Source organism: Salvia splendens, chromosome 7 (genome assembly GCF_004379255.2).
Source record: "Salvia splendens isolate huo1 chromosome 7, SspV2, whole genome shotgun sequence".
Taxonomy (NCBI): Eukaryota; Viridiplantae; Streptophyta; class Magnoliopsida; order Lamiales; family Lamiaceae; genus Salvia; species Salvia splendens.
Window position 1 is genome coordinate 31,226,961 of NC_056038.1, and position 144,179 is coordinate 31,371,139.

The window sequence follows — 144,179 nt, forward strand, 5'->3', positions numbered from 1 at the left end:
AAGGTTAATGCAGCGCAAGTCATCAAGATCATGAATGGAATATCAGGTTCATTTTATACATAAAAAAAAGGCAATAGAAAATTTACAAAAATCGGTTTTTTCAAATCATATCAGTTAAAATATTTGGTTATTTTTATGTCCAAATCAAATCAGCAAGCACACTAATTCATAGCTGAATCAGTAAAATCAGCGAATTCGATCCGTTTTAAAATATAATTTGCATATCATCACCAGAATACGTGATCGAAACTAACTGCTTTACCAGTTTTCCTTAAGTGAATATAATAACAAAATGAAAGATACAGTAACTAATAGTTGTACAATGTGCTTTAGTCGTGGGACCTAAACTAACTATAACTAAGGGGCTTCTTGGTATGATGGAATGGAATGAGATAGGAATGGAACGGAGATGAGAATGGAATGGAATGATATGAATTTACAGAAGAAAGGCCTAATAGTAGAAGCGCACTTGATGATATCGATTTACAGAAGAAAGGCCACCTTTTTTAGCTGCAGAGTAACGCATGGAAGAGGCTGTGGCCGCAACTCTAGGCACGCTGCACCGGGATCTTCCTACAACTTATCTATTTTCCTCGTAAATTATTATTCTACCCTGGTTTCATCATACTACTAAGTAAAGTAACATCATATATATCAGAAATACTGAGTATAAGTCATTTTATGTTTTGAACTATCATTATTAAAACTTTTTTTAATGATAATCCTATAAAATTAAATTAATGAACATTCATGGGATGCATATTATGTTTATTTGATCAGAATCGGTAGTTTTTTTTTGCACTGCTTTGCTTTCAACTTTGTAGTCCAGATATTCGGTGAAGTTAGGAAAAAATAGCTAGCTAGAGTGGCGGACCAAGGCCTAGTGTCTACTAAGCTAACTCTTTTTATTCATATAACTACATCAATTTTTTGTATTTTGTGTGAATCATGGTGTAGAAGACCTTAATCGTCACAACGAAAGTATATGAAAATTGTTATCTCCAAAATTTGAAATATATAGCAGCTTCTACCACAATACCGGTCATACCATGCATCAAGTGCTAAGTTTTTCATCTTTTAGCATAATAGTTGTACAACCTTAAGGCAATGTATACTACTCCCTCCATTCCATAGTAGTGGAGGCGTTTCTTTTCGGCACACGATTTAAGAAAAATTGGGTTAAGTGAGTTAAGTAAAGGAAGAATAAAGTAGGAAATGAAAAAGGTAGAGAGATGAGAAGAGAATAAAGTAAGCGAGAGTAAAGTAAATAAGTAGAAATATGTTGACTTTTACTAAAATGGAAAATGACTATACTATTATAGAACGTATTAAAATGACAAAATGATTCTACTACTATGAAATGGAGGGAGTATATTCGATCATATTATTAATACTTGGTGATTATAATGTTATCATTTCGTTGCGGTTTGAATAAAGTTACTTGAATATACAAGTAAACAAATCTCATAAGTAAACTAGGATTTCTTTATTATAGAACAAAATTAAGTCTTACTCAAAACCTATCAAGAGGTGCATATTCTCACTCATTTTAGAACCCATATCACAATAATACTACTCCTATTAATAAAGCAATAGTACTTACTTATTTTCTAGTTGCATATGACTTTCAAAATCAAAACCACATTATCAAAGCCATACTCAAAGTAATTTTATATCACTCTCGTGCATATTCTAGAAAACACTAAGCTTTGGTTGGAGTAATTTTGAAATTAGTTTATCCGGATAACGTAATTATCAAGTGTTAGCCGACCAGAAAAGTGGTAAATCTAGGATAGTAGTAAGTGATTTTGACTTTTCACTAATAATATAAAATAAAAAAATGAAAATAAATTTTATAGTTTGAGTTTGACCCACAGGTGGGCCAATCAGAGCACACAGCAAAGCCACAAGTTGCAACTGTTTTTGTCCCCTTATCGGACGGCCCAGATTTCACGCCTTTGCACAAACCGCGTCCCCTCACCATCCGCTTCTCCTTAATATCTTCCCTTCCCACACACATCACCTTCTCCACAGCACCACTCTCCAATTCCCTTCACTTGTCTCATCCACTCTCTCTCTCTCTCTCTCTCTAAATCACACACACTCTCACTACATTGAAAGCTATGGGGGCGATGAACAGCTGGATGTCGATGAGGATGATTCTCATATCAGCTGGAGTTTTGTCCGCGGCTATGGGGCTGAAGCTGTCGATTCCGATCGCCGTGGAAAATGTTCCGGCGTTGTGGTCGGTCGTTATATCCTGGATGAAACCTCCGTATCTGTACATAATCATCAACGGCATCATCATCACCATCGCCGCGTCGTCGCGCTTCCACCAGAGACACACTGAGCCTGCGGTGATTCGATCTGAGCGCTTGATTTCGGTCATAACGCCTACTTTAGAGAGTTTTGTTCCGCTTCCGGCTCAGGCGAATTTCAAGACCGCCGTCGTGCCGGAACCTCAGGCGGAGGTTTTGGTGCCGGCGGTTGAAGACAGGGTTGTCGATTTGAAACCTGTGGTGGTGAACGGTTTGAAGGTTGATTTCGCTACAGAAGTGGACGATCTACGTATACTTCGAGCTGAGGCGGAAGATGTGTTTGATGAATCGGATTTGCTGAACAATTCGCCGAAGCGCGATACTTTTTTGCCGGAAGTTAATCTGGAATCGCTCTTTCCAGCTAGAGAGAAACCGCTTGCTTCTTCCAGATTCGTACACCGGAAGCCAAACAGAACCCCTCCTGAAGGTAAATTTCACTGTATTTCTGGAACCTTCAATTTTTAAATGGAACAAAATCTTCGCATTTTTTGGTCACTAATTGCTTCTAATCGAAAAAAAAAATGGTTCATTCCAAAACGATTATCATATACATAGGGATTTTTATTGTAAATTACATTTAACAGTGAGGCGAAGAGATAAGTCCGGATTAATTCATAACATTCCGGGATGTCTACGTTTCTCTTTTTGGATTCCGCAAAGCTTAAGATTTGAAGCCTAAGTGGTTTCGCTTGCGTTGTGATTAAGCATGCAAATGTTTATGCGTAGTCTGAAAAAGATTAATTGCATTTAAAAATCATATTTCACTGATCGATTGGATAAAAATAAAAAAGTTGCAGGTGCAAAGGCGCTGCGGCGGGTGGCTCGGCCGAAGAAGCAGGAGACGCTGGAGAGCACGTGGAAGATGATAACGGAGGGGCGGCACGTGCCGCTGACGAGACACCTGAAGAAGTCGGATACGTTCGAGCAGCAAGCGTCTCCGGCGATGGATCACGTTAAAATGGTTCCAAAGTCGGAGACGTTCAAGGAGCGTAGCAACTACGAGGCGAGGATTCGAAAAGAGCCGTCGCTGGGTCAGGACGAGTTGAATCGGAGAGTGGAGGCGTTCATCAATAAGTTCAACGAAGATATGAGGATGCAGCGCCAGGAATCACTCCAACAATTCCACGAGATGATCAATCGTGGAGTCTAGATTCCTATTTTCTTTCCCTTATTTTTTGGGAATGGAAAAATTGAAGATAACTGAATATACCATACCTATAACAAGAATCAAGATTAGAATACTCATTTTTAATTGTGATGAGGGTTTGATGTAGCTATGAAATTCTTTGGAAAAAGGGTATTTCTAGGTCGTGGACAGATATATTATTGTACTATTACTCTCTGTTACTTCATTTGATTGTGTACATTAATATGAATTTGGTTGTAGACTGTAGTGGTGTTTTCGCACTTCAATTTGTTGCTACATTGGAATACTCCATTAAGTAGTAGTACTATATTTACATATACATATCGTGTTACTAATAAATAGTCTTCAAATTAACATACACGACATTTTCATATTTTCACATTTTGAAATTGAGAAGTAGAATATTATTTGGAATTTGTTGCATGGGTGTCATCTGAGATGTAGTAATATTCTAGGCAACAGTACGTTACATTGAATTCCAGATTGGCGATGCACTTTAAGGTTTATGCGTAGAAATATAATAATGATAGTTTGTTAGCCTAATACTCAACTGTATTGGTCAATATTATATGACGTTCTTATAGAATTAAAGGATAACAAAGAAATGACACTTACTACTGGATTATATAGGATCACGGTGTTGACTGCTGACTTGTAATTGTATATTTACATACAGTCAATCATTTAATTAACTACTTTCACTCTCCATCTATCTCACCAAACTGTATCCGCTTACCACATTAACATGGTTTCAAAAAGTGAGATAGCGACCATTGAAAAATGTTTCTCCAACATTATCTAATTTATTACATTCTCTATAAATTTATAGGAAGAAATATTCCACCTTAAACTCTCATCACTTTCCCCTCATTTTATACTTATCCTATTCTTTCTTTTTTACTCCAGTAAAGGAAATAATATCATAGTACAATAATTCATGATAATAATTTCTCTCGTTTAAGTGGAAGTGAGGAACAAAAAGGATGAAATTCTTTTTTTTACTAGATAATAAGGGAAAAGAAAGAATGAATAGAGAAAGTCATCTTGATAACCAATCTCAAATTTAAAATTGAGGATTTCTTTTCTCTTATTCTCTCATCGCAAATTTACAATTAAAAAAAACGCACCTATGTCTATATACTTTACACTGTTTTTTTAATTCATTTCAACGGTTGGCATGTGATAAACATTAAATAAGTAGATATCGATCTAACATTATTGGTTTACATATATATGTCACGATTAACTGTACACTAGCACTTATATTCCCAATAAATGAAATAACAGTAAACATCGTATCCGTACACTAATTATGCAATTACTACAGATGATCGGGTTTTGAACAACAATATTTTTTTTATAACATAACTACGTACGATCAAAATTCAAAACCATAAAGGGCTAAGTTAAGTTGGTGATCCAAATTTTATTAAAAGTTTGGTTAATATTGGCCCAGGCCTCTTATCCAATAAGTTAGGGTTAGGCCAGTAGGTTAGTCGTGGACGGTGAACCATTGATTTTGATAGCTGCTTAGGCTATCCATAATAGGAATAGCCCAGCAATAGCCTAGCCACAAACTTCTCATGCCACATCATCAACATTAAAAATCCTCCTGCCACATCATCAAAACAACCAAATAGTCCAGTCATAGCCTAGCCATAGCCTAGCCACACCACTCAAAATTATATAAAACAAATAATTAACAATCACAAAAAATACGGAATTAAATTTACGACACAGATACGAGAAAATTCAATAATATTATTACAAATTTAAAAAGTACATTAATTAAAAAAAATTACATAATTAAAAAAAAGTACATTAATTAAAAAAAATTACATAATTAAAAAAAAACTAACGTCGTGCAGTCCTCCGCGTCCATAACTCTTCAATTAAATCCTTTTGGGGTCGAATATGAGCCTCTGTTTGGCGCATGTCGGCATGTGCTTGGAGGCGGCCGGCTTCATTGTGAGGTACCCCACTCCGTACGTTGGGGGCGGCCACGCTGTGGCTTGGACCGGCTTCATTATCGTCGTTGGTCCAACTAGTCAGTTGTACACCTTCATCTTCGACAATCATGTTGTGCATGATAATACAAGCTTACATTATATCAGCAATGCAGTCGATATGCCACAAACGCGTTGGACCCCTAACTGCCGCCCATCGAGACTGGAGCACACCAAATGCGCGCTCCACGTCCTTGCGCGCCGACTCCTGCCGTGCCGCGAAGTAGGCCTTCCTCTCATTTGATGCGCATCGGATCATCTTCACAAAGACGGGCCACCAGGGTATATCCCATCAGCCAAGTAGTAGCCCATATCATGCCGGTTGCCGTTGGCGACAAAACTGATGGCCGGACCGACACCCTGGCACTGCTCGTTGAAAAGTGGTGACGAGTTGAGGACGTTGAGGTCGTTGTTCGAACCGGCTATCCCGAAATACGCATGCCAAATCCGCAGCCGGTAATCAGCTACGACCTCGAGGATCATCGTGGGATTCTTCCCTTGTAGCCGGTCGTGTAGAACCCCTTCCAGGAAGCGGGACAGTTCTTCCACTCCCAATGCATACAATCTATGCTGTGTAGAACCCCTTCCAGAAAGCGGGACAGTTCTTCCACTCCCAATGCATACAATCTATGCTGCCTAACATCCCCGGGAACCCATGCTGTTCCCCGTGCATCCGCAAAAGATCCTAGTATTCTTCGGGGGTAGGGCTTCGAAGGTACTGATCACTGAATATTTCAATCACGCCCAGACAAAAATACTTCATACATTCAAGGGCAGTCGTCTCACCGATGTGTTGGTACTCGTCCCACATGTCTGTCGCGCCGCCGTAGGCCAACTGCCGGATTGCCGCAGTGCACTTTTGAATAGGTGTGTGGCTGGGTCTGCCAGCCGCATCGTGCCTGAAGCGGAAATACATATATCGATGCTCCAAAGCGTTAACAATACGCATAAACAGGGCCCTGCTCATCCTAAAACGGCGCCTGAAATGGTTGGCGTTGAACCGCGGCTCCTGTGCGAAGTAGACTTCGTATAGGCGCTGATGTGCAGCTACGTGATCACGATCAACCACTTCTCGGCGGTGGACCACTGGGCAAGGTCGAGGTACCGCCGGCTGCAAGGCACTCTGCATCCATCGATCTATCTCACGGTTCGTATAGGCCTCTGGCGTTTCGTTCATTATACGATCGTACTCCTCAGCATCCCCACCACTACCACCACTACTACCACCGGCGTTACTCATTTCTCGGTGTTGATCTTGTACATAAATTAAGATAGAGAGAGTAGTGCGAATGAAAATGACGTGCAAACCGCGTATATATAGTGTTTCGAAAATAAAAAAAATAAAAATAAAAAATTCCGCTCGGCGGTGCGCTAGGCGATCCGGCCGCTGCAATAGCGCCGAGCGGATCGCCGAGCGCACCGCCTAGCGCCACGAAACCGCCGAGCGCTCGGCGGTTTTTAATTCCGAAATCCGCTGGGGGGTTGCAATGGACCGCCTAGCGCCGGCGCTCGGCTAGGCGGTGCGCTAGGCGCCATTACGGATGGGCCTTATCAAGAAAAATCAGCATTAAAAAAATTCAAAAATCCATTAACTATTCCCTCACAATTTTGTTTTTCAAAACACTTCCCGAAAAACCTTATAAGAACCAAATTGAGGTGGCCCTTATATATTCATTGTAGGATTTGTAGCTTTATTTTTCCCAACTCGAATATGATTTGCACCCAACAATTTCCTTTGGTGTTAACTGAGCGAGCTTATTAAGAAAAATCAGTACTGAAATAAACCAAAAGTCATCATTAATTCAATTGAACGCTTTATAACTTCCTTTGGATTAAATGGGCAGGTAACAATTTCATGTCAAAATCTTAAAAAATGCCAATGCCGAAAATGAAATGTAGTACTAGTATCTCTTAGAAAGTGTAGTATTTCCAAAGTTCTGTATAATGATGTCAAACAGCTATTTACATATCTTTCTCATCAGTGGTCAGTCTGATTTTCCATGCAATAATTTTCTTTTATCAATTTTCTTGATATATTAGGACTCTAATTTGAGATTTTATGTATTAGAAGCACTGGAGTTAATTTGGACATTTTCCTATCCTCTTACTCTTGACGGCAAGAGTGACAAAATTACAATTTTTTGCCATCACATGCTCGCTCAACCTTACAATGTCCATAACAATAAAAAGGGATGTCCTGCAACTAATCAGATCAACACGCTGTTGTTAGCTAGACAGTTTGATCATATTAGGACATGAATTAGTTAATGATTGATACTCCATGATGGAGGAGCAAAATAATAGAGTGTATAATTATGAATGTGAACAAAGTAGTGTAGTGGCGGCAGCAGCAGCATCACTAGCTATGCCATTTTTTCCATTTGATTATCAACTCTAAGAATGGAGATGACGAGTACAAAGATAATCACCAAAGCAATGACTATAGCAATATAAGCCTGTTTTCGGGTCTCCTTCTCGTAATCATTGAGCACCCCCGTCCCCGTCCCGCCGCCCTTTCCTCCACCTGACGGTGTCGGCAGCGGCTGCGCAGCCTCATCTCCCCCAGCTGATAATCGTATTTCTTGTTGATCTGTTTAGCCAGCTTGAATAGGTCATCGAGGTCGGTGTTGAGGCAGCCCCGGATGTCTCTCATCATCCCCGAATTCTCTGCCTTTTTTATATCTTCATTGGATTCCTGCAGGCTGTTGTACAGCCTCTCCAGATGCATCACATCCTGCTTCACACTTTCAACTTCCACACAGAACATCTCCAGGCAGTATGAGTCCTTCCCCCCCTCCGCCTCTATGCACATCTTCGAGGTACCGTTTTCATCCATTTTCTTTTCTCCGAATTCTTCTGGAGATGGAACACTGAATGTGTTTTTGTTTCCTCTGAGATTATCACGAGGTTTGGTGATAGATCATCGGTAATGTCCCTCGTATCTCCGATGACGATGAAGAGGACCAGGAAGGAAGGGATTGGGATCTGGTAGACAAAGACATTGTTTATGAGCTTTTACATCGCCCTGTTGGGGAACTTCCATCTCTACCAACTTTTTCTCCACGTTGGAAACCTGAATTAATGTTTATGAATTCGTGGATAATAATAATTAACCCCGGAGTTGATTGATTGGTTGGTTAGTTGATACCGAGTGAGAAGCTCATAGTAACGCACCTCGTATATTCATATCACATGCACTACTATAAATATTACTCTTGATTCTTATTTCAAGAATAGAGAGTTGAGAACTGCAAAAAGCGTATCAAATTGTGCTCTATTCTCTAATTGGTTATGCAACCTTTAATTCCTCCTCCCTTCCAATAAATACAGCTTTACCCAGCGAAACCAACCAAAAATTCGACTATTTTCTTAGGACTGGCAAATCGTGCGGATTGGGTCGTTATCGGGTCAACCTGATAATGACCCAACCCAATAAGGCCTAACTTGAACCCGACCGGTTAAGGAAACTGTAAATCCGAACACGAACCCGACCTGCTACCTTCAAATCCGAACACGACCCGCACCCGACACGAACCCGTTATCGACACAATATAATATGGGTTGACACGACACGATAACAACCCGAACCTGATATTACACGATTAAAACATAATAGTACACGATTAAACCTTAATTTTTAACCTAATTTACACAATTAAAATTCATTTTATACTATTTAAACCTAATTTATAAGAAATTAAAAAATTAAAGTAATATATATTTTTTAAAATAATAATAAAATAATATTATTATTTCTTAATGGGTTACCCGTATCCGACCCGCATCCGACCCGAACCCAACCCGAAATTATCGGGTTCTTAATGGGTCAACCCGATAAGGACACAGATCCAATAAGACTTGACCCAAACCCAATAATTTTGTGCGGATTCGTGTCAGATTATCGTGTCGTGTCGAAAATTGCCAGCCCTATACTTTCTTCCATCAATTTCCCCTGACAATTTTTTTATGTAACGCCTAACAAACTATAATATTCACACATCCCACTCCATCTTGCTTCACTGGCAAATTTCCGACCATATCGGACTCCAGCAGCCTATGATGCTGGCTGAATAATCTATTGGCAGAACCTGGGATAGAGCATCTCAATGCCCAACAATCCAAGCGAGGCGAGATATCTTCCTCCGGCTCAAAGGTGAAGTTGACAATATTCTACCTTCAGGCTCTTCCACATAGCTTGAATTCAGCACATCTTCCTCGTTTATGCTTCTGTTTACAGTGCTGCTACAAACACATGGATCAACATCCTGCTCCTTTTCACATGACTGATGTTCTTATAAGTTCTGAAACGAAGCCGAGGGTTCAGTTTGTTTCTTTTCTGTCTCTCCATCAAGATGTTAAAACAGCGCTTTAACGAAGCACAGACACAAGAGTGCCGGTGCTTGGTCCATTTCCCACTGGGAGGTTGAAGGCAGACAATGCATGTACAGCCACGTCTATGGTGTAGGTGTTTTGTCTTGTTCTCTGAAGAAGCTACAGTGCCCTCTACCTCCCCTTGAATAGCTAAATTAGGGAGTGTGTCGAGTCCTTCCTCAGCAACAAATATGCCTGCATCCCATCCAGAGCTCTCCTCTTTATTACAAGGGTCTGCTCAATCGTTGGGAAACTTGAGTATGAAATACATAGCAGTGCGAGACAAGAAAGAAAAGAGCAGACCTTTGTTCATGGCAGGTAGCATTTGCTCTAGCTGTTCGTTAGTCAATTCCTCAGCAGATGAACACAAAGATCTGACACAAATATATTGAAGAAATCAAGGTTCCTGGTGAACTAATTAAAGCATATGAACCATGACAGTAGCCTGGAACTCAAAATATAATTCTTATAATTAAAAACTAGTAAAATGCAGCAGTTTTTCAGATTGTATACACTACTGTTTTTAAATTCAAGAATGGATCCAAAGATAAGATGGTAGATCATACAACATGGTTTTAGAAAAAGAATTGAAAAACAGCAAATAATGACAACAAAAACAATGAGAACTACGTCATCACGAATTGATATAAAGGTCTGCCTACCTGTGAAGGTCCCACACATTATCTGACAGGTCAACTGTGAAGGCACCTTAAGATGTGAAATTGAGAGAAAAAGGTTACACAAATTGGGTATGAGAGCTGGCATAATAAATCTAGGATGCAGCTTCAGTAAGAGAATATGGAGCAAAAATGGCTTATCATCTCAATGGACTAACAACCCAACCAGTAATCGGATTCTGTTTTCGAATTCTATGCGTTCTCTGCGAACCACTCTGTAATCTCTCAAGAATTGCATAAGTGATTGAATCAGGAGTTAACCCCTCTTCTTTAAGCTTTGAGTACAAATCAACAGCTTCTGCACTTCTCCCAGACTTCTCGAGACAGTCTAACAAGATATTGTATGTAACTATATTAGGGCAACAGCCTTCAGCAAGCATTTCGTCGAACAAGCTATACGCCATCTCAACTTTATCAGTCTTGCCAAAACATTCTATCAGTGTACTGTATGTTACAACATCGGGATTCAAACCCCTCTCTTGCATTTCCTTAAGCCTCATGTGTGCTTCATCGACATCACCATTTTTTCCCAGACAATTAATCAATGAATTGTATGATACAACATCTGGTCTGCAATCACTATTCTCGAGCTCTTCAAATATTCTAACAGCTTCATCAACTCTTCCAGCCCTACCAAAACTAGAGATCAGAATATTGTAGGTGAAGATGTCTGGTGGCGGCCCATCCTGTTTCATTTTATCATACAGATCAAGGAGATGAGCTACATGCTTTGACTTTCCAAGAGCAGAGAAGACTGTGTTGTACATGAAAGTATCTCTCATTATACCCTTTTCGTGAGTTGTACTCAACATGTCTATTGCCTCAGTAACTTTTCCAGCATTGCATAAACTCTCCAACATGGACAGATAGGCATCCCTGTCTCCCTTCTCATGGAATTTCCACATATTACAAAACAACCTATGCGCTTCACTTGCATGCCCTAGTTTGCTTAGCATTCTCACCAGAAACGCATAGATTGACTTATTCATGTGTTTGCTCGATATTTTCATGACCTCATCCAGTCTACCAAGCTGTCCTTCTACAGCTAAAACATTGAGAATGAGGCTGTACGTGAACTCGTTAGGCCTGCAATTATTTTCCACCATCTTAGAGAAAAGAATCATAGCTTTGTCTGGCATTCGGCTCCTAACCAGTGCCTCCAGCATAGTATTGTAAGCCATTGAATTTGGTTTGCAATCCTTCAAAAGCATTTTCTCAAATAAAGTTACTGCGTCATTCAGCTTGCCCAACCTTCCATTCATCCTGATTAGAATGGTGTATGTGTATTCATCAGGTCTGCAATGCTTCTTTTTCATGTCTTCAAGCACCTTGTATGCAACATCAACCTGACAAGAAGCACAACACATCACAAACAAAATTAGATTCTGCAAGTCACATATGGCTTGTCAAGATCTAATACATTACACAAAGATTCAACTACATCATTTCTACCAAGATTCCAATTAACCTAAAGATCTACAAAATGATGTTCTAGAAATTTAACCAAGCAGAGATACACACTCTAAATCTTCATCTTGATGCACAATATTCATAAATTACAATTAGCGCGATCCTTGATATTAACATGAAGTACATAAACAATGGAAAGCCTTGCAACTACATGGATATCCAAACCTTTTCGTCTTTAGCAAGCGCATCAAGAAGCATGTTGTAACCAAAGTTATCCAAGTTGTACCCTTTCCTCCGAATTTGTGCATAAACCTGCAATGCTCGATTCAAATCGTTTGCCCTCAAATATGCTTGCACGAGACACTTATATGTGTAACAAGTCAGCTGCAACCCCCAATTCTTCAACAACTCCAAACACTTATCCAATCCATCAACGGTATTAAACGCAGTGATCAATATATTGACGGTGGAGATGTTCCCAGCAGTCCTTAATCACGCCATTAAATAGACAATTTCTTTGATTTTGTCGATCCTGTCTGGAAGAGACAATTTCGAGAGAATCAACAAAATACGGTTGTAGGTGAAATCATCGTGTCGGTAATTCGGGATATGCGAGCGGCAAAAGTTAAAGAACTCGAGGGCTAGGGTTGGGGATTTTAAAGCTTTGAGAATTTCGGAGACTTCAGAGGTGGTTGGGGGTATGTTTAGGGCTTGCAGATATTCAGAGAGGTCGAGGAAGGAATCGGGCGAGGACGCGGCGATGAGCTCGCGGCGGGGGAGAGGGTAGCCGCGAACATCGGAAATTAGCACGGGAGGAGTGACGGAGACTTCTATGGCGGAGGTGCGGCCTTTGTTGGTAGATGTGACGATTTTTCCAGTGTATTTGGTGGCGTAATCGCGGCGGGAGGAATGCAAGAGGTTGGCGAGATGACGGCGCATGGGGCAAAATTCCAAGAAGAGACGTTATGGCAAAATGTATCCGCCATTTGGACCCTGAAAAAACAAGATTCCAGCCATGGTATAGACACGAGAAGCTCTCGCGTGTTTTAATTAAACACGCTTGAAGCTCTCGCGTGGTTTAAAAGTATAGACGCATCACCGTAATGCGTGTTTAAAGTAAAACACGCATATTCCTCTCGCGTGTATTAAAAGAGAGACGCGTCTTCCTCTCGCGTGTTTAAAGTAAACACGCGACACGCTCTCGCGTGTCTCCCTTGCTTCACAAATTCACTCCAGACGGCAGAACATACGCATTACGCGAAGAGGAGACGAAAACCGGCAAAAATTCTGCCCAACCAGCGAAATTCGAAGCCTAATCCGATAGTTAGCTCTCCCATTCCAATTTGAAGTGTTGTTAGGTAACTTTCAACCCTTATTTTCGTTTTTATTGGTATAATTTAGGTGGGTATAATAGTTAGGGTTCATGGGGTAGAAAGTATTTTGTTGAATTTGGTGTTGAATTATTCAATTTGGTTAATTTTATCTTGAATTTGGTTGTATTTGATGTTGAATTATTCAATTTGGTTGATGTTTTGTTGAATTTGGTGTTATTTTGGTGAATGTGATTGATATTTTGTTGAATTATTGAATATGGTTGAATATGATGTTAATTTGTTGAATTTGATGTTAATTTGATGAATTTAGTTGAATTTGTTGTTGAATTATTCAATTTGGTTGATTTTATCTTGAATTTGGTTGTATTTGATGTTGAATTATTCAATTTGGTTGATGTTTTGTTGAATTTGGTGTTATTTTGTTGCATTTGGTGTTAATTTGGTTGAATTTATTAAGTGAATTTTTTTTTATATAATTTGGTTTATAATTAAACATGTTAAATTTTGATTATATTAGGAAGTCGCGATATGGACCAGAAGATCCTTCTGTTTTGCATTATCTGCACAGTCATATATCACGCAAGGCGTGGGCAGGCCAGGAAACAACCTCGTTCAATATTCGGCGCTTTGAGGGACATTTCTGGGAAATCGATAATCATCACAGACGCGTGATTGATTATGTTTGTAGATTTGGTTTAGGTGGAGTTCTTTTCTGTGGTAAGGCTCTGGATGTAGATCATGCGTTGATCACAGCTTTGGTTGAGCGTTGGAGGCCAGAGACACATACTTCCATCTTCCCGTAGGGGAAACTACCATTACATTACAAGACGTTCAAGTATTATGGGCTTTACGTGTAGATGGAGTACCCTTCACAGGAAATGGGTTTTGTGAAACTGGGTGGAGGGGTTTATGTGAAGAGCTCTTGGGCTTCTATCCCCTTCAAAGCGAGATGAAGGAAAACGGTATCTTGGCATCCGCGCTAATACATAGGATGGCGATTGAACCGTTAGGAGATGGTCTCGAAGACGAAGCCTACATTCAACGGGCACGTATGATTGTGCTTGTGCTATTGGGAGGGTTGATCTTACCCGACGGCTCAGGGTGTAAGATACCTCTCATGTGGTTGACCCAACTTCGAGACGTAGAGGCTGCCTCTATGATTAGTTGGGCGAGTGTTGCGCTTGGTACATTATACCATAATCTCTGTGAGGCGTCTGTGGGCAAACGGACAGACATTGGAGGTCCGACAGTGCTCCTACAGCTTTGGGCGTGGGAGAGAATGCCCACTTTGAGACCGGATTTTGTAGCGGCACGTATACATACAAACAACACTCCATGTGCATTAATGTAAGTTTGTTGTTTCATCTCTTTTGTGTATTTAATGACAACATATTTAATTGACAACTTTTGTTATTGTAGGTAGACTGGCTCATATATGATAAACGGAGCCCCTAAACATTCTGTTCGACATTATCGTGAACAGTTGTCATTACTCCAAAATAGCCAGGTAAAATGAATAATGTTTAATGTTTAATATATATTTGGGTAATTTTAATGTAAACTTGTTATTGTAGTTTATTTGGATGTCCTACGTGGACCGTCAATTACCAGACTCCTGCATCGATATGAACAACAGTTGGAGATCTGTGACGTACATGGTTTGTTGGGCTATTGTCGAAGCACATGAGCCTGAGCGCGTGGTTAGACAATTTGGCGGCACGTCCTTCATCCCGGAATTGCGTGATTGGGGTTTCAATGAAACTCACTTCAAAACCAATCGTCGTGGAAAGGCTAAGACGAACTGGGTTGTGCAGAACAAGGCCTACATCCAACATTGGGAGAGGAGGTCGGAGTTCGTTACTAATGATTACATGGAGCCTCTCGCAGACCACGTGCAGGTGATGAGAACTCGACAATACATGGAGTGGTATTTTAAAATTACCATAACATATATCACGCAGCCGGGTAGGCTTCCAGAATTAGGGATGAACACTGTTGCATCATCATCTACACTCCAAGTAAGTATTGTATTTGTATAGTTGTTGTTTCATTTTAAAAGTATGTATGTTATTAAATATGCACGTTTTATTTGTTACAGGCGGAGACATTGGCACGTGTATTTCATATGTCGCGCGGTTTTGACCCAACAGACGCCGTAGGATTGTTGCATGAGATTAACAGTCTTGCTCTTAACTGCCTCACCGAGTGCGGTGAGAGTGAACGCACGGTCATACCTTCCACACAGCGCACTGATGTGGATATGTCCCGGGGGTTTATCCGAAGAGCTCGCGGTATTGGTCAGAGAGGTATCCGAACAGGCGGGCATGGTTATTCACGGCATTTCAGAATGTCCCAAGACATGCCAGGGTCATCACAAGCAGCAAATGAAGAAAATTTTAATTCAGATGACAACATAGATTTGGATGCACTCATCGACAATTTTGCTGGTGAGCCCGAAATGCAAAATCCACCAGTACCAGATCCCTCTAGTTGGTTTCCTACTTGGTCAGACGCGCCACAGTCTAGTTGGGTGACTCCATTAGATAGAGTTGGGCTACCATGGAATCCTACTACACAGGATTTATTCTTTTCGGATGTCCATATCGTGCACTCTCCGACAAATGATGATGATGATGATGCTGCTGATGATGACGATGATGATGATGATGATGATGATGATGATGATGATGATGATGCTGATGTTGCTCCTAGGAGTAGTGCCTACATAGAGCGCCCCACGAGGAGAGAGTATATTGACCCTCATAGGAGTAGTGTTCAACTTGATCGGCCTAGTAGCAGTTCACATACATCCCGTCCCGATAAGGAACGCTCCAGACCAAGTTTGTCTCAGACAATTTTGGGTATGTTCCCACGTAGAAGGTCTAGCCGTGACAACAGAGGAAAAGGCCCGAGTAAATATACACCTTCGTCATTTAATTAGAATATTATCATTAGATGTATTGACTATTTATTACATGTGGATTGATTTGAGTTGTACTGTTGACTTTTTATATGTTGACTGATTTGAGATGTACTGTTTGTTTATTACAGGTGGATTGATCAATAAATAAAGTAGACTATGTCGAAATTTTTTTAAACAATATTACTTAAGAATGTCATTTCGGTCTTAAACTTGGTTCAAACACATAATAAAATTCAACCCTCAATCACGAGTCTCAAACATAATATAACTACACAACACGTCCTAAAGTGCACTTTCTTCTATTATGGCCGGTCTCTCCACAAAGGCGGCATCGAAGAGGAGCTCTTGGCGCATCTTCTTCGCGCTCATCCATTTGGTTGTGTATCCTGCTTCTGTTGTACCGCCCACGTGAACGAGGCAGTAGCCGTGCTGGTGAACATTCCAGTGTCCATTCAGGTTCATACCAATAATCTTGGTGTCTCAGTGGACGGAACGCAGCTGCATAAAAGTGCATTTGTAAGACATGAAAAAAATGTAAGAATAAAAAGTATCTAAACAACATACCTGCGTACTGGTGAATCCAAACATCTGTGTGGTATCGTGTATCAACATGACTAAAGATGTCATCACTGCGTTCTCTCAGCACCGCAACAGCGTGAGAGCAAGGCATTCTCCAGGTCTGCCACTTTCCACATGAGCATCTCTTTTCACGGTAATCCACAACATGTATATTATGGCCTCTACCCGGACCTCTGTGATAGGTTAGCACTTCATAAGTTCCACGTGCTATGCTTGTAGTCCTAACATGATGACGTCTACCTCGACGGTCATTCTTCTGAAATAACTCCCAAGCCCACGGTGTCAAAGGCGTCTGACATTGTTTGGCTAGAGTCGTTCGGTTAACAAACCAGTTGATGGTCCACCAGAATGTAATATCAATGATAGCTCTAATTGGGAGTTCCCTCGCAGCTAACAACACATTATTATAACACTCGGCCATGTTAGTAGATGTCTCACCCCATCGACGAAATTCATCGTGTGCCATAGTCCATTGCGATCTATCTATGGTAGTTTCGAGGTACCTCAGAGCTTCTGGACTCACCTTTTCTAATTCACGCCTTGCAGTCCAATATCTCCGCTCCTCAATTACTTCACCCATTATCCATACCCATTTCTTCACTCCGGGGCCTTTGTGTCTTTGTAACACATTCGATCTAACGTGAATTAAACAGAATCGATGATAACCAACTGGGGCCTCTTTCCACACATCAGCCTTCATGGCATTTATAATGCCTTGATGTCTGTCACTTATTATGCACACTTCCTGGTCATTCTTTATAATATGCACTCTCACAAGATTCAAAAACCAACTACAACTCTCGTTTGTTTCTTCATAAACAATAGCAAAAGCAACAGGCAAACAGTTCTTATTTGCATCGTAACCTACTGCAGCAAGTAATTTACCTTTCAATCTTCCACGCAGGTGAGTCCCATCAACTGATAAGACCGGCTTTGCTACTTGGAACGCCTCTATTGCTGGCCCAAATGCCCAAAATACGTAGCGGAACGCCTTTGTATTACCTTGACTCAGTACAGGGTCATGCAACCACTCAACGATTGTCCCCGGATTTTGAGTTTGCAACTCAGTCAGGTAGCTGGGGAGTTGTCTGAAGGATCCCTCCCACCCACCTATACAAGCTCAATAGCTTTTCTGCGAGAGTACCATGCTTTCTTGTAGCTGATTTTCACGTGAAATTTATCTTGGATATATGTACGTACTGCAGAAGGCTTGAATCCAGCATCGTTTTCAATTTGGCTTCGAATACAGAGAGCAATCATGGATGATGTAAGATTAATATGTTCACTTGGATCGTGATCTCCCATACAGCAATGACGATCAACCCATGAGTTGATAGACCAACTACCATCACGTTTCTTAAACGTTGCTTTAACCTCCCAATTACATGGGTAGCGTTGCCCAAGGTCCCTGCCTCTTATTTTCGGACCAAATGGGTCTCTACAAACTGCATGCCATCTTCTTGAATGACTATCCATAACCTCATACATCCGACCTGTTCCCACATGCCATAATGTGATAGCAGTTTTCAACTGCAATTTGCTATCAAATTTTGTTCCCACATATATATGTCTCGGATTATCCTCATCACAATACCACATATCTTCTTCAACCAATCCATGGTCTTCTGAAAAGTAACCTCGGCTGCCTTCACATGGTAATGATCGAAAAAATGGTAACCCTTCAGGCACATAGTTGGGAACAGGTTGCTCCCCACGAACAGATGGTGGTACATAATTCTCAACCATCATATCAAGTGTCTCATCGTCTGTAGAATCTTCACATGATTCTGCACTATAATCAAGATCACTTGGTTGAGAACCATCGGAACCATCACAATCAGAGCCATCTGCACCATCAACATTATCTGCACCATCACAATTATCAGAACCATCTGAACCATCATAACCATCTGAACCATCATAACCATCACATGTCACATTTGGTACATCTAGTGGTTCCTCAACCTCCCTCCCAGATGTGTTGAATTCAAAGCTATGATATTCATCATCCCTCCTAGATGTCCCGACATCAAAACTAGGATAACCATCTCTCCTAGACGTTCCAACATCATGATGAGTGATAGGTGGTTCAAATTGCAACGCAGTGGTAACAAGAGTATATTCAATAAAAAGTTCAATTTGACTTGGATTTTCAGCAAACATATACTCCAACAAATTAGCATCCACCGGTGTAGCTATATAATTCACCACTCCACTAAAAACCACAGGATGCCTCCATGTTAAATCAATCGTATGTGCATCCAACTCAATTCCAATTTTTTCACATATCATTGAAACAAGTTGATAATAAGATATCCTTTCATCCAATATAATAAATGATTTTGCACGAGGGGGATCATAAGCAACACCCAAACCTGGGAGCTGAATAATTTTCCCATCCCAATATAAACTCACAAACACCATTAAACCTGCAAAATAAGTACGACATAACATCATATACTATAAATTCAACATACTTAAATAAATATTGAACAAAATTAAAACCGAAAATTCAATACCAAGTTCAATGCCATAAACCCTAAATCTATACCTAACTAACACATAGCAATGATAATTGAAATTAATAGTCAAAAATTACCTAACACCACTTCAAATAGGAATTAGAGCATCAAAATATCGGATTCACTTCGATTTTCGCCGGCTACAGACGTTAGCCGTCGCTGAGTGCGAGAGAATGAGCGAGCCAGAAGTGAATTCGCGAGTGGAAAGTGAGGTCTCTGCCGTCTGGGCTCGAATTTGTGTCCAACGTAACACGCGAGAGCGTGTCGCGTGTTTAACGTAACACGCGATTTCCTGATGCGTGTTATGTATACACGCGATAGCTTGATGCGTGTTTAATTAAAACACGCGAGAGCTTCTCGCGTCTATACTATGGCTAGAAATTTTTTTTTTCAGGGTCCAAATGGCGGATACAATTTGCCATGACTTCCATTCGTGGAATTTGCCCCGGCGCATGGTGGGGAGCTTCACTCTGTCAAGGTTATGGCAGTTGTATAGTAATTAGCTCCGTCTTTGATTCGGAAGAGATTGAGTGTACACATTTTGATCATTCCCCAGCATGTTACTCATATATTTGAGAAATCTGTCACAGCAATTTTTCATGAACATTCAGCTGGGGACTCTTTATTCGGAACAATTCGCTATGCTAATTGCCTCTTCTTCATTTTCAAGCATTAGCTTCATTGGTTCAGAAAACGTGGCCACACAAAAATAAAATCTTTTAATTACCTTAATATTGCTAGAGGCGATGGCTGTCTGAAGAGCGCCGGCGGTGCTAGATGGCTGCGGGCCGGCGACAGGGGCAGTGGGCGGCGGCGCTGGGTTGAATTTCGTCAGTTGGAGAAAATTAGGAATTTAATTGCAATATGGGCCGGGTATGGGTTAATAGGTCGGACTGTAAGGGTTGATTGGGCCGGTCTCTTGTTATTGGGCTTAATTTTAAAAATTGGATTTTCAAAATTGGAGATAAAAGACTGAAGCCTTGTATTGGAAAGTGGATGTTCGGATTGTCGACTGCAACAATAGTTCATTTAATATGGTTTATTATTTTGTCCATGCATGACAATGGTGAAAATGCCAAAAACATTAATGATGTTAGAATAACTTGAAATTCGCAAGGTGTTTTCAAACCAGGCTGAGGAATCAAAGGCATTGCTAAGTTATGTAGTTCTTAATTTAATTTTTAGCTCCGAAGATGTTCACTTAATACTACTATGATTTATTATTTCATGAATGTATGACAAAAGTGAAAATGTCGAAAACGTTAACCAAGATAACTTGAAGTCCGCGTGGTGCTGTTAAGGATAATCTCCCTAACGTGATGCCGAAATAGAGATTAGGAGTCCCGGGAGGCGAAATCCCGTCGACAACTAGGGTTGCAAGAACGAAAAATAAACGATAAAAAAATAGGCGAAATTTCTGATGCAATTTTATTAATTTCAGCGCCTATTTATAATCTAAGGACCCTAGGGTTGGTTCGACTCTACGGGCCGGGAAAGAACCAACAAAGAAAACCCGACACGGAGCTTATAAAATGCTCGACCCAATTGTTCAAAAATAATAATAATAAAACAAAAATAAAGTCTCAAAAATAAATTAAAAGAACCTAATCTACGAAGCCTTTCATGCAATTTACTTGGCCACGTAATCCCCGAGCCTTGCCGGCGCCTTGGCCCTCCGGGTCGACCTCCTCTGTTCCTTCCTCTCTCTCGGCGATGGTCTTCCCTGCTCCACTGTCTCGTAGTTCAGATCCGAGACCTGCTGCTCCACCGGCTCCTCTTCCCTGTTGACGACGTTGGACGGTTCGTCGTGGTTGAGAGGGATATCCGTATCAACTCCCCCCCCCGATAAGACCAGCCTTGTCCTCACGGCTGAGGTTCGGAAAGCGTCCACGCACAATCTCCATAGGCTCCCACGACGGTTTTTCTCCCCCATCGTCATCTCACTGGATCAGCGCTTCATCTGTCGCCGCTCCGTCCCGCCACACCGTGCGGCTCCCCACCCATTTCAGCGGTCTCGAGACAGGGCGACCGCGCGCGAACAAGGGCGGTAATTCCACCGCTCCCGCCGACTCACCGTGCACGAATGGCCGTAGCAGGCTAACGTGAAACACGTTGTGCACCCGACTGCCCTCCGGCAACCGAAGACGATACGCTACCTGCCCAATCCGTTCTAGGATCTCATACGGACCAAAGAACCTTCGTGCCAATTTCGACGATAGAGGCTTGGCGACGGAATATTGTCGGTACTGCTGCAACTTCAGTAAGACCTGCTCTCCCACCTCAAACTCAACATGTCTTCGATGTTTATTTGCTGCCGAACGCATCCGCTGCTGTGCTCTCTCCAGATTTGCACGCAGCGACACGATCAGCTCGCCTCTTTGTCGAGTCAATGACGCCACATCGGACGGAGTGAAGTGCGACGGTTCTGCTGCAACCAAGGGAGGGGGTTCTCGACCGTATAAGGCCTTGAACGGCGACGTTCCGAGCCCCTCGTGAAAGAAACAATTCAATGATAATTCCGCCCAAGGCAAGAAGTTGACCCACTTGTTTGGTTTATCCGCCACGAATGCCCGTAAATACTGCTCCAGACCGCGATTCCTGACCTCCGTTTGTCCATCCGATTGCGGATGGTATGCCGTCGTGAAATGCAGCTTAGTACCACTCAAACGCAGCATCTCCTCCCACACATCATTTAAGAACACCGAATCCCTGTCCGACACCAAGGTTTTAGGGAACCCGTGGTGCTTCACCACCGTTTCAATAAAAAGGTTCGCCACTCGCAGAGCATTGAAGTGTGGCGGTAACGGTGCAAAATGCGCATACTTAGAAAGCCTATCCACCACCACCATGATGGTAGTGAAACCTCGAGACTGGGGTAGACACGTCACAAAGTCCATCGAGACATCCTCCCAAACCTGCGACGGAATAGGTAACGGCTGAAGTAACCCCGCAGGCTTTTGGGTCGAATACTTCGTCGTTTGACACTCCACACAAGCCTCCACAAACGCCTTCACCTCTTTCCGCATTCCCATCCAATAAAACTGAGCGGCAAGGCGACGGAAGGTCCTGTCAACTCCCGGGTGACCTGCCTGCGGCGTGGAGTGATGTTCTGCAATCAAAGGCAACTTCGCCGCTGATCCGTTGCCCACATAAATTCGGCGATTATGGTAGATGAGGCCGTCCACAAACGACAAATGGCCAGCCGCTTCACCCTTGTCGATTACAGCTCGCAACTCTTTCAAATCTGTCAAGGAATCCACTTCTGCCCTTAATAATTCCAGGATATCGGGGACCGGGTGGGCAGCCAGGGATAGAAGCGCCGCCTCAATTTGGACCCGCTCCGTCTCGCCGTCTCCAGGGACCATATCGCGGCGTGATAGCGCGTCCGCGACCCTATTGGAGGCCCCCGGCTTGTATTCAATTCTAAATTTATAACCCATCAATTTCCGTGCATAGAATTGTTGATCCGGAGTCTGAATAATCTGCTGCAATAATTCCTTTAGACTCCTTTGATCGCTTCGGATCACGAATTCGCGCCCCAATAAGTATTGGCGCCACTTCTGGACTGCTTCGACGATGGCGTACAACTCCTTATGATAAGTCGACGACACCCGACGCCGGGGCCCCAATTTCTTACTAAAGTAGGCCAAAGGATGTCCCTCCTGAAGAAGGACCGCCCCCACTCCGAAATCCGACGCGTCCGTCTCAATACAAAACACTTTAGAAAAATCCGGTAGGTGTAACACAGGGGCCGATGTCATAGCCTCCTTGAGGACGACAAAGCTCTCTTCTGCGGCGGGGGTCCATGCGAAGGCGTCCTTTTTCAGGAGTTCCGTCAAGGGGCCGGCCAGAGTCGCGTAATGCGCAATAAATCTCCGATAATAACCTGTAAGACCCAAAAAACTTCGCAACTGTTTAATGGAGGCTGGCACTGGCCATGCAACCATTGCCTTGATTTTCTCCGGGTCAGCCATCAATCGTCCCTCCGTAATTAAGTGGCCCAGGTACTCCACTGTAGTACTGCAGAAAGCACACTTGGACAGTTTAACAAAAAAATGATTACCCTTCAGAATGGTAAGTACCTCGTGCAGGTGTCGCACATCAGATTCCAGCGTTGGACTTTAGACCAGTATATCGTCAAAAAAAACGATCACGAAAGTGCGCAGGAGTGGTCTAAAAATAGTATTCATGGCCGACTGGAATGTGGAAGGAGCATTCGTCAATCCGAATGGCATGACCAGGAATTCAAAGTGGCCGTCGTGGGTTCGGAAGGCCGTCTTGAAGACATCATCTGTGTGCATCCGAATCTGATGATACCCTGAACGGAGATCCAGTTTGGTGAAAAACCGTGCAGAACCCAGCTCGTCAAACAACTCGTCCGATATCGGTATAGGGAAGTGATCAGGCACTGTCGCAGTGTTCAGGGCCCTGTAGTCAATGCAGAATCGAAACGTCCCATCCTTTTTCCGAATAAGCAACACTGGGGATGAAAACGGGCTCTGACTGGGCCGGATGACGCCCGAAGCCAGCATTTCCTTCACTTGGCGTTCGATTTCAGTCTTCTGGAAATATGGGTATCTGTAAGGACGCACGTTGACTGGTTTCACGTTCGGCAGGAGGTGAATGCGGTGGTCGAAGGGCCTGGCCGGAGGCATTCCCGTCGGAGCATGAAATACAGCTGCATGTGACCGCAAAACCGCCAGAATCATAGGGTCCAAGTTCGGCGGAAATTGGGGTTGATCGCCGTGCCCCTCTGGGTCGTCAGCGCCGGGGACTGCCACCAATTCGAACACCTCAGCCTCGCCGCTGAATGACAGGAGGGTGGCGAAGGTTTTGAGCTAGACCTCCTGGGCCCTTGGTGAAGCTACTGTCAAACAGATTGGCTCCCCATTACGCACAAACTCCAAAGTGCCATCTACAAAATCATTCGTAACGCGACGCATAGATTTGAGCCAAGCCAAGCCGAGAATAACGTCTGGTCCGTGTATTGGGAGGATATGTAAGTCAATCAAGAACACGTGCGACTGAATCACCACTCTGGTTTGCAAGCTAGCATGCGTACATACCAATGAAGCCCCGTTGCCCACATAAACTCGGAAGGGCTTGATTGCCGTCAACGGAAGTGCGAGCCTCTGCGCTACTCTGGGATGCAAGAAATCATGCGAGCTGCCTGTATCGACTAGAATGACCACCGGGTCAGCTCCGATTGATCCGCGCAGCTCCAGCGCCTCCGGTCATTGCCTGCCGTCAAGGGCATAAATGTGTGAGAGATCGGCCGTTATTACCTCCGGAGGTTCCTGTTGATCAGCTGATGTATCCAACTCCTCGACCTCCTCATCCATATCGGCACCCATATAGGCTAAGAAAGGGCGTTTACAGGCATGAGACGGCCCCCACTTCTCCTCGCAATAAATGCATACTCCGCGGTGGGTACGGTCTGCCCGTTGGGCCGTTGTCAAGTGGATGACTGGGAGCTTCGAATATTCCGGACCCCTGGCGTACACCGGTTTGGTCGTCGGCTGTGGTTGATGCTGGTGTTGTGGGGCGGCCAACGCCGGACCCTTCTGATCCCTGGCTGCCACGGACGACGCTGGGGTCCTGGCTGAGGCGTGGGCGGAGTGTTGCTGCTGTCAAACTCGATGGCCAGGGCCATCGCGGCCGCTACCGTTCTCGGGTGTTGGTGTTTGACCTGACTACGGACTGGTTGTTGCAGACCCGCCACGTAGATAGGTAAGAATGTTGATTCAGGTACATTAGGGATCCGATTCCTCATTGATTCAAAGGTTGCGTTGTACTCCGCGAGTGATCCCGTCTGAACCAGCTTAGCAATCAACCCCAGGTAATCTTCAAAACACTGCGGATCAAATCGACGTCGCACGTCCTCCAAAAAATCGCCCCAGAGAACCACCGGGTTGCTAGCACGATAATTAAAAACCCACTCTGCTGCCTGATTGTCAAAGAGCATGACGACATAGTGCAGGCGATACGCCTCCGGCATCATCAGATGATCAAAATAATATTAAACTCTCGCAATCCAATTCACCGCATCCGAGCCGTTGAAGCGCGGTGGTTTCATCTTCACGTCACGTGGTTCGTCCCATGCACGGTGGCCCCCGTGATCACGCCATGCCGGATTATCCCACGATGTGGCCTGACGAAGCGTCGGGAGAGGGAGCCCCTGGCGAGTCCCTGGTGGCTCCCAAGAAGACGCCAAACCCGATCCCGCCTGCGGCGCATAGCCCAAAACGTCCACCTGGGCCGGCGACGCGCTAGGGTTTGGCAGCGAATTGATAGGAGAGGCAATAGGGCTTGTCCCCGATGGCACCCAAGGCTGCGCTCCGGAGCGAAGAGTGTGCGGCGTCGGGATAGAAGTCACGACCGCCTGAGTCGGGATGGGAGGCTGGACCGAACGCGGCATGGCATCTGTAAACCAGTGCGCGGGGAGACCGCTGGTGTGCGTCGGCTCCGATCTGGGGGGCACCAATCGACGGTCGAAATCGTCCATCCGCGATTCGAAACGCGCCAAAGAGGCCAATACATGCTCAAACATTGTGGCCACCAGATCCGGTCTTGGTGCAGAAGTCCCGGCCGGAAATCCCACGCTGATCGGTGGGGCGGAGAACCGATTCACCGGTAATCCCGCGGTGCGGGCGGCATCAGATTCGGTCGGCTCCATGAGTTCAGTGAAAGCACCAATTTGTTAAGGATAATCTCCCTAACGTGATGCCGCGATAGAGATTAGGAGTCCCGGGAGGCGAAATCCCGTCGACAACTAGGGTTGCAAGAACGAAAAATAAACGATAAAAAAATAGGCGAAATTTCTGATGCAATTTTATTAATTTCAGCGCCTATTTATAATCTAAGGACCCTAGGGTTGGTTCGACTCTACGGGCCGGGAAAGAACCAACAAAGAAAACCCGACACGGAGCTTATAAAATGCTCGACCCAATTGTTCAAAAATAATAATAATAAAACAAAAATAAAGTCTCGAAAATAAATTAAAAGAACCTAATCTACGAAGCCTTTCATGCAATTTACTTGGCCACGTAATCCCCGAGCCTTGCCGGCGCCTTGGCCCTCCGGGTCGACCTCCTCTGTTCCTTCCTCTCTCTCGGCGATGGTCTTCCCTGCTCCACTGTCTCGTAGTTCAGATCCGAGACCTGCTGCTCCACCGGCTCCTCTTCCCTGTTGACGACGTTGGACGGTTCGTCGTGGTTGAGAGGGATATCCGTATCAGGTGCTTGCAAAACAGGAAGGGGAACCAAAATCATTGCTAAGTTAAATTTTCAATATAAGACAGGTATAAATTTAGGAACAATAGATGGAACTTTAAGTTATAAGGTATCCGACAACCCAATGACATTTTTTTGCAAACCAATACTTCCATCTCTGGTATCTTTAGTAATACCCCGACTTGAGCTGCTTGCATAGGGACATCGGGTGGTATATGACACATAAGAAATTCAATCATAGGAGCTTGAATATGTTGAGGATGGAACACTTGGACTCGAACACATCCACTGTATTGGTCGAAAAAATAGACCTGATATTGATAGGTGGTTAGCTCAACAGAAAGTTGCCGGCTCAGAACAGGGAAAGAGACAAGGCACTTCAGAACTTTAACATGTATCCCGACACATATTGAATTGAATCTGACCATTTGTAGCATTTTGAAACTTCACAAAATACATAATTTTCATGGACAAGTAAGTAAAAAAACCGTGAAGAGCTAGCTTACTCTTCGACATAGTTATGTGAGTAGAGACGTCCCAGACAAGAATGTTGGATCCAAAAAAAATAAGGATATAAAGGATCTAACCAAAATTTTCAGAGTATAAATTCAACGTGCAAAACCTTCAACCTCCTCCTCTCCCAGAAACTATAGAAGAGTTATGTCTACGAGACTAGGCTACTAAATGATAGGTAACCATCTCAATATATATTTTGGTATACCTCTTACGATATTCTTTTAATATCCCGAACTAAACAGTATTTTGTAATTTTCCTATAGGACAAATTTTCATACAATGACCCAACATGATATGATGCATGTAAAATGGGATCTAGATCTAGTGTTCTTGACGGCGATGCATAGATCCTATTTAGAGGCACACATGCATTCAACAAGAAGGTTACGGATGTTTTTGTTATCAATAATTAGAGCATGCAAGTCCAGCAATCCAAAGACTGGAAAATACAAAAGGTCCTAAACCACCACAGCCAAAACCAAAGTCCATATAATGGAGGGAAGGATAAGTTACGTTTATAGTGAAACTGCATGGAGTTACGTTTGTGATTTACATCCTACTAGTTCATCCATGAAGGTAGCGTTCGGTTGTCATGACTAATATCATGAGACTATCCATCTAGGATTAAGTTGTAGGATTATTTTAGTTGGAGGGGGGAGGCTATGACTAATTATCATTAGACTATCAATCTAAGATTAAGTTGTAGGGTTCAATCTTATGAACCAAACATGATACATATTTAATCATGAGATTTAATCTTGGCAACCGAACACCCACGAATCCATATAAAAGTAATCCCAGATACCCGATCGAGGTTGTGAGTGCAACACATGTTATGATTGTCGAGAGTTCGTATATGTAAGTAAGTTCGCTAGTTATTAATTTACTTTTCTTAATCTACTTTAGTTTAAAGGATGTTCTTTTAATATGTTTTATTATTTTGTGCAGGTATGAAGCTTATGTAGATATTTTATAGTATAAACGATTGGAGGCAATCGTGAAATTACTCCTGTTAGATTTGTATAAAGTTGAATCTAGACTTGTACATTAGCAACTATAGTAATAAAGAAGAGACAAGTTTCTTAAATCTTTGAAGCAAGTGAAGCATGAGTATATTTATTCATTGATATATTCACATAATAATAGAACAATATCAATAGCGCAAGAAACAAATAAGTGACATACAATATAGTGATGAGAGAATAACTTGAAATTTGCACTGTGTTTGCAAATATAGATTGATGAATCAAAGGCATGACAGAGTTACGTAATTCTTAATTTAATTTTTCAGCTTCGAAGATGTTCATTTAATATGGTTAATTATTTCATGCATGTATGAGTGAAAATATAAAAAACGTTAAATAATTTGAAACTTGCATGGTAAATGCAAACAAATCGAGGAATAAAAAAAAAGTCGAGGAACCAAAGTCAATGCTAAGCTAAGTTTTTAGTGTAATATATTAACCCATCAATTTAATGGATTTAAATAATTGAATAATTCACCTTTAGGGTGATTGCTTAGTTATTACTACTACTTATTACCATCATTCGGTTAATTATTTACATATTTACGTCTGGGATATTGCATACTCCATCCGTCTCATAAAAATATATACACTTTCTATTTTCATTCGTCTCACAAAAATATATGATTTCCGTTTTTTGAAAAGTTATATCAATATAATAATGTAGGTCTCACTATCCACTAAACTACTTTTACTACTATTTTCTTCCTCTCTTTTACTGTACCATATCATTTTCATCATTTCTGTTACTTTACCAATTTTGTTTTAATTCTCGTGTCATATACATTGCTCATATTTTTATGGGACATGAGGATTATTTGGATAAAGTGAACATTTACCCAGGCCCTAGAACAATCTTGACAACATTGGACGATAATATTTTTGGGTATAACTTGAAATTCGCATGGTGCTTGCGTGGAACTATGAGATATAAGGTATCCAATAGTCATAACATCTTTTTCGCTAGCCAATATCTCGTAACCAATGGCGGATCTACTTGAGAACAAAGGCGTACAATGTAATTGAGTAACATTTAATATCACTTCAGAACACATCTAGGCAGTGCCAAACTATTAAATGCTTTTTATCGAATGCGTGGACGAAAGTTTATACTCCATCTTTCCCCTAAAAATAAGAACTTTTAAAATGACACGAGTTTTAATGCAAAATTCGTAAAGTAAGAGAGAGATAGAAAGAAAAGTGTGATAGTGGAAAATGAGTCTCACCTCATTAGAGAAAAAGAAATTTTTTAAAAAACAAGAAAGTTTCTATTTTGAGAAGACGGATCAAAAAGGGAAAAAAATCTATTTTTAGGGGAAGGGGGGATTATATCCTTTGGAGCAGCATGTTTTAAAAGTAGCAACATTTAACTTTGTTTATTTTTTATAGATTTTGAGCATCATCTATTCTCTAAAGATTTTAAATCATTATAATTATTAATATTTAAGTTTGGTAGTAGCTTTTCTACTTTTAACACATTTCATATTTTCTCGTAAAGTGTTTCTTAATTTTCTTGTAATACATTTCATTTTTTTAATCTTTAGGAGTCGTTTGGTTTTTCAGATAGGATATAACAAGATAGTTAAGTTGAGATAGTATTTTCGGGCCGAAAGTAAGATAGTGTTAAGATAGTGGTTTATATTGTTATTTGGTTAAATGGATTCTTCACACAGTATAAGATGTTAAATGACAAAAATGCCCTTCCGAGTATTTTTTTTAATCAAAATGTTGTGTGTATACTTTTTTGTTAAATTAGCTAAGTTATTATTTTAGATCAAATATTATTAATGAAAGATTTATTTATGTCAAAACTTTTCAAGCAAGAATAATAAAAGTCTAATATACTTTTTGGCGGTGCTCTTTCTTCTCTCCCGACACACAATCGATGGTGTGCCTTCTTTTTGACGGAAAGAGGCACACCACAGAAACGCCACCGAGACGACCCCATGTCAGCCACCTATATTCACACACCACCATTGAAACCGACACCCCTATCGCCATCTCCAAAAGAATTTTATAAACTTGAAACTACCATTATTTTTTTCGGCCAAGCTCAGATCAATATCCTCTCCCCAAGCTTTCAATTTCTCCCTTCTTCTAATTCTCCATCTCATGAAGTAAAGAGGGAAGGGCTGGAGGGCTAGAGAGGAGAGTGGAAGAAGGAAATAGAAGGGCAGCTCAATTAGAGAAGAGAGAGGGGGAAGAAGGATATAATGGAGAGAGAAAATGCAGCTCAATCAGAGGAGAGAGAGGGGGAATAAGGATATAATGGAGAGAGAAAATTTAATTCCCTTTATCTTGTTTTATCGTAGGGGGAGGTGGAAGATAGTTAACTGACTCAAACAGTGAAAAGCGCGCCATTCAAGACGGGCTGAGTTAAATAACATGGGCCTCACTTTTCTCTATATTGCAAACCAAACATCATAAAATACACTGTTTGAGCAATATTACTATCTTTAACTTGCCTAAACCTATCAACCAAACGACTCCTTAGTGTGAGCATTTCCAGTAAAATTTATCTGTTCAAGAATCCTTCAAACTATATGGAAAGGCTGATTGCATTACACAAATCTTATACGAATAACAAGATCTACTTAAAACTAAAATAGATTATAAGCTTCTCAAATCTCAAATAAGCGATGCCAATAGTTTAGAATATTTATTAAGTGCTGAATATCAGTACATGCGATCAAGATATCACAACTAATGAAACATAAGTGAAAATTAAATGTTGAATATATTGCATGTACTTTTATTTCATTAACCACACTAATTCAAGTGTGCAAGTTGCAACCACTCTCTCCCCCCCACTCTCAAGTAAAAAACAATACAATGAAACTCTGATACATTAAAAGTTGATTACAGGGGACCAATTTGAATACACATAAACGAACAGAAAATATACATATAATACCAAAATTTGTGAACATAATGAACCAGCAGCTATTGAAATGCTAATCAAGAGTCGAAATCAAACTCTCTTATTTATAGTTGCATCAGGTTATAATAGAAGGATCACAAATACAGGTAAATATGATTAATAAATAAACCACAAATAAATTATGCTAACGCGGAGTAAATAAAGTAGCCTAACCTTGATCGACTCTAATAAGTAATTGAAGCTGCTGAGATCGGATCTGTGTTTTAAGAGCTCTTTCTTTAATGCAAATTCTTAGGTTCAGAGGATTCGCTAGAGCACAGGGTCTAGGAGATCGTGAACTTTCATAATGCAGTCGTTGTCACAGCAAATCCCGCTTCAAAACCTCAACCCTCTACACTATTGGCTAATATAGGGAAGTCGGGATAGAATCTACGAGGATGGAAGCGTTAGAATGCATTGAGAGAACTTTTGGATGGTTGCCTGCTGCCACGCAACACGAGGATTGAGTTTTAACTACTGGGCCTGGGAATTGAAATCTAGTCTATTCTAACTACCAGATCTGGAGAACTGAAAGTACGTAAAACATAAATGCATGCATGTTTCGTATCCAAAAGCAACTCGAGAGTATTCACCAAATTCCTGGGTCAAGTAAAAGAGTTTCCTAAAACAGTTAGGCAGACAGCACGCAAAGTAAACGACAAGATCAGATTTCTCTATTTGGCTACTGACAGAAAGTTGCAATTAACAAACTAAAGTGTCTCGACTATAACTACTGATCAACTTCATCTTCTCCAACAAGCAAGCACGAAAATAAACAGAACAGAACATGAAAATAGAGCATACTTCAGATTGAACGATAAACACTTCAATTAAACTACCAGCTATCAGATCTAATCTACTAGACTAAGTAAATGAGCAGCAACAGAGTTTTTCATGCAGATCCAAACACACGTACTTCAGATTTGAACAATTAATAGAAATCTAAGCTAGATCCACCAGAGTCATCACCAAACAAATCAGATCCACAACTTTCAACATCATTCCAACTCCGATTCAATCTCAGTTCAGTAGATCAACACCAATCTCAACTCCGATCAACAAATCAATTGCGAAAAGCATCCAACACAGTAAATCAGAGCAATGTGATTCAAAACGCAACGTGATTCAAAACGACGGTGGCCGAGTATATCCAGCTCTCTCCACTCCGATTACCCTTGTTCTTCCTTTTTCACCAAACTAGTATCACACCCGTGCCCATTTTATTTTCTTCCAATTATGAAATATTTTGTTTAAATTATAAACAATTGAGAATTTAACTTTATAAATTTTTAAATAAATATGATGAATTACAAATTATAGTTAATGTGAATGAAAATTTATTTAATTATTGAGAATCAAGAAGCGGGAAAAATAAAAATGAAACATTCAAACAACATAATTAATCTCATTAATTAATTAATAATGAGAATGTAGAAAATTCAAAATATATTTATGTATGGTGCATATTAAACACTACTTACCATAATTATTTGTGATAATAAACTTGAAATTAAATTAAAGTGTGCATATCAATTTTAGAAAGATTATAATTATACTAAAAATAAATAAATTATTAGTATTAAATAACATTCACGCAGACATACAACAAGTGAGTTTATCAATATAATAATTTTTCATTGATAGAAGATAGAAAATATAAATTATAGTTAAATTAATTATCTATTTCACTATAATAGTATGCTGAGATTATGAAATAGATAATTTTATAATATTAAAATAAATCTTTAAAATTAGATTATTGCCACTATAATATTCATTATACTTTTTTAACTACCCTCAATCATCTTTCAAAACATTCATTTCATTGCAATATAGTGACCCTATACACTAAAAACTCAAACATTGAAACCTAAATCATAAACCCTCAACTTTAAAATATACTCATCATGACCAACAAATGAGTCAAATATTAATAAAATTCTTCCTCCGTCCCAGTTTAATTTTACTTTGTTGATCACTTATTCTATTTTGAGGGTTTTAGATCTGTATTCGATATCTTACACTGGGTCGGCCTACTTGATAATCCTTACTGATAGTAGAGGGCTATAGTTAATGTCGTGATTGGGATCTCTATTAGTGAAAGGGCTTTCTAAATGTCAGGTTTTTTGAAAATTAGAAGAAAAAATATATAAGTAGTATTGAAATGTACAAAGCATACCTAGTAAATAGAATTTCATTCTAGCGTCAAGAGAAATGAGTTTTACAGCGGAGCTGCTTCATCCCCAATTATTCCCATTTATTCTCCACCACCGTTCGTCCGTTCCTTTTCAATTTTTAAGTAGAGAATGTGTATGTATGGGCTCGTTTATATATTGTTGGATGGTGATATGAATGTGTGTCTCTTCGATTCAAATGTGCAAGACTCTTGTCATTCCATTCATAATTAAGAGTCTCTTGAATTCAAATATACAAACTCTTCCTATTGTCATAATTAAAAATGACATTACGTGTTCCACGTAAATCCCTTTCACATAGCGTTTTTAACTTTTTATTTAGAATGAGAATAGTCTCATTTCTTGATTAATGCATTCAAGTATGAAACTGCCGATTAAAAATTTAGTGCAGGGAAAAAAATTATTTTTTTAATCTCATCAAATGTATTGTAATGTTAAACTAAATAATAAGAAAACTGACAGCATTTAAATGTACAAATTCATTAATAGATTTAGTTCTAATTAAGTTATATTTTTAATCTAAATGGCATTATTATAAATATCTCCAAAACTCTCATTTTATATGTATAGATTCTCTCTACTGTGTAGTGAAAATGAGCTAATAACTTGACTTCTCAGCTTTCCCCAAATTGATTATATCTCATAGGCAATCCACGGCTAGAATTTAAATCACATTAAATCACAGCCGTCGATCCTAAACTGATTCAACCAACCTTTAGTCTAGCCATTAAGCCAATTCAAACGAGTCCAAATCAAAATGATGCTTGATCTATTCTTGACCACCGATCCTAACAATCTCCACCTTGGGCATGAATTCGATCTAGCCTGTTCTCCAACCTCACAGTTACTCCACCTCAAGCAATGCTTGAATTTAGCAACTGGTAGTGCTTTAGTCGGCACATCTGCTGCATTATCTTCAACCACGCCTACCAGTTTCAAGCAATGCCAACTCACAAACGACGCCTTTCCACTCAAATACCAAGACAAAAAAAAGCACTTAATCATACACAAATGTATAGTTTATGCAGAGACGAAGAAATAGATGTTCGACAAAATATCCAAATCAGAAGTTTTTGGTCTAGTTGGTAATGGAAGCTAGAATAATGAATTACAACTCCTTATGTACCAAATTTTACACATACAGTATAGATATCCCAAACGAACCACCATCCAGTCAACATACATTAAAACAAAATCTCGAAGTAGATCTTATTCAGCTATTCCATCAAAAAACAAAAAATGTTACAATCCAACCTCCAATTAGGGACATGAAACAGGCTGCAAAATTCTCTTCATATGCTCATATGGAAACAATGTCGGCTCACATAAAATCATAGTCATCATAACCATCATAACCATCAACCACCACTGCATCATCTTCTTGTTTGCCAACATGCAATTGTTTCTTCTTTCCAACTGTAAGCAACATATATAACTTGTCATAAAACTACTATCACGACAAACCAAATTCGCTAATGTAGAATACAACTGAGAAGTGTCAAACCTGTCTTCTTTTTGCTTGCATTGGCTTCTTTTTCAGCTTTTATCTTTTCGTTTGCAATTGCAGTAATGGATGAGGCAACTTCTTTGGCGTCTGCTCCTTTCAATGAAGTCAATGATAACCTCATAACGGACTTGAGCAGACCAATATAGTGATAGCTTTTCTGTAATAGAGAAAATGTATATGTCATCACACTTCTATACAAAAAATGCAAAATAAACGGGTATAGTGAGGCAAATATCACGAACCTCATATGGACGAAGTTTATGAGAGATCAGTTCTGCATATTCCAAAAAGTCACTCTCGCTGTTTGGAATAAAATTATCCAGAGTCTTTTCATCACCCTTCTTGGAAAACAATTCGGTAGTAGCCTTAAAATCAGCTTCCTCAACAAGCCTGTAGAAACAAAGCACGTGTATTGATAGATACTCCATGTTAGTTACTGAAGTTAATGAAAAATATTTATTTGCATTGTTATAAATCTGTGACTGCAGATAATGGAAGTTCAGTGACTGGTTCTTTCGGAGTTCAATGATGTCAACCACCCCAACCCCCACAACTGCAAGAACTAAAAATAGAAACTCTAGTATGAAATATGAGCCAAAAAGAATGATAGGAAGTATTGCTTCAACTTTGATAGCACGAGAATGAAGATGGCCAAAAAATTCAAATGTAAAGCATAAGACTACCTCTGCTGCCGAAGCTTTTCTTCTAAAGGATCTAAAGGCACCTCTTGTATGGCTTCAACAGCTTTCACCTTCTTTTCTTCTGGTTTTGCTGCAGTCTTTTTAACAGCCTTTTCAGGAGGTGGCAGCGGCTGATGACATAAATTTGGATAATGGTAAGTACCATAGCATACAGAAAATTAAGAAACCAAATAGTGCTTAGCGTACCTTCACAGGCTCCTCTTCATCTTCCCAAGAATCCTTGATACCATCTTCATCCAAATCCTCATCATCCCAATTGCTCTTCAGCAGCTCCTTTTTGCTTAAGAGATCTGGAACAGGCTCATCTTCTGACGCACAAAAGGGTCATTACATTAAGATATTGGAAAGGTAACAGAGCAAACCAAGTTACATTCATTACTCAAACAAAAAACAAAAAAAGCAAGAAGAGATGTTTAGGGTATAATCTAGTTGTGAAAGCGAACAAACATCTTGTTATTATCCAATCAGAGTAATCCATATTGACTGATAGATACAAGTCTTGAGATATTCAGTGACCAGTTTCAGCAAGAACAATCAGTATCTAAAGTCAAACTGTTACAATTGACATTTATTAGAAATCACATGAGATCTAACCATGCCAAGATGTTCAGATCCTCAACCCAAATTTTTGGTAATTTTACCATGAATTCCGAGAACTGGAACTTTGCTACTGATGAAACTAGTATAACTAATTCAAATATCAAAAGCATCTCCTTTGGAAAAGTGATTATCAGAAGCCAAAATCATATGATGAAAGTTGTTGATAAAATAGCTAACAGAAAGAAAGAATGTTAACCAATCTGAGAGCGATTCAGTTATAGCAAATCTAGAGTCAGATATCAACCACAAGCAAACCCAATTTACACAAGCCAAAGCTATCGATCGAATAGGACACAGAAACGAGTTGTATAAATGATGAACACGACGAACAAAGAAATTACTACAATTCAACAACAACCCTAAAATCGATCGAGGTAATTGAAAAAAGAAATCGACATAAAAAGTACCCCAATCCTCCATGTAGTTCCGCTGCGTCTGGACTCAAAACTCTTAAACTTTCGATAACTCCTCTCTATAAGAGACCAATTTAGAATATAGTGAGCCAATTACTCCAGAATCATATCAATTAAGAAAAAATATACTCACAAACCATCAATCAAAATCAACTGAAATTTCTCGAAAACTAAAGATCGAACCTTTTACGAGTTATGTGCAAAATAGCTGAAGCGCAAAAAATGGTGAGAGGAAACACTCAAACAGGTGTGCTACGGCGACAAGAGAGTGAGGAAGGAGAGAGGAACTGGTGGAGTTTTTTTTAGGGTTAAGTAAATGGCGGTTGATTCTCTCCTGTTATCCCATATATATAGAGGCGGAGTTATTTTTAGGGATTTATTTATCCTTTTTGCTCTTTGAGTCATTAAAAATACAATTAATTTATTATGACAAATATATGCCGCTCTAGTTTCTTGTAAATTATAAGCAACTAATAACTTATTCCATTTAATTAGAGTAGTAGTACGTTCTAATTTATTTCTTGTAAACAATCCATTTAATTACTTCAATATTTTATGTATTAATGTACATTGCACTTGTATGTCTAAGATGATGCATTATGGAAAATGTCTCACACTCCTAATTAACCAAGATGTCTTAACAATTAATGTTGCGTTATGGAAGATGTCTCACACGGTCACACTCGAAACCACCAAAGCGTAAATTATAATAAGAGTACAAAATGCCCTTGAATTTTAAACCAATTTTTTTTATTAACTATTATTTCTTTACTTAGTTACCCTTTTTGTTATATTTGTAAAGATAAATCAATATCAAATCACATGGATTATATATGGAACTATGAAAATAATAAATGTGGATGATCACTACAAAATAAATCGGTGCATTTAATTAGGAATATTTAGGTAACACTAAGAAATGGATTATAACACACTATTATTTGTTTAAAGCATTTAGAATTATTGCATAATGAAATAATTGAGTGTGAAATATTATTATTATTTCGTTGGATGGTAACATTAAGAAATTAAGTACTAGTAGTTATTTTTATAACTTAGAGTTTTAATAATTATTTAATATAATAATTAGAAATGTAATACTGAATTTAATTTGATTATTACAATAAGAAATTAAGTATATATATGAATGGTCATTTTTTATATTTAGAAATTAAAAAATTTTAATAATGAAATAATTGGATATGAATAACTATGATCATTTTGTTTGATGATCATAATACTAAGAAATTAAGTATATATTCATGTAGTTACTTTTATAAATTGAAATTTTAAAAATTACTATTAATAATTGGATGTGAGTGATTATGATTATTTCTTTTGATAGTAACACTAAGAAAGTAACTATGTATATGCGTATAGTCATTTTTATAATTTACAATTTAAAAATTATTTAATAATAAAGCAATTGGATGTTATAGATTATAATTAATTTATTGGATGATAACGTTAAGAAATAAAATATATATGAAAATAGTGGCTTTTATAACTTAGAATTTTAAGAATTATTTAATAAAAAATAACTGAATGCAAAATACTAATATTATATTTCGTTGGAAGATAACACTAAGAAAATAAGTATATAAACATGTCGTCATTTTTACTACTTAAAAACTTAAAAATTACTTAATAATAAAATAATTGGATGTGGATGATTATGATAATTTCGTTTGATGGTAACATTAAATATTAACTATATATATATATTTGCATGTAGTCAATTTTTATAATTTAGAACTTTAAAAATTTTATTTAATAATAAAATATTTGAACCTATGAATAAATTGTTGGATAATACACTAAGAAATTAAGTATATATGCATGTAGTCGTTTTTATAATTTAGAATTTTTAAGAATCATTTGACAATAAAATAATTGGACGCAAATGACTATGATTATTTCGTTTGATGATAACAATAAGAAATTAAGTATATATGTTTGCAATCATTGTTATAACTTGGAATTTAAAAAATTATTAATAAAAAAATAATTGAATGTGAATGACAATGATTCTTTCGTTTGATGGTAACACTGAGAAATTAAGTATATATGGATGTAGTTTTCCTAGAGTATTATTTTCATGCATTAATACTTGTATTCCGAGTCTCAAGAATAAAATTTCCATCAATTTCTCACACTAAGACAACAAGCACAGTTCATAAATTGTAAAGATTGGCGAAGAATTGATGCAATTCTATCCTTGAATGTCCTACTGAATCATAGCAAGAGCAAGAAATTTGAAGAAACCAGAGCAAGAATTTGAAGAAACCATGCCAACTCACAAACGACGCCTTTCCACTCAAATACCAAGACAAAAAAAAGCACTTAATCATACACAAATGTATAGTTTATGCAGAGACGAAGAAATAGATGTTCGACAAAATATCCAAATCAGAAGTTTTTGGTCTAGTTGGTAATGGAAGCTAGAATAATGAATTACAACTCCTTATGTACCAAATTTTACACATACAGTATAGATATCCCAAACGAACCACCATCCAGTCAACATACATTAAAACAAAATCTCGAAGTAGATCTTATTCAGCTATTCCATCAAAAAACAAAAAATGTTACAATCCAACCTCCAATTAGGGACATGAAACAGGCTGCAAAATTCTCTTCATATGCTCATATGGAAACAATGTCGGCTCACATAAAATCATAGTCATCATAACCATCATAACCATCAACCACCACTGCATCATCTTCTTGTTTGCCAACATGCAATTGTTTCTTCTTTCCAACTGTAAGCAACATATATAACTTGTCATAAAACTACTATCACGACAAACCAAATTCGCTAATGTAGAATGCAACTGAGAAGTGTCAAACCTGTCTTCTTTTTGCTTGCATTGGCTTCTTTTTCAGCTTTTATCTTTTCGTTTGCAATTGCAGTAATGGATGAGGCAACTTCTTTGGCGTCTGCTCCTTTCAATGAAGTCAATGATAACCTCATAACGGACTTGAGCAGACCAATATAGTGATAGCTTTTCTGTAATAGAGAAAATGTATATGTCATCACACTTCTATACAAAAAATGCAAAATAAACGGGTATAGTGAGGCAAATATCACGAACCTCATATGGACGAAGTTTATGAGAGATCAGTTCTGCATATTCCAAAAAGTCACTCTCGCTGTTTGGAATAAAATTATCCAGAGTCTTTTCATCACCCTTCTTGGAAAACAATTCGGTAGTAGCCTTAAAATCAGCTTCCTCAACAAGCCTGTAGAAACAAAGCACGTGTATTGATAGATACTCCATGTTAGTTACTGAAGTTAATGAAAAATATTTATTTGCATTGTTATAAATCTGTGACTGCAGATAATGGAAGTTCAATGACTGGTTCTTTCGGAGTTCAATGATGTCAACCACCCCAACCCCCACAACTGCAAGAACTAAAAATAGAAACTCTAGTATGAAATATGAGCCAAAAAGAATGATAGGAAGTATTGCTTCAACTTTGATAGCACGAGAATGAAGATGGCCAAAAAATTCAAATGTAAAGCATAAGACTACCTCTGCTGCCGAAGCTTTTCTTCTAAAGGATCTAAAGGCACCTCTTGTATGGCTTCAACAGCTTTCACCTTCTTTTCTTCTGGTTTTGCTGCAGTCTTTTTAACAGCCTTTTCAGGAGGTGGAAGCGGCTGATGACATAAATTTGGATAATGATAAGTACCATAACATACAAGAAAATTAAGAGCAGCAATGAAACCACATAGTTCTTAGCGTACCTTCGCAGGCTCCTCTTCATCTTCCCAAGAATCCTTGATACCATCTTCATCCAAATCCTCATCATCCCAATTGCTCTTCAGAAGCTCCTTTTTGCTTAGGAGATCTGGAACAGGCTCATCTTCTGAAGCACAAAAGGGTCATCACATTAAGATATTGGAAAAGTAACAGAGCAATCCAAGTTACATTCATTACTCTACAAAAAACAAGACGAGATGTTTAGGTGTAGTCTAATTGTGAAAGCCAACAAACATCTTGTTATTGTCCAGTCAGAGTTATCCATATTGACTCAAAGATAACTCTTGAGACTTACTGTGACCAGTTTCAGCAAGAATAATCGGTATCCAAAGTCAAACTGTTACAATCCATATTTATTAGAAATCACAGGAGATCTAAACATGCCAAGATGTTCAGATCCTCAACCCAAATTTTTGGTAATTTTATCATGAATTCCGAGAATTGGAACTTTGCTACTGATGAAACTAGCATAACTAATTCAAATATCAAAAGCATCTCCTTTGGAAAAGTGATTATCAGAAGCCAAAATCATATGATGAAAGTTGTTGATAAAATAGCTAACAGAAAGAAAGAATGTTAACCAATCTGAGAGAGATTCAGTTATAGCAAATCTAGAGTCAGAGATCAACCACAAGCAAACCCAATTTACACAAGCCAAAGCCATCGATCAAATAGGATACAGAAACGAGTTGTATAAATGATGAACACGACGAACAAAGAAATTACTACAATTCAACAACCCTAAAATCGATCGAGGTAATTGAAAAAATAAATCGACAAAAAAAAGTACCCCAATCTTCCATGTAGTTCCGCTGCGTCTGGACTCAAAACTCTTCAACTTTCTATAACTCCTCTCTATAACAGACCAATTTAGAATATAGTGAACCAATTACTCCAGAATCATATCAATTAAGAAAAAATATACTCACAAACCATCAATCAAAATCAACTGAAATTTCTCAAAAATTAAAGATCGAACCTTTTCCGAGTTATGTGCGAAATAGCTGAATCGCAAATATTGGTGAGAGAAAACACTCCAACAGGTGTGCTACGGCGACAAGAGAGTGAGGAGGAACTGGTGGAGTTATTATTAGGGTTAAGCAAATGGCGATTGATTCTCTCCTGTTATCCGATATATAGAGGCGGTGTTAGGGAGGTTTGGAGCATCACGATATATAGAGGCGGTGTTAGGGGAGGTTTGGAGCATCAGCAACAGTACCGCGGAATTCCCAAAAACACCTACTGTCACGTCATACAGACCTACTGTCACGTCATACAGACTTATCACTGCACAGCCACGTCATAAAGACTTCTCACTGCATAGTGGCGGACATCCCGAAAAACTTCACACAATTAAAAATACCACAAATTCACAAATTAAACAATTTCCGAAATTAAACAATTTATGGAATTAAAATTTCGACACAAATAAAGAAAAAATTCCATTAAGTAAAAAAAAAAAAAAATTTACATTTCACCAAATTAAAAAACAACATTTCAATAATTAAAAACTACATCAACGACGGCCCCTCTGCTATCATACTTCTTCAATAATATCGTTCTGGAGCCGAACATGGGCTTGTCTTTGGCGCATGTCGGCAAATGCACGGACCTGATCGACATCGTCATGGGGTATCCCCATGCGTACATTGCTAGTGGCCACACCGAGGCTTGGACCCGCAGCACCAGCATCATCATTGGTCCAATCAGTCAGTGATGGACCTTCATCTTCGACAATCATGTTGTGCATGATAATACATGCGTACATGATGTCGGCGATGCTGTCAACATACCACAGCCGTGTTGGACCCTTCACTGCCACCCATCGAGCCTAGAGCACACCAAATGCCCGCTCCACATCTTTACGCGCTGCCTCCTGGCGACCCGCAAAATATATCTTCTTTTCATCTGCTGGGCATCTGATCGTCTTCAAAAAAACGGGCCACATAGGGTATATCGCATCCGCCAAATAATAGCTCATATTGTGCTGGTTGCCGTTGGCAACGAAGTTGACGGCCGGACCAACGCCCATGCACTGCTCGTTGAAAAAGGGCGACGACTGGAGGACGTTGATGTCGTTGTTAGACCCGGCTACTCCAAAATAGGCATGCCAAATCCATAGCCGGTAGTCAGCTACCGCTTCAAAGATCATCGTGGGATTCTTGGCCTTGAAACTAGTAGTGTACATCCCTTTCGAGACAGCGGGGCAGTTCTTCCATTCCCAGTGCATACAATCTATGCTGCCTAACATCCTCGAAAACCCGTGCTGATTCCCGTGCATATCCAGCAGAGCCTGATAATCTTCGGGAGTAGGCCTCCGAAGATACCTATCCCCGAATATCTCCCTAACGCCCTAAAAAAATACTTTAGGCAATCGCGGGCAGTCGTCTGGCCGATGTGGAGGTACTCGTCGAACATGTCGGTCGCGCCTTCGTATGCCAGTTGCCTGATTGCGACAGTGCACTTCTGAATCGGCGTGTGGCTGGGTTTACCAGCCGCATCCTCCCGCACCCTGAAATACCCGTATCGACGCTTCAAAGCGCCCACGATACGCAGAAAGAGCGTACGATGCATCCTAAACCGTCGCCGGAACAGGTTCTCCCCAAACCGTGACTCCGACGCAAAGTAATCCTGATACAACCGAGCGTGGGCAGCGAGGTGGTCCCGGGGTATTATAGTTCGACGATGGATGGGTCGAGGTACTGCCGGCGCCAAGGCCGCTTGTTCCTCCCTCTCCACTGATTCCCGCACACGTGCATGAATCAGACGCATCATGTGTTCATAATGCCCACCACTACCACTACCACTACCACTACTAGTCATTCCGGATATATAAAAGAAATGTATAGAGAGAGAAACTTGTTAAAACAAGTGGTGCGAATGAAATGAGTTCAACGAGCCGTATGTATAGAAATTAAAAAAAAATAATGCAATAAACGGGAATTCCGCGCGGACGTCCGTAGGAGTCAACGCAATGGCGGACGTCCGCACGCCCGTCGCGACGGAATTCCGCGTAACGCCGCGGAACCGCGGTGTCCTCGGCGAAATTCCGTATCCGTGCATACCATGCACAATGGCGGACGTCCGCCGCAGAATTCCGGCACGTCGGTCGGAATTCCGCCGGGACGGGAGCCATTGCTGATGCTCTTATTAGATTTGTTTATCCTTTTTTTGCTAATACAATTAATTTATTATGGCAAATATATGCCGCTCTATTTTCTTGTAAAGAATATAAGCAACTAACTTATTCCATTTTAATATACTTCATTTCTTGTAAGCAATATAAGCAACTGGATTGTAACTTATTCCATTTAATTACTTCAATATTTTATGTATTAATGTACATTGCACTTGTATGTCTAAATACAATGGCGGATCCAGAAACTGATAATTGTGGGTCGGAATAAATGAGATAATTAATATTTCCTCTGTTCTGCTGTAGTAGAGTCATATTCTTTCGACGCGAAGATTAAGAAAAAATGACATTATTATAGTGGAACGTTCTAAAATCAAAAAAATAACTCAACTATTTAGAACATAGAAAATATATATTCAAATAATAATTTTAATAAAAAATATTAAAATTTAAATAGCACTATGTTATGTTGTACATGATCATTGGCTTCAATGAGTATTCAAAATCTAAAAACAACTAAATATAATTATTAAAATTATCATGTGATAGTTTGGATATATTTAATAAAATTACCAAAAGTCAAAATATATTCAACTAATAATCCTTTATGATATACTATAGCACTTTAATATAGTCTCATTAAGATAAAGCAAAATAATGAAATCAATAACCAGTATATTAATTATTATGTTTATTTAAAATAGGATAATAATGAATTTACGGATTAGAGAAAAGAATATACAACCAATTATTGATTAGTACTCCTACTACAAAGTTGAAAAAGAAAATGATAAATTCTCCTTATAGAAAAAGTAAAGATATCATATTAATGTTGAAACTTATGCTAAAGTTATCGTGCAATCAATATATAACTAATATAGGAAACAGGACCCTTCTTCTCTGGCCGCCAGAACTGATGTTGAAGACCGGGCAGAGATGTAGAGACTGTGGGGTCGGCTGCTGATTGAAGGCGTTTCCAGGCGATTCACCGGAGCCGGCGACCCCACCTAGATCCGCCGCTGGTCTAACATATGATGATGATGCATTATGAAAAATGTCTCACTATCCTAACCAAGATGTCTTAACAATTAACATTGCGTTACGGAAGATGTCACACTCGAAACCACCAAAGCATGGAATTATAATAAAAGGGTGCTAGTATTTAAGGATTGAAGAAGGGGAAAGAGACGATGGCGGTAGAAGGGGAGGAGGAGGCGACAAGGATGCTCTGGCGATCAAATAATTGGGGGCATCCAACATCTAATTTTATAGGATCACTGTTTAGACTATTTTTAATTAACTAGTTGGAGTTATTTATAATTTAATTATTGTTTTTTTTTTTTGCTAAATTCTAATCTAATTTCTAAATCTTCTGTTTTTAATTATGTTAGACCAACCTCAATTATGTTTCCTACCTAAAATCAGAAGAGGAAGTTTTTCTCTCTTCTTGTGCGTACTTCCAAAAATGTATTGTGTGAAAAAATAGTCACCTCAAGAACAATATTACTAGTAACAAGAGTTTACCCTTGTCAATGGTACTATCATTCCAATCACAGCCTGGTTAGTTCTCCTCTAATAGTGTTTTTTATATAATTAAAAATACTTTAAGAGAATTAGTGTCCCAACACACAAGCACTTGACTTCTACCATTTTCGATTTTCAGGTATTCCGATATACAACTAGTCTGATTCGGATACCCGCATCAAGCACCCAAAAGAACGAGTTCGGTATTGGCTGGGGTCTTAGGATTATTTCGGGTGCAGGTACCTGATTTTTTCAGACCGGAGACCGAATTAGCCACTCCTAGTCTCAAGTGAGTACTTGTCTGAATGTTTTTCAATGCCTTGATTGGAAGGGGCCGGTAGCTCTATATTTGGGCTGCTAGAGTAGTATTTTTGTTTCATATTTAGCCCATTTCTATGGAGCTTAATGGGCCTCTAGCTAGTTTAACTTTCAAGTCTATACGACCCCACCTCTTCTATGTATATTTTTTCAATACAATTTCTTGTCTTTTTTATCAGAATATATAAATTTTCATTTTCATATTGGCTATATCTTAAGATGAGAAAAGACTCGTTCATAATTTTATAAACTAACTCAAATCCAGTACCCCAATATATTTCGTTATTTGGTCCTACTATCAAATTCGTGAAGAGTTAAACTAAATAAATACTTAAATAAAATGTTATCCATCAACTTGATTTTAATAAATTACAATCAACTGTGATATGAAAAAATTTAGAAGCTCTTTAGTATGAAATGAGTTCAATCGTACCAAGGCGTTTCATGTTGAAACTGGTTCGGATAATTTCCACTATTGGTATGCACTATCTTAGGTCAAGTATAACTCGAATCATTGGAAATATACTTATTTTATTTTTTTTCACTTTTGACTTGATACACAAAATAATGCTCCATTGCGTACAATATTAGGATATACTCCCTTCGTCAGTCATTAGTAGTTTCATTTATTGTCGGCACGAATTTTAATAAACGTTAAGAAAAAAGTAGGTCGAAAAAGTTAGTGGAATATAGATCCCACTTATATATATTATTTTAAGAGTAGGTCGAAAAAGTTAGTGGAAATAGATTGAATTGCCCTTCATGGCCTCAACAGTACTTTGGTCATGAAAATATTGGAAATAGCCAAAAAATAGTTGAATTGATATTAACATATAGTTGATGGACCTCAAAAGATATTATGAAATGCTACAGACCAAATTTGTTCATTTGGGATAGTTGATGTACTAAAAAAGATGTCCCCTCTTATTTTAAATGAAATATGAGTGGGATGAGTTAGTGGAATGTGAGTCCGTATTACAATTTATAGTAAAAGTGAACTGGAATTCCTATTTACGGTGGATAAAAATGGAAAAACGAGACTCCTATTCGCGGATGGAGTAACCTATTATACACTCATGCCAAACTAACTATAATACTCCCTCCGTCCCATAGAAGTAAACTATATTTCCTTTTTCGTCTGTCCCATATAAATAGTCCATATCTATTAATAACAATATTTTTCGCCTTCTCATTTACTTTATCATTTATAGGTCCTAGTCCTACCATCCACTACACAATTTCAACTACTTTTTCTTCTTATCTCTTATTTTACTAATTATACATTAAAATCTATGTCAACCATAAATGACTTATTTCTACGGGAAGAGGGAGTATCAAAACCAACCTTGACACTTAAAAATCACAACGTCGCATCAAACTGAAGACAAATTACGGCACCCACCATTGTACTAAACCTTGCTTGAATCGTGATACTTGACAATAAAACAAATTCTAAGAGGAATAAACCATAAAATATAGGATTTCTAAACAAAAATTAGGATTTCTTAAAACAAGAAATAATGTGAATATGAGAAAGGAGACCCCTGCACATGGAAATAAAGTGTAATTTTGTTTAAGCCCAATGAATATGATACCCACGTGACGGGCCATATTATTACTCTCTAATCAAAATCATTTCTCTCACAGCTTTGGAGCCATTTGAGGGAACACATTTCAACCAATTATCTTGGCCCCATTTCTTTCATTAGAGCATATCCAGTAACGGCGTCAAAATCGCGACGCCGATTTTTCACCGACGCCGAACCATTGGAGCCGGCGTCGGCGAAATCGGCGTCAAAATCGGCGTGGCCATGCCGATTCGCGCGATGACGCCGGTTCCGACGCCGATCCTCACGGCGTCATTGTGGGTCCCGGATCGGCGTCAAACCGGCGTCAGATTTTATTTTTTATTTTTTTTTCTTTTGAAAACACTATATATACGCGATTTGAACGTCATTTTCATTCGCAGAGGATTTAGTTGAAGAGTTGTGGGCGCGGAGGATTGCAAGGCGTTAGTTTTTATGTAAATTTATGTAATTTTTTTAAATGTATTTTTTTAAAATTATTGTACTTTTTGAAATTTTAATATTATTACTCGAATTTTCCGTATTTGTCTCGTAAATTAAATTCCGTATGTTGATACGAGTGTAAATTAAATTATATAATTGTTATTAGTGATGTGGATAGGTAGTGTGAAGGCTATGTGAGGGCTATTTGATGTCCAGTTGATGTGACAAGCTGATGTGACAGGAGTGTTAAGAGTATTTTGAGCTGATACAAACACTCCAATGAATCAATGAGTTCAACGGAGGCACTTAGAGGTTGGCAATAGAAGGATCAATTACAACGAGCAAGAAGCCGTTGCATGGAGCAGTTGGAGATCAGTTACACCAACTGATCTTACTCTATCTTACACTCCCTATAAATATTGCCGTAATCCAAAGAGCTCATTGAGAAGAAACGAGAGAAAGAAATCAGCTGAGGAATCATAACAACAATCTATGGCTAGAGTGAGAGATACACACTATCTTTGTGAGGAACTAGCTTGTATAGTCTTCGGTGTGATATGAGTTCATATGCGAAGAGGGAGTAGCTTGTTCTTGAGTGTGTGATCTTGTTGTATGATTGTAGTTCTTGATCGTGATTGAAGTAAATCGATTCGTTATTCTCCCGTGGACGTAGGCTTACGCCGAACCACGTATATTCTCGTGTTCTTGTTGTTCCATTTCGTTTTTGCTCCGATCTCGATTTCCAACAAATGGCGCCGTCTGTGGGAACGAGGAGAATCGTTGGAAGAAGTCGGAGATGAAGAACGGAGGGAGATGCTGAAAGTAGCGTCTCGAATGCAGCGGTCTTGGAGAAGGAGATTGAGTTCTTGATCACGTCAGTTGAAGGGGACGACGGTGTGGTCAGTTTTGGTTCGTGCAGCTTTGAGCGATATTGTTGAGAAGTTTTCTGCATTGGCGATTCATTGTGGAGAGAGCTCGAAGGTTCATCGATCAAGAAAGAGGGAAGTTCTTGGTGATCGTTGGTGTAGCTCGCTCAATGATCGTTGCTCATACTGATGATCCATAATGGGATCGAGTATGGCGATATGCAACTCATTTCCGAAGCCTATGATGATGTTGATGGATATTGAAGGCCATGAGAGCCTTGATGAGATGATGCTTCAGAGGCAGACGACGATGGTGAGATATCTTGGATGGTGCAAAGATGGTGTTCGACGAAATGCCTGAAAGAGAAGTAAATTGACGAATGAAGGGTTTCTTGAGGTTCCAACGGTGCATCCAAGTGGAAACGGTTACAAAATGCGGTTGCAGCATAGGCCGTCGTCAAGAAATGCCGGAGAGGAATGTGATTGCTTGGATGATAATAATCGCAAGGCACGTCAAAAAGGAACTCGAGTAGGACGGAGGCGTGACGACGACGCCATGGCTCTGCTCTCTCAGATGGAGACGCTGGGTTATCGCCCCAATTTGGCGTCGTATTCGTGTTTGATAGCTAGCCTCGGAGACATCGGGAGGACGCTGGAGGCGAACGCGATATCCCAGGGAATGGTTATTTCGGGAGGTAGGCCGAAGGTTGGGCTGTTGAATTTGATGCTCAGAAGCTGTTTGATGAAAGGCCTTTCAGATTGGTCCGACGAAGTTTTTGTGCGCGATTTAAAATTGATCAAGGGAATCTGAGCAAGCATGTGAATCAGAGAAGTATACTTCAGAATCAATCTGCTGCATGATGCAAAGTCTGAAGACGAGTTACTCAAGGAGCAGCTCGGTCTGTTGGAGATCTCAATGAGAGATGCGAAGATGAGTAAGAGCAACGTCGATGACGTCGTGCTCGTTAGTGGTCCAAGCAGCGATCCTAAGCGATGAAGGTGGCATAATCTTGGCAGAAATTCAGATATCACTCATGAGAGATGTGTTATATCTCTGGGGATCAGCAACTCCAATTCTGAATCGGGGAAGATTCAAATTAGGTGGAGGTTTTATCGTCCGGTGGAGGCGATCGTCCGGTGGAGGCGTTGTGGCTGATCAAGGAAGTGATAAAGGAGGATCTGGGGATGATTCTCGGAGTCAGGATGCTGACAAGAATAGTCAAGATTGGCGCTACTCGGACATGAGATCGACAAAGAACAAGATGATCGAAAGAAGTGTTGTATCATCTCAAAAGGTGGAGGATTGTTAAGAGTATTTTGAGCTGATACAAACACTCCAATGAATCAATGAGTTCAACGGAGGCACTTAGAGGTTGGCAATAGAAGGATCAATTACAACGAGCAAGAAGCCGTTGCATGGAGCAGTTGGAGATCAGTTACACCAACTGATCTTACTCTATCTTACACTCCCTATAAATATTGCCGTAATCCAAAGAGCTCATTGAGAAGAAACGAGAGAAAGAAATCAGCTGAGGAATCATAACAACAATCTATGGCTAGAGTGAGAGATACACACTATCTTTGTGAGGAACTAGCTTGTATAGTCTTCGGTGTGATATGAGTTCATATGCGAAGAGGGAGTAGCTTGTTCTTGAGTGTGTGATCTTGTTGTATGATTGTAGTTCTTGATAGTGATTGAAGTAAATCGATTCGTTATTCTCCCGTGGACGTAGGCTTACGCCGAACCACGTATATTCTCGTGTTCTTGTTGTTCCATTTCGTTTTTGCTCCGATCTCGATTTCCAACAAGGAGAATTGTAGTGCTGATGATGTGGCAGTGTGAAGGCTATGTGAGGGTTATTTGACTTCCAGTCTTACTGGAGATGCTCTTAAAACGCCCCCGCATTTTGAATAAATCGTTATATACCTATCCAAAATTCCTCTTTGATTTATATCGATAATCATTATCTTGTTTACGAAAAAATATAATTAGTCTCCTCTTCATTACTCCCACTTAGTCCTTCAAGTAGCAATGATCAAGACTATGAGTATATTTAGTATTTACAGATATTCCGCCCATCCCAAAAACTAAATACTAGAAGTACTTTTTTCACTCTGTTACTGATCATATATGTAACATTTTGTTAATTTGTATTCAAATGAATTTTGAGCCCCAAAAATACAAATCCTGATCATCCAGTTTCAGCTTATAATTCCACTCAAAATAAAAAAGATTCACATCCTATAAAGCAAAAGGCACGATGAAAAATAATCACGCAGTTTCATCCCCTCCAACACAAGTAGATTTTCCGAAACTCAAGTAAGCCAAAAATAAAAGCCGCATTCATTCTCATACAAGAATGCCGCGCAGATTCGTCTCCACCATTCGATTAAAACTTGAAACTAAACTGAGAAGATGGTAACGACGACATCCATGGCGACTCGCAGCTCGCTGGAGCTCATGCTCGATAAATTGCAGCAGCTGGAGGAGCAGCCGCCCGAAACTCCGCCGCCGCTCCCCGTTAGGCCCGTCTCTAGGGCCCGGAGAGCCAGGCCGCCGGACAGGCATTCGCAAGGAAATGGGTTTGCAGCTGCATCTCACCATTTTCTGGAAAAGGTAATGTGATTTCATCAGATTGATAAACATGCTTGGATCCAATTGAAATTGAGTTGTTTTTTCTGTTTACAGAAGCTAGAATTTGGGAATTTGAAAGGAGGAGCAGAAAAAGGAGTATGCAAGATCCAGAAATGCTACCGCGGTTATCGAGTTCGTTGCTGCTATTGGGAGCTGAAAAGGGGAGTGATCGCCCTGCAATCGTGTAAGCGGTTAGAATACAATTTTTGAAGAGTTAAATGAGCAAACAATCTCAAAATTAATGTTCACTTCTGGTGCAGTTACTCGAGGCCAAAACGCTCGAAGGGGATACGAACAAAGATGCAGAATTCTTAGTGCTATTATCACAATACAGAAACAAGGCAGAAAGTATCTCGAGCTTCCCTCTGGTAAATCAATACACCTTTAATTGATGCTCACGAGGAGGATAAAACGGATGAACTTACAATTTCATCACTTGCTATTTCGATCTGCAGGCAGTCTGAATCCCAATCAAATGAGACGGCGGCAGCGAGAATCGGAGAAAACCAAGGTTTAACTTTTGATCCGCACACAGAAATTAATCTCGATCTCCCTATTTTCGTAACAAAATCCGATTGAATTTTCCAGGATCAAACTCGAATTCCGTACACATCTCCGGTTGATCTTCAAAAGCGAGTGGTGAGAACAGAGGCCAAACTCAGGGCGAAGAATGAGGAAAACGAGGCGTTGAAGAGGAGACTGTTGGAAATTGAGAAGAAATGGCAGCAGCGCGAGGAGAGGATGGCGTCAATGGAGAAGGAATGGCAAGATCAATTAACATACATACAAGTGAGATCAACATATACATTTTTCTTCGAACCTAATCCTTCTGAAACTGTCAATTATCAAATGAACAAAAATACAGGAATGCTTAGCTGCTGCGGCTAAGAAGAATCAATCGCCTCCAATCCGATATTCCAATCGATTCCAAAATCCAGAAAACGGAAGGGGTTTGCATATTCCGATGAAATCCAATAGTAATGATGTGGATGAAGACGATGAAGTTGGAGAGGAGCGAGCGTGGCTCAAAGTCGGCCCTGGCGAGGAGCTTCAGAAACTGAGTGTAAGATTTAAGGAATGGAAGAAAGAGTACAAGAGTAAGCTAAGGAATGCACAATCAACCTTGAAGAAGACTTCAAAGAGCCACAAGAAATGGTGGGGAAGATTATCCAAGTAATGAACTCAATCATCATATAAATGTGCCAACAAGTCTCCCTATTCTTTCTCCTGACTCCTCTATCTCTATGCTTGCACAATTGTAAACATGTTGAATACCAAACATTATTTGAAATAGAAGATCTCGTCTAGTTTCATTAGATGTGTAGCACTAAAATAGAAGACCACTGCTCTTGCTGATATAAAACCATCTCATTCGAGGAGAAGTACATGGGAAACCAACAGTTGTTATTACATACTGGTTATTTATCCATAAAAAGACTAGTAGTATATTTGTTGGGCCAAAGAACTAGAGCACTAGGTGGTGAGGAAAGGACAGTAGTAGCGGGTCCGAGTAATAATTTAGCTATAATAAATCAAGTATCAGAAAAATTTATGGCTATCATCATTTTAGCTATAATTAAAGTACTAGTTACTGCTTAGAGCATCCACGGTGGTAGGCGGACAAGCAATAGTCCAGCCATAGCCCAGCCATGCCACATCAGCAGCACTAAATTCCTCCTGTCACATCAGCTGGACAAGCAACTGGACAAGCAATAGCACAGCCACAACCATGCCACATCATCAACACTAAAAACAAATACTCCCTCCGTCCCGGACTACTCGCACATTTCCTTTTCGGCACAGAGATTAAGGAATGGGTGTATAGCAAAGTCAACAATTGCGGCTGTATGTGATAATTTTTACTAAAAATGGAAAGAGTGCAAATAACTTGGGACGCCCAGAAAGGAAATAAGTGCAAGTAGTCCGGGACGGAGGGTGTAACGCCCAGTTTTTCTAAACCTAATTTTCGAACCCTAAAACACTTGCATTTAATGCTTTTAATGTCGCGAGCCCGTAGATTAATTGTCGAGTGGAATTGTTGTTGGATATTTTTTTTTCGTTACCTAATTTTGAGTTGGAATTTTGACTGGGTCAACTTTGTTGAATATGTGACGTGGCTGCTTGAATAATTGATGTGGGGTGAAATTAAATGTTTGTGAATAATTAATAATTTATTATTAGAGCTGAAAATTGTGAAGTAAAACACAATGTGAACATAAATAATTCCTTTCCGTGAGGAATATTTATTGGACTCAATCCACGAGTTAGATCAGATTAACGTGATTTAATGCATTCTACTCCCAAACCATCATCACACTTCACACCCCACATATTCAATCAATAATTGAGTTTCTACCCTATTTTAACAAGTGTTCATAAGACGCTCCTCCGTAGCTTCGGTTGCCTACCAAATTCTCTCTTAGTTTAGGATAATGTAATTGCAGAACTTCACATAAAACTCAATCGAAGCAACCAAATTAAAGATCGAACTTGTAAAGAATTGAAATTAAGTTAAGAACTTACCTTGGGGTGTTCGGGTGAATCGGAGCTGACCGACGGGGGCCGCTGATGAATCGGCGGAGAAGCCGACGACAGGCGACAGCAGACCGAAGGGCGATCCGGCGACTACGCCGATAGCAGCGACGGCAGCAGCAGCGACCTCCCGGCGACGAAGGCAGGGGCTGGCGGCAGCAGCAGCTCCTCCCGGCGACGGCGTGACAGCAGCGACGCGATTCCGGTGAGCAGAGGCCGGCGACGGTGGAAGGCGACGCCAGATCGGAGAAGAACGACGGAAAATTTCAAAGGTGGAGAGCTCTATTTTTTTTCTCAACGGGAGAGAGAAAGAAGAAGAGGGAGAGAGGAGAGAGAGAACCGAGAGTGAGAATGAGAGGATTTGTTTTTGGGCCTCTTTGTTTTATTTAAGATTGGGCCTCTTTGTTTTATTTAAGTTTTGGGCTACTAATTGGGCTCACCAATTAAATTGAAGACTAATAGTGGGCTGGGAATTAATTTAAATCCTTGGGCCAATGAATAACTTTAATGGTGAAGAATATTTAATCTCCGGTATAATTCGAAGAGGGAATAATTTTATCTTACGTCGGAAATAGTTAATTCGAAGAGAAATAATTGCGGAGTTTTAATTACGAGCTCAAATAAATATTGGGGTTAATTTCTACATTTGAAGGAAATTACGAGGAGCCGTCGGAGCGATTATTGGCGTAAGCGGCCGAATAAGCGAAAAATTGAGAGAACAAGATAAAAGACTTCAAGTAGAGTGCATACATTTTATTGATTTAATTGGAAAGTATGTTGATATATGTATTATTTAAATTCTAAAGGTGAGACTTCGCAAGGGAATCGAGATACCAAAAGGAAGGAAGTGTAGAGAGTTATTCAATTGAGGTGGGCTTTCTTTAAATAAGGACAACGTGTAACACCCGTAAAAAAAAAAAAAGAAAAAAAGTCAAATAAATCTAATTAAATCTTTTCCTAGTTGACTTGGTCAAATATATTTCTCTAAACCATATCACCAAACGATTTCCCCATATCTATACTCCCTAAAATCTCTCCAACCACCAAATCCATCAATATCTATCAGTTTTGCCTATATATATCCAATCAATCCCACGATCTTTCTACACATAAATTCAATACCAAGAAAAACCAGAAACTAAAATTTAGAGAAAGAACCGAGTTGGAGAAGAGAGTTTTCTGCCGCCTAAGAAGGTAATCACCGATCAATTTCCAGCCTTGATTTCCTTGCATTCATTTAGGATAACTCTAATTTTGGAGCATGAAATCTGTAGTATTCAGACAGTAGGTTCCGACGCATGTTTGACCGATCAAACGAACTCCTTTTTATACGATTCTTTTTTCTGAGTAAACCTTAAGGTGTCTTCTGTGTGGTGTGTGAATTTCAACCTATTTGGACGAAGGATGTATCTTTGGTGAATTTTTGAAGTTGACTGCGCAGTTCTGCCAGAAATTGTTTTTCTCGACCAGGGAGTTACGTTTTCGATTTGACCGACCTAAAAAGATTATTTTGATATGAAATTTTAATTGAATGATATTTTATGTGTCTACTGTATTGTGGAAAAGTTTCAGCCCCAACGGAGACCGGATGAATTTTAAATGATTTTTACAAACCAACCGCGCAATTCTGCCAGTTTTGTTGTTAGGTGAAAATATCACTTGTTGCTAAGTTTTAATGAATTATATGATGCATGTATGATTTAAGAAGGTATCCTATGGCATGATTATGTGTAACACGTTGAGAAGTATTATGGCATGTTTTTCCTTATGTTGATGAACGTTCGGGAATGGACAATCTAAGAAAACGATGAAAGGAACGATAGGACATGCATGATAATTGTAATAATGGAAAACCTGATTGTGTGGTGATATTGACAAGGGTTGTTGCACGTACGAGGGTACCAAGAGTAAAAGGTTGCGTAAAGTCGTGATTGTGCGGTATAAGCAAGCGAGGTGGGCTTTCTTTTTAAATAAGGGCTATGCCCTAAGTATATTTTTATGTGAAAATGATATGAATATTTGTCATGCCGTGTTTTGTTTTATTCTATGGAACCTATCTGATGTGGCTTTTGCCATCAATGGATAATCGAATTCGGGTCTGTCTAGGGAGTGAGTCCCTATTCAGGCTAGTGTACACCTATGGAGATCGTGAGCCGTCTTTTGGGTCGGCCGGTCTAGTGACTTGGAATGTGGCCACGTTCCTTGTCATCAATGGATCAGATATGGTAGATAGCTATGGGAAAATGGTTGATCAACCGAATTTTACGATGGAAATGATTTTAGTGTCTTGGGCGACTTCTAAAGTTAAAACCCCAAGGTCACTCAATGGTGGCATGATAAATACTTTTATAAAATGTTTTCGGCATGAGTCCACTGAGTGCATCAAGTACTCAGCCCTGCTTTTCTTTTAAAAATTGCAGGTTGAGCGTGACGGGTGCGGTGGGTGTTGAGCAAGACCGTTGAAGAAATTAAGTGTTTAGAATGTGTCATGTCTTCACACGTGGCATATTCCTTCTCTCGAAATGCTTCCGCTAAGTAGTTGTCTTTCTTTTGAGTTCTTGTATCGCTAAATATTGTTTCTTTTGAGTTGTTGATTGTTGAGATACTCTGATTTTATTCGAGCTATTCCCAGTTGTTTCGAGCTATGGTCGAGTTGTGTTGTTTTTCCCCTTTCTTCCCCGCTTCTTTAATCATCTCCTAGTCGCGATCAACCGTGTTTTCTATCCTTAGAAAATGCGGGCGTGACAAAGTGGTATCAGAGCAATTTTTCTTTCCGCTCTGGACCCGAGAGTCTTTTTCAGTCTTAGCCTAGACTTGTTTCGCTAGACTAAAATAATAATGATAATAATAATGACAATAATTGTGTATTGAAGGCTCAACATCCCGCTTCGCCACGCTCAATCAAGAAAGAGGTAATTTATTTTTATGAAAATTTTTTATGAGAAAGTTTGCAGCAAAGGAGATGAGAAGCTATGGTTATGAAAACAAAGTATGTTTTACAATGGGATACAAGAGCTATGGTTATGAAAATATAGTATGTTTTACAATGGGATAGAAGAGCTATGGTTATGAAAACAAAGTATGTTTTACAATGGGATAGAAGAGCTATGGTTATGAAAACAAAGTATGTTTTACAACGGGATAGAGGAGCTATGGTTATAAAAATATATATGTGTGTGTTTTGCGATTTGTTATGTACTGGGATGACTTGTCTGTTATGAAAAGATTTGATCAATGGAAAATGTTGTGTTTATGGATTGTTTAAAAATTTTTGAGTGTCGAGAAAAATAGTTTTAACTTTTCGTTTGGAAAATTGAGCTATGGAAGTGTGATGTTATTTATGTTATGAGGTGCAAAGTATGATGCGTTATTCTATGGGGTGTTTTATACGAAGGATGAAAGTTGATGCGAAATTACGTTTTAGTTTTGAGTCAAAACTTTTACTTTAAATGTGAGATAGTGGAAATTTTTGAGGAAAGTGTGGAAGTGTAAAGAAAATTTTGTTTCAAAAGTTTTGAATATAAATGTGAAGTTCGAAAGTGTTTTGCTATGTGATGTGGAAATGTTGTGTATTATACTTGTTATTTGAAGTATGAATGGCTTTAAATGTGATATTTGTTGATCTATGAGGTGGTGAAATGTGTTGCGAACATAGAGTGCTTATGTTGTAGGCTAGATTGAATACACGCGAACCGTAGTTTAAGTTGAGATAATCTATCACTTTCCCGAGTGACAAAAACGAACGAAAATCTAAAAGTTTGGGGAGAACCCCTAATTTGTCAAGGCACAACGAGGCAAGGAGATCGAGAGTGCGAATGGATGCCGGTGGACCATGAAACTTTTTCTTGGAATTGCGTGAAACGTTCGAGCAAGCTTGATGTGTGAACTATTTTACTATTTCCTACGTTTTCCATGAACGACAAGAACAAAAAGAAGACGAAGAAGATTTCAAGAAGTGGAAGATAGCGAAGACGAAATGAAGTTCAAATGCAAAAGAGGGTGCAAGACAAGGAGGGATGATGCGAAGTGCGCAATTTAATTTAATATAGTCTAATCTCGCGTAATTTATTAAAAGTGGCAGCGATGTGACTTTCAACTACAATGTTAATTAAGCGACATGAGGAAGCTGCTTGGAAGACAAGATGATGGAGAAATTCTGTATTCGAAGGACGTAAGCAAATTTCGGGATGAAATTTTTGTTAAGATGGGTAGATTGTAACACCCGTAAAAAAAAAAAGAAAAAAAGTCAAATAAATCTAATTAAATCTTTTCCTAGTTGACTTGGTCAAATATATTTCTCTAAACCATATCACCAAACGATTTCCCCATATCTATACTCCCTAAAATCTCTCCAACCACCAAATCCATCAATATCTATCAGTTTTGCCTATATATATCCAATCAATCCCACGATCTTTCTACACATAAATTCAATACCAAGAAAAATCAGAAACTAAAATTTAGAGAAAGAACCGAGTTGGAGAAGAGAGTTTTCTGCCGCCTAAGAAGGTAATCACCGATCAATTTCCAGCCTTGATTTCCTTGCATTCATTTAGGATAACTCTAATTTTGGAGCATGAAATCTGTAGTATTCAGACAGTAGGTTCCGACGCATGTTTGACCGATCAAACGAACTCCTTTTTATACGATTCTTTTTTCTGAGTAAACCTTAAGGTGTCTTCTGTGTGGTGTGTGAATTTCAACCTATTTGGACGAAGGATGTATCTTTGGTGAATTTTTGAAGTTGACTGCGCAGTTCTGCCAGAAATTGTTTTTCTCGACCAGGGAGTTACGTTTTCGATTTGACTGACCTAAAAAGATTATTTTGATATGAAATTTTAATTGAATGATATTTTATGTGTCTACTGTATTGTGGAAAAGTTTCAGCCCCAACGGAGACCGGATGAATTTTAAATGATTTTTACAAACCAACCGCGCAATTCTGTCAGTTTTGTTGTTAGGTGAAAATATCACTTGTTGCTAAGTTTTAATGAATTATATGATGCATGTATGATTTAAGAAGGTATCCTATGGCATGATTATGTGTAACACGTTGAGAAGTATTATGGCATGTTTTTCCTTATGTTGATGAACGTTCGGGAATGGACAATCTAAGAAAACGATGAAAGGAACGATAGGACATGCATAATAATTGTAATAATGGAAAACCTGATTGTGTGGTGATATTGACAAGGGTTGTTGCACGTACGAGGGTACCAAGAGTAAAAGGTTGCGTAAAGTCGTGATTGTGCGGTATAAGCAAGCGAGGTGGGCTTTCTTTTTAAATAAGGGCTATGCCCTAAGTATATTTTTATGTGAAAATGATATGAATATTTGTCATGCCGTGTTTTGTTTTATTCTATGGAACCTATCTGATGTGGCTTTTGCCATCAATGGATAATCGAATTCGGGTCTGTCTAGGGAGTGAGTCCCTATTCAGGCTAGTGTACACCTATGGAGATCGTGAGCCGTCTTTTGGGTCGGCCGGTCTAGTGACTTGGAATGTGGCCACGTTCCTTGTCATCAATGGATCAGATATGGTAGATAGCTATGGGAAAATGGTTGATCAACCGAATTTTACGATGGAAATGATTTTAGTGTCTTGGGCGACTTCTAAAGTTAAAACCCCAAGGTCACTCAATGGTGGCATGATAAATACTTTTATAAAATGTTTTCGGCATGAGTCCACTGAGTGCATCAAGTACTCAGCCCTGCTTTTCTTTTAAAAATTGCAGGTTGAGCGTGACGGGTGCGGTGGGTGTTGAGCAAGACCGTTGAAGAAATTAAGTGTTTAGAATGTGTCATGTCTTCACACGTGGCATATTCCTTCTCTCGAAATGCTTCCGCTAAGTAGTTGTCTTTCTTTTGAGTTCTTGTATCGCTAAATATTGTTTCTTTTGAGTTGTTGATTGTTGAGATACTCTGATTTTATTCGAGCTATTCCCAGTTGTTTCGAGCTATGGTCGAGTTGTGTTGTTTTCTCCTTTCTTCCCCGCTTCTTTAATCCTCCCCTAGTCGCGATCAACCATGTTTTCTATCCTTAGAAAATGCGGGCGTGACACAACGTCCTAAATATTTTATTGATGGAAATGAAACTGTATTTATCATGCTATGATTTGATTTTTACGTGCCTATCTGATGGGGCTTTATGCCACTATTATATGAATCGAATTCGGGTCCTTGTAGGGCAGCAAACCCTACTTGGGCTAGTGTACACCTATGGTAGATCGTGTGCTAGCGTACGGGCTGGCCGGTCTAGTGGCTTGGTTTGTGGCCACATTCCAAGTCATGTATTGGCAGATATGGCTAACGTCTATGGGAAAATGACTGATCAGTCGATGTTTTGAATGGAAATGATTTTGAGTGCCTCGGAACCCCGATGGTTACTTGTGAATGGCATGATAAATTACTCTTTATTGAAAATGTTTTCGGCATGAGCCACTGAGTATTCTTATAATACTCAGCCCTGCATGTGTTTTCCTTATGTGCAGGTTGAGCGGCGACGAGGACGTGGTGGTGTTGAGCAATTGAATTTAAGATATTATTATTATCTCTGAACCTTGAGTGTCGTTGTGTCCTCACACATGACGCCACTCTTTCTCTTGGTCGTTTCCGCTGTGACTTTTCATTTATTCATGTTTTATTTGGGCCGACAGCTTTAATTGTTAGGATAATGGATTTTCCGATTTTCTTGTTGGATAATATTAAACTCTTGGTTATTTAATTGGATAGTAGTAGTTGGTCCAACTTGTGTTGAAATCCTAATCTTTTTCGTCTGTTTATTAAATTCTTTTAATCACGATCGCCCGTATTTATTAACCCTAAAGGGCGGTCGTGACAGTTTGGTATCAGAGCGAGGTTTCTTTCCACTCTGGACCCAAGAGTCTTTTGGAGTCAAAACCTATCATTGTATTAATTGGCTAAAGTGTTAAACATCGAAGGCTCAACACCACAACTCGTCACGCCCAACCACGAAAGAAGAGGTAAGAATATTTTGGCGACTTTTAAATGAATTACTGAAATTTTTGAAATTCGATGGAAAAATGGTTTCTTGTGAAAATGACAATTTTTTTTGCCTATTGGAAATTTAAAGGAAATGCTATGGCTTTTGGAAAATGATGTGGTCCTATGAGACGTGAGACACTATGGGAGAATGTGATTGAAGGTGTTGAATGTGGTAAATATTGAAGTGTGAATATGAATCGCATGCTTGAGGCGGAGATTTGTTATTACATGTCTGAGCTGCGAATTTAACTTGAAGGACATACATGTTGATTACTTGAGCGGCAAATTATTATTTTTATGCCCATGTGGTCGAAATTGCATGATTACGAAACTGTGAATGCAAAGTATGATGAGTGCAAAGTTACAATTTTGTGATTGTGATAAAGATGTCCATGAACTGTATGATTTACGAAATGTGATTCCATGGATGATGGATTGACTGAGTTACTATTTTAAATATTAATATACGCTGGATGAAATGCTATGGAATGCCAAATGGTTTATATGGATAAACATGTTTGACTGCGCAATATATAAATGACGTTTTATGTGATGATAATTCATGATTGATGAAGTACGAGGTATCGTATTGAATCATTATGAAAGTGAAATGTGAAATTTTGAACTTTGTTGCAAACGTAGAATCCATATGAAGCTTGAATTAAGCAACGATCGAATATATGTTGAAGTATGAGACTATGAACTATGTCTGGAAAACATAGAGTGCCTAAGAAGTATGCTAGGCCGAACGTGCTCGAACACAGTTGTAAACTGATAACTACAATATCACTTTCCTGAGTGATGGGACAAACGAAAACATGTACTTCGAACTAGACGGAATATTGTAATTGCCTATTGTCTTCCCTGGATGATAAGGACAAAACGAAAGGAAATTTCTAATGAGATCAGGACAAGAAGAAATGTTAGGTGATGTATCCTTACAACGACGAGAAATTGTGCCTGCAATCAAATAAAGTGAATGCAATCATGCGTAACATGTTAATGCGACGACGCGTTACAAATAAGACAACATTTATGACACGTTAAGGCCAGGAGGGTTATTACCATGTTCTAATGAGAATGACCGCTATGGCGTGCCAAAAACAATATGAAGGTGTGATCTTCAAGGACAGTTAATTGTTGTAACGACACCAAGAACCTTGACTTCGAATCTAGAGTTTTCGAGAACGCATCTATTATCTTCGGGAAATGACGGAGTGCTACCTTTGTAGCTAGAATGGACGAATTTAATTGACAGTACTTACTTGGATTCTCATAAATTTCTTTCTATGAAGCTCCTTGACAATGGTATTCTTTTCATGCATTTAAAACCTTTGATTGACCTGCAATTTGCAAGTGATGCATCACTGTTTCTTTTTAATGAAAGTAGTGCCTCATTCTTGTTCCTCTTGAGTCATTTTCGGAGCCATTCTAATCAAGGGCAATGTCAATAGTGCTCCTCATGTTGAAACCCGTTCTGATCCAAGTAAGACTGTTAAGTAGATTTCCAAATTCTTGATACAAGACTCTCAAGGAAGACAATGGCTCGATCTCTGCAAACACATATGAGGAATAAGTTTCAAGAGACACATACAAAACGATACAACAGCAACACGCAGAGTCGAATATTTATGCATCTATGCTTAGTTGTAGCAAGCAGCCAAAGAATCGAATGTTATGCCATACCAGACATTAGGTCTTGAGAAACAAAAAGTCGAGAGAAGCCGTGTACACCAAATTATCACGTTTTGGGGCTCAGAATTTATGTAAGTGGTTGACCAAGGGATATACGGATAACAACAGAAAGTTGTGAGTCGAAGTATTCCAGATCGTCGCATAAGAGCATCACTGTATGATAGTATTGGAATGAAAGTACGAGCACCCTGATAGATTATGATATACGAACGAAGGTCATCGACGAGAGGAAATCATCCAACAAGTGGCGAAATTGAATCAACTAAAATGGGAAACAATCGAAAGGAGAAACGTGTGCAAGCACCATCACCACCACCTCCTCCACCTCCAGTAGACCGAGAAATTGTGAAGATGTTCTTAAAACAAAAACAACCCGTCTTCGATGGAATGGGAGAGCCGGAAAAGGCTGAGAGTTGGATACGCGCATTGGAGCGTATTTTCACGATTCTGATGTGCAACGATGCGGAACGAATGACTTGTGTGACCTACCAATTAATTGGGTCAGCTGACTTCTGGTGGGATACCAAGATGAAGACCACGCCACGAGAGCAAGTGGGTAGAATGACTTGGGAGAACTTTAAAGAGGCGATATATAACAAGTCCGTACCAAAGGGCTACTGAAAGGCAAAGGCGGCTGAGTTTTACAACTTAACCCAAGGGCGTATGTCGGTGACTGAATATGACCGCGCACTCGGCGATATGACTCGGTATGCACCTGGACCAGTTGACACCGACGAGAAGCTGGCCAATAAGTTCCGTGAGGGTCTAAGGCATGAGATTAAGATGGCATTAGCTAGTCGTGGGAGACTTACATAAGCGGAAGCGTTGGCCCTCGCACTAGATGTTGAGGCAACTATGCTCGAGGAGAGGGCGATGTGAAACACTACACTGGCACTGCCTCCACCACATTCTTCTCGAGAGAAGAGAAAGTGGGATGAGAATAAGGCTCCCTATGAAAACAAGGGATACCAGCCCACCAAAAACCAACCAAAGTATAGGGGAGTACAGGCTGCACCGAGTCAGATGGGTGAGTTTCGACCCAAACCCCCTCAGTGCATCGTTTGCTCATACTATCATTTTGGGAAGTGTAGAATTCATGATATTATCAAGTTTTTTTAACTGTAGTAGATATAATCACTTTTCTAGAGAGTGTCCAAGCAAAAATGTGGGGACGGAGTTAAGGGAGAACAATCAAGGACCCCGTTAGCAGTTAAGAGGGGATATTGATATAATTTTGGGAATAAATTGGTTACCATTGTATTTTGCCACTAATCGTTGTAAGGGGAAACAAATATCATCACAAGCCCCGGGAAAGGAACCAATCGTGTATCATGGAACCATGATGAATAGAAAAATGTCTATCATCTCCGCACTCCAAGCCACTACGATGTTAAGAAAAGGGCGCCCTGCCTATCTGGTCTATCTACAAGGAGATGAGAAGGAGGAAAGGAAAGTGGTGGATGTCGCTGTGGTACGAGAATTTCCAGACGTCTTTCCTGAAGCTTTACCTGGCCCACTGCCAGATCGACAATTGGAGTTCACAATCGACCTAGAGCTAGGGTCGGCACCGGTGTCTAATGCCCCTATCGAATGGCGCCTAAAGAGTTGGAGGAACTCAAGATACAACTTCAAGAGCTTATGGACTTGGGTTTCATTAGACCCAGTGTTTCACCGTGGGGCGAGCCTGTGCTTTTTGTGAAGAAGAAGGATGGATCGATGAGAATGTGCATCGATTATAGAGAGTTGAACAAGATGACTCTCAAGAACAAATATCCACTGCCGATGATAGATGATCTATTCGATCGACTTCGAGGAGCCGGTGTGTTCTCAAAGATGGACTTAAGGTCTGAATACCATCAATTGAGAGTCTGAAAAGAAGACATATCGAAGACTGCTTTTCGCAAGAGATATGGTCACTATGAGTTCGTGGTAATGTCGTTTGAATTGACAAGTGAACCTGCAGTATTCATGGGTTTGATGAATCGAGTATTCCATCCATATTGGGATAAATTCGTTTTGGTCTTCATAGATGATGTACTCGTCTACTCGAAGGATGAGAAGGAACACGAGGAACACCTGCGAATCAAATTCGAGACGTTAAGGAGTGAGAAACTGTATGCCAAATGCAGCAAGTGCGAGTTTTGGCTTAAGGATGTGAACTTCCTTGGCCACATAGTGTCGGCAGAAGGAATACGAATGGATTCCGCCAAGGTTGAGGCAGTACAACAGTGGAGAGCACCTTCAACACCAAACGAGAATAGATGATTGGTTTGATCAGCTTCGACGAGTTGGTGTCTTTGTGAAAATGGATTTGACATCTGAATACCATCAACTGGAGTCCGACAAGATGTACCCAAGACGGCTTTCCGAACTAGATATGGTCATTATGAGTTTATAGTGATGCATTTCGGATTAACAAATGCCCCGGCTGTAGTTATGGACCTTATGAATCATGTATTTCATCCATACTTGAACAAGTTCGTCTTACTCCTCATAAACGGTGTCCTTATCTACTCAAAGAACGAGGAGGAACATGAAGAACATTTGAGGACTACCTTGGAGAAGTTAAGGGCCGAGAAACTCTACGCCAAGTTCAGTAAGTGTGAGTTTTGGCTCAAAGAAGTGAATTTCCTTGGGCACATAGTGAGCACAGATGGAATTCGAGTAGACCCCGCAACGGTGGAAGCTGTACAGAAATGGAAAACACCAACCACACCTAACGAAATTCGGAGTTTCCTAGGACTGGCGGAATATTATCGGAGATTCATCGAGGGATTTTCAAGATAGCAAGGCCAATGACTCAACAACTCAAGAAGGGGGTAGAAGTTAATTGGACCCCAGAGTGTGAGGCAAGTTTTCGATTGTAAGGAAAAGCTAACTAGTGCACCGATTCTAGCTATGCTAGAACCTGGAGTGAACTACGTGGTATACACTGACACTTCGAATGTGGGACTTGGATGTGTGTTGATGCAGAACAACAATGTGATTGCTTATGCATCACGACAATTGAGGCCACACGAGTTGGACTATCCAACCCACGAATTGGAGTTAGCAGCGGTAGTACACGCCTTAAAGATTTGGAGACATCACCTCCACGGAGTTCGATGTGAGATCTTTACGGACCACAAAAGCCTGAAGTAATTCTTCGAGCAGAAAGATTTGAACATGCGGGAATGAAGATGGCTCGAGTTGGTGAAAGACTACGATTGTGGCATCAACTACCACCCCGACAAGGCAAATGTAATGGCAGATACTTTGAGCCGGAAGGACCATTCCCAACTGGCTACTTTTCTCACCAAAGAAGAAAGCCTGATTCGCGAGTTTAGCAAGATGCGTTTGGAAGTGGTGAGGGCACCTGAAACAGTGGAAGCGTGATTCGCCACTTTAGCTGTTGAACCTGACCTAAGGTCGAGAATTATTGAAGCACAACAGATGGATGCGAAATTGGAGGAAATTCGTGTAGAAGTGCGAACCGGTGAATCTGGGAATTTTAGTGAAGAAGGTGACAATGCCCTTACTTTCGAAGAAAGAGTATGCATGTCGGATAACGAGGGGCTAAAAAATGAGGTTATGGGTGAAGCGCATGAGACTCCTTACACCGCTCACCCATGATGTACGAAAATGTATCAAGATCTGAAGAAGTCCTTTTGGGGGAATGGTATGAAGAGGGACATAGCGTCATTCGTCGAGAGATGTTTAGTCTGCCAGCCAGTGAAGACTCTACATCAACGACCGTATGGGAAGTTACAACCACTAGAGATTCCTGAGTGGAAAATGGGAGCACATCGCCATGGATTTCGTGACGGGATTGCCGAGGTTTCTATGAGGGAACACTGCTATTTGGGTAATTATAGATCGACTTATCAAGAGTGCGCACTTCATACCGATTCTCATAAGCTATGGGTCCAACAAGCTAGCTCAAATTTACATAAATGAGACAGTCCGATTGCATGGAGTCCCAGTAACTATCACGTCCGATCGTGACCCAAAATTCACCTCAAGATTTTGGATGAGTCAACAGAAAGAGCTTGGAACCAAATTGAACTTCAGCACAACGTTCTACCCGCATATCGATGGACCGTCCGAGAGAACGATCCAAATTCTTGAGGATGTGTTGAGAGCCGTGGTACTCGACCGAGAAGGAAGTTGGGAGGCAGCACTACTACCACTGATTGAGTTCTCCTACAACAACAGTTTGTAGGCAACTATAAACAAGGCGGCGTATGAGGCATTATACGGAAGAAAGTGTAGATCGTCGCTCTACTGGGACGAAGTTGGCGAGAGAAGAATACTTGAACCCGATGCAGTCGAAGAAATGGTGGGAATCATCCGGCAAATTCGTGAAAGGATAAAAGAAGCTCAAGACAGGTAGAAATCATACGCGGATGTCCGATGAACCGACTTACAATTTCAAGCTGGCGATAAAGTTTTCCTGAAGGTATCCCTGTCAAAAGGGATAACATAATTTGGCGTCAAGGGAAAATTAAAGCCACAATTTATTAGGTCTTACGAAATTCTTGAAGGAGTTGGCCCCGTTGCATATCGATTGGCGCTACCACCAAACCTTAGAAATATGCACAACTTTTTCCATGTGTCACAGTTACGGAAATACGTGTTCGACCCAAAGCAAGTAATCCTTTCGAAGAAGTCGCATTGAATCCAGACTTGAGCTACGAGGAGAGACCCCAATCCATTTTGGACCGAAAGATCCAGAATGTGAGAAATAAACCTGTTGTTTGTGAAAGTACTATGGGGAAAATCATGGGCATGAAGAAGCCACGTGGGAGAATAAGGACAAGGTGATGGAATTGTACCTAGAACTCTTTACTTGAGGGTAATAAATTTCGGGACGAAATTTCTGTTAAGGTTGGTAGGATGTAACGCCCCGTTTTTCTAAACCTAATTTTCAAACCCTAAAACACTTGCATTTAATGCTTTTAATGTCGCGAGCCCGTGGAGTAATTGTCGAGTGAAATTGTTGTTGGATATTTTTTTTTCGTGACCTAATTTTGAGTTGGAATTTTGACTGGGTCAACTTTGTTGAATATGCGACGTGGCTGCTTGAATAATTGATGTGGGGTGAAATTAAATGTTTGTGAATAATTAATAATTTATTATTAGAGCTGAAAATTGTGAAGTAAAACACAATGTGATCATAAATAATTCCTTTCCGTGAGGAATATTTATTGGACTCAATCCACGAGTTAGATCGGATTAATTGAATAAATGATATAAAAATCCAGTCCGTGACAAATAAATTGTGGACTGCACAATATAAAATAAAATACAAAGGATTGTGAATTAAACAAATCAAATTAAATCCCCATCCTGTTGACTTGGTCACCAAGTCAATAATTCAATTTAATTAAAAATTCTCAGAGATTTTTCTCCTCCGTGATGAGATTTTCCTCCTACGTGATTTGCAAATAAATACCAAATAAATTCAGTTTAATTCAAAAGAAAAAAAAAGAAAAAAAAAGAAAAGAATTCAAAATTTCCCCTCAATCCACGATGAAAACCATTTCCTCCCTCACCCCTAAATCTCTCCCATATCTTTAACCACCCTCCCTCTTTATTAAATCTTCAAATCAGTTTCTTTCTTCTGATCGGTCTCTGCAGCAAGAAAAAAAAACTCATTCTTCTCAACTTCAATTCAAGGTAATTCTAATGGAGTCCCCTTTATTTTTTTCACGATTCAAACCAACTCATTTAATCTTCTTCCGGCAGAAATCGAGAACCAAATTCGAGAGAGGGAGCTACCGATTATTGTTTCGAAATCTGATCAAGGTATACTTCCTACCCAATTTTGTTAACGTGATTTAATGCATTCTACTCCCAAACCATCATCACACTTCACACCCCACATATTCAATCAACAATTGAGTTTCTACCCTATTTTAACAAGTGTTCATAAGACGCTCCTCCGTAGCTTCGGTTGCCAACCAAATTCTCTCTTAGTTTAGGATAATGTAATTGCAGAACTTCACATAAAACTCAATCGAAGCAACCAAATTAAAGATCGAACTTGTAAAGAATTGAAATTAAGTTAAGAACTTACCTTGGGGTGTTCGGGTGAATCGGAGCTGACCGACGGGGGCCGCTGATGAATCGGAGGAGAAGCCGACGACAGGCGACAGCAGACCGAAGGGCGATCCGGCGACTACGCCGATAGCAGCGCCTCCCGGCAGCGACGGCAGCAGCAGCGACCTCCCGGCGACGAAGGCAGGGGCTGGCGGCAGCAGCAGCTCATCCCGGCGACGGCGTGACAGCAGCGACGCGATTCCGGTGAGCAGCGGCCGGCGACGGTGGAAGGCGACGCTAGATCGGAGAAAAACGACGGAAAATTTCAAAGGTGAAGAGCTCTGTTTTTTTTTCGACGGGAGAGAGAAAGAAGAAGAGGGAAAGAGAAGAGAGAGAACCGAGAGTGAGAATGAGAGGATTTGTTTTGGGGCCTCTTTGTTTTATTTAAGATTGGGCCTCTTTGTTTTATTTAAGTTTTGGGCTACTAATTGGGCTCACCAATTAAATTGAAGACTAATAGTGGGCTGGGAATTAATTTAAATCCTTGGGCCAATGAATAACTTTAATGGTGAAGAATATTTAATCTCCGGTATAATTCGAAGAGGGAATAATTTTATCTTACGTCGGAAATAGTTAATTCGAAGAGAAATAATTGCGGGGTTTTAATTACGAGCTCAAATAAATATTGGGGTTAATTTCTACATTTGAAGGAAATTACGAGGAGCCGTCGGAGCGATTATTGGCGTAAGCGGCCGAATAAGCGAAAAATTGAGAGAACAAGATAAAAGATTTCAAGTAGAGTGTATGCATTTTATTGATTTAATTGGAAAGTATGTTGATATATGTATTATTTAAATTCTAAAGGTGAGACTTCGCAAGGGAATCGAGATACCAAAAGGAAGGAAGTGTAGAGAGTTATTCAATTGAGGTGGGCTTTCTTTTAAATAAGGACAACGTCCTAAATATTTTATTGATGGAAATGAAACTGTATTTATCATGCTATGATTTGATTTTTACGTGCCTATCTGATGGGGCTTTATGCCACTATTATATGAATCGAATTCGGGTCCTTGTAGGGCCGCAAACCCTACTTGGGCTAGTGTACACCTATGGTAGATCGTGTGCTAGCGTACGGGCTGGCCGGTCTAGTGGCTTGGTTTGTGGCCACATTCCAAGTCATGTATTGGCAGATATGGCTAACGTCTATGGGAAAATGACTGATCAGTCGATGTTTTGAATGGAAATGATTTTGAGTGCCTCGGAACCCCGATGGTTACTTGTGAATGGCATGATAAATTACTCTTTATTGAAAATGTTTTCGTCATGAGCCACTGAGTATTCCTATAATACTCAGCCCTGCATGTGTTTTCCTTATGTGCAGGTTGAGCGGCGACGAGGACGTGGTGGTGCTGATCAAGTGAATTTAAGATATTATTATTATCTCTGAACCTTGAGTGTCGTTGTGTCCTCACACATGGCGCCACTCTTTCTCTTGGTCGTTTCCGCTGTGACTTTTCATTTATTCATGTTTTATTTGGGCCGACAGCTTTAATTGTTAGGATAATGGATTTTCTGATTTTCTTGTTGGATAATATTAAACTCTTGGTTATTTAATTGGATAGTAGTAGTTGGTCCAACTTGTGTTGAAATCCTAATTTTTTTCGTCTGTTTATTAAATTCTTTTAATCACGATCGCCCGTATTTATTAACCCTAAAGGGCGGTCGTGACAGAGGGAGTACTAATTAACAATCACACAAAATACGGAATTAAATTCACGCCACATATACGGGAAAATTCAACAATTTCATTTAAATTAAAAAAAAGGGTACATAATTTAACAAAATTACATAATAAAAAAAATTACATAATTTAACAAAATTACATAATTAAAAAAACCTATCTTCGTTCAGTCCTCCGCGCCCACAACTCTTCAATTAAATCCTTTTGAGGTCGAATATGAGCATCCACTTGGCGCATGTCGGCATGTGCCTGGAGGCGGCCGGCTTCATCGTGAGGTACCCCGCTTCGTACGTTGGGGGCGGCCGCGCCGTGGCTTGGACCGGCTTCATTATCGTCGTTGGCTCAACTAGTCAGTTGTACACCTTCATCTTCGACAATCATGTTGTGCATGATAATACAAGCGTACATTATATCAGCAATGCAGTCGACATGCCACAAACGCGTTGGACCCCTAACTGCCGCCCATCGAGACTGGAGCACACCAAATGCGCGCTCCACGTTCTTGCGCGCCGACTCCTGTCGTGCCGCAAAGTAGGCCTTCCTCTCATCTGATGCGCATCGGATCGTCTTCACAAAGACGGGCCACCTAGGGTATATCCCATCCGCCAAGTAGTAGCCCATATCATGTTGGTTGCCGTTGGCGACAAAACTGATGGCCGGACCGACGCCCTGGCACTGCTCGTTGAAAAGGGCGACGAGTTGAGGTCGTTGTTTGAACCGGCTACCCCAAAATATGCATGCCAAATCCACAGCCGGTAATCAGCTACGGCCTCGAGGATCATCGTGGGATTCATTCCTTTGTAGCCGGTCGCGTAGAACCCTTTCCAGGCAGCATGGCAGTTCTTCCACTCCCAATGCATACAATCTATGCTGCCTAACATACCCGGGAACCCATGTTTCTCCTCGTGCATCTGCATCAGCTCCTGACAGTCTTCGGGTGTTGGGCTTCGAAGGTACTACTCACCGAATATTTCAACCACGCCCTGAAAAAAATACTTCATACATTCAAGGGCAGTCGTCTCGCCGATGTGGAGGTACTCGTCCCACATGTCTGCCGCGCATCAGTAGGCCAGCTGCCTGATTGCCGCAGTGCACTTTTGAATAGGTGTGTGCTCGGGTCTGCCAGCCGCATCGTGCCTGAAGCGAAAACACAGATATCGACGCTCCAAAGCGTCGACAATACGCATAAACAGGGCTCTGCTCATCCTAAAACGCCACCTGAAAAGGTTGGCATTAAACCGCGGCTCCGGTGCGAAGTAGTCTTCGTATAGCCGCTGATGTGCAGCTACGTGATCCCGGTCAATCACTGCTCGGCGGTGGACAACGGGTCGAGGTTGAGGAACCGCCGGCTGCGAGGCCCGTTGTAGCAGCCGGTCTATCTCTCGTGATGTATAGGCCTCCAAATGTTCGTTCAAACGCCGTTTGTACTCCTCTGCATCCTCACCACTACCACTACTACTACCACCCGCGTTACTCATTTCACGTTGTTGATCTTGTACATAAATTAAGATAGAGAGAGTACTCGTTAAAACAAGTGGTGCGAATGAAAATGTCGCGCAAATCGCGTATATATAGTGTTTCGAAAAGTAAAAAAAAATTGGCTCGCCGATCGGGAGGCTGCAATAGCGGCGAGCCGATCGGCGAGAGAATCGGCGAGCGCCAGGGAATCGGCATTCCCTCGCCGAAATTCTCGCCGATTTAGCGCTCGCCGGCTGCAATAGTTCGGCGAGCGCCAAAAATCGGCGAGCTGCTCGCTAGCCGACCACTGGAGATGCTCTTATAGGCTATAACAACGATTATGGAATTTATATACATATATATTCATTTATCTTCAATCCAAATAATAAAATTTTCATTAATTCTTTGAGACTGTATATAGTTCTTTTCTCCAAGCTCAGTGTCTTTTTATTAATTAAAAAATTGTATTTTATTTATTATACTTAGTTAATTTAATTATTAAGTAATATTATCTCCGTCACCTAAAATAGAAACTCTTTTCTTTTAGTCCATTCTATAAAAATAGAAACTTTTTATAATTTAACAAATTTCTTTCTGTAATGATATGAAACACACTAACACACTTTTTTTTCTCTTACTTTATCAATTTTACATTAAAATGTCATTTCAAAAGTTTTTATTTTAAGGGGACGGAGGAAATAGTATAAATTTAAAATCTTAATAATTTTTTTTGATATTTTCAAACACATACTAATAAATAATTTAAATTATACATACTAATTACCCACCATATTAGTTTTCGTCAATCACCTTGGTGACTTTGTGGCCAACAAATCACATATAGTCTCTTTCTTATTTTTCTCGCTAATCTTTTACCTTACTAATTGCACATAAAAATTTGTGTATTTTATAAATTTAATTTTTAGAATGAAGGGAATATAGCCAAGTCTAGTCTGTCTCACCAATCATATATATTAATGTTGAATGCAACAGATCCACCACTGACTGTTCTCAGTCTTCTACTCCCCGCCTCAACTTTAACTAGTAGACTACTCCTTCCACACCAATGAATATGCACTTTGGATTTGGTACGAGTTTTAATGTAAAATTGATAAAGTGAGAGAGAGGTACAAAGAAAAACTAATTAAATTATTGCTAGTGGAGAATATGTCTCACCTCATTAGAGAAAGAAGACTTTCCAAAATTAGAAAGTGCATATTCTTGCGGGATGAACTAAAAAGGAAAGAGTGCATATTCTTGTAGGACAGAGTGAATATTTATTAGTATTATGTTTGTTAAACAAGTGCAAAAAAGGAAGTGTGACTAATTTTCTAGGACATATGGAGTAGTTAAAATAGTGCAATAATATACTCACTCCGTTCCATAAAAGTATGTGCACTTTCCATTTTCGTCTGTCCCATAAAAATATGTGCATTCCATTTTTAGAAAGTTATATCAATTTAATAATATAGGTCTCATCATCCACAAACACTACTTTAACTACTATTCTTATCATCTCTCTTAATTTACCATACCATTATCATCTTCTCTCTTATTTTATCAATTTTTTCTTAATTCTCGTGCCATCCCAAATGCACATATTTTTTTGGAACGGATGGAGTATAAACATAAATCAAAATAGATTTAAACATTGAAAATGCGCTTACTATACATATTATACATTTAAATTGAACTAATTCATTTGATTAACTTAATCAAGCTCATTTTTTACTAATTAATATACGATCAATTAATTTAATAATCAATTACATGCAGGGAGTAATAGTAGTACTCCGTATTTATTAAGCCTAAAACAGCAAATGGAGTAAATCTAACTTAAAAAATAAGTATAAAATGTGCACGGTGAGCAGCGCCTCAATCTATTCTTCTTCTTCTTCGATCATTTTCTTCTTCCAGCCTCCAGGTGAGTTTCAGAAATTTTCTCCTCCCTTCTATCCCCACTTTTCAATATCCACAAAGAATTGACTTGGATGCAATATTCATAAAAATATGCGTATGCGAACAGTACCGACCCAAAAATGCTGTATCACTGTTCAAAAACCCAAAATTTGGGGGATTTGTGATGGGTTTTGGAGCATTGTTGGAGGTGATTCTTCCTGTTGAAGCTGAGATCTTATGCAACATACATGCAAACGAGCTGGAGCGAAAGGAAATCAGAAATGAAGAAGACCGTTGGAAAAGTAGCCGTTGGTGTCGGTTGGAAGTTAGTTGTGACAGCTGGCGGTTGGTTAGGATTTAGTTATGAGCTTAGATATTTTACTTAGCTCATTTGGTGAGCAAGCTTAGATAGTATAAATAGCTTTCTTTTCAGCTGATTGTATTTTCGAGTTTGATACAACAATCAATAAGAAATCAAGTTTCCGTTTTGTTATCTCTTCTCTCTCAGTTTGTGTAGTTTTAGTTCTTTGAGTGTTTTTGTTATAATGAGTGTTTTTTGAGTTTCTACATGGTATCAGAAGTAAACACCGTGTTTCCGCTCCAATCTCTACTTTAATCTTCATCATTCACGATGAACAATCGTGGCAATCGTGGTAATCGCGGAGGAGATGTAATCGTACCTGCCGATGATCATAGCAGCCCTTACTATCTTCATCCTAGTGATAGTCCTGGTCTTCAGCTTGTTCCTCACGTTCTCATTGGATCCAATTACATCAATTGGAGCAGATCAATCACCACTGCTCTCATTGCGAAGAACAAGCTGCAGTTTGTCGATGGTTCTCTGATTCGACCAAATGATGATGATCTCCTCTATTCCGCTTGGATTCGTTGCAATAGTATGGTGGTATCGTGGTTACGCAACTCTGTTTCTCCTCAAATCTGCTCCAGCGTCATGTATCTGGACAATGCTTATGAGGTTTGGTCTGATCTTCATGAACGTTTTTCTCAAGCTGATTCAGCTAGATCTTATCAATTAAAGCAAAAACTTATGGCTCTTGTGCAAGGAAATTCTGATGTTAGCACATATTTTACAAATCTTCGAATTGTGTGGGATGAATTCAAGCATACACAACCTGCTGCTTGGTGCACTTGTGGTAATTGTAGGTGCAACAGTGCATTGCGTTGGCATACACACCAGGAAGATGAATGCACAATTCAATTCCTTATTGGTTTGAATTCCTCATACTCTCAGATCAGATCCACTATTCTATCTACCGTGCCTTTACCTTCTCTATCCAAAGCGTTTGCTCTTGTTGCTCAAGAAGAGAGACAACGAACTATCGATAGTACTATGATGAACTCTTCCCCAGTTTCATCCAGTGAACAGCCGTTTAGCATCCATGCAGCCTCTTCAAATTTTGGCCGTGGAAGATTGCTATGTTCTCATTGTGGTCGAAATAATCACACTGTTGATAGATGTTTTTCTCTACATGGATTTCCTCAAGGTTATGGCCGAGGAAGAGGAAAACCTCCTTACAGAGACTTCTCTACTCCTAAGGTCAATTATGTTGAAGAATCACCTACTGAGGATGGTGACAAAACTGTCACCAGTTCGCTGCCCTCTTCAACCACTTCTCCATCTACAGATCAACTTCAGCAGCTCATTTCTCTACTGCAATCTCAGTTTGCTGCCATTTCTACATCAACTACTCCACAGCTTTCAAGCTCCTCCGCTACTCAATCCAGTCCTCAGCCTTTCATATCTCCTCAGTCTACTCCTTTTACTGGTACCACTCTTTTCTCCCCCTTTGTTGCTGCTTCTTCATTATCTTCTTCTCTGTGGTTACTTGACACTGGTGCCACACATCATGTTTGTTGTGATATTACCTTTTTCTCTCAATCATCTCCTGTTTATGATGCCTTTGTGAATCTACCAAATGGTGAGAAAGCAAATGTTACTCACATGGGCACAATACACTTAACACCAACAATTACTCTTCAATCTGTTTTGTGTGTTCCTTCATTCTCTTTCAACCTTGTCTCCATCAGTTCTCTCACTTCATCTATGTCTTGTTGTGTTTCTTTTACACATGACTCCATCCTCATTCAGGGAGCTTCTCCGGGGATTGTGATTGGGAAGGGTAGCCGTCTTGGTAACCTCTACTCCCTCGATATATCCACTGCAAATTTAGCACATTCAGATTCTAGCTCTTGTGTAAATTCTGTTGTTGCCTTAGATATTTGGCACAAGAGACTTGGTCATTTGGCTTTCAATAAACTCAAATCTATGAATGATGTTATCTCATTTTCAAAATCTACTCATTCGATTTGTGAAGTCTGCCCTTTAGCCAAACAACATCATCTTCCTTTCCATGAATCTGATTCTGTTGCTGCTCATATTTTTGATCTCATACATTGTGACATCTGGGGGCCTTTTACCCCTTGCACCACACATGGCTATGCCTATTTTTTGACTATTGTTGATGATAAATCTAGGTTTGTGTGGACTTTTCTTATGCAACACAAATCCGATGTCAAAACTATCCTAACTCAGTTTTTCCACACTGTCTCCACTCAGTTCTCTAAGAAGATCAAAACTATAAGATCTGATAATGGACCTGAATTCCATCTACCATCTCTATATACTTCTTTTGGCACTCTAGTTCAACACTCTTGTGTTGAAACCCCTCAGCAAAATGCTAGGGTAGAAAGAAAACACCAGCATTTACTCAATGTGGCTCGAAGTCTCCTTTTTCAGTCACATTTGCCTATCACATTCTGGGGAGACAGTGTGCTTGCTGCCTCATACATTATAAACAGAATCCCTTCTTCTGTCCTCCCAAACAATGCCACTCCTTTCCATATTCTATTCAATAAACCACCCTCTTATTCTCACATGAAAGTCTTTGGTTGCCTATGTTTTGCTTCAACCTTACAGAGAGATAGAAACAAGTTCTCTCCAAGGGCTTCTAGATGTGTCTTTTTGGGATACCCCTCGGGATATAAAGGATATAGAGTTCTTAATCTTGACTCTATGCAAGAACTCATAACAAGAAATGTGGTTTTTCATGAGGATTCTTTTCCTTACTCCCATCTGCATCCTTCCTTTTTCCCATCCTCTTCACCACAGTCTTCAGCCTCACATGATATTTCTGCCGCACCTCCTACAGATCCATCTATTCCAAATCTTTCTGCCTCACCTACAGCTCCATCTACCTTATCTCCTGATACTGATACCTCTCACACTATCCCACAGAATGCTACTACCAGAACTGGTAGAGTCACAAAACCTCCCTCACACTTGACTGATTATGTTTGTAATTCAGTTTCCTCTTCAACTCCATACCCCATATCCTCTTATTTTTCTCTATCCAAACTCTCTCCACAACACCTCAAATACATAATACTCATGACTGCGGTTTTTGAGCCCAAGTCATACACCCAAGCTTCATCTTCTCTGGATTGGCAGCAAGCTATGCAGGAGGAATTGGCTGCTCTGGAGAAGACAAAGACTTGGACTATTATGCCTCTACCTGCAGGGAAATTTCCCATCGATTGCAAATGGGTCTACAAGGTAAAATTTAAAGCTGATGCCTCAGTTGAAAGACTCAAAGCTCGTTTGGTTGCAAAGGGTTTTACACAGCTCGAAGGCATTGATTTTCTTGACACTTTTTCCCCGGTTGCCAAGCTAACTACTGTGAAACTCTTATTAGCCATTGCTGCTATTAAAGGCTGGACTCTCTCACATTTAGACATCAATAATGCCTTTCTCTATGGTGATTTGGAAGAAGAGATTTATATGAACTTACCACCTGGGCTCATTGTTGAGGGGGGGTGCTCTACTGGTCCTAAGCTTGTATGCAAGCTGAATAAATCTCTATATGGCTTAAAACAAGCCTCACGACAGTGGTATCTCAAGCTCTCTGAAGTTCTCGCAAAATTTGGACTCCAACAATCAGCCTCGGATCACTCTTTCTTCTTTAAGAAAGATAAATCAACATTCTTTGGTGTTGTAGTGTATGTTGATGATATGATGGTTGCTACTAACACACCGGATATGATAGAAGAGTTCAAGAATTTCCTTACTCAGTTCTTCAAATTTAAGGACTTAGGAGTTCCAAAATACTTCCTAGGCCTTGAGATAGCAAGAAACAAGGAAGGCATTCAGATTTCTCAAAGGAAGTATGCTATGGATCTAATTAGAGATGCTGGTTTATTAGGCTGTAAGCCATCATCAGTTCCTATGGACCCCACGAATAATCTGAAACAAGACACTGATCATCCTATGCAAGATCCATCAAAGTATAGAAGACAAATAGGGAGGCTCCTTTACTTGTGCATAACAAGGCCCGACATAACATTCGCGGTTCACAAATTGAGTCAATATGTGTCAAAGCCCTGTGAAGAACATTGGGAAGCCACTGAAAAGATACTTAAGTACTTGAAAGGAACGCCGGGGCATGGTTTATTTTATTCAAGTGACAATAATCCCACACTTAGCATCTTTTCAGATGCGGATTGGGCAGCATGCCTTGATACTAGAAGATCTATGACAGGATATTGCCTATTCCTTGGTTCATCGTTGATTTCTTGGAAGGCAAAGAAGCAGCATACGGTTTCAAGGTCATCAGCTGAGGCGGAATACAGGGCCATGGCGCATGCTACTTGCGAGGTAGTATGGGGAAGAGCTCTATTAGAAGATTTTGGTGTTAAAATTGAAAGAGCAGTTCCCCTGTTCTGTGATAATCAAGCGGCAATACACATCAGCTCTAATCCAGTCTTTCACGAGCGTACAAAGCACATCGAGATAGATTGTCACACTGTGAGAGAGAGATATTTGGATGGTATTATCAAGCCTATGCAGATAAAGAATGATCAGCAACTGGCTGACATTTTTACTAAACCTCTAGGTGCTTCAGCCTTTGAAAATATTCTCAGCAAGATGAACTTTCGAAGTCTATATAGTCCATCTTGAGAGGGGGTGTTGAAGCTGAGATCTTATGCAACATACATGCAAACGAGCTGGAGCGAAAGGAAATCAGAAATGAAGAAGACCGTTGGAAAAGTAGCCGTTGGTGTCGGTTGGAAGTTAGTTGTGACAGCTGGCGGTTGGTTAGGATTTAGTTATGAGCTTAGATATTTTACTTAGCTCATTTGGTGAGCAAGCTTAGATAGTATAAATAGCTTTCTTTTCAGCTGATTGTATTTTCGAGTTTGATACAACAATCAATAAGAAATCAAGTTTCCGTTTTGTTATCTCTTCTCTCTCAGTTTGTGTAGTTTTAGTTCTTTGAGTGTTTTTGTTATAATGAGTGTTTTTTGAGTTTCTACACTTCCCTCCATTTTGCGTTTTCCAGTACCGTTGGAGACAGGTCCCTAATTACATTCTACTAAATCCTTTTTTGAGACACAGCCCCAACTCCAATTTCATCGTTTCCCTCACTCTCTCCTGTCGTCTCTCTCTCGGTCTCGCGCCTGTCCCCGCCGACTCAAACAGTGAAAGAGAGACAGGACAACCCGCCTCCTCCGCCATCCTGCAGTATCAAGGTGTGCCCTCGGCGCTTCGGTTGTTATATCGTGTTAGTTGTGTTATTCATTGAGCTGATGAACGCATCAACAGAAGAGTGCCGTTTTTGTTTATTTTTTCTGAAATGAAAAAGAGTTCTGTTAAGGACCTAAATCCCTAACGATCCGATAAAACGGACAATAACGAGATAAAGATAATCCGGCGCCCGTGAGGGTCGGCGGAGATAAAGATCTGGGCGGCTGTGCGCGGGTTCCAACCCGTCGGGCAACGGCTACAGATCAGATATACGTTCCGGCTGTGCGCGGAGACCTTCCGTCGGGCAGCAGGTAGCGTAAGAAATTAGGGATTCAAAGAATCACACGTGGACTTGGCCAAAATAATATTGTATTTCATTGAATGAATATTATGGAAGACTCCACACATATTTATAATATGTGTGGATACAAAAAAGATATGCTAAATCCCTATAATATCTAAACAAAATAATAAAAGAAGATATGCTAAATCCCTATGATATCTAAACAAAATAATTATATTAGAAGAGAGTTAGGATCGTATCAAGTTCTCTCTCGAACACCAGAATTGTGTTCAAGAGCTCATTCACATGATCAAAGTGTGTTCAATTCGACACCGATATTCCCCAAAACCTCCACATCGCCATCTCCCTCGCCTAAATTGATTGCGCACCGCTAATTGATGTTTATTAGTATTATTGAGTTTTTTATTGACTTATTCTGCCATCATGAATTAGATTTCTTTTCTGCTTTCCTCAATTTCCGCTTGATTAACCACTGCACTGTCATATTTTGAATCAGTTGGGTCCAACAGCTCTTCTTTGACTTGTTTGTGCAGCAGGATTATTTATCATGGTTGATGAATCATAACTCTGCTTTGGTGTGCTATTCATTCATGTTATGTCAATGACAAGCACTTTGAGAAAGCTCGCATCCTGCATTATCCTTGATTTGGATGGAACACTTCTTAATACAGGTGGTGTTTATATTCTTTTGTAGAGATCTTTTATTTATATAAATGCCATTAAGATACGAAATTTCTTTAATGATTATCGTGCATAAATTGATCAAAATGGAAAGGAAAGTACTTTTACTAGTCTTTCTGGAGGAATAGATTGCCATCTGCAGTAGATGAGCATAGATTTACAATGTGGGCGCGGGATGAACTTTATAGGGCTTTATGTTGTGTCCTCTAGTGTTACTTATTTAAATTTCATATATATTAGACGCCATTGTGCACGATGTCTTGAAGGCTTACCTGGTAAAGTATGGAAAGCAATGGGATGGAAGAAGATCTGATAGAGTTGTTGGAAAGACACCCTATGAAGCTGCAACTGCTATTGTTGAAGATTATGAACTTCCCATAACTACAAATGAGCTTTTATCAGAACTTTCTCCAATATTCTCCGAGAAGTAATGTTGCTTATCTTCTAGCTCCTCTCTTATTTATATTATTGATGAAGTTGGTAATTATTATGATCATGCATCTTCTTACTTGGCTAACAGTTGTGCATTGTTCTTTTTGAATATTTGGAACTTTTGGAATTGCATAACAAATTTACGCCGGTGGGACATGCATGTTTCCCATGTTTCATCTTACTAAAGCCTATTGTGTCATTTTGCAATGTGTTGTCTAGAAACTTATTTAGCAACTTGCTCTCATGAAGTACTCTCTCTCCATCCAACTCAAAGGCCACATTTCTTGTTCGGAACGAGATATTATGAGTGTTGTTCAGAGTGTTAAGTGGAGAGAGAATAAAGTCGGATATAAAATAAAGTAGAGAGTGGTGTTTCTTTTTTTAGAAATGTGTCACTTGGAGTGGGACATCCCAAAAAGGAAAATGTGTCACTTTGAGTGGAAAGGAGTGCATGTTTCTTAGAGAGATTCTAATATTTTTCTTCAAATATAGAACGATGATTCTTTTTTCCGGTTTATGCAAAGTGAGTAACTTAGTTTCCATGTTTTCTTACCTAAACTTTGCACAATTAAGGTTTGAGAAGAAGAGGCACACTTGGTTGATTGAGTAAATTATGCCATCTTTGCCTATGGAGATAATTTACTTTAGGAACATGTTGGCACAGTTTTCATTTTCTCCCATTTGGTTTTCCTTGAGTTATCAAGTATTATACTAGTATGTTTCAATTATGTTATTGGCAATATGTACCTTCTTTCTTGGTGAGGACTACCTAATTGTTATTTTAATTTCATATTAGGTGGTGCAGCATCAAAGCCCAACCTGGCGCCAACAGGTTAATTAACCATTTGAGGAGTCATGGCGTGTTGATGGGCTTGGCTTCAAATTCCTCAAAGGAAAATATTGAAACTAAGATTTCTTATCATCATGGTACTTGGATGTGAATCTGATTTTTGCACCCACATCACTTATGTGTATTGTTTTCATTTGCATTTCCTGTGGCAATAAAAACTTGTAGGATGGAAAGAATCGTTCTCTGTCATTTTAGGTGGTGATGTAGTCACTTCTGCGAAGCCATCTCCTGAGATGTAAGATTAATTAAACCTACTTTATCTTGCTACTTTGGATGCTTCTTTCAGAAAAGAAAGCAGTAATGGCCATATGACTTTGTGGTTTATCGTTGCAGATATCTTGAAGCTGCTAAGAGGCTGGAGGTAGAAGTTGCAAGTTGTCTTGTCATTGAAGATTCACTGTAAGTATTAGTGAAGCACTATGTTGCAACGGGTGGACAGTAATACTTTGAGCAAGTTGATATTTTGAGATTTGTGGTACTTGGATTTTTCTTCTGAGTACATTGAATATGTTATTTCCCCATGGAAAACATATGCTTGCTAGCCAGATAGTATGTTATTTCACAAAGCTTTAAGGACCAGAATCAATCAATTTGCAGAATGAGTTTCTTTTATTTTTACTCATGTATACGCTTCTTTCCTATAAATATATTGTAAATTTGTGTAAAATTAATAAAATTACAATGCTATTATTATTTCATGTATTATTTATAGGACGGGTGTTGCTGCTGGTAAGGCTGCTGGAATGGAAGTGGTTGCTGTTCCGTCACTTCCTAAACAATCCCATAATTTCACCTTGGCAGATGAGGTGATTAATTCCCTCCTGGACTTGCGGCCCGAAAAGTGGGGCCTACCCGCATTTGAAGACTGTGAGCTGCTCTTTCCCGTCTTTGATTGTTTTGTTGCATGCTATATTCTACATATTGATCTAGCAATTGCTGCAGGGATGGAAGGTACTTTACCAATAGAACCATGGTACATTGGTGGTCCCGTCATCAAGGGCTATGGCCGTGGTTCAAAGGTTCTCGGGATTCCTACAGGTTTTTCCACAAACAGATAATCAATTACTCTGGTTGTTGATAGAGGAGTATGGTCTAACAAACTTGGTCTTGTGCTGTTCTTCCAGCTAATTTGTCGACTGAAGGTTACTCGGATCTCCTCTTGGAGCATCCTTCTGGTGTTTACTTTGGGTGGGCTGGACTGGCAACTCGAGGTGTTTACAAGATGGTAATGAGCATAGGTTGGAACCCTTACTTCAACAACACCGAAAAGACAATTGTGAGTCGTGCTCGTGTTGCTCTTTTCTGCAATCTTTTTTTGGCCTTTTCCCATTCTTATCCTATAAAATCATTACAGGAGCCATGGTTGCTTCATGATTTTAAAGAAGATTTCTACTGTGAAGACCTACGTCTTGCTATTGTCGGCTACATAAGGCCTGAGGTATGTTCTCTGATCATTGTTTCACATGAAGAAATAATATGTAACCAACGTTAATGGCGTCGTTGTACAGACCAACTTTTCGTCGCTCGAGAGCCTGGTAGCAAAGATCCACGAGGACGGAGAGATTGCTGAGAAAGCGCTTCAACTTCCCCAGTATTCCAAGTATAGGGATGATCCATATTTCAAAAGTTCCTAACACAGTTGCCAGTTTCTGGATGAAAAATTCAGACTAATGTTATTACTCCACTCATCAATTTATCAGAAGCCGAAAAATGTGATGGAACAATGCTTCAAAGAAACTCATTTTTATTTGGGGATTGTGATTAAAGAAATATCTTCATATTAAATAAATTATAATCATTTCGGCTATCAACCCATGATCGATTGGATTGTAGTGGCTAATTTGATTGATAAGTTCATAGTTGCTAATAGCAAGTTTTCGTTAATTGTTTAAAACCTTTACTTTTTATTTACTTATAACATTTAATTTCTAAATGCACCATATTGTTAACGTAAATAGAATCTAAATATTTTATTTTCTGCCTGAACATTTTATGAGTTGGTTATATCCTTTATCTGGGTACGCATAAGGTTACAAATTTGCTACTTTACTAATTACTACGTACAAAACTAATACTACAAAGTTTTTTTGTGTTAATTTCTTGTAGCAAGATAAATGGAGTACATTATTGTTCATAGGCAACACAGAAAAATTGGCAGCTCTCAGTAAAACAGTGCTCAAACATGCTTGGCATGTGGTTACGTATATCTACATAATTATATTCCATACATAGAAAACTCTAACCTCCAACGTTTCTTGCATAATTCCCCATTCCTAAATGCAGTACACAGGAGCTTTGACGGGGCGATAAACGAAAGGTCTCACGGCATGAGAATAGCCAGAGGGGTGCTCGTAGCTGAACTTGACACCCACGCTTCCATCTCCAAGATGCGTGCAGTGGTTGTGGAAGCTGCTGATCGGCCTCGCTAGACAGGCATCCCAACGCTCACTCTCTGGCATCGTCTCAGCTACCGTGTATAGGACTTCCCCGGACTTGGTTATGCAGAGCACTGCCACCTCAGCACCTGCGCAAGAATTGAAAACCTCGGGATATCATGAACTTATGATGACTGCTTATGCCTTGCAATGCTAACAGGGCTAAACAGGATATTGGAAACAAGTAAAAAGGAGCAATGCATTTCAATCTCCAGCTATACCAGGTTGGTTGCTGACTGAACTTGGTAAGCAATTGAAACAAATTGAAAACATGCGCGCTAATTGAAATAAATGAAAACTCTATGCCTTAAAAACCAAGTTCATCTAGGAGCTTTCATACAAGAGGAAGAAGCCATAGGGTTCTAATCCTTTGACAGAAAGATAGGTGCAATACCCTTAATTTCCTCCCCAGTAGATATCAACATACTCTCCTAATGAAAGCTAGGATGCCGCCATAATAATCCTACATTATATCTAGCTTTGTGTTCCTCAATCCTTATCCCGCTGTTTATCATGAAACTTGGACAAATCAATCCTTTGAAAGATCTAAAACAAAAGCGAGTGATAGACAAACATGGGATGCGTCCACACTCGAGACAAGCACAAAATGAGAATCATGAACTTGTCAGGACAAACCAACATTGCAGGTTCAGCTGAAGCAAACTTCTATGCGTCCAATCCGAACAAAAGCAACATCATCAATATTCTCAAAGAAGCCGAAGACAGCTGAACCAATCATTAAATCATGAAGTACTACACAGATCACTGATTTACATAATTCACCCCAATTTCTAGATTATTATTCACAACAGTCACTAAGAAAGTCATTTCAACAACTAGGCGAATCACATCATTTTTCTCACTCGAAAACTAGATCACAGAGCATCACAATTACAAGATTTATAACTCTTAGGATACCTACTCGAATATAACCCTAAAATATCTTATAAAATCAACTAACAACACTAGCTCGGTGAAAAATTCAAGCACAATTACAAGATCGAAACCAACTGGCTAAATTACTCGCCAATACTGCCAAAAAGCAATTATAAAACTATAATTGGAACCAGAAATGAAAGGGGCAATAGGTCTTGCCTGCTAAAACGTGATCTTCGGGGCCGACGGAGGACTACTCTGCCGTGGAGTAATTTAACATCTAATACTCCCTCCGCTCCAATTCTGTGTATTAAGTTTTTTTTGCTGATGTGAAGGTGAAAGGGAATCCTTCAAAGTTCAAACGGTCCTGTGTATACTATGCTGCTAAAGATGTGTGGACTTACTGGTAGATTCGTTGAGGCTGCCAGAGATATAAGAGTGAGTTAGATTTGCTACCTATGCCACAAAGCTTTGTTATGGTTTCTGATGGCTTAAACAAATTGTGGGAAACTTGATTTAGCCAAAAAGAGTACTACAATAGTTGGAGTTATCTGTTCTGATGATTCATCAACTCTTAAATTAGTTTATTATGCCAGGAAAGTGATCCTCTCATGCTGCATACATGTCCATGCAAAAGTCATGATTTATCCTTGACCAAGCTGCTATTTTTACATGTGTTGAACAATATGTGGCACTATCTTTTTCCAAGATGTGGCCTGATGCTTTGTTTGCACTATTCAGCTTGAGTCCAGTTCTAAGTGTTCAACCATATGCAGACATTTCACTATCTATTCTTTCTACCCATCATAACATTGAGTCACAGTTAATAACCTTACCAGCAACTGCAGTAGTGTGTGTAGGCCCCATTCCAATTGGGGTCTTGGTGATCACTCTACCCTGCCAAGTTTAAAGTGGTGTGATAGTCTATCTTCAGCATTTCCATTTGGGGTGTCGGAAGATATTATTATCCATCTGAACTAACTTCTAACACCAACTTATTCCGGATACTCATAATTGATTTGGTGTGTTTGGTATTTGATTCTGATCCTCATTCTTTGCTCAAGCCAAGAATCACAAATTTTGATCCTGGATGACATTGTTCTTCCTTCCCAACTAATGTGTTCATATCATACACAACCATCAAGGGACCATACTCATCACCATCCACTCCATACTTTTGACCCTCTCTAAAAACACCCCTTTTTCTCCCAACTTACAACTCTGGAAACAACTGGATTTGGAACATCTGACAAATTACAAGTGACAACTTTAATGTCTTGCAACATTTGTGTGATGAGATCTTGTACATGGAAATGATAATTGAGTGCGCTCTCTACCTATATGTCAATGAGTAGTGTGTATAATTGAAGGGTGATAGGGAGTGTGTATAAGCCTGGTATGTTGGTGGATTTAAATGCCAATTAACTGGATTTGGCGTCTGACAAAAAATACCTCTTTCTTATGGGACACCTTGCCTCTTTTTGTAAAGAAGCCGCATCATAATACTAGCTTCTTCTCCTGCTACTCCATGTGCTATGTCACCACTCCAAATTTATTCTCTAGTGAATGAATACCGACAAAATAAGTTACTCCCTCCGTCCCAGATAATTTGTCCCAATTTTCCATTTCAGTTCATTCCACATAATTTGTCCCACTTTAAAATTACCAAAAATGGACATAAAAAACCACTCCATTCACCCACCCCACCACTCAATGTGAGACCCCTTTCCACTACATACCTTCATTTAATACAAAGTCAAACAATATTTCTTAAAACCCGTGCCGGGTCAAACTGATCCAAATTATCTGGGACGGAGGGAGTAATAAATTAATTCCAAGTAAACATACCACATATATATGTTGCAATATTCACCTTACCTTACCTTACCTTATAAAATAGAAGGATTATATGATCAACAACCTATTCTTCGATCTCAAGATTTTCTCTTCCTTTGGATCTTCTAAGTAATCTTGTCTGAATATAATTACATAACCAAGTTCCAGGCAATCTCACTTTCACTTTCCCCATCTTCCACACACGTATTCTTGCATGGGGTTTACAAGTAGACTCATCAATCCCATTTCAAAAGCCCAAAATCATCATTTAATTTGCTAAATCATGAATTCTCTCTTCTCATTCGTCACCACTCTCTACACTCTCCTACTCCTCTACTTCCCCTCTCACTTCTACCGTTTCCTTCTCTCTCCCGCTCTATTCTCCACTTTGATTCTATTGCTTTATCTTCTCCGCCTCGGCGCCGCCCAAAGATCTACCCACTCCGACTCCACGCAACCGTTAACTGAAGAATTCCGCGAATCTAGGGGAAAATTCCGGAGCGACGGATCCGATGAGAAGAAGGAAACGAGCCATTTGTGCGCGGAGTCGTTCGTGGAGTGGGACGTCCGAGCGCCGCTGGAGGTGATATACGAGGAATACGAGGGAGAGGACGATAATTCGGAGTCGCAGATGGATTCGATCCGCCGGTACGCATCGCTCTCGCTGTTTTACCCGGAGTCCGACAGCGACGCTTCGTGGGAGGGGGATTTCGCGGCCTGGGATGGAGAGGGGTTGATTGAGATCACGCTGGATGAGAAGAGGAGGAGTTGCGACTTTGAGGATGATAATCTCATCGAGATCAATCTCTCGCCGGAAAGATGACGTGGAATTCGGAGGGGATTCATTAACCCTTAGTTTTCCTAAATTGTGATGATGATTAATTAAAAGGAGAGACGTTTCCTGGGGTTCTGGGTTTTAGAATTGTATTACAACAAGGATTAACGCGTGGTTAATTGCTAAACCCAAAGCTTCCTAATGATGAGGAGCTGATTTTTGTATTTACCAGTGTGCCCTCACAGGCATAATCCAATTTTCCTTTTCATTTAAGTTTAATCAAATAGTTGTATACTTTTTTTTTCTTAGTCTATGTGAATTCATTATTGGATCTATCAGTGAATGACTATTCATGTGGTCCTTTTTTTCATTTTCAGTCACATAGCATTGGTTTTGAATAAGACAGTCACTAACTATTCTATTGTATGCACAACTGCACAAGAGTAAACATATAAAATTAAGCCTCAATTCAATAACAAGAATACGAAACTAAACGGCTAATAATATTTGGTTATAATTGAATTATTCAAAAGTTGAAACTTGTTTCTTTATTTTAGTAGTTGTCGAAAAATGATGGTAAAACTTGTCTTTATAAATGCGAAATCTTTTTGGGAAGTACACTTTTTTGAAAAAGTTTTTTCTCACTTTAATTTTTTCCTTTCGCGGTTCGGGCATGAGTAATTTATATACTTAAAAAGGTGGTTTCCATGGATTAGGCGAAAGGCATGTGGAAATGAACATGGTTTGTGCTGTGCCTGAATTTCATTAGCGAAAGGGATATCACGATGAAGCAAACTTCCTTTTTTTTTGTTACTCGATATAATTACATTTTCAATTTGTGTTGTGCGGTTAATCGTAACTTAGGTGACAACCATTATTTGATTAGTCTGATGTCCAAGTTCAATCATTTTTCATAACTTCAAACTTAATATCAAGATGAACTCGTAATTCAATATGTGGACTAATAATGTATATCTGGGCTAGGACAACGCACAATCTGTTAATTGTCATGAGATTGATATTTTGTCTGTTTGCTGCAGTAATGAATTAATAGCGATGTCGACATATTAATGGAATACAGCCCCTTCCTCTCACAAACATCTGGGTTTAGCAACAGGAACAAGACCAGCAACTTTGGGTCTATATTATGTTTATCTATGCTCACATGTTAGCCGCCACATTGACTTGTTTGGAGAAGCTTTTATTATACTACTACTATGGTAGTATAAAATACTCCGTCCGTCCCATAATAGGAGTCACTCTTATTGTGACCACGAGTTTTAAGAAATGCAAAGAATAGTAGTTATTGGAATATGAGACCCAATTTTTTATATTGGTTTTATAATAAAATGTGAGTGAAGTGAGTCAGTGAAATGTGAGACCTACTTACCATTTATGATAAAAATTAAGTGTTACTCTTATTGTGAGACGGACCAAAATGACAAAGTGCGAGTCTTATTATGGGATAGAGGGAGTAACTTATTTTATTCATATTTTATTATAAATTTAACTTAATATATTCTGTTAATTATATTATAATCTTCACATATTCCAAAACTCCAAATCGCCAAAAAAATTGGATGTATAACCATTTTGGATTATTTGCTCCTTTGGGATCAGAGCAAGCATCGATTCCTATCTTCTAGGATCTAAGGCGAGGTGAGGTCTCACTTTACTTGATTAAATAGACTAAGTCTGCGATATAAAAATGCAATTGCAATGAAACATTGGTGACTCTATGTACAGGAGATGACCCCAGCCAGGAATTGCTTGCAATGCCCTTTGTCGTGAACCCGACCTTATTAGTGCTATGCGGGTGAATCCCAAGCTGCCAAGAAATAGTTCGTTTGCACATGTGACTAACCGATACATCTTCTCTGGTCGCTCTCGCGCCGTCTATAAGAAATTCAGAATGTGTCGTATCATTTTTCGCACACGGGCAAATCAAGGTCAATTATAAGGAAGATTTTGTAAGAATATTTTATATTCTTATGTGACCTATGTATCTATTGATTTAATATTAAAGATTAAGTTCATAATATATTAAAGTTAAGAATTCTAATATAAAAGACGATACTGTGATGGACCAGTTTCGATTAAAGAATTAGAATTCGGGTGTATTGATAACCCTACTCTCTTACCTTATAATTAAATATTATATATACATGAAAAGATAATATATGTATACATAATAATGAATTATAAATATGCATATATTAAAGTAGTGATTATATGTTTAATATATATATGTATTGCCGTGGATTGAAGTGGCGGTTGGCTTAAGATATGGGAAAGTAGTTATTTTAATATAACTTCAATTTGGTTATTGTTTTGAAAAGTCACGCCCCTTCAATTGATAGTTAATGGTATCGGTTGATTTTCTGTAAATAGATGGAGATACCATGCTAAAACATATATGAGATATAAAACGTATACATGCAAAGTGATCTGCATAAAAGTATAGCATTATCAAATGCATGAGAAAAGCACACCACCTCTCGGCATTTACATACATATATATAGTCCATAAATATGTGTAAAGGTTATTGATTCTTTATTCATTAAAAGAATCATTAAAAGTTAGAGGTCAAAGAGGGGATAACATCAATTGGAGTATCCAGTCAAAAAAGAGAACCGACATCAATTTGTGGATTTCAACCTCTACATCAAATGAAGAAAACATGGATGAAGGTTGGTGATTTTATCCCCACTTTTAGTATAAATGTTGTGGTTGAATTAATTCAAATCTAGAACTAGATTTCATTATCGAAATCATTAAAGCATTGAGATATGGCTTATAGTTGGTATCAGAGCCAATCTAGATTTGGTTAATTCACCAATTATGTGATTTCAAAATCGAAATTTGAATGGTCTTGGATTTTTTTATTTTGGTTAATATGCTTATGCTTGTGTGTTGGGTAATTGTTTTATGAAATGTTAAAACTATATTAGGATATTCTACCCATTAAAGATTTTAATATTTAAATAATATATAACATGTTTATCACCAAAGTGGTCTTGTTATATTGCATTTATTTATTAAAAATTATGAATGCTAATTAATTGATCATGACTATAGAGATGCTATAATTGACATTAGAGTTTGACTGATCAATTATTTTATCATCTATATAATGGGAGATCACCCAAAGGTGGATCATTGTATATAGTTAATAAATACGAAGTGGATTAATCATTTATTCATTGTCATTTAGTATGTACACCCAAAGGCAACATGCTTATTTGATATATGTTTAAGTTTGATTTATTGTTAAAGTATATATTTAGCATCGCTGAAAGTACATGTGCTTAAGTATTACCCAAAGGTTACTTGAATGCATGTTATTTGAAGTTTTATTACTGTTTATGAATCTGTGTTAAAGAACTCAAGTACGTATATATAAACATGTATAAATGTTGCAGCTTTATAAAATTTGTATGCATATGCTAAATCTGTCATTAAATTAATGGGCAAAATTATGGTGAATAGTCCGAATAGATCCGGCTTACGCTGGGTGTAAAGATATTGGACCATGTCATACTAACGGAAGATGAATCCTCAACCATTATAGATGTCACTCTGTAACTAAAAATCTCAATGTGAGACTTGGGAGTGATCAAACAGGTTGAGCCTTATGAGAATGACGATGGCAGAAAATTTGAGGTCATCTTTGCCATGACAGAAAAAGCAAGGGAATTTATTAAGAAAAATTAAAGAGTGTTCACGATCGGGTTTGGCTGATAAGTCAAATATAAAAGCATAATGAATGGGCTTACTACAAAGAAGTTTGACTGGTCTCAGCCGATTCACGATCATGTGACAAACATGTCTAAATTTGACTGGCAGTAAAGTTTTCGACCTTAAGAATGGAGGTTCATAAGCAATTGTCGGCCAAAATTTATCATAAACTCCCTACATGTTGAATTTAGCCCGTTCCAGGTGAAATATAACACCATTAAAGATAAATGAGACATTTAAAGAATTAAAGGCTATGCTGGTTTAAAAGTAAGGGAGATTAAAGAAGATAAATTATCAAGTTGCGAATCTCATAGGTCTTTGAGGTGTAGGCACCGGTAAAGGAACAAAAGGAAGAATAAATCTTTTCTGTAAGGTCCGGAAAAACATATCCATAAGGAAAAGAAGTGTTTCATTTGCAAGAAAATAGAACACTTCAGGAAAGATTGTCCTAAACGGAAGGTTTGGTTCGATAAGAAAGTTGAACATAACGGTTTTGTTCACTTTAAATTAAATCTTATCGAAGAGCCTAATAATACTTAGTGGCTAGTTTTGGTGCTATAATTCATATGTCTTATGTTAAACATGGATTCAGTTTGATCCAATCTAGAAAAGGATCTGAACAATAATTGTTCATAAGAAACATGATAAGAAACATGACTTTTGAGTTTGGATACTACCAAACTATAAATGGATCACTTTTATCTTTTGGAAGCCCACCTTTTAACCAATCACAAAACCAAAAGGGAATCTTACATACATTGGTAAAAACATTTTCCTATGTTTCCAGGGTGGCCACTGCGATTTCCACTATATTTTTCGTTCGAATATGGGTGGTTTTTATTCAGATTCATATTTTAACATAGTACTAAATTTTCTTTAAAAATGGTGATGATTGGTCACAGTGATAAGAACATTCTCCATTATTTGTAATATATCGCATGTGGACTGTCACGACCGCACTTGTTAAGGATAGTATAGTCGGGGAATCGTGACTAGGGGTGGGGTATAAGAAGCGGGGAAAGAAATAAGGGAAAATAAAATCAAACATTGGTTGCGAGACATGACTAATTAAGTGCTGATACATAGAAGAAAGATACTCGATCATGAAGACTCGAGTAATTATTTGTAAAAATTTCAAAATATCAGAGTTTTGAACAAAATAGACTTGAGTCTTTTCAGATGCACAATGGAAGCAAATGAACGCGGTTCCATGTATGAAGACATGAACCTCCGAGAGTCGAATTCTGACTGAATTAAATGTCTTGTCTCAATAGCACTTCCTCCACCACTTCGCTGCTCAACCTGCACATTTAGAAATATATGCAGGGCTAAGTACAAAAGTACTCAGTGAACATATTGCCGAAAAATACAAATATACATTTGAAAATATTGTCAAGCCATCATCACAGTAACACTCGGGGGTGTTATTGAAAAAGACCCGAGCTTACTAAAAATATTCACATTGGGTTGCAGCCCCTTTTTCCTGTACTTTAGCCATATCTGATCACATTGTGCCGCCGAGATGGTGTTCTCGCACGGTCACCTTCTCTGCCCATCATGTCAGAGGTATCCTTGTGCCGGGAAGGTGGCCACCTTCCACGGTCACCTTCTCTGCCGTTCACGGTCAGAGGTTTCCTGTGTACACTAGTCCAAGTAGGGCACCACCCTCACTAGGACCCGAATTCGATTCACATATATCATCATTCATAATTCACTTGGCCTTAGCCAACAGATAGACATCATACAAAAACATTTATGGCAAGACAACATCTTTAAAAATCACCAACATGTGTTCGTGTTTTCATGAAATACGATTTGTATCTTTAGTATAAGAAAGCTCACCTCGACTACTTAAAGGTGTCACACTTGAGTATTTCCTCTTTCCGGATTAGAGTCTCATGGAACAATTCCCTTTAGATAAATAAAAAAAATAATAATAACAGTCAGCACGAGAAAACTACTAATTAGAATGCATGCACCCTTATTAAAGTCTTTTATCTCATTTCTCGGTTTTCGCATATTTCGATTATTCGGCGGCCGCTCAAGGCTGCACTTGAGACGCCGATCGGCCACTTACGCCCATAATTCCCCCGTTGGCTCCTCGTATTTCCCTCCACGATATCGAATTAAAAAAATCCCAAAATTATTTAAGCACATAAATTATCATCGAAATTATTTTCCCTCGAAAATATATTTATTTCGGACTTAGGATAAATTATTCGTACTTCAAATTATTCGGGAGCTAATTAAATATTCCTCACCATTAAATTTATTCATCGGCCCAAGGATTTAAATTAATCTGACCCAAAGCTTAATTATTTCCCCACCTTACATCTCCAATTTAATTAAGGAGTCCCAACAAAATAAAAAGAACTCAACAAGACCTCAAATTTTAATTTGTGAGGCCCGATTCTTTTAAAACAAAAGAGGCCCAGATTCTTTTTAAAACAAACAAATGGCCAAATTTCCTTAAAAAATTAACAGCTCAATTTCCTTAAATAAAGCAAAGGCCCAAATTCTTTTTTTTAAAGAAAACAAAAGGCCAAATTTTAAATCCTCTCATTCTCCACGCCTCTCTCTCTCATTCCCTATTTCTCTCTCTCATTTACCCCAAATTGAAAAGAACCCTACTGTTACAGAAGAAGGTCTCGCCTTCATCTTCTCCGTTGAGCCTCCCACCGAGTTCTCTCTAGAAACGCTGCTTCCTGAGTTATCTACGGATCCTCTGAGTTCTCTGTCGCCGGCCACGCCGCTCGTTGCATGTCTCGTCGTCCGCCGCTGCCGTTCGCCGCTCACTCCCTCCGTCGAACGCCCTCCTCCGGAGAGTGCTCTCCCTCTCGGCGGAGTCACAATTTGAGGGGAAAGGCGTCGCCTCTCTCCTTCATCTCCCCCTCCACCGTGCCGCCGCCACCACCGCTGCGGATCCGCCTCAGCCGCCGTCGCCGAGGGCCTCCCCAGCCGCCGTGGATCCCGTTATCCACTCATGCAGCTCCTCCCGCCGCTGTGCGCGTCGCTGCCGTTATACCGATCAGCCTCCGTCCGCGCAACTCCGCAAGTATCCGGACAGTCCTGAATCAGCCCCGAACGACTCTGATACAAACCCGAACCACCCCGATTTTCACCAAAAGGATAAGTTCTCTTTCAAAATTACGTTCTTTCGCATTTTCGGTTAATCACAGCGGGTATTCGATTATTAAAGTTTGCTCGGTGTTGGTTTCGGTGTTGGTTTCTTTAATTTGGTTCGATTTCTGAGTGGTACGTTCTAGTAGATATTTGAGTTCTAAACTATATGGCATGCTCCCGTATGATATACTAAAAAGGAATTGGAGTTGGGAGGGAGTATACCTTGAACAGAGTTTGAGAAAACAACAGATAGCTCCGTCTTTCAAGTTTGGTTCACGGTTTTCTTGAATTTGATTGAGTAGATAAGTCTTGTTCTTGTGAGTTCTTGTTGCAGAGAATTGAAATTAGGGAAAAACCGATTGTGAAGGAGTATTATAGAGAGGAGGTGGTTGATAGATATGGGAGAGACTCATGGAGTGAGGGGGAAGGAACGATTTTAATGCAGCATTTAATGCTGTGTTGAAAAAACGATCCACTGAATCTATCCTCTCTCTCTCTTTTTTTAACATTTTATTTGTTTATTAAAGTAATTGTTTTAGTATTTGTTCACTTGTTCATTTAATTTGGTGTAGGTATGATCGGTTAAAGTTTATGACTGTCCGCGTTGAAGTTCCCGATTTTTTTTAGAACACAGGATGTATAGATTAAATTTTTGTTGAACTTTTGTTGGGTGTATTAGACATTAAAATTTGAATTTTGGGATCTTATTTATTATTTATTTAATTTTTTTTCATATAGGTGTAATTATTTACGTGTTCTATTCACTTGCCTAACGTTAAACAAACAACGACAATCCATCATAGCTCGGATTTAATCGCATAAAAGTTACTTATATAGATAATCAAGCTAATAATATAGTTTATAATAATATCGGCTTAGCGGGTCGTTACATGGACGATTAATAAATTTGTAAAACACAATAGTTCAATCATTATAATTCAAGCCAAAATAAATGATTTTATCCGAAACAAAAATCATTTTCATAGAATTTGAAGGGTCAAACTAATATTTTGAAAATCGGCCAATTCAATTGCGAACCAATTTTCAGTCCGGTCCGATTTGCATATTAAGACCGGAGGACTAATGTGTTGCATAAAATAAAAAAATCGACTGTTTATGGCTTTTGGAGGTCTTAAACATTTCTCAAAAATATTTGAAAATGTGTTTAATAGAGTTTGATCCGTTAACTTCTCAACAAGATATGAAACTCTTTGGACTAACTACAATATATAACACTCTTGTGATGCATAATAAACTTTATATATTGGTACTTTATAAAACATCAAACTTTTTGTCTCATGTTTAATTCTTACAAAACAATTAATTAATTTTAATATTTTATGTATATTATATTACCCACTCATTTGTCAAACCCTAGAAGACACAATTCAAGGAAAGAATCAAGTAAAGGAATAAATCTATTTTAGGAGAATACCAATTAGTGATTATACCTAGAATAGATTGATATGTTTCCAAATATACTTGTATTTCTCTCCTATAAAAAGAGATCATTGTATACAATGTAAAACACACAGAAATACAGAAATAAGAGAATCATAAACTTTGTTCTCTGCAATTCACCATGCCTAGCCTTTTATCCCTTATCCCTCTCGGTTACCATATTCAAGATGGTATCAGAGTAGGCTATTAAGGTGGGGACTCAGAGAGAGTTCATCACCGTCCCAAGGCTACCTTTCCCGACCGTCTGTCCTTAACCCTGTGAGCAAACAAAATGTCAGAAACCACCGAGAGTTCAAACACAGATCCACATAACACAAACACTTCAAACCAAACCAATTTTCCACCAGATTTCGTGGCACAATTTGCCGAATTCCTGAAATTTAAGGAATTTTCATCAGGGCAGAGCTCGAAAAACCCCTCAACCCAGCCAGAATCGCTGGGGGAAGTAACCATCAAAACAAAGCTCAACGGGAACAACTATCCCCTATGGGCCAACCTGATGAAGATGGCTATTGGCGGTAAAGGGCTGACCTCTCACATAATAGGAGTTTCAGACCCCGAACCGCTGATAACCGACCCAAATTACCCGAGGTGGCAGCAGAGAGATCACTGCACCTTCAATTGGATTATCAACAACATCGAATCCGACCTTGTAAACGAAGTTTCTCAATACGCGACCGCTAAGGACCTTTGGGAGGGTCTGGCAATCACGTATGGCAGCGAGAGAGATCCATTTCAGGTGTACGACCTACACAGACAATGTATGACGATCAAACAAGGAGGAATGACCTTGGAAGCATTGTGGCAAAAATTACAGGATCTGTGGATATCCATAGACGCCCGAGATCCAAGCACGATTGACCATCCTCCGTCAATCGAGAAAGACAATCAACGGACCCAAAGGATGAGGGTTTATCAGTTTCTTACCGCACTCGATGAACGGTATGAATCAGTCAAGAAGGAGATCATCAACGAAGAGCCATTACCGACTCCTCGAGAGGCATACGCGATGGTGAGGTGCAATGCCGACAATGTGCGAATATTGAAACCTACCGAACAACCAGGCTCCGGAATTGGAGCGGGATTGATCGTATTCGACCGCAACAGGACCAGTCAGCCTCCATCGCCACCACCGGCGCCGTCCCGGTATCCAGCCAATCACCGCAAAGGCGACGAAGATATAAGCAAATTGTTTTGTAGCCATTGCGGAGGAAAGAGGCATACAAAAGATACTTGCTTCCTCATTCATGGGTATCCCGAATGGTGGGATGAAATGAAGAAATCCAAGCTCTAGAGGGCGGCGAATCGCGGCGGACCGAGGGCATCGGCATCAGCAGCAGCGGCGGTCGGAGGCCAAGCCGCCTACGCCGAGCACGCGGAGGGTGGCTTCGGTACTCCAACCACCACCAGAAATTATGGCGGACGCGGGGAGGAGAAATCCGTGGTCATTGTCACGTCGGCGAGAGTGCAGATTGGAGGAGAAGCAAACGCGGCGGACCCGTCTAAGGTTTGGAGTGAAGGTAAAGGGGGGTTCTCTCATTTGAACCCTCCAAGTTCTGCCAAATCACGTTTTTTACCCCATCCCCATAGACTTATTATTTCCAGCCCCAAAACTCCTCACATATTGTACCCCGTACCTCACTTTGAAAATAACTCTTCTAAACTCCCCAAAATTCCTCATAAACACATTCCAGCCCCTAAACCTTGTGAAAATCTTGTGATATATCCCACAATAAAATGCCAATATTCCTTTGAAGCCTTGGCCATATCATCTACCTCAGAAATAGGAGAAAAGAATAAAAATTGGATTTTTGATTGTGGTGCAACTGACACAATGTCTTTTGATATGTCTGATTTTGAAAGTATTTCCAAGTCAAATAAAACCCATGTTCAAACTGCGAGTGGAGATCTGGCACCTGTTCAGGGGGCGGGGAACATCACTATCTCCCAAACCCTTCGACTCTCGAATTGCTTATTTGTTCCGTCACTATCTCACAAATTATTGTCAGTTAGTCATGCGACTAAAGAAATGAACTGCAAGTTACTAATGCAGCCTCGTTTCTGTTTACTGCAGGATACCCAAACGGGGACGATAGTTGGGCGTGGCACTGAACGACACAGATTGTACTATGTGGATGAGGTGGCCCATCAGAGTACTGCGTTGCAGTCTCACGGACTGACCGATAAGCAGGCTTGGCTTTGGCATCGCCGGTTAGGGCACCCATCTATAGGATATTTCCGTCTGCTTTTTCCTCAGTTGAATTCTTCTTTTACCTTTAATTGTGAAACATGTTTTTTGGCCAAAATCCATAGACATTCGTTTAAGTTAAATAATACTAGAGTGAAAACTTCATTTTCATTAATTCATTCAGATGTGCGGGGTCCTGCACCTGTTGCTGGGGGATCGGGCTTTTGCTATTTTTTGTTGTTTGTTGATGATTATACACGCATGACTTGGGTTTATTTCTTAAAAACAAAATCTGAAGTTTTTGACAAGTTCACCCAATTCTATACCTTCGTACAAACTCAATACAAACACAATATCCAAATCCTTCGATCCGATAATGTGGGGAGTTTGTCAATTCTAAAATGCAGTCTTTCTTCACTGAAAAGGGATTAGTCCACCAAACCACCTGTCCACATACTCCTGAACAGAATGGGGTAGCAGAAAGGAAAAACCGATATATTCTAGAAGTCACACGAGCCTTCCTAATCGAATCCCGAATCCCAAAATCTTTTTGGCCAGAAGCCGTAGCCACTGCTGTCTACCTTCTAAACCGTCTCCCTACCAAAATCCTAGACTTCAAAACACCTTTGGACATCCTATCTGCCCAAGCCACTATCCCATCATCTCTTCGTCTAGAACCTAGGATATTTGGGTGCTCCGTCTTTGTCCATATTCCAAAACACGAGCGGTCTAAATTTTCCCCTTGTGCAGTTAAATGTGTTTTCCTAGGGTATGGCCGGAATCAAAAGGGCTACAGATACTATGATCCTAAAATAAGAACCATGTATACCACCATGAACTGCGACTTTGTTGAGGGAGAATACTTCTATAGCCAACCTAGCGGTCAGGGGGAGAGTCGACCAGAAATTCCAGAAAATGACTCACTAGGCTGGCTACCGACACCAATACCCGAACCTACACCTACACCCGTACCCGAACCTACACCTACACCATTACCCGAGCTACACCAAACCAGGAAGAGAATCACAACAGTCAGGGGGAGGGAAACTTGACGAGTCCAAGTCAACCTGTTCTAAACGTCGGTCCACCAGAGACAGTTAGCGGTAGCGCCGGGCCGTCAAGTTCCAATGTGCAGGACGAGGAGTTCGGCGACACCTCGCTATCTACCCTGGTCAGGGATCCTGAGGTAAATAGTCATAACTCTGGAAATATTACTCCTGTGGAAGAAACTAATAGTGACAGGGAGAATGAGGAAATTGAGGAACAAGCAGACATGGGTTATGAGTTACCGCTAAGGAGTACGAGAGGCGTTCCTCCTCGGCGATACTCTCCAGACTGGAAAGGACAAAAGTCCCAATATTCTGTAACTAATCTTGTGCAGGGACATCTCACAGAAATGGCTAGAGCTTTTGAAGCTGCCCTCTATGAGGATGAGATTCCTCAATCCTTTGAGGAGGCGATGAAACACAAACATTGGAGGGAGGCAATGAAGAAAGAGATAGATGCCTTAATAAAGAATGGAACATGGGAGAAGTGTACTCTACCAAAGGGAAAGAAGCCAGTAGGATGTCGATGGGTCTTCACAATCAAAAGACGAGCAGATGGTTCAATCGAGAGGTATAAAGCACGACTGGTGGCTAAGGGATGCACTCAGGTCTATGGAGTGGATTATGCAGAGACGTTCTCTCCGGTAGCCAAGCTAAATACAGTTAGAACACTGCTGTCTATAGCTGCATCTAGAGATTGGCCTTTACATCAGCTGGATGTCACTAACGCCTTTTTACATGGAGAGTTGGAAGAAAATAAGGAAGTCTACATGGAAGCCCCTCCAGGTTTTCTTGGAGAATTCGGAGACGGACAGGTGTGCAGATTGAGGAAAACCTTGTATGGACTAAAACAGTCTCCCCGGATATGGTTTGGGAGATTCTGCCAGGCAATGTTCAAGCATGAGTATGAACAAAGCCACTCTGACCACACATTGTTCATTAAGAAGAAGGACGACAAGGTGACATGTCTGATCATCTATGTGGACGACATGATTATCACAGGAGACGATGAAAAGGAAATCAAGAATCTGAAGGAGAATCTATCTAAGGAGTTCGAGATGAAAGAGTTGGGGGCACTGAAATATTTCCTTGGAATCGAAGTCTTGAGATCGAAGAAGGGAATCTTCCAGAGACAGAAGAAATACGTACTGGATTTACTAGCAGAGACTGGTTTACTAGACTGCAAGCCCTCAGATATTCCTATGGTACCCAACCATGGATTGAAGATAGAAGAAGGAGCAAAGCTAGCAGACCGGGAGAAGTATCAACGATTGGTGGGAAAGTTGATCTATCTCTCACATACTCGACCAGATATTACCTATGCAGTTGGTATAGTCAGTCAGTTTATGCACAAATCGCAAGAAGACCATATGGAGGCTTCCTTGAAGATTGTAAGATATCTGAAGGGGACTGTAGGATACAGAGTACTTCTAGAAAAAGGAGGAGATCTGGAGGTTCATGGATACACTGACGCTGATTGGGCAAGCAATCCAGTTGACAGGAAATCTACGGGAGGATACTTCACGTTCGTAGGGGGAAACCTGGTCACTTGGAGAAGCAAGAAACAAAAGGTCGTTGCCTTATCTAGTGCGTAAGCAGAGTTCCGAGGAATCAAGAGTGGTTTAACGGAGATTATGTGGTTGCGGAGGTTACTTACGGAGATAGGATTCCCTCCAACACAGAAGAGTCAGTTATTCTGCGACAACAAGGCGGCGATCAGTATTTCAGAAAATCCAGTGCAACATGACAGGACTAAGCATGTGGAAGTAGATCGACATTTCATTAAGGAGAACCTAGAAAAAGGAGTCATAGAATTTCCTTTTGTGAGGTCAGAGGATCAGCTGGCAGACATCTTAACCAAAGCTGTGAATTCTAAAGTGTTCAAAGAAGTTCTTGGCAAGTTGAGCATCGGAGATGCCGCGGCTCAACTTGAGGGGGAGTGTTAAACCCTAGAAGACACAATTCAAGGAAAGAATCAAGGAAAGAAATAAATCTATTTTAGGAGAATACCAATTAGTGATTATACCTAGAATAGATTGATATGTTTCCAAATATACTTGTATTTCTCTCCTATAAAAAGAGATCATTGTATACAATGTAAAACACACAGAAATGCAGAAATAAGAGAATCATAAACTTTGTTCTCTGCAATTCACCATGCCTAGTCTTTTATCCCTTATCCCTCTCGGTTACCATCTTCAAGATCATTATATTTTATAACTAACGTTTTTTATAATATACAGTTGTAGGAAAATGATCAATACAAAGATTGATCTCATTACAAAATCCAGGCCAAATCCTGATTTTATTCTTACAAATCCTGATCTTTGTTAATATTTCATGTTTAATTCTTACAAAAAAATTAATTAATTTTAATATTTTAAGTAAAGCTTTTAATTGTATACTATATCTGTTTTATTCTAAGTAGAGTTTTTTCTACTCAATATCTGATTTTATGTTGTTTTGTTTTGCGAATTAATTTGTGATACAATAAAGAAGTGAGAATAAAATTGAGATGATGACGTTTCAGTTTAGAAAATATAGTACGGAGTAGTATGAATTATAGTGAAAAACGTTCCAAAATGAAAACGTTTAAGTTTAGAAAATATGGTAGTATGAATTATAGTGAAAAACGTTCCAAAATGAAAACCCATCACTTTGAGTGAGATGTAAGAAATATATACTCCTATTTGTTTAAGTATTTCAGTCTATTTTCGAGCACTAGAACGAAATCCATTCTTACCACAAGCTTTTAATAATATGGCCGTGATAAATTGCTATAACCAAATTGAATCATAAATAAATAATTTTGCTGGTTTACTTACTGTTCAGTTTATAAAACATTGCAGCAAACAACAAAATGGATAAGAAAAGGGCAAACTCTTGAGGTGCACAACACGAATAAAAGAAGTGGAGGGGTAAGAATGGAAATAATTAAAAATTGCTATCGTCTTGACTCTTGAATAAACAAACCAATAAACATACATAAGCCGTTGGGCCGTTTGCAGAAACAGTAACTCCGTTTGAAGAAGAAAAAGAAAAACCGCTTTACCGCCTGTGGCCAATAGGCGCACGAAACGTGTCAGCAGGCGAGAGGGCGTCCGGACATCGCCCCACCCACGATGGAGGTTTAGCCGTTTATGTGCTTCGCCTCCATTTTCTGTCGACTTCACCAAGCCACTACCAATGCCGAATAGAAGTAATTAAAAGCGTTACTTACACACACACACACACACACTATTCTTCGTGTTTGTACATAAATATATGTAAAAAAACATTTCTTTTTAGGCTCCTTTTATAGTAACAGTAATTATTTGTTATAAATCTTTAATTTGTTTTATATCATTGTTGTAGTAATAGAATATGCAAGTGGTTTGTCTGAGCTTTTCTTTAGCTCTTGAGTTCATCCAAGCATTCAATCACAGAGAGGTAAATCTCTGCAGTTCTTTCTTCAGCATTTCTCTGGGTTTTTTCTATTTTTGTTCTAAAATAGAACTTAGATTCCTCGTTTGTTCTAGCGTTTTTTTTGGTTCCGGATTTGGGAGAGACGCATGACCCTCATGCGTCTATTTTTAATGAGACGCATGACGATCATGCGTCTCTATTTTTTTTCGTTTTTTTTAACGACGCATGAGGGTCATGCGTCTTAGGTATAGACGCATCTCCCTCATGCGTCTATTGTTTTTTTAAAATATAATAGACGACGCATGAGCGTCATGCGTCTTAGGGAGAGACGCATGAGCCTCATGCGTCTCTAACTTGCTTAAATCAGTTCCCACGGCAGAATAGGCAGAATACGCGAGAGAAAGAGAGGAAGACAACCCGTGCGATTTCCTTGGCGATTTCTTGGCGATTCCCTTCATATTTCGGTAAGTTTCCTTCAATTTTTCAACATTGTTCTCGTATTTGTTGTTTATTTGCATATTATTAGGGTTTTGATAAATCTATTGTATACTTACTATATTAGGGTTTAATGAAAAAAATTGTCTTTAATTGTTGTTGGTTTGTATATATATTTTTGCAGAAATCATGCAAGTATACGTGAGTTTATATTGGGGTGGTAGAATATATCAACTTCCTCAAGTGGGTATTTGTTATGATCCTCCTCGTGCGAGAGCTTCCATCGTATTGGATTCATGTGTCTCATTATCTGAATTAGTTGCAATGATATGTGTTAAGATAAGAATAGATTCAAACCAACACTTCATCGAAATATCTTGGAGGCATTGTTTCTTGGGTACCGGTACGAGTTATGTATGTACTGCGGTTGACAGTGATCAAAGTGTGTTTTATATGTTCAATGCGGCTCTAAATTCTACTCGGCATATTGAATTATTTGTTGAGTATTCGTATGTTGGAAATGCCTTCATCCCACCAATTGTTGATTATGGTGTTGGATCATCTACGAGGTTTGAACTTTTCAGCATGGATTGCGGTATGAATGAGCAAACAGATGTTGCAGATGCTGCTGATGTTGGATTGAATACTCAAGAGAATGTAGAAGAGCATGATGGTGTTCATGTTGTACGAAGAGACCTTGATGATCCAGAATTGTCGTCATCCTCGTCTGATGAGATTTTAAGTGATTATTCTGGAGCTGACTCTAGTGATGAGGAGGTAGTGTATAAACCCGTCGTGCAAGGTGAACAACCACTTCCAGAATACGTTCACACCGGGTTGAAATATTGAGAAGCGGGGTACTCCATGACATCACCGTTGTTCGTATCTTCGAGGGTAGTCCTAACAATTTCTCGAATCTGGCGCACTCGGGGGTCCATTTCGTCTTCCGTAGTTAAATGGAAAACCCGCTGAAAAGCCTCAACCTAGACAAAAAATGATACCAATATCAATAAGAAACAATCTATATCACATGAAAGCATATAGTTTAATATAACAAACTTACAAATAGTCGCATCGAAGCAGCCGACTCATTCATCCCAGCAGTGGCCCGTGCCCCAGGCCGAGTCATGTACGTCACGGTAATTCTGTTATACCACGCCATATAACCCGAGCTCATGGGAATATCCAAAGACATTGGTGCGGCGTATTCGGCAGCTTGGAACCTTTCGTACCTCATGTCCCACTCCCCAATGTAGAACTGATGCGTGTTTGCCCAGTTGTTGCCCTTCTTACCACGCCGATCATTTTTGCCTAAATGGTCGGCGTTCCTTAGCATCCTGTCTACATTCTGCGGTATATCCTGATACCGATTGAACTGTCGTCGCACTCGTCCAGGCTCATGGGCCACGACATAGGCCCAACATACCAAGTAGGTCTCGCACAGAGAGCATCCAGTCACATCATTGCAGTAGTCAGGCAGTATGCAATGTGCGTATGGCGTCCAGATAAACTACAAAACAGCAATGCAAATGCCACTGAATAATTCCGTAATAAGTTCTTAAATGAAGTCTAAACCGAAATAATACTCACCTGGCCAGGTCTAATCAGAGATATTTGGTCACGATAATGCTCAACCGAGTGTCTAGGAGCATTTCCTATCTGCGTTGTTCCTTTCCACCTGTACATATATTTGATGTAAGCAAATAATCCAATATAAATTAATAAATAAATATTTAGATATATATACCTGGCACCACATGGTGTATATGGCTCGTGCACAACTGGTCCAATGAACGCAGGCCTCAATGTGGGCATTCTTTCCCACGCCCATAGCTGCAGAAGCATCATTGGCCCGCCCAACTCTTTTCTCTTATCCATGGAAGCCTCGCACAGATAATGATAAAGGTAGGCCAATGCCGCACTTCCCCAACTAATATTCTTCACCTCTTCTGGATCCCCAAGCCCATTCAACCACATAAATGGCACCTTACACCCCGTGGTGTCCGGTAGAATGAGACCTCCTAATAAAATTAGGGCATGGATACGTGCCCTTTGGATGTATACGTACATAGGTAGGTCATCACCCAGAGGCATCCTTGTCTGGTTGATCAGTGCGGTCATCAGCAAACCGCCTTGCTTTGTCTCTGTGGAAGTATCTGGTATCCATCCCAACAGATCGCGGCACTTGCTGGTCCAGTCTGGAAAGTTGTCATGATAGTCACGCCCTGTGAAAACGCGACCATCCGCCCTCAAGCCCCAAATGGCTTGCACATCTTCCAAGGTGATCGTCGCCTCACCGATCGGTAGATGGAAAGTGTGCGTCTCCGGTCTCCAACGCTCAATCAACGCCGTGATCAGCTCGTTGTCCACCTTCATGGGCTTCCCACAATCGATCACGCCTTTGAAACCAAAGACGTCAAGCCAATATCTAACATTCTCGTGAATTTCGACGTCCCAAGTCTTGCTTTCTGTCCTTCGGACTTTAAAGACTTGGGTTGTGCCCTCTTTTTTTGAGTTTATGTGAAATGTGATGTTTCTGCAAATTTAGCAAGGACGGGTCTTCGGGTCCATATAATAATTGCCCACTAGAACTTGAAGTCTCCATCTAATCTAAGTACATATTCACGAAACAACAATTACAAACTAACATTTACAACACAAATTACATATCCATTCAAATTCATCTTCAAAATAACAACACATCATAAACCAAATGATTGATTCACTCCAATTCAACACCATTCATGCTTTATAAGGCCTAATTTACATATAGCTACTAAATTAGAAGGTTAAGTTAAAATATGCAATTCAACCTATACTTTATTCTTCAATATCAACCAAAATCACAACACCAAGCATCTCTAATATATGAATAACTATACAATAGAATGAATTTAGCCACTAAAATCCATTACAATTAACTAAACACCAAAAAATCGGACAAAATTGACCAATTTGTTATAAACCCTAATTTACAAAAATTAGGGGAAATCTAAACAAACTATGCAAATTAACAACAAATAAGGAAGGAATGTTGAAGGATTGAATGAAACTTACCGGAAAACGAGAGGAAATCGTCGGATTCGCCAAGAAATCGCCAAGGAATCGCCGGAAGTCGCCTATCAGAATTCTCTCTCGCGTGTATTCTGCCTTCTGCCTCTCGCGGAACTGATTTAATTCGAAATAGAGACGCATGAGCTTCATGCGTCTCTCTCTAAGACGCATGATGCTCATGCGTCGTCTATTATATTTTAAAAAAACAACAGACGCATGAGGGAGATGCGTCTATACCTAAGACGCATGACCCTCATGCGTCGTTAAAAAAAACGAAAAAAAAATAGAGACGCATGATCCTCATGCGTCTCTATGAAAGACGCATAATTGTCATGCGTCTCATTAAAAAGAGACGCATGAGGGTCATGCGTCTCTCCCAAATCCGGAACAAAAAAAAACGCTAGAACAAACGAGGAAGCTAAGTTCTATTTTAGAACAAAAATAGAAAAAACCCGCATTTCTCTTCTTTCTATTTGTAGCTTCTTCACTCCAATCGCTGTTGCACACATGTTGATGTTGCTATTTTGGAGTCTGTTCGTATTATTACTGTACTAATAATTTGGAAAAGCCTCTGGATCTAAAGATTCTGTTGAATATTTGTGCTGTGGGAATTGGGCAGCTGCTTGTTTTTGAAGGGGAATGTTGTGATTGATTTCACATTTCCGATACAATTTTTTCTCTGTATTCGTTTCCGAATTTTCTAGCAAAAGGGTGTTGGCGATTACAGTTGAAAGCTACAACTGAACCAACAAGTTTGAGTTTTTGATAAGTAACTACTTCGTGATCTCATTTCAAGTTTTAATTTATAAGCCACTATATTGAACTGCTTTAGTTTCATACTTTCTTTTCCACTCCTTTCCTTTGGGTTGGAAAGGAACAACTCTTTCATTTCAAGATTTCTCAAATACTCGAATTTTATCCTATGTTTTTGTATTAGCTGCTCACCATATGAATATGTTGCATTCAACTAAAATGGATTGTGATAATTTACTAGGAAGAGCATGTGAAGTTTTTAAAGTCTGATAATCTCCCAATTATTCCTTTTCTTGAGGAAAGTAGATACATTTGAATTCAAGATTGTTTACGATTGCTGCACTTGTGGATAAAAACTCAAATAAATATAATGGTTGCTGACCTCTCTCTCATTGTGTAAATGTGCAGCGTAGGCGGGGTGTGAGAACTTGCTCAAGCATAAATGAATCCATTCCCCAAAAGAGGAATGGATCCAGATTCCAGAACCAAAAAAAGCGAAGGATTTTCCTTCAAACTCTGGCAATTACCATGAGCCAGTTCACCCTCGATCACACCATTCCCAGATGAAGTATTGGAGAAAGTCCTGTCATTCGTTGATTCACATAAAGACAGGAGCTCAGTCTCCTTTGTACGCAAAGATTGGTATAATGCTGAGAGATGGACAAGATCAAAGCTTTTTTATTGGAAACTGCTATGCAGTGTCACCAGAAATAGTGGCTAGAAGGTTCCGAAGAATTAAGAGTGTTACACTTAAAGGGAAGCCAAGATTTTAGGATTTTAATATGCTGCCACTGAATTGGGGTGCTATTGTGCATTCTTGGTTGGTTATGTTTGCCAAAGTTTACCCTTTCTTGGAGGAGCTGAGGCTGAAGAGGATGACCATTACCGATGAGAGCCTGGATCTCTTGGCAAAGTCATTCCCTGGCTTCAAGGCTTTATCTTTGTCAATGCGCGATGGATTCACTGAAATTGGGCTCAAAGCAATTGCTAGTCATTGCAGGTGCCATCTGCTTATATCTTTTATTATTAAGTTAGTTCATTTGTCTGTGTGTGTTGATTACTATCTATTTCGGCTCCAGTTTTGGACCTTGTGGTTTTGTGGAAGCAATAGTACTTTATTTACTGGGTTTTAAATTATTGACTTTTAGGGTGTGTTTGAAATTTAGGTTTTCTGGCAAAAAGACAGCTGTAGCTTCTATCATTAGATAGTGTGAAATGAACCATTTATCGGCTAGATGATGCAAAAGAAAATTTAGCTTTTTGTCCGTGATAGAGAAAGATGTTGCCAGCATATTGACTAATAAGATGTTTTCCAAACTTGAAGTGACTCTGAACTGATTTGTTCTTAACATTAATGAAGGATATAATTGAATCTGTACATTTGTTTCTAGGAACTTGACTGAGCTCAACATACAGGACTGTAGAACAGAGGAGGTTGGTTAAGTTGCTTCCCGGAAAACTTTACTTCGCTGGAAATTCTAAACTTTACTCGTCTCAATGGTGATGTAAATTTTGATGACCTGGAGAGACTTGTTAGTCGATGCAAACTACTAAGAGTTCTGAAGGTGAATGATAGAATTACTTTGGAACAATTGCAACGGCTGATTGTGCATGTTCCTCTACTAACAGAGCTTGGCACTGGCTCCTTCCTGCAAGAACCTACGCCTCGCCAATATGAAGAGATTGAAACTGCATTTTGTAATTGTAGAAATCTCCAGGCTCTTTCGGGTTTGTGGGAAGCAACTCCCTTGTATCTCCCTCTTCTTTATGGAGCTTGTGCCAGTCTGACTTTCGTGAACATGAGCGAAGTACCCCCTTCAAAGTGGTGAATTCGCAAAGTTTCTTGCTCACTGCCCCAATTTACGATGCCTTTGGGTAAGAATTTGTTTGTACTACTTTATGAAGTTTTATTATTGGAAAAACTTGATGATCATAAAATAAGAAAAAGATATTAAAATGTGCTCCATCATATAAACTATCAGAGTTAAGTGCAAAATTAGCTAAACGCGCACTGAATGAGTGCCGTTCTCATTTTTCTATAAGACGTTTCTCCATGGATTGGCATTATTGCAGTTTCTTCCTTCTTTAAAGTAGTATACTTTAATTCTAGTGACTTACTTATCTCTACAACTATAGTTATGTCTAATGTCTCCTTACTTGTAGTCTATATCTCAAAGTTCCCTCCATATGTAGGTCATGGATTCAGTTGAAGACAAGGGGCTGGAGGCTGTTGGTTCGAGCTATCCCTTGCTTGAAGAGCTACGTGTCTACCCTGCAGATCCATATGACAGGCATCATCGTGATGGGGTGACTGAATTGGGTTTCTTGGCAGTGTCTCGTGGATGTCCCAAACTCCACTATGTTCTCTACTTCTGCAGGAGGATGACTAATGCTGCTGTTGTTACCAGAGTGCATAATTGTCCCGATTTTACCCACTTCCGTTTATGCATTATGACCCCGTACCAACCAGATTACCTCACAAACGGTCCCTTGGATGACGGCTTTGGTGCTGTTGTCAAAACCTGCACGAAAATTAAAAGACTTTCAGTTTCAGGCCTTCTAACTGATCAGACATTTGCGTATATTGGCAAGTATGCTAAAGATCTCGACACTCTGTCTGCTGCTTTTGGTGGCAGTAGCGATTTGGGAATGCAGTGTGTCTTGGAAGGCTGTCCTAAGCTGAGGAAGCTCGAGATTAGAGATTGCCCCTTTGGAGACTCTGCTCTCGTCTCTGGACGAGAGAAATATGAGATGATGCGGTCATTATGGAGTCATCGTGCAGTGTGACGATGAAAGGTTGCAGACTACTCGGGAGGGAGAATCCAAGACTCAATGTTGAAGTGATTAGAAAGGATGAAGACCAAGCTCACAAAGTCTATGTCTATCGTTCTGTAGCAGGGCCAAGGCGCGATTCCCCGCCATTTGTTCTCACACTTTGACAGTCAAGGGAAAGCCATTCTTGGTCACTCTTTGTTCTCTTCTCTTCTCTTCTCTTATATAAACAAGTTTCTAGATCTTTCTCCAATAGCTCATTGTCATGTTAACTAATCTGGGATTAAGGAGGGATAACGAGGTAAATGTTTTATGTTAGTGTTTGAGCTCATCAAGATCGGATTGAGCTGGTGGAAGAATCAAGTCAGGAAATAGCCGTTGGGAACCAAAACAGGAACTAGCCGTTGGAAACGGTTATAACCGTTGTTCGGCAAAAGGAAGCTGTTCGGCAAAAGGAAGCTGTTCGGCAAAGGAAGCTGTTCGGCAAAGGAAGCTGTTCGGCGGTTTTCTTGATCGATACTTCTTAAGGGAGTTGCGATTCATTCCAGAACCAACAACAACAGAAATCAAAAGTGATAGAGAGAGAATTCAAGAGAGGAAGTGTTATCTTTCAGCTGTGCGTTTTTAGCTCTCGAAGCAAGAAGTTTTCGGGCGAGTTGAGGGTTTTCCATCTTGTAAATTCTTGAGAGTTTTGAGTGCTCTTATGTTTGTAATTTCTCGAGTGATCAATAAAGAAACACACCAGATTCTGCCCGTGGATGTAGGCTTACGCCGAACCACGTAATTCGCTTGTGTTCTTCCTTGCATGTTGTCATTTCATTAATTTGCATTTCGATCATCACAACCGTAGGTTCGTTCTTCACAACGTGGCGCCGTCTGTGGGAAATTCGTCCACTGAATTGATCGAGAAGGCATAAAGTTTTGGGAGTTCTTTCTTTGTTTTTTTTTTCCTCAAGAAGGCGCTCAACCTGTTTGAATAATGGCTGCAGCAAGGTTTGATGTTGAAAGGTTCACAGGCCAAAATGATTTTGGCCTATGGAGGCTGAAGATGAAAGCAATCTTGATGCAACAGGGTTTATGGGAAACCCTAAATGGTGGAGGCAGTAATGAGGAGGAGAAGCCCGAGCCTGATGAAAAGGAGAAGGCAAAGGCTCAAGACAGAGAGTACAAGGCATATAGTACCTTGATACTCAACCTCAATGACAGAGTCCTCAGAGAAGTTTCAAAGGAGGAGACAGCGGCTGGAGTTTGGTCCAAGTTGGAGTCATTATACATGGCCAAATCCTTGGCAAATCGGCTGCACCTGAAGCAGAAACTTCTCACTTTCAAGATTGCTGATGGAAAAGGTGTGTTGGAACAGCTCGAAGAATTTGGGAAATGCATCGATGATCTTGAGAAGATTGATGAAGAGATTAAAGATGAGGACAAGGCTCTGATGTTGTTGAATTCCTTGCCACCAAGTTATGAGCATTTCAAGGATGCTATACTTCTTGGTAGAGAGTCCAAGATTGGATATGAAGAGGTGTACTCTGCTCTAAAGCTCAAGGAAATCCAGAAATCTAATCCAAAGTCCACTGAAATGGTGTCTGAGAGTCTGAGTGTTGCTGATCACAAGAAGAATGTGAAAAGAAAGTCACAGAAGAAGCCATGGAAAAACAAGACAGCTGACTGGAAAGAGACCAGATCATGCCATCACTGCAAGAAACCAGGCCACATAAAGAAGAATTGTTGGGTTTGGAAGAAGAAGCAGGCCGAGGAAGAGAATGGCAAGAACAATGCTGATATTGCAGAAGAGTTGGTGGTCCCGGAGGCTCTGTGTGTGACTGAGGACATGGAAGAACTTCCATGGATCATGGATTCTGGATGTAGCTTCCACATGTGTCCAACTAGAAGTCATTTTGAGGAAATCAAGAATGCAGCTGGATCAGTTTTGTTAGGAAATGACCAGATATGCAGAATCAGAGGAGTTGGGTCCATCAGGCTTAGACTTCATGATGGCTCCATCAGGTTACTCACTGGTGTGAGGTTTATTCCAGAGATTAAGAGGAATTTGATCTCTATTGGAGTGTTGGATGCAGCAGGATATAATTGCATATTATCTGATGGGATTATGAACATCGTCAAGAATGGTGATGTTGTTATGATGGCTGAGAGAAAGAGAAGCCTATACTATCTAAAGGCAAGTGTGGTTACTGGATCTGTGAATCTGGTGCAGGTATTAGACTTAAGAATGTGGCATCTCAGACTCGGACACTTGGGAGAAACTGGAATTAAAGAATTGGCCAAGAAGGAGCTGATTAAGCTGGAAAATCCCAATGAGCAGTTGGTTTTGTGTGAGCAATGTGTGCTCGGAAAGAGTAAGAAACTGCCCTATGGAAGAGGAATTCACAGCTCAAAGTCACCACTAGACTATGCCCACAGTGACTTGTGGGGCCCAGCTACACCAGCTTCATTGGGTGGAGGTAGATACTTTCTATCCATTATTGATGATTTTTCTAGAAAATTATGGGTGTTTATCTTGAAGGAAAAGTCAGAGACATTCATGAAATTCAAGGAGTGGTGTAGGGAAGTGGAGGTGGAGAAAGGGTGTTCTTTGAAGTGTTTAAGAACTGATAATGGGCTGGAATTTCTGAGTGGGGAGTTTGATTCTTTCTGCAAGCAGAAAGGTATGAAGAGGCATAGGACATCTCCATCTAATCCCCAACAGAATGGAGTTGCTGAGCGCATGAATAGAACCATCCTAGAGCGAGTTAGGTGTATGCTCTTTGGCTCTGGAATGGCTAAGAGATTCTGGGGTGAGGCTGTGAGTATGGCAGCAGTTCTCATCAATAGAAGTCCTTCTTCAGCTATAGCTTTTGACACTCCTGATCAGAGATGGTATGGAAAGGCCATGGATTATTCGAATATGAAGATTTTTGGTTGTATGGCTTATGCACACATCAGGCAAAGTAAGTTGGAGCCAAGGGCCTTGAGATGTGTGATGATTGGATACCAAAAGGGAGTGAAGGGCTACAGACTGTGGTGCATAGAGCCAGGAAATCAGAAAGTTATTATCTCTAGAGATGTGCAATTTGAAGAAAGTAGGATGCCATTTCTGGAAAAGGCTCAAGAGAGCCAGAGGCCATCTCATTCTGAGAAAGAACCAGAGCCTGAGAGGATGGTGGAGATGGGTGTTCCAGAACCTGAGGAGGCTGAGGAATCAGTTCAGGTGGAGGTTTCTGGAGCAGATAGAATTGCTGAGCCTGAACAGCAGATGGGAAATCATAGTGAACAAGAAGAAGCAGATGCTGATGTCTTGAACCCTGAAGAAGAGCAGCAGGATTTGGGTGACTATGTTCTAGCCAGAGATAGGGTCAGAAGAATCCCTAAACCATCTACAAGATACAGTGAAGAAGAATACTTGCTATATGCACTATGTGTTGCAGAAAACATAGAGTATGCAGAGCCTTCAAGCTTCAAGGAAGCTATGAGTTCTAAGGAGAGCAAGCAGTGGATGGAGGCTATGATAGATGAAATACAGTCCCTGATCAAGAACAAGACATGGGTGCTTGTGAAGAGACCTTCCACACAAAAACCAGTGAGTTGTAAGTGGATATACAAGAAAAAGTTGGAGGTTGGGAACAAGATTAGGTTCAAGGCTAGGCTTGTAGCTCGGGGGTTCACACAAGAGGAGGGAATAGACTATAATGAAGTATTTTCTCCAGTGGTAAAGCATGCCTCAATCAGAATTTTGCTAGCTATAGTTGCTCAAAGAAGTTGGTTTTTGGACCAACTTGATGTGAAGACAGCCTTTCTTCATGGAGAGCTTGAGGAAACTATATACATGAATCAGCCAGAGGGATTTGTGATACATGGGAGTGAAGATAAGGTTTGTCTACTAAAGAAAAGTCTATACGGTTTGAAGCAAGCAAGTAGACAATGGCATATCAAGTTTGATGAACATATGCAGAGTATGGGATTTATAAATTCCAGATATGATAGTTGTGTCTACTTCAAATCAAAGTCTGAGGGACCTGCTGTGTATTTGCTATTATATGTAGACGACATCTTGCTTGCTGGACCAGATAGACAGGAGCTAGATAGGGTGAAAGCCTTATTGAAAAAGGGATTTGAAATCAAGGATCTGGGGAGTGCTAGCAAGATTTTGGGAATGGATATATTCAGAAATGCAGATAAGAGGGTGTTGTGGTTGTCCCAAGAAGGCTACATTCAGAAAGTACTGCACAAATATCAGATTGACAAGAGTAGAGCAACCTCAGTTCCACTATCACAACAGACTAAGCTGTCCAAATCACAATGTCCCAGAAATCAGCAAGAAGAAAGAGAGATGAGCCAGATACCTTATTCCAACATAGTTGGGAGTGTGATGTATATGATGATATGCACAAGGCCTGATATTTCTCATGCGGTAAGCGTGGTGAGCAGATACATGTCCTGTCCGGGAAGAGAGCACTGGTTGGCTTTGAAAGGGATTCTCAAGTATCTCAAAGGAAGTAGTGATCTGGGAATAATGTTCAAATCAGAGAATGAAGGAGATAAGGATAGCATTATTGGGTTTTGCGATTCAGATTATGCAGCTAACCTTGATAATAGGCGCTCACAATCTGGGTACATATTTACCTTGTTCGGCTCCGCGGTGAGCTGGAAGTCTAATCTCCAATCCGTGGTGGCTCTATCGACGACGGAGGCAGAGTATATAGCTCTTGCTGAGGCAGTAAAGGAAAGCTTCTGGCTTAGGGGTATAGTTGGTGATTTTGGGGTGAAGCAAGAGAATGTTGTGATCAAGTGCGACAGCAATAGCGCGATTTGTCTCTCGAAACATCAGACATATCATGAACGCAGCAAACATATAGACGTGAGGCTGCATTTCATTCGAGATGAGGTTGAGAAGGGTGCGGTGAAGATTGAGAAGGTCAGCACCGAGCACAATGCGGCTGATGCACTTACTAAAGCCCTACCAAGGTCCAAGTTCCGACATTGCTTGGATTTGGTTGGGGTGGTCCGAAATTTGTAAGTATGGGAAGGAAGGTGGAACTGGTAGTGATGGATCTTAGATTGCTCAAAGGTGGAGGATTTGTTAGTGTTTGAGCTCATCAAGATCGGATTGAGCTGGTGGAAGAATCAAGTCAGGAAATAGCCGTTGGGAACCAAAACAGGAACTAGCCGTTGGAAACGGTTATAACCGTTGTTCGGCAAAAGGAAGCTGTTCGGCAAAAGGAAGCTGTTCGGCAAAGGAAGCTGTTCGGCAAAGGAAGCTGTTCGGCGGTTTTCTTGATCGATACTTCTTAAGGGAGTTGCGATTCATTCCAGAACCAACAACAACAGAAATCAAAAGTGATAGAGAGAGAATTCAAGAGAGGAAGTGTTATCTTTCAGCTGTGCGTTTTTAGCTCTCGAAGCAAGAAGTTTTCGGGCGAGTTGAGGGTTTTCCATCTTGTAAATTCTTGAGAGTTTTGAGTGCTCTTATGTTTGTAATTTCTCGAGTGATCAATAAAGAAACACACCAGATTCTGCCCGTGGATGTAGGCTTACGCCGAACCACGTAATTCGCTTGTGTTCTTCCTTGCATGTTGTCATTTCATTAATTTGCATTTCGATCATCACAACCGTAGGTTCGTTCTTCACATTTTAGGTTACTCTTACTATGATGTTTCTCTCCTTTGGCTGTCATCATCAACGTCTCCTGTTTTGTACATGCATGAATCTTTCAGTTTCAGTTTCAGTCTTTGTGGTCCAAGGTGAAATGTTGCACTGAATGTGCTTTGCTCAAGAATTTTATGTTTTGGATTTAGAAAAATATGAAACGGCTGGAAAATGTCATTTTTTTACTAAAATAGACTGTCAATGCTAATTAACTAAGTTTTGAGTGGATTAGAATACTAATCCGATTTTAATTAGAAACTTAAATATAAACTAAATTTTTGCATTTTCTAAATAGAAATGAGCTTAATAAATAGTAAAAGAAAATAGAATCAACAAGATCAGAGCCATCTCATTTCCTCAAACTCAATCTATCATCTTACTGTTAGCTCTCGGGGATAGAGATTTATAAACACAACATGAGGTGCTGTTCCGCAATCGACATCGTACCAATTACTTAAACAAGTCAACGACGATGAATTAAGCCATGTCTTCTCCATTGCATATCTCCACCGCTAAATAATTGGATTCACTGATGACCATTTTCTTCATTGCATTTCTCCACAGTAAAAGAAATGACCATTTTTGGATCGTTTTTCTTTGTTCGGGATTCAAAGTCCAAAAGTGGAGCAATATTCTGGATCAAAATTATAAAATGGTTATACGTTTCGGACTAAAAGTAGACTTTAGTCTTTTTTTCTATTCATTTAAAATGAAAGTATTAGATTTGCAAAAGTACATCACATAAGAGGACACTACACTAGTTCCAAACTTCAGTAAATAATAGTAGTACTAACATTATATTTACAGTAGGCAAGAATTTTGATTGGCAAAAGCATGGGGGCCAACAGTTATTGATCTAGAAAGATGAAAAACCATTGTCAATAATCTTTCAATGCACATATCGATTTAATTGATCCAAGAATCGGATCACATATTTTCACGTTACTGTTAGGCCACCAGTCCCCCACCTTAACTGGCAATTGGCATATGCATTAACTAATCACAATCCACCTTAACCAATTTCTTGTCATTGTAACATGCATGTAATTTGTGTTAGCAAAAATAAATACAGTTAGAATTAATCTTTTACAATAACGTTATAGTAACAGCCATATGGAATAGTCAGATGAGCTGAACTCTCACATTTTTCTTCATCAAATGCTAAACCAACACTTGACATGCTCTAATCTCCACTTGATTCCATCACCATTCACCATGTGCAGAATCTCTAAAAAGAATCAAGAATGCCAGATTCCATTGAAAATGGTGCCTTATCTATTGGAAGACATCTTTCTGACAATTTTCTTAGCATCCGAGAACTGAGCATCCGCAAGCTTCTCGATGTGCTTAAGGTATCCGGAAGTCGCAATCTTCTTCCTGGCAGTAGCGCTGCTGCTCGTCAACGACGTCAATATCGAAAGCAGCATGTTCTTGTTCACTGCATTGTTCACCTCCAGCATCCGCAGCACCAGTCCCAGATTCTGATCACTCTGCACGAACTTCTTCCTATTCTTCCGAACCACAATCATGCTCGAGACGAGATCGTCTCCGCCGCCATCTCACGAATCTCCACCGATTTCGAGTCTAGAAGCTTCACCAAAACCGGCATGAACCCGGCCTCCCCCATCACCTTCCTCCCTTCTTCTGAAGTCCCCGATACCCAAAACGCCGTCTTCAACGACAGTTCTTGGACCGAGACCTCGCCGCGTCGGAGGAAGTAGAGTATGTGATCCATGAAACCGTAATTCACCAGCAAATGTAGTGAATTTTGCGATGAGCAGCAGATGTTCACTATCCCACTCAATGCCATCTCTCGTGTCTCGTTGATAAGGTCGATTTGGGGCAGAAGACTCTCACCAATCCTCGAATTCCACCTTCTTCAATGATCATTTCCTTTACCGATTCATCGTTGCAAGCCATGGTTTGCAGCAAATCAACTGACTTAATTTTGATGATTTCATCGTTACACTTTGCCAGATTAATAAATAGAGAAATTCCGCCTTCCTCCATCACGAACCTTTTTATTTCTTCGACTCCGACGCGATTCTTCAGCACCGCACAAGCCAGCGCGACCAATTCCACACCGACACCGCCGCCGCCGCTACAAATCTTCAAGAGGGCAGTGATCCCTCCATGTGACAAAATCGACCACGCATTTTCTGAATTCTCCGTCACTGAAAGCAGACACGTGGCGGCGAGCATTTTTACTCCCTTCGTTCCCTATTCAACAACCCTAATCAAAGGAGCAATCACCCCAGCGCCGATCAATGCGCTCTTGCAAGACTCAATCTGTGCAATTAAACACACACACTTCGCAGCCTCTTGCTGAATTTCATCATCGAGAAAGTTTACCAGAAATCCGATGATATCATCCAGCTGCAGAGCGACGGTTACGTATCTCTCGTCTTCTCGAATCACTTCATTGAAAGGGAGGAGCGCTTGCTTCTTCATCTCAGCGCTCCCAATCCTGAACCTTGACAGCAAATCGATGACGTAGAATCGGATGTCGTCCATCGGCGCGGCGGCGATACGACGATGGCGTCGCTGCGGACGAGCAGTCCCGCGGCGTAGATGTCGAAAATGGTGGAGATGTGAGCGTCGATTTTGGCGGAGACGATGTCGAGATGGCTCTGCATAAGCAGCTTCTCGCTGTTCAAGCACTGCTTCGCAGCTGTTGAGAGTGGGTAAGACGGAGTCTAGAAGTGGCGGGAGAGATGGAATTTGTGCGGCGGATTGGAAGTTGTGGATGGGGGTGAGATTGGAGAAGAGGTCTTGGAATTTGGAGCGGATGGTTTGGCATTTGGGGGAGAAGAGAAGAGTTTGATGGAATGGGAGAGAGAAATCAGGAGAATAGCTTGGTCTAGTGTGGATGGATGATCAGTTGAACTACTGTTTTCTTCATCCATTTCTGAGGAGTAATTTATCTGTTGCGGTTGTGACAGAGTGCATGTGCTTCATATTAATTGTAATAAGGTAGGAGTATTATTATCTGAGTCACTCACAAGTCACGCCTCATAAACATGCTTATATTATATCTACTACTCTTTCCTCTTCGCCATACTATTAATCTCATAGGATTTGAAACAGTTTAAGCTGGAATTTATGTTTAACAATACAACTCATAAATTTACTTATATTTTGTAATAATTGAAAATGCCAATATTATGAGTCTATCTTATTTCAGTCTGATTGCTCATTTCAGGCAGCATTTACTTTATAAGGCATTTGCGGGAAGTGTAGTAGTCTAAGACAGATGCGGATGTTAAAAACAGAGTGATAGTTAGTTGTCCGAGGTGTTTTCGAGCAAGTATATTAACCACTATTCTTGACGGCGTAGACCCCATGAATTAACCATAAAAAAGTAGAAACATATTAAGAACAAGAAATAAACAAGTGGACCAAGAAATGACCAAAAACTTAGAAACAATTAAGATGAAGAAATAAACAAGTGGACCAAGAAATAACCAGTAGAATCTAAGATGAAAAAAATTAAATATAACAAATAAACAAATGGAAAAAGAACGCCGTCTGTGGGAATCGAACCCAGGACCACATGGTTAAAAGCCATGCGCTCTACCAGCTGAGCTAAGACGGCTTTGAATTATGTTTTGGACTAGTTATTAACTGAATCATCTTCATCCGACCGACTCACTTTTTGTTTTCCTCATCTTTTAATTAGATTACTCTGCTCTGCCAGACAACCTAGGTGCAAGCTCCATAATCCATCACAATTTCCGAATCAATATCTTTGAAAGAAGTTGAAGATTTTTTCAATTGATTGGAGATGGATAGGATCCTCGATTTAGTAAATCTCACCGAAGATCATCTCCAATATCATAATATCTTTTATTTTAGTTAGTTCTCTTTATTTATTTTCAATATCTTTTGTATGCTTTTATTTAATTATCTTGCTTGATTAACAAGATACGTTTTAGGGTTTAGAATTCTACAAATTATAGAATTCTATAGTATTTTGATTCATTGAGAAATAAAGTTAAAACTTATTCTCATTTCGGTTCTGGCAGAAATTGCCCCTAGCACTTCAACTAGGGTTTATCGTTTTCTTCGTCTCACTACAAATCGTTGGTGCACGATTTCCTAGGGTTTTTTCTAGAAACCCAAGTTTTTGTTGAAAACCTTAATTCACATACATACACCTGTCCTTCTACATAACCATGCCTTTTCTCAAGGAATCCCAAAACCACCACCAAACCATCGATGATATGCTCTTGGAATTAAAACGGCTGATCAAAACTCAAAATCAAGCCTTCGCGGAAAATTTCGAGCAACAAACGCTGATCAAGGAGGCTCCGGACAGCCTTGCTGAGCACTCACCTCCGCATCAGCGACCACCCGATGTCGCGGCACCTATGCGGGGTGGGTCATTCCCGCCGTCGGTCACGCAGGCACCGCTGGGTATCAAGCCCCACTCCCTACCACGTCTCCGCCTCGAGCCACCACGTTTCGATGGAGAGAAGGCCCCCGGTTGGATCCAAAAGATCCAAAAGTACTATAACCACCACTACACACCGCTAGATGATCGTCTTTATCTTTCACAATATTTATTTGATCAACCAGCATCGGATCGGAGAGAATATTGGGTGGAAACTAATAGAGGAAAGGGTTGGGATGATTTCTTGTTAGCCGTAGAGCAGCGGTTCGATCCCGAATTTATAAACCCTATGCGGCGACTGCCTCGCCTGGGCTATCTATGGGGACGGAACGGACCGGTCGTGACCAACAGAAGCCCAACCGCAAAACGGCGTATCCAGTCGCGATCCGAGAACCCGATCATAAGTCACCGCAACGAAAAGAGGAGATCACACAAGAGGAAGCTAGACTTGGAGATGTCATAGTCAATATTGGAGTTACATTCGACCAACCAGGTGTTGCCTATGGTCCAGAATTGCATGAGGGGATTACACATATAGCTGATGAAATGCAACCACTTACCTTCAGACACGTTTTTGGATCTGATTTCACACGAAATTGATGCTAGCGTTACGGTTGTGAACTCGGAGAGACGCGATAGTTCTATGGAGGCAGAAGTGGTTGTTCCTACGGTTTCTAATGAACATCGACCTGAAACCACTATTGATGCTAAGCAATTGCGACATATTCTTCAATTCTTGATGCCGCAATAGAATCCGTTCTTCATATTATGCCACACAAATTTGTAGCATGGACGTGATTGTGTATGTTGAGAGTTTGGAATCGAATGAAGCTGTAGGGATCAGACTATCCGGATTCACTAATTACCGAGACCTCTTTGGTCTTGTACAAGATAGCTCAGTCAAATTCTCACCCACGCGACTGATTTACACAAGTACAAATACTAGCTATTACTATGGTAACTAGCTAATGATCTCGGACCATGCAATCATCAACCGAATGCATCCACAAGCCTCGGAGAACCCTGCACACTTGAAAACCCTATTTAGTAGACAAGGAGAGATCCTCTCGGATCTAAATAGAACATGCAGAAATAAGAGAGAACACAAAGGATTCGAATAGATCTAGTAGCTGTGGCTCAGCCACCCGCTAATAGTACAAATCTATTCACCAGAATCCAAGGGAGCACATCCGGTTCCTCAAGTGATTAACCTCACACACCGGATACCAACCCCAAAACACTCCTCAACACCGGATCTAAACTCTCACCGAACACAAACTCAAGAAAACCTCTCAAAACAGAAACCCTAGTTTTTCCAGAACACAAGCAACCGAACCAGTTGCTTTCTCCCACACTCACACAACATCAATCACTATAATAACCGTGATAGATCATTGTAAACAACCAGAGATTCATCTGAGAAGAAGAAAGAAGCAAGAGAATCACAGCAGACTCGAGAGAGCAGAGAGAGAAACGAGAGAATGTCGAATGAATGCGGCGAAGGTGAGAGGAGTGGGGAGCATATCAGCAGCCAATTTGGCTAGGGCAAGCACAGGCCCAATACAGTAGGGGCGGCGCGCCGTCCGCCCCGGAGACGCCGCCGCGACTGACTATAGTGGGAGAAGCGTCTGCCCCGGTGCGAACGCTTGTGTTGGGGTGGAAGGGCGATAGGCGAGTAGACGCCGAGGACATGCTGGGCGCGGTCGGCGTGCCGACCTACTGCGCGGCGGTGAGCGGCGCGCCGATTGCCGGAGGACACTTTTTTTTTCTTATTTTAAAAAAATTATTTAATTTACCTATAAATACACCCCATTTCCCTCATTATTTTCACACCATTCCAACTCTTTATTCCTACTTTCTCTCCCTAAAATTTGTGGATTGCACTGGTATTAAAAGATGGACGATTTGTGGAATGACGCGTGGAATTCTCTAATTCAAGAGGTGCAGAGGGAAGCCGACGAGGAGGATGCGACGCTGGCGGCGGAATTGGCGGAGGCCGCGCTCCCTCGTGCGATTCATCCTTGTCGGACAATCCCACAAGACCATAGCGGAGCGCACCAGCGGCTGATGGCAGACTACTTTGGTGATAACCCCCGTTACCCACCAGAGATTTTCCGTCGGCGTTTCAGAATGTCGCAACAACTCTTCACCCATATAGCGACGAACTTGGCGGCGCGGTACAGGTGCTTCATCCTCCGGAGTGATTACACTGGCCGGATCGGGCTGTCTACTTTTCAGAAATGCACCGCTGCAATTAGGCAGCTTGCCTATGCCGGACCGGCTGATATGTTCGACGAATACCTACAGATGGATGAGACGACTAGCCTAGAGGTGCTCAGGCAATTTTGTAAGGGCATCCGGGAAATCTTTGGTCCGGAGTTCCTACGAAAGCCAACCTCTGATGAGTGCCAGAGACTGCTAGATATGCACGGTTCGGTGCACGGTTTCCTAGGGATGTTAGGCAGCATCGAATGCATGCATTGGGAGTGGAAAAACTGACCGGTGGCGTGGAAAGGCCAGTTCACTACTGGTTTCAAAAGCAAATGTCCATCGATGATTCTAGAAGCCGTTGCTGACTACCGTTTGCGGATCTGGCATGCGTATTTCAGTGTTGCAGGTTCGAACAACAACATCAACGTTCTGCAGTCATCGTCTCTCTTAAATGAAGAGTGCTGGGGGGAGGGTCCAGAAATCAGATTCGTAGCCAACGGAACGCAGTACCACATGGGATACTATTTGACAGATGAGATATACCCTCGTTGGCCCGTATTCGTCAAGACAGTTCACCAGCCGGTTGGACCGAAGAAACAATATTTTACGCGAAAACAAGAGGCTACTAGGAAGGACGTTGAGCGAACTTTTGGTGTGCTCCAAGGGCGATGGGCCATTATACGGTGCCCGGCACGAGTTTGACACAAAGATGATGTCGCGAATATTATGTTAGCATGTATCATATTGCACAATATGATAATAGAAGATGAAGGATTTGCTGTAGCGCGCTGGACACCGGAAGATGGTGCAAGTACAAGTCACAGTGTTACCTCCGTGCCGATACAGATGGGTGTACCACATAGTAATGAATATCTGCTCCAATGTTTCACTGATATGCGCAGGAGCACAGCACATACCACACTCCAGGCCGATTTGATTGAAGAGGTCTGGGCACGTAGGGGAGGGGGCGCAGCGTGAATAACATGTGTGATTTTCCATAGATTAAATTTTCGTTGTATAATTTTCTCATTACTTTAATACGATGAAAATTTAGTGTTCAATTTTAATTTATTTAATTGTAGCCGTTTTTTTCTAATTATGTATAGTCCGATAATTTTAATTATAATTGAATTAAAATATACAAAAGAAATAAAGTAAAATGTGGCTAAAAAAAGTGTCCACTATTACTGCAGAAACTTTTTTTTATGGCCGCGAACAAATCAGAAGTGGCTGTGGACAAAAAATGTGACGGGGTGATAGTGTCCACCCTATCTTGGATGCTCTTATTATATAGATAAACTCTACGACGTTGACGTGTATTATTATAATGAAGAATATATATGCAATCAATATCTCTTAAGGTCGTAGTTGACTGTACATTGCATCAACTCTGTTTATTCTTACCGTTGTATTTTGACTATTGACAGATTGGCGAATATATGAACTCCATTTTATTTTTATTTTTATTTTCACGTTTTTTTCTTTAATTTTAAGTTAGAAACGATTATAAAAGCATTTACAACCATTTTAGATAATTAAATAAAACTCAAACCCATTTTAGTGTCTAATTAAATATTTTACTTAAATTAAACACTAATACTATAAATAATATAATAAGATATATTCATAAATATAAAAATCACATAATTTTAATAAATTCTATACATTATTTGAATCAAGTTAATAGGTGTAAAATCGTGTAATATGGGCTAATCCACTAATAAATAACAGAGTATTAAATAGCATTAGTTAGGTTATTAATAGTATTTCTTTTCTTCTTCCTTCCATGGCCGCCTACATTCTGTAAGATTTTTCAATGCTTTTTTTTTTTATTTCTTTTCATTCTCTTTTTCTGTTTTAATAAATATAGAATGATTTGGACTTTTGATTGTAATAAATCATAATTTTAAAAATAATTTATGATTGTTTTAATGTAAAACTTAAATATATTTATTTTTTATTGTAATTTTAGTTTAGCATTATCATTGGAGATGCTCTAAAATAGTAACATTAGAACATCCGTGCAACGGTGGCGGATTGCAATGTCCGATGAATTTTCAACAAATATAATATTTGAGCATGTAGAAATACCTCCCATGTCTAATTCAATGGCGGATCCAGGAGTTGAATATCGTGGAGTTGGAAAAAATGGAGTATAATAGTAAAATAATTAATTTTTAAAAATTAATTTTTAATATTAGTATTTATATTCGGAAATGACATAATGTTATCTATAATATCAAAATTTTCAAAAATTATAATTTTTAAAAATAATTTAAGTATGTATAATAAGGTTAAAATGTTATATTTTATTGTAATAAAATTAGAAAAAAATAAAGAAATATCACTATATATTAGTAGTATACTATGCAAGTATGTGTTTAATTTAAATAAATTAATTAGTGGAAATGTCAATAAAGTATTTATATACAAAATTGATTAAATGGCTTAAATTGTTTAAAAGTGAAGTTAGGCCAATATCAATACATTTTTGCTTGATTAATTTGAAATAATACAAATAAAGAAATACTCCCCCGTCCATGAAAATTTATCATTTATTTCCTTTTTTGTCCGTCACTAAAGATTTGTCACCTTTCACTTTTTTTCATTTTTGGTAGTAGATCTCGCATTCCACTAACTCATTCTCACTCACATTTTATTTAAATTAATATATAAAAGTATGACTCACATGCTATTAACTTTTTCAACCCACTTTCTATCACATTTCTTAAATCTCGTGCCGGGTCAAATGGTGTCAAATTTTAAGGGACGGGGGGAGTACAATAAAACTTTAAAGTTTATTTATAGTACAAAATTTGAAATAGCTATAGATAACTAGAGTAGGAATGTGTCAATTTTTTTAGCGTGCCACCTAGTATTTTCTTCTATTTAAATTTATAAGAATAAAAATAATAAGTGTAGAGGACTTTCTCTACTCCCCAGTAATCTCTCTCTCCTCATCACAACATGATCTCAGAAAACAAATCTGAAAAGGCCTCTCTCCTCTTTCATTTTCGCCTTCTTGGTCGCCGCCTCCATTGCCGCTGCCGGATTTCAGACACGGCTGCCACAGCGTAGTTCCTCCTCATCTCTTGCTCACCTCGTCATCAATTCTCTGTGTTCGGTAAAGGGGCGGTGGAACAGACGCCATAGGGTCGAAGGCAAACTTTTCGACTACTGTCCGGGAGCGATGGTGGGGTCGGCCGACCCCACTCGGATCCGCCACTGGTCTAATTTGTACTCCAAACAAAATTAAGGCCAGTCTAGGTGGCGCTCTTAGTCTATCCAATACTAAGAGAAACATAGATAAAATATCATATTCAGTTCATAGATATAAAAGTCTAAAAATATCCTCCTAAATGTGGAAAAAAGTATGAATGTAGAAAACGAAAGTGATGTCAATTAATAGGGGACCGACCGGGAGAGTATTGGCAAGAAAGTAAGGTTACTACATAATCCATAATCCATATTAACTTGATTCCTTTACTAATTGAATATTTCTAGGCCGAAAACTTTTTTAGATCCACACAAGATTTTTTAAGTTGAGAAAAAACTGCAGATGTATATGCCAACAAGCCAAATACTCAAATTCAATTGCAACCGCCACATCACTCCTAGTCAATACTTTGGCGGGACACAGCTTTCACAATTATGGAATAACTAAATACACTCATGCAAGTACAATGCCGTAAAAAAAATTATCCGATCAGGTACACAAGACTTTTAGGAAGAAACTTCCACTTGCTGTCGAGCCAGGTATCGTTCTCGTCTTTCTTTCTGCATAGAGGAAGAATATATAGATCAGTCGAAAATGACACGATACCACTTTGTACAAGCAATTTTAAGGTGACATGGCTCACCCATTCGTCAATCACAAGTCCTTCTCCAACAAACTTTGGCCCTGTGTCCTCTGAGGGCTTCTTCCGAGCTTCAAGTTCAGCCTCAGCTTCAGCTAATTGCCGCTTTAGTTTCTCGAGAGCCTTCAAGTATAACGCAAAACTGATCAGCATTTCTAATTATATCAATTGTATATTAGATACACATGATTAACAACATAATAACTTACAGGACTGGGGAGTTCAACATCCAGAAAAACTACCCGAAGTATCTGCTCGACAGCTACTTGATCCTTGTGCTCATCGAACTGTGTTGAAACAAAATCAGAACATCATAGTGCGTACATAGAGTTGAGTGAGACTTCATTCAACTAAACAAACAACTCCAGAAAGTTGACTGGTGCACATGTGTTTCTTTGCAAGGCATATTAGAAACAAACAACTGCCTGTTTTCAAATGAGTGTTGCCATTGCAAGCAGTTTTATGCATGAAAAAGAGGTAGTGACAAACCAATTCTGGCACATAGTCCATTTCTTCCTTCACTTTTAGGCTCATTATTTTGAACTTCACCCTGCTTTTCTGATCCATAGGCTTTTCATTGTTCTCTGGAACTTCTACAAACTTGAAGACTGATTGAAACAACCAACACCAATAATGAAAGATTTATAAGGTTAAAAACATCAAATAATGTATGGGATGGGAGAGGGGGTTCAAGAAGAATACCGGTTGCTATTATACTCTCGCCGGGAACAAGAATGGCCCCAGGAGGACGCATGAAACAGCTCTTTGGTTCTGTGGTTTGAAACTAAACGACCAAATATAAACAACTCTCAGAACAAACAACCAGCCAGAGTATTTTCATATGATCATTAGTTCTCCAAATAAAGCTAACTTAAGATTTACAAACGTCACACAGATTACAAGCTGGTAAGAAAGATTATGAATAAATGAGTGAAGTACCTTGAAAGCTACAAGAGACTTGCTTGTATTCTTTATTTTGATAGCACTTCGAACTTGCTTACCAGGCTCATCTGAGTGGAGTACAAAATAAGTAAATAAATAAAAACAGTGCAATCTCAAACTTCGAAATTTAAAGATTAGTTAGAATTTTCTCTCGACATCTCCCGGTTGGCAAACAACTCTCACATTCATGTCAGTTACTGGTGATTAAGGTAATTCTTAAAATTGACACCATAAAAGGAAAACTACCCAAAGAAATGCTTAGGCTTAGACCTTTCTGCGATGGTAAACAATGGAAAGTCGAATCTACGAATGTAAACACACTTGATCTTCTCTCCTAGTAAGCTTAGCACTACCCCATCAATTCAAATGTAGGAAATAATAAAGGACAATAACCAATTCAAGTCAAAGTAACCCTAATCTAGTTTAATTTTCTAAAGGCACTAACAAATTGCTTTCAACCAATATAATACCTAATGTGTAACACATAAACAAAATTATATTAGTGCTGAATCAGATAACTAGAAAATCCAAAGAGAAAATGACAGATTAAAGCAATCTACAAATGATAAATGTTAGATCAAGTTTAACTAAATCAGGAAAAAAAAAGATAAAGTTCTGTTTAAAAACAGATATTATCAGCAGCCAAATCCAATACGCTAACTTAGAGTGAAGGGGAATAGGAGAGAGGAGAGCATACATGGAAAATAGAGCTTATTGGATGGATCGAGCTTCAGACGCCGGCGCGTGGGGAGCAGAGATCTAGCCACCGACGAAACTGAGCTACCAGCCGCAGCGTGAGCACCCGATCCCTCGACCTGAGAATGAGTAGCGTTGCTGCCGTGGCCATAATTATGCTGATAATGAGCGAAATCGGAGGAAGAAGACGACGCCGGCTGCGAGTTTCGGAAGGGCATTTTGAATAGCCCCCAAACTTTTCCGTCAGATTTATCGTCGGCAGTTGGCATCCGTCGCCGGTCACCTAAACAACGTCGCAGTGGAAGGGGGTTTTGATTTGGGTTTCAAGCTCTCGAGAGTGCGACTTTTCTAAAGTTCTTCGTTGGTGCGGTATGAGCTTATCATTTTTAACTGGCGATTGTACTTTTTTTTTTAATTTCTTTCTTTTTTTTCTGTGTCGTCTTTTGCTTTCAGTTGAGGTCGTTTTAATAATTGTAATCGGATTTGAACTTTGAATGAATATGATTTAAATTTTCTAACTTTTATTGAATTTGAATCATGTGCTGTAATGAGTATTGGCAGTTTAATCGTGGATGCATTATTAGTTGAGAAATAAAGTTTCATTCAAATAAACCTATAATTGACAAGTGTAATAATGCCGAGAAGGAAAAGGTGCATTGATTAAAGTAGGTAAGGTAACATTAATCTTATATGGTAGCTGCCCAAATCCATATCAACCATGCAGCTATGCCTAAAACGACCAACTAATTTTGTTGTTAGGGCATTAGCAATGGGGCGTCCTAAGGCGCGCCTTCGCCTAAAACGACCAACTAATTATGTTGTTAGGGCATTAGCAATGGGGCGCCCTAAGGCGCCACGTCAGCAGTTTTATCCTCCTACCTCCCCACCTGCAGTTGGGCGCCTTAAGGCGCGTCCTATGGCGCGCCACGTCATCATTTTTTTAATATGTACAAAATTCATACGAATTAAAAAAAAATAATACATTAAAATACGAATTTCAAAAACTTCATTTCATTTAATAAAAATTAATACATTACAATGCGAATTAAAAAAAAACGCAAACTCAGCCGCCGCTGCCGCGGCCGCAGTCGCCGCCTCCTTCTCGCGCTGCATTTGCGCATAGCATGCCGCCATGGCCTCTTCAACGGCTGCATCTAATGCTTCGTCAAGCGAACCACCGGATTCAGACGAACTAGAACTATTGGTGTAGTCGCCGAGATTCATTTTGATTGAGAAACGAGATTTAAATAGAAAATCAAAACCGCGTGCCATCGTCCGCGTCGATCGTCCGTGACCTCCACAATGGAACGGACGATGGCGCGGACGATGACCATCGTCCGCGACAGCCGCAATGGAGCGGACGATGGCCATCGTCCGCGCTATCCTCCGCGACCGAAGTATAGGGCGCGACTATTGTCCGCGCCCTATGACACGCACCCACAATGGGTGCAGACGATGGATGGCGCGACGATGCGCGCCATCGGGCGTGCCATCGTCCGCCCATTGCGGATGCTCTTAGCGAGTAGGATGGCTCTCAAGTCTCAACCCCACCCCATAAATGAGTCCTCAATTTTCTTTAATCCATTGCTATAAATTACCAACTACTTTAATTACATTTTATATGTTTAGTTGTGAGGTTTCGGACGTATAATAGTAGTAGTATTTAAAATAAGAACATAGAACTATTCCATGGTTTTGGATATATAAAGGTTCAAATCATAACAAATTAATAGTAGTATAGTATTTTTAAAATAAAACACATAGAACTATTTCATTCATTTCGACCTTAAAGATTAATTGTGGATGTATCTTCTTCCTCGATGAATACAACACTAGAGTACATAATTAACGAAAATTTCAATAAATTATTTTTTTTAATGGACTTCATTTCTGTGAACATAGAGGGGGCAAGAAGAATTTTCCGATACATCATTAATTTCAGTTCATAAAATAACTATTGGGGTTAAGACTATGGAAACTAGGAGAAAGTATCTTAATAATGATTCATTTACCAATAACTAGTGAATTAAATAATCAAAATTAAGTTTTAAAATCTACGCATATTTTATACTCCGTATTTATATGTATACGAAAAATGCATACAAAAATTACATATAGAGTCAACTTCAAGACATAAAACTGTGCGCAATATAAAATGCATATATATTTTTTTTGTGTATCATGAAAAAAAAAGCGTACACAATATAAAGTGACAGTATATTTTGCATTTTTGCAATAACATCAAAGTTTGAGCTTTAATTTCTCAGCTGATTTGACCTAGCTATTTTTCCAAATATTATTTATTGAGAAATAAGACTGTTTTTTTTTAAATTTCACAAAAAGGTTACATTTGTTCACTAATTTTTGTGCCTTTAGATTTGTTTTTTGTTCTTATAATTTTGTTCTTTTCTCTTTCTTGGGTTGAAATTCAACGTTGACTTTGCTGCATTATCTACTTGTTCAATCTTCTTGGGTGAAAGGGCATCCTGTACACAAAAGTCTTCAAGCTAGTTTTATTGACAATTTATATATATAGCATAATTAGAATTTCGCCTTGTGATAAATCCTGAATATAGTTCAATATATTGTAGCATTAATGTCCAATATTTTTATTATATTTAAATATTATCGATTTGTGTGAGTGATATTAGTAAATCTACTAAATTTTATTCATCAAAATTTTTAAAAAATGTAGCAAGATTTTGTATTGCATAGAAATTATTAAATTAATAAGGTATTTGAATTTGTTAGATTATTAATTTAATTAGCAATCATTCGTGGATCCAGTCTTAGGGCATCCGCAGTGGTGCGGATGTTCCGTCGGACATCCAAAAAACACCTCCTGCCACGTCATACGGACTTCCCATTGCACAGTGGCGGACATCCCCAACGGACTTCTCACATTAATAAAAATTCACAAATTCACAAATTAAACAATTTACGGATTTAAACAATTTACTGAATTAAAAATTAGAAACGAATACAGAATAAAAATTTCACTAATTAAAAAAAAGAAAAGTGCATTACACCAAAATAAAAAAAATACATTTCAACAATTAAAAACTCCATCAACGACGACCCCTCCGCTGCCATACTTCTTCAATTATATCGTTCTGGAGTCGAACATGAGCTTGTTTTTGGTGCATGTCGGCGAATGCACGGACTCGATAGACATCGTCAAGGGGTATCCCCATGCGTACATTGCCAGTGGCCACGCCGTGGCTTGGACCAGCAGCATTAGCATCATCATTGGCCCAATCGGTCTGAGCTGGACCTTCATTTTCGACAATCATGTTGTGCATGATAATACATGCATACATAATGTCGGCGATGCTGTCAACAAACCACAACCGCTTGTACCTCCCTATCCGCTGCCTTCCGCACACGTGCATGAATCAGCCGCATCATGTGTTCATAATGCCCACCACTACCAGCCATTACGGATATATAAAAGAAATTTAGAGAGAGAGAAACTTGTTAAAACAAGTGGTGCGAATGAAATGAAGTTCAACTAGCCGTATATATATATATATATATATATATATATATATATATATATATATATATATATAGGGGAGCGTTATTCTCCTTTTCACATCTTAGATCCTTTTTCCTTCTTAATATTACGCGTTAGATCTAAGGCATCAACGGATCAGATTGATTCTATAAAACTGGTTCCGTGTTGCATTATAGAAGGTGGTTGTATGCATTACAGGGTTATTATTGACATTTGACGGAAAAGTAACTGCCACATTTTGGTATTTGCGAATAATGCACCACATGGTCACGAGTAATGCATATAATTGACTATATAATGCACAATATGTGAACTGCAATGCATACGAATAAGATGTACCATGTTATGATGTTTGGACACACGTTTCTTGTTTCCCCTAAGGGTTTAATAAGCTTAGGGGCTAGGGTATAGTACGAAGACACGTATGTAATCTTCACATGGTAACGAGTAATGGATATAATTGACTATATAATGCACAATTTGTGAACTGCAATGCATACGAACAAGATGTGTTGTGTTATGATGTTTGACACACGTTTCTTGTTTCCCCTAAGGGTTTAATAAGCTTAGGGGCTAGGGTATAGTACGTACGCATTAATAACAAATTATAAAACGATACGAATAATTCACCAAATTGTCACGAGTAATGGATGTTATTAACTATATAATGCACAATATGTGAACTACAATGCATACGAATAAGATGTACCATGTTATGATGTTTGACACACGTTTCTTGTTTCCCCTAAGGGTTTAATAAGCTTAGGGGCTAGGGTATAGTACGTAGACATTACGCACATACGTATATTCCAATAACAACAATTTGTTAGTAATGTCTACGTACTATACCCTAGCCCCTAAGCTTATTAAACCCTTAGGGAAAACAAGAAACGTGTGTCAAACATCATAACATGGTACATCTTATTCGTATGCATTGCAGTTCACATATTGTGCATTATATAGTTAATAACATCCATTACTCGTGACAATTTGGTGAATTATTCGTATCGTTTTATAATTTGTTATTAATGCGTACGTACTATACCCTAGCCCCTAAGCTTATTAAACCCTTAGGAGAAACAAGAAACGTGTGTCAAACATCATAACACAGCACATCTTGTTCGTATGCATTGCAGTTCACAAATTGTGCATTATATAGTCAATTATATCCATTACTCGTTATCATGTGAAGATTACATACGTGTCTACGTACTATACCCTAGCCCTAAGCTTATTAAACCCTTAGGGGAAACAAGAAACGTGTGTCCAAACATCATAACATGGTACATCTTATTCGTATGCATTGCAGTTAACATATTGTGCATTATATAATCAATTATATGCATTACTCGTGACCATGTGGTGCATTATTCGTAGCGGTTTCCAGCCATTATTAGATTACTATTGTACCCTCATAATGCACAAAATAGGACAAATAATGCAACACGGGATTAATTACCCAATGTTGATCTTGACCGCCCATTTCTCTAATCTAATGGTTGATATTAAGAAGGAAAAAGGAGGAAATATAGGAAAAGGAAATGAATACATCCATATATATATATATATATATATATATATAGACTTTTAAATAAAAAAGAATTAAAAAAATCGGGACGTCCGCACGGACGTCCGTCGTGTCTCCGCAATGGCGGACGTCCGCGGAATGCCGTGGAAATCCGCTGTCCGCAACGGACGTCCGTATCCATCGCGACCTTGCACAATGGCGTACATACGCCGGGACGAATGTCATTGCTGATGCTCTTAGTACGAAAGAAGTGAGGAGAGTATACGTACGTTCCTCGTTGACTTTTACTTTGTCATAGTTTTGAATTTAGCTTACTAACCCTATTTTCCGCGTTTGATATTTAATACAGTACTGTGATGATGATACTTGTTTATGTTATGGCCTTTGAAAATTGGGAATGAAATATGGATGGACGTTGCATATGATTAATAAAATTAAATTGGACTTTCCCTTGTTTTTCTCTCCTTCACATGTACTACAACTCATAATTAACTAGTCAGAGCACACAAGATTTGAATAAAATGTAGAAAGAACGTCGGTGGCTACTTCTCTTTATACATGTACTTACATTTTTTTTTCTTTCAAATATTAAGAATGCAACATTATCTTACTTTTATAGAGTATAATGTATAAAAGGGCCTTGGTGATTTATTGATATATCTCAGTTCTCCTCATTCTGTAATTTTAAATTAGTTGGGAAGTGATCGTTTCAATAGGTGTTGGAGTTCAATAAGAAGACCCTACTCGTAACAAATACAAAAGAGGGAACATCATTTTTGGTGCACGAACTTTGTCAAAATATCATTTTAGGTCCGTGAACTTTGAAAATATCATTTTAGGTCCGTGAACTTTGAATTAGTATCATTTGAGGTACTTTTTACTATTTTCAAGTTTTTTTGGACGAAAATACCCTCAATACCTTAAAGTGTATATATTTTTAATAAATTTATCATATATTCATTTTTTTTATAAATATCTTTACTATATATTTTTGACAAATTTTCTAAATATAATTTGACCTTAAATATTATCACTTAATTTTGTGACATGCAAGTAAAATTGCTTCTTCAATTTTTTATATTATTTTTTTTAAAAATTGAATAAAGAACTTTCTTTAATAATAAAAAATTGAATAAAGATCTTTTTATAAATAATCTTTACAATATATTTTTGACAAATTTTCTAAATATAATTTGACCTTCAATATTATCATTTAATTTTGTGACATGCAAGAAAAGATCTTTATTCAATTTTTTATTATTAAAGAAAATTTCTTTATTCAATTTTAAAAAAAAATTAATATAAAAAATTGAAGAAGCAATTTTACTTGCATGTCACAAAATTAAGTGATAATATTTAAGGTCAAATTATATTTAGAAAATATGTCAAAAATATATTGTAAAGATATTTATAAAAAATTATGATTATATGATAAATTTATTAAAAATATATACATTTTAAGGTATTGAGGGTATTTTCGTCCAAAAAAACTTGGTAATAGTAAAAAGTACCTCAAATGATACTAACTCAAAGTTCACGGAGCTAAAATGATACTTTGGCAAAGTTCGTGGACCAAAAATGATGTTCCCTCGATACAAAATGTAGTAGTTCATTTCAAAAAAGCATTCTACTAATTAAATACTCCCTCTATCCCTACCTCTATCCCTAGAAAGATACCCTTCCTTGAAACTTGAAAGATACAAAATTTTATGCAATTTAATTTTGCATATCGAGTGAAAAGAATAATGTAAAGAGATAATAAATAATATAAAGATAAATAATATTTCTATTTTAATAACGAATTATTTTAATAGGAACAAAACAAAAAGAAAAATAAATTATTTTTAAAGTACATTAATATTAGGGTCATATTTGAGAATAAAAACATCCATGTGTTTTAATGGTATAATATGATACTAGAATAATAACTATCATAGAAGGCGACACTATTAGGGTGGAGGAATGATTTGAATTTTAGTCAATAATATTACAGTATACACAATTATACATATAATACATTCATGTACATTTCTTAAAAGTTACTCCCTCCATCCCGGATAATTTATCTCATTTTTCCATTTTAATCCGTCCCACATAATTTGTCTCATTTCACTTTTACCAATTTCAATCCCACATAATTTATCTCATTTTACTTTGACCACTTGTACCCATATTCCACTAACTTATTCATACTCACATTTTATTATAAAACTAATATATAAAAGTAGAACTCACGTTCCACTCACGTTTTCAATTCAGTTTTCATTACATTTCTTAAAACTCGTGTCCGGTCAGAGTGAGACGAATTATCCGAGACGGAGGGAGTAAAACACAAATAGCTAAATTACCCCTTCAACGAAACACCGAAATTAAGTTTAAATAACATAAAAAAGGATGTTATCAATTGGGTCCCCAGCAGGTCAAGTATATAACTGTCCGCAGCGATTCTTCAGCCTCTTTCAACTTATCAGTCTTGAATTCGGTGGAGTCGACTGCACCGGAAAACTTCTCGCCTGCTGCCTTGAAGAAGAAGAGTCTTTGATTGGCTTGAGTTTGATCCTCTGCGTCGCCCTTATGGCCACCTGGTACTCCACTCCGCTCATCTACCTATAATTTCCCAATCCCAACTTATGTCTGTTTCTGAAATTGGATTTTGTGGCCCAATTTAAAGGGAATGAGATTTTGGATATACTTGCTAGAAAAGAAATACTATCATTGTTTGCTGACATGCTGTGTACGATGATGAAATTCAAACTTATCCAATGAATTGTTTGGATCATTATCTGTAGAAAACGCCCACGACCCACGTGCTTCTGGAAACTTCCACACACACTTTTTCACCTTGGGCCTTGCTAGTGGCCCAAATAGCCAGCCCGTTACCCAGAAAAAGCTTTATTGGACTTGAACGAACACAATCAAGTATCCAAACATCTGACCGTTGGTTGCCGTTCTCGTCAGGAAGATTAGTTATCTATCTACTCATGACTATACACTTTTTTTTGTACCTTATAAATGTTTTCAAGTCTACTTTTATGTATGTTCTGATTGATTATCATATGATGTTGTGAGATTTTTTAGTTGGAGGGAATAGCCATGACTCATTATCAGGGCATTCACAGTGGGGTGCCCTAAAGCCCGCCCAATGCATCGGGCGCGCCTTAGGGTGCCACTGCAGCTCCACGCCCTATGCCATTTCCTTCCTCCGCGTCCTATGCATCGTCCGCGGACGATGAACCATTTTTTTGCATCTTCCGGCCTATCCTACGCCCCATTGTGGGGGTAAGGAGGATAGTCCGGAAGATGCACACATTTTTTTTAATTTTTTTCTTCTTCTATATATATCACCAATTATTTTACTGCATTTCACACCTTTCACTCCACTCTCTTTCCCATCTCAATTTATCTCTAAATTCAATAATGAATTCTGACGATTTTTCATATTTGCAAGCATAAAATATAAAAAATAAAATATAAATACTGACAATAGGATTTGCCTTTAATTTGCGATATTTTTATATTTATTCTTGCTAATCGATATATTTGCAAACATAAAAAATAAAAAACAAACACAAAATAGTAGTTAAAACTATAGGGCGGACTTTAGGGCGTCCCACTGCTGGTGGAAGGGTAGGAGGATAGAAGATGATGTGGGGAAGCATAGGGCGCCCCATTGTGGATGCTCTAATGTGATTATCCATCCAGAATTAAGTTGGGAAATTCAGTCTCACGAGTAGATAAATAATCTTCCTTTATCATGGTATGGATTGGTTGCGTTCATCCATTTCCTTTTCGAATGCATTTTCATAAAGACACAGAATCTTTGTTGCCACATGTTGTTTTAGTTATGCTAGTGGTTGAATGGAAATTCTCTAAATTCAATGGAAGGAACAATACTGTCTAAAAGCTTGTCTTCCTTCTTGAGATAATTGCTCTGCAATGTTCTAGACTTGTAGTGATCCAAATATGATTTGTTTCCATGTGAATATGCGATTTACTAGTGTTATTTATCTGAAGTGATTGCTGTTCTGAAATTTCCTTTTCCGTGTTGTATGTGTTGTGTAATGACCCTATGTTTGGACAGAGTGAAAAAATTACTCCGTATCTATTTGTCTATATTTTTCTTTATAAAGTTCCATGTGTTGGTTTCTGGGATTACAAGATAACAAAACCGGGCGTAATACAACCCAAAAGAAGGAATACAAAAAAGAACTGAAGTTACAACGAAAATGAAACAACTAAACCAGTATGCTATGACAGCCGAGTCGAGGAGGCCTCTTCCCGCAAGACGAGATACGCCCCGGTAGTGCTCTCGGTTTGGCGTGTCGTCCCCAAAGGTAAAACGGCTACGTCTCTTCTGATGCAGCACCGCAATCAGCAGAGCTCCGGCGAACGGGATGGAGGAGAGGGCAGAGCTTCGACAGAAAGACAATGCAGGGAGAGGGAGAGAGCTTATGCAGAGAATGCTTGTAGGTGTGTGTCCTAATGCAGTGGTATGGCTAGCCTATTTATAGGCCAACCACCATGCAGGGTCAACCAGCCATTGAAGGCTCATCATGGCAAAAACGTAACCGACGTCGGTTACAGGCGTGTGGCTGTAATGTGCCACCCGTGTGTGGAGCGTGTGGATTTCTCACGTGGCAACCGTGACTGTGCCTCGCTTGACGACGTGTCAAGCCACTTGGATTGCTGACTCGGCGGTGGTCCAAAAAGAATAGTTTGGGCCAAGCACCAAGCCCAAAGACCACCCAAAGACCAATTGCCAAGATCCAAGTCCAAGTCCAAGTCCAAGATCAAGATCGAGATCGAGATCGGGCTCGGGCCCGAGGCCCGAGGCCCGCGGCCCGCGGCCCTCGACCGCGAGCACGAGCACGTGCACGGGCACGGGCTCGGGCGGGCGGGCGGCGGCGACGGCGCGCGCGTGTGCGCGCGTGTGGGCTCTTTCACCCATCTTGGTCCACTATAATTATTAAGTAACATAAAGTCACTTAATTTATACACATTAAAGATGTGTTAATCCTCCAATGTGGGATAATTAACACTAGTTAATTATTCCCTAAGCTCCATCTCCAAGCTTTAATTAAAAGCTAATTATGCCCAACTTTAATCCACTATTTCTCACTCACCGGAAATCGGATTTGAGAAAGTGAATATACTACATTTACCTACGTAAAATGTAGATCGACGCTATGTCATTTAATTTCACAAAATTAAATGTCTCGTCACATTTATTATTTGGTCAAAATCCATTGACCGGGCATATTTAATCCATGATTTTTTACAATCCCCCACATGAGTGGAAATAGCCGAATGCATATGCATGCAGACACAAGCTCAACCCTCGCGAGGTATATAAGCATAAGGATAGGTAGTTGTTGACTTTGAACCCTCCATAGTCGACACCATCGGATACACAGGCGGCTTAGTAGCGCGATGCTTTGAACTAATCCCCCACGGCGTGCACCGAGACAATGGTGTTAACGCTTAAACACCTCAACCTCATCCGTTCTCACGTTTTGTGTCCATTGCGGTCTTGGACTCCACTTTGGATTCATAAGTGCGTTTTTTATGAAGCGACCACACTTCGCACTTACATAGGTGATTCTTAGTCAAGTACCTTGCCATACTTGGTCTCTTTGAGAATTCCATCTCTTTGAGATCCTTAAGAACCATTAAAAGTCATAGACTTAGCCTTTACCACGAGGCAAGTTTTCCAACACTCTATTGCTCTCTAGGGAATAGATATAGTTTGAGTGTTTTTCCATGAACTCTCATAGCTTAGTTGTCCCTTTGAACCAAGTTCTTGGGATCTCCAGTCATCATGGTTGGGTTACCACTATGACAATTCTTTAGTTTGTGGATTTCAAACCCATTCCCTCTAGCAACTTATTCATTTGATCACGGTTTAACCCTTTGGTTAGCGGATCCGCTAGATTATCTATTGACTTCACATAGTCAATTGTAATCACCCCTGTTGTGATCAAATGTCTCACGGTGTTATGTCGTCGACGTATATGTCGAGACTTACCGTTATAGAAACCATTGTTTGCCCTTCCAATAGCCGCTTGGCTATCGCAGTGAATCAGCACTGGTGGCACTGGCTTAGACCAACATGGAATGTCTTCAAGGAAGTTCTTAAGCCACTCGGCTTCCTCACCAGCCTTATCCAAGGCAATGAACTCCGATTCCATTGTTGATCGGGCTATACAGGTCTGTTTTGTGGATTTCCACGATACAGCACCACCCCCAATAGTAAAGACATATCCACTTGTTGAAAGTGAGTCTCTATTATCGGATATCCAATTGGCATCACAGTACCCTTCAAGCACCGGGGGGGTATCTCGAGAAGTGTAGCCCAAGATTTTGAGTGTGTTTTAAATATCTCAAAACCCTCACAAGAGCTCTCCAATGCTCTTTGCTTGGATTGCTCGTGTAACGACTTAACTTGTTCACGGCACAAGCAATGTCAGGTCGAGTGCAATTAGTCAAGTACATAATGCACCCGATGACCCGTGCATACTCTTCTTGTGCAACGGGCTCGCCTTTGTTTTTGCTCAAGTGAACGTCGAGTTCAATTGGAGTCTTAACCGGCGCGCCATCATAGGCTTTGAATTTATTCAATATCTTCTCAACACAATGTGATTGTGTTAAGATGATTCCATCATTCGTTCTTAGAATCTTCATTCCAAGAATTACATCGGCTAGACCCATGTCTTTCATGTCAAAGTTTCTCTTTAACATGGCCTTTGTATCGTTAATTACTTGAGTGTTGCTACCCAAGATTAACATATCATCAACGTAGAGACACACTATAACATGACCGTTATTAGTGCTCTTGATGTAGACACATTTGTCGCACTCGTTGATTTTAAACCCATTTGATAACATCACATTATCAAACTTCAAGTGCCATTGCAATGGCGCTTGTTTCAATCCATATAGGGATTTCACGAGCTTGCATACCTTTTTCTCTTGTCCAGGTACTACAAACCCTTCGGGTTGTTCCATGTAGATTTCGTCTTCTAGTTCACCATTCAGAAACGCGGTCTTTACATCCATTTGATGAATCTCGAGATTGTGCAATGCAGCAATAGCGAGAAGCACCCGGATAGATGTAATCCTTGTTACAGGTGAATAGGTATCGAAGAAGTCATGTCCTTCTTTTTGTTTAAAACCCTTTACTACTAATCGGGCTTTATACTTATCAACTGTTCCATCGGCCTTAAACTTTCTTTTAAGAACCCATTTGCATCCTAAAGGTTTAGCACCTTCGGGCAAATCAACCAACACCCATGTGTGGTTCAGCAAAATTGAATCAATTTCGCTTTGAACAGCTTCTCTCCAATGCAGCCCGTCTGGGCCAGCAAAGGCTACTTTTATCGATGTTGGTTCTTCATCCAACATGAAAGCAATGTAGTCAGGACCAAAAGTTTTTGGTGTTCTGACTCTATTACCACGTCTTAGTACTGTATCTTTTGGATCGGGCCTTGCACGCTTGCGCGATTCAGGTTCCGCATCTGTTGATTTAGAACTAGTGGCTTCTTCTTCCACTTGTTTAGAACTAGTGGCTTCTTCAATTCTTGTCTCAGAATTGGTTGATACTTTTTCCTTATCTTTGCAAGGAAAGGTATTTTCGAGAAATACAGCATTCCTCGACTCAATTGTTGTTCCTACTGTGATAGTCGATATTTCAGACTTGTGAACAACAAATCGATATGCACTACTGTTAAGTGCATATCCAATGAAGATGCAATCAACCGTCTTAGGTCCGATTGTAACTTCTTTGGGAGGAGGAACCATCACCTTTGCCAAACACCCCCACACTTTGAGGTATTTGTAGGATGGCTTCCTTCCCTTCCACAACTCATAAGGAGTAACATCTTTTCCTTTGAGAGGGATTTTATTCAAGATATAGTTTGCTGTCAAAACAGCTTCCCCCCACATGTTATGTGGTAATCCTGAACTGAGTAGCAGTGCATTCATCATCTCTTTTAGAGTTCGATTCTTGCGTTCTGCAACACCATTAGATTGTGGTGAATATGGAGCAGTTGTTTGATGAATTATACCACTTGCGTTGCATAACTCCTCAAACGGGGCTACATATTCGCCTCCTCTATCGCTTCGAATCATTTTGATTTTACAACCAAGTTGATTCTCAACTTCGTTCTTATAATTTTTGAACGCCTCTATTGCTTCATCTTTGCTTCTTAAAAGATAAATGTAGCAATATCTTGTGCAATCATCTATGAAAGTGATAAAGTACTTTTTACCACCTCTAGTTTGCAACATCTTTAAATCACATACATCCGTGTGAATTAATTCAAGGGGTTTTGTGCTTCGTTCAACCGAGTGAAACGGCAACTTAGTCATTTTTGCTTCAAGACAAATTTCACATTTATCTTGGATATCCAATTCATTAGCCTTTAGTAAATCTAAATTTACTAATCTTTTAATGGCTTTTGAATTTACATGTCCCAATCTACAATGCCACAAATTTGAAGACTCAATCAAATAAGAGGAAGTAGATGCTTTATTCTTATTGGCCAATGGCTTCGCAACACTTCGAGTTGCTACACTAAGCTTGAAAAGCCCATCGGTTACATAACCTTTTCCGATGGATTTTCCAAACTTATACAAGACAAACCTATCGGACTCAAATACAAGTTTAAACCCTTTATTAACTAGTATTGATCCTGACACTAGGTTCTTGCGGATGTCCGGGACATGCAGCACATCCTTCAAAGTGATAGTTAGGCCAGACGTCATCATGAGAATCACGTTGCCAACGCCGAGGACTTCTGACGATGCTTGATTCCCCATGTTGATCTTCCTCCCTTCAACAACAGTGTAGGAGGTAAACTTGCTCCTGTCGGAGCAAACATGAGCAGTAGCGCCGGTGTCGATGTACCAGCCTCCCTTGTTATCAACAAGGTTAACCTCTTCAGTGACCACTGCAATGAGGTCGTTCTCATCCCAGTCCTTGAACTCCTTCTCAACGACGTGGGCTGCCGGCTTCTTCTTCTTGCTGCGGCAGTCTTTGGCAAAGTGGCCCGGTTTGCCACATTTGTAGCAGTCGCCTTCAAACTTCCTTGAAGGCTGCTTTCCCTTCCCTTTGTCATTTGGACGGTTTGGGCGAGGGCGTTTGTTGGAGGGACCGCCCCGCTCCAACAGGTTGGCTTTGGCTTCATTTGGGGTGAAGCCCTTAGCCTTTTGATCACTTTTGCGCACGTCGGCCTCAATGCGCAACTTCACGATCAAGTCTTCAAGGGTCATCTGCTTTCGCTTGTGCTTGAGATAACTCTTGAAGTCCTTCCAACTTGGAGGGAGCTTGTCAATGATCGTGCACCTTAGGAACTTATCGGGCAAGGTCATCCCTTCAGCCACTAAGGAGTGGATGATCATTTGGAGCTCTTGGACTTGCTCCATGATGGGTCGAGAGTCGACCATCTTGTAGTCCATAAACTTGGATGCTACAACCTGTTCAGTCCCTGCAGCATTGTCTATGCTATATTTCTTCTCTAGGCTTTCCCACATTTGTTTAGATGTGGTTACATTGGAGTATACATTATAGAGGCTATCATCTAATGATCAGGGATTGTTATGATATCTCATGTTGGTTGTGGAACGTGGAGACCAAGACTATAAGGGAACGTGCTCTGTTTGTTTCTTACCATACAAAACAAACTCCAACTTCATTAACCAATATAGGAAATTGTGCGGATGTTCTATTTGGATATTCTCTTATATATCTCATCCAATGTATTTCACCAAAACGATTATCCCCTCCTTTGTTAATGCCAAGAGCCAATAATATGCTAACACATTACATTACAAATATATAAATGTAAATTAGAGTGACCAATGACTATGATTCGTTCATACACGAGGCACGACAGCTACATTTGGCTAATTAATATGCGATAAACTCAAAATAATTTCATTATTGCTTCTTAATTCCCCATACTGAATTACTACTGCAGAAGACTTATGTTATTTTAGTTTCGCCTAGAAGCCTCTCGAATTTCTGTAGCCACGTGTTATAAAAATCACCCAATGAAATGCACTTGCATTGCATGGCTGCAAACATTAATTTACGCAAACCTCAACTTAATTTATACTACTATATTACTATAATTAACTACTACTAGTAAAATACAACTCGCATTTTTGGGGGGACGGGTATGCAAGGAATAGAATATGAATGAAAATCATGAAATTGATGAGAATAGTAAACCTGACACACAGCACACTAGCCACAAATACCTATGATCCCCATATCCGAATATAGATCCAATAAAAGTTGTCACTTTTCTAATCAATCAATGACTTGCTGGAGGAAACGAACAGCTATGAGTAGTAGAAGATGAAACTATTACTTTAGCAGATAATCCACCGAAATTATATGCTGTTTTCTGTGGTCAACTTTGGAGATTTAGCACCTTATTTTTTTAGATTGAACAGACTTAAATTAGCTAGTCATCGCTAATTAGATTGTGAAACTAATTATTAATAACCATACCGCCATGTAGGAGTTGGGTATATTTATTATTGTTAACGAGGAGATACACTCTTAGCACTTATAAGTGCTTGATTATTAATAAAATAATTAAGATTGTTCTAAATCAAATTCAGAATCCAATTATTCAAGCCATTAAGTACTTTCTTATTTTAGTCCTAATCATTTTGCATTATGAGCTTACATATATATGAGCAAATGTGATTCAATTAGTGTTTTCTAGAAAGCATGCACTTTGAATTTAAACATTTACTCGATCAGTTTATTTTTTATATAAAAATCAATGATTAAAGTTTGATTTACTATACACACACGATACATCCAAGTACAGCGCAAGTGAGATGGCGTGATTGGTCTAAATTAGAGTGAACAGTTAGGGCAAAGTATAATAATGTTTGACCACAATTTTAAATCTTGCTATTTGTGATAAAGGATGCGCGCGTTTTACACAATAATTGATTATAAAAGTTTGTAATAATCAGCGATTTTCACGTACGTTGTGATCTCATCATGCATACGCGTGTCCTAATCTAGCTGCCTCCCTAATTATGCCCACAATTTCGTTCAATTAATTAATCACTCTATACTTTCTGAAGTTGAAATTGGTCCCGTCTCTATTATTATTTCAAGCTAGCCACGTATATGTATACGGCCTTTTTAGTACCCTCCGTTTCATATGGGGACCGTTTTTTTCAGCACGAGATTTAAGAAAAATTGTGTTAGGTAATGTAAGTAAAGAAAGAATAATACAGGAAATGAAAAAGGTTGAGAGATGAAGAGAAAATAAAGTAAGAGAGGGAAAAGTAAGTGAAAAGAAATGTGTTAACTTTTACTAAAAAGGGAAATGACTGCACTACTACGGAATGTACCAAAATGATAAAATTACCCTAGTACTATGGAACGGAGGGAGTATCTGTTTTATTATTACTTATATTTCGAGTATGTAACTTTAATGTATAGGAGCGGAATTACGTGTGGCTTGCAATTAGATACACTTATTTACAACCAAAACAAAATTAGTTATATATCTATATAGGGTAGTGTTAAACTCCTTTTCTTCCCTTAGATTTAAGTTCATTCTCAATTTGTAGCGTTGGATCTGGAGGATGGACGATCCAGATGACATGCATAGATAATGATCCCGTAGTTCATTATTTGGTGGTTTTCGTGCATCATGGGGGTGAAGTAGTAAATTTGTACACTCAAAAACCTCCGAAAACAGCAATTGCGAAATTTTAGCGTGATATACCCACGCCCTTCCATCTAGTCTACACATCATTCATCACCCACCCTATTAACTCAGAATCTCTCTACCAATTCGTCACCCCAATTTCCAAACCCTTTCAAAACCCTAGCCGCCCCTTCGCAAGGTTGCTCCGATTACTCGGAACTGCAGTCGGTGTCTGATTTAGGGTCCAACAACCGTTCCGGTTTTGCACAAGATTCGTCAGAGGATTTAGGTTTTGTCGAATGTTATTTTAATGGATTACTGAACGAGTTTCATCAATCCTTTTCCCCAATTTTCGCACGTAACATATCACCCACACCACGACTCACCGGATTACCATCACCCGCGCAAATTTGTTGATGAAATTTTATAGGGCTTTATTTGTTTGGTGTCTTGTGCAATTTTCAAAATATCTAAAAGAGGACGTCCGTCAAATTCGCAACAATCGCAGAAAGAGGGTGAGCTCCTGTTTTCATTTGCATTTTGAATACCTGGACTGTTGCTCTGCTTCTGTGTTTGATATATTTGGTTTTTTATGCCCACATGTTTTAATCGAGTTTGTACATTATTTTCCTAATTGTGTGCATTAATTTAACATATGTAGCCACTATCTGTCTGTTGCTGGACATTATTGTATACAATAATGTCATGTTAGTGTGTTCATTACTGTAATGGATCTGCACATCATATCAGTATTTATATGCATCAAAATATCCTGTATCATGCAGCATATAACTGGTGTTTTAATTGTCGAAGAGTAAATGGAATATGTGTATGTGCATTACTTGTTATAATATATGCATTATAAGCCTATTTAAATACATTATATTCAAAGGTAAACCCTACCCTTCAATAAACTGTCGTTGGTCATTGTTGAATTAACGAATGCAAAAGTTGTTTGCTCATTAATTAAATGAGTCTGTGCATTAATTTGTCTATTTT

The 144,179-nt window shown here is 39.5% G+C and overlaps 9 protein-coding genes, 1 long non-coding RNA gene, 1 other non-coding gene and 2 pseudogenes across 13 annotated transcripts; 5 read left to right on the forward strand and 8 right to left on the reverse strand.

Moving 5' to 3' along the window:
• Nucleotides 1-2,040: 2,040 nt before the first annotated feature.
• Nucleotides 2,041-3,707, forward strand: LOC121742686. 2 transcript variants are annotated; one of them, XM_042135907.1, is made up of 2 exons: nt 2,041-2,745; nt 3,110-3,707. In XM_042135907.1, the coding sequence occupies exons 1-2, from the start codon at nt 2,124-2,126 to the stop codon at nt 3,466-3,468; spliced, it is 981 nt and encodes a 326-aa protein (XP_041991841.1). In that variant the 5' UTR covers nt 2,041-2,123; the 3' UTR covers nt 3,469-3,707. The 2 variants fall into 2 exon arrangements, with proteins under 2 accessions (XP_041991841.1, XP_041991842.1); XM_042135908.1 differs by having other exon boundaries at nt 3,116-3,707.
• A 5,579-nt stretch (nt 3,708-9,286) lies between these two features.
• Nucleotides 9,287-13,373, reverse strand: LOC121811419 (annotated as a pseudogene).
• Nucleotides 13,374-13,847: 474 nt separating this feature from the next.
• LOC121810729 lies at nt 13,848-16,204 on the forward strand. The gene is made up of 4 exons (XM_042211476.1): nt 13,848-14,610; nt 14,683-14,770; nt 14,838-15,281; nt 15,362-16,204. The coding sequence occupies exons 2-4, from the start codon at nt 14,699-14,701 to the stop codon at nt 16,202-16,204; spliced, it is 1,359 nt and encodes a 452-aa protein (XP_042067410.1). The 5' UTR covers nt 13,848-14,610; nt 14,683-14,698.
• A 17,975-nt stretch (nt 16,205-34,179) lies between these two features.
• Nucleotides 34,180-36,722, reverse strand: LOC121742409 (eukaryotic translation initiation factor 3 subunit J-A-like). Of its 2 annotated transcripts, none has more exons than XM_042135537.1 (7): nt 36,580-36,722; nt 36,391-36,455; nt 35,570-35,688; nt 35,366-35,493; nt 34,925-35,072; nt 34,680-34,839; nt 34,180-34,591 (listed from the first exon to the last, which is right to left on the reverse strand). In XM_042135537.1, exons 2-7 carry the CDS (start codon nt 36,401-36,403, stop codon nt 34,497-34,499), a joined length of 663 nt encoding a protein of 220 aa, XP_041991471.1. In that variant the 5' UTR covers nt 36,404-36,455; nt 36,580-36,722; the 3' UTR covers nt 34,180-34,496. The 2 variants fall into 2 exon arrangements, with proteins under 2 accessions (XP_041991471.1, XP_041991470.1); XM_042135536.1 differs by having other exon boundaries at nt 35,570-35,691.
• A 2,024-nt stretch (nt 36,723-38,746) lies between these two features.
• Nucleotides 38,747-41,305, reverse strand: LOC121742473 (eukaryotic translation initiation factor 3 subunit J-A-like). The gene is made up of 7 exons (XM_042135612.1): nt 41,143-41,305; nt 40,954-41,018; nt 40,148-40,269; nt 39,933-40,060; nt 39,492-39,639; nt 39,247-39,406; nt 38,747-39,158 (listed from the first exon to the last, which is right to left on the reverse strand). The coding sequence occupies exons 2-7, from the start codon at nt 40,964-40,966 to the stop codon at nt 39,064-39,066; spliced, it is 666 nt and encodes a 221-aa protein (XP_041991546.1). The 5' UTR covers nt 40,967-41,018; nt 41,143-41,305; the 3' UTR covers nt 38,747-39,063.
• Nucleotides 41,306-50,144: 8,839 nt separating this feature from the next.
• LOC121810730 lies at nt 50,145-73,248 on the reverse strand. Its single transcript, XM_042211477.1, has 4 exons — nt 73,137-73,248; nt 53,175-53,558; nt 50,772-50,825; nt 50,145-50,624 (listed from the first exon to the last, which is right to left on the reverse strand). The coding sequence occupies exons 1-4, from the start codon at nt 73,246-73,248 to the stop codon at nt 50,551-50,553; spliced, it is 624 nt and encodes a 207-aa protein (XP_042067411.1). The 3' UTR covers nt 50,145-50,550.
• A 5,838-nt stretch (nt 73,249-79,086) lies between these two features.
• On the forward strand, nt 79,087-82,618 carry LOC121742097 (bifunctional riboflavin kinase/FMN phosphatase-like). The gene is made up of 10 exons (XM_042135132.1): nt 79,087-79,519; nt 79,770-79,956; nt 80,758-80,888; nt 80,977-81,046; nt 81,145-81,210; nt 81,524-81,678; nt 81,754-81,849; nt 81,936-82,087; nt 82,166-82,249; nt 82,320-82,618. The coding sequence occupies exons 1-10, from the start codon at nt 79,444-79,446 to the stop codon at nt 82,443-82,445; spliced, it is 1,143 nt and encodes a 380-aa protein (XP_041991066.1). The 5' UTR covers nt 79,087-79,443; the 3' UTR covers nt 82,446-82,618.
• Nucleotides 82,619-84,964: 2,346 nt separating this feature from the next.
• On the forward strand, nt 84,965-87,006 carry LOC121742098. The gene has a single exon (XM_042135133.1). It carries the CDS (start codon nt 86,242-86,244, stop codon nt 86,779-86,781), a length of 540 nt encoding a protein of 179 aa, XP_041991067.1. The 5' UTR covers nt 84,965-86,241; the 3' UTR covers nt 86,782-87,006.
• Nucleotides 87,007-91,731: 4,725 nt separating this feature from the next.
• On the reverse strand, nt 91,732-93,994 carry LOC121741247. Its single transcript, XR_006037810.1, has 3 exons — nt 93,818-93,994; nt 92,315-92,383; nt 91,732-91,774 (listed from the first exon to the last, which is right to left on the reverse strand). It is a non-coding gene; the product is annotated as an uncharacterized LOC121741247 (long non-coding RNA).
• A 9,437-nt stretch (nt 93,995-103,431) lies between these two features.
• On the reverse strand, nt 103,432-104,611 carry LOC121810731 (serine/threonine-protein phosphatase 7 long form homolog). Its single transcript, XM_042211478.1, has 4 exons — nt 103,878-104,611; nt 103,721-103,808; nt 103,557-103,640; nt 103,432-103,467 (listed from the first exon to the last, which is right to left on the reverse strand). Exons 1-4 carry the CDS (start codon nt 104,504-104,506, stop codon nt 103,432-103,434), a joined length of 837 nt encoding a protein of 278 aa, XP_042067412.1. The 5' UTR covers nt 104,507-104,611.
• A 1,726-nt stretch (nt 104,612-106,337) lies between these two features.
• Nucleotides 106,338-109,027, forward strand: LOC121810733 (annotated as a pseudogene).
• An 8,847-nt stretch (nt 109,028-117,874) lies between these two features.
• Nucleotides 117,875-117,947, reverse strand: TRNAK-UUU. Its single transcript has one exon. It is a non-coding gene; the product is annotated as a tRNA-Lys (tRNA).
• Nucleotides 117,948-124,416: 6,469 nt separating this feature from the next.
• On the reverse strand, nt 124,417-126,914 carry LOC121742460 (vesicle-associated protein 4-2-like). The gene is made up of 7 exons (XM_042135596.1): nt 126,453-126,914; nt 125,753-125,823; nt 125,516-125,597; nt 125,303-125,421; nt 125,023-125,100; nt 124,817-124,936; nt 124,417-124,733 (listed from the first exon to the last, which is right to left on the reverse strand). The coding sequence occupies exons 1-7, from the start codon at nt 126,718-126,720 to the stop codon at nt 124,680-124,682; spliced, it is 792 nt and encodes a 263-aa protein (XP_041991530.1). The 5' UTR covers nt 126,721-126,914; the 3' UTR covers nt 124,417-124,679.
• Between the last annotated feature and the right edge of the window lie 17,265 nt (nt 126,915-144,179).

What these genes read in the sequence shown, in the direction of transcription:
- LOC121742686 (XM_042135907.1), top strand. Translation starts at nt 2,124, where the DNA reads ATGGGGGCGATGAACAGCTGGATGTCGATGAGGATGATTCTCATATCA. An exon ending in AAACAGAACCCCTCCTGAAG is followed by an intron (nt 2,746 to 3,109) that starts GTAAATTTCACT and finishes AAAATAAAAAAG; the next exon opens with TTGCAGGTGCAAAGGCGCTG.
- LOC121810729 (XM_042211476.1), top strand. Translation starts at nt 14,699, where the DNA reads ATGATAAACGGAGCCCCTAAACATTCTGTTCGACATTATCGTGAACAG. An exon ending in CATTACTCCAAAATAGCCAG is followed by an intron (nt 14,771 to 14,837) that starts GTAAAATGAATA and finishes TTGTTATTGTAG; the next exon opens with TTTATTTGGATGTCCTACGT. An exon ending in CATCATCATCTACACTCCAA is followed by an intron (nt 15,282 to 15,361) that starts GTAAGTATTGTA and finishes TATTTGTTACAG; the next exon opens with GCGGAGACATTGGCACGTGT.
- LOC121742409 (XM_042135536.1), bottom strand. An exon ending in GAAAAGCTTCGGCAGCAGAG is followed by an intron (nt 35,073 to 35,365) that starts GTAGTCTTATGC and finishes TTGTTTCTACAG; the next exon opens with GCTTGTTGAGGAAGCTGATT. An exon ending in ATAAACTTCGTCCATATGAG is followed by an intron (nt 34,840 to 34,924) that starts GTTCGTGATATT and finishes TCTCTATTACAG; the next exon opens with AAAAGCTATCACTATATTGG.
- LOC121742473 (XM_042135612.1), bottom strand. An exon ending in ATGAAGAGGAGCCTGCGAAG is followed by an intron (nt 40,061 to 40,147) that starts GTACGCTAAGAA and finishes TTATGTCATCAG; the next exon opens with CCGCTTCCACCTCCTGAAAA. An exon ending in TGCAAGCAAAAAGAAGACAG is followed by an intron (nt 39,159 to 39,246) that starts GTTTGACACTTC and finishes TGTTGCTTACAG; the next exon opens with TTGGAAAGAAGAAACAATTG.
- LOC121810730 (XM_042211477.1), bottom strand. Translation starts at nt 73,248, where the DNA reads ATGTTGCATAAGATCTCAGCTTCAACAGGAAGAATCACCTCCAACAAT. An exon ending in ATTCACCCGAACACCCCAAG is followed by an intron (nt 50,826 to 53,174) that starts GTAAGTTCTTAA and finishes ACACGATTGCAG; the next exon opens with GGCGATCACTCCCCTTTTCA. An exon ending in CAACGAACTCGATAACCGCG is followed by an intron (nt 50,625 to 50,771) that starts GTAGCATTTCTG and finishes TACCTTTTCCAG; the next exon opens with AAAATGGTGAGATGCAGCTG.
- LOC121742097 (XM_042135132.1), top strand. Translation starts at nt 79,444, where the DNA reads ATGTCAATGACAAGCACTTTGAGAAAGCTCGCATCCTGCATTATCCTT. An exon ending in TGGAACACTTCTTAATACAG is followed by an intron (nt 79,520 to 79,769) that starts GTGGTGTTTATA and finishes CATATATATTAG; the next exon opens with ACGCCATTGTGCACGATGTC. An exon ending in TCGGCTACATAAGGCCTGAG is followed by an intron (nt 82,250 to 82,319) that starts GTATGTTCTCTG and finishes GTCGTTGTACAG; the next exon opens with ACCAACTTTTCGTCGCTCGA.
- LOC121742098 (XM_042135133.1), top strand. Translation starts at nt 86,242, where the DNA reads ATGAATTCTCTCTTCTCATTCGTCACCACTCTCTACACTCTCCTACTC.
- LOC121810731 (XM_042211478.1), bottom strand. Translation starts at nt 104,506, where the DNA reads ATGAAGGTGGACAACGAGCTGATCACGGCGTTGATTGAGCGTTGGAGA. An exon ending in TATACACCATGTGGTGCCAG is followed by an intron (nt 103,809 to 103,877) that starts GTATATATATCT and finishes ATATATGTACAG; the next exon opens with GTGGAAAGGAACAACGCAGA. An exon ending in CTCTGTGCGAGACCTACTTG is followed by an intron (nt 103,468 to 103,556) that starts GTATGTTGGGCC and finishes GAATGTAGACAG; the next exon opens with GATGCTAAGGAACGCCGACC.
- LOC121742460 (XM_042135596.1), bottom strand. Translation starts at nt 126,720, where the DNA reads ATGCCAACTGCCGACGATAAATCTGACGGAAAAGTTTGGGGGCTATTC. An exon ending in AGTCTCTTGTAGCTTTCAAG is followed by an intron (nt 125,598 to 125,752) that starts GTACTTCACTCA and finishes TTGGTCGTTTAG; the next exon opens with TTTCAAACCACAGAACCAAA. An exon ending in TGGACTATGTGCCAGAATTG is followed by an intron (nt 125,101 to 125,302) that starts GTTTGTCACTAC and finishes GTTTCAACACAG; the next exon opens with TTCGATGAGCACAAGGATCA.